Source organism: Carcharodon carcharias, chromosome 6, assembly GCF_017639515.1.
Source record: "Carcharodon carcharias isolate sCarCar2 chromosome 6, sCarCar2.pri, whole genome shotgun sequence".
In the NCBI taxonomy this organism is placed as follows: domain Eukaryota; kingdom Metazoa; phylum Chordata; class Chondrichthyes; order Lamniformes; family Lamnidae; genus Carcharodon; species Carcharodon carcharias.
In genome coordinates this window covers 137,403,728-137,547,906 of record NC_054472.1, presented here as the reverse complement: position 1 = coordinate 137,547,906, position 144,179 = coordinate 137,403,728, and the positions used below count along the sequence as shown (strand labels likewise).

At 43.6% G+C, this 144,179-nt stretch overlaps 1 long non-coding RNA gene and 1 pseudogene across 1 annotated transcript; both read left to right on the top strand.

Moving 5' to 3' along the window:
* The first annotated feature begins 44,123 nt into the window (after positions 1-44,123).
* On the top strand, positions 44,124-96,752 carry LOC121278915. The gene is made up of 3 exons (XR_005943294.1): positions 44,124-44,182; positions 80,615-80,670; positions 96,698-96,752. It is a non-coding gene; the product is annotated as an uncharacterized LOC121278915 (long non-coding RNA).
* A 9,664-nt stretch (positions 96,753-106,416) lies between these two features.
* LOC121279489 lies at positions 106,417-106,558 on the top strand (annotated as a pseudogene).
* Positions 106,559-144,179: the final 37,621 nt, after the last annotated feature.

Sequence of the window (144,179 nt, the reverse complement as noted above, 5' to 3'; positions counted from 1 at the left end):
CTTATCATAATACATTTGAATACACCCATTTGGTAACTGACACACTGGTCCCATGCTAACTCTATCCTATTGAACACATACACATGTGATTTTGCTAACCGATTATTCTAAAGGATGTATACATAGTTATATTATCCAATCAAAATTAAAACATATACACAAAGACCTTGGTTCTCACAACTCAAGACTGTTTGTTTTTCATTAAAGCTCCCCTCTGTCCATTTTTCATCTTCCCATATCTAAGCTAAAAACCATCTGCCCCTTCCTTGTCTGAGAGGGGACTACACTTAATCTAATCTATATCATACTTTTGTTCCCTGTCTGATTCTCAAGGCTGTGCAATGTTCATCTGGTAATCTTCAACTCTTAATATGTTTAGCAGCCATATCTGCCTGGAGATTTCAGGGATTTTTCAGTAAATTCTTACTGTATTCTCTTTTAGCATTTTTAATTTCCCCCATCACCTGCTACTGCACTTAGTGCAAATCTGGGATGATTCCACCCTTAATGTTCAACCGTACAAGACTCAGGACCTCTTGTGAGACCTACTGAACAGACATACAATATACAAAAAGTAGTCCTTGAAGTATTAAGTGCACATAGCAGATACAACATATTTGCAGAGCTAAACAAAGAAGGGATCATTTTACAAATATATGTGTAGGGGTATGACCATGAGAGATATATTATTTGTGTTGCTGCCTGACATTTCCCTGTTGCAGATCATCCCTTGTGGGTGACCAGGGATTTAAATGGGAACAGGATTTTTACCATCACTTAGCAGAATGAAACCCATCATTAAAGATTCTGTCAATCACTTCTAATCTAGATCTGAAAGACTCTTGGAAACTGGAGCTCCATCTCTCAATAGATGCAGTCACAGTGCCTGTGAGGGAAATATGAAAAGTGCACTTTGTACCTTTAGATTTGGATGTTCTTCTGAACAAGTCTTTGGTGGAATACAGGTTCCCCAGCGGGCTGTTGCATTATTGCACAGAAGTTGGACCAGTACTTCTGAATACCATGCAGGGTGTTCTGAGTATTTTCAAAGGAGTACAAGTTCCTCTGTTCAATAATGAACTTTTTGTATAGACAGACTCTATAGGGATGATCTGCAACTGGGAAATGTCAAGCAGCAACGCAAATAATATATCTCTCATGGTCATACCCCTATGCACATGTTTGTAAAATGATCCCTTCTTTGTTTAGCCCTGCAAATGTGTTGTATCTGCTGTGTGCACTTAGCATTTCAAGGGCTACTTGTTGTATGTTGTATGTCTGTTCAGTAGGTCTCACAAGAAGTTCTGAGTCTTGCATGGTTGAACATTAAGGGCGGAATCATCCCAGATTTGCATTAAGTGTGGTAGCAGGCATCAAAAAAGTTGTTTTACCTGCCGGCCACAATGGCAGGTTTTTGCGTCATATCATCCCATTCTTGGCATGTTCTGCCACATTAGTAATGCATTCATGGGAGACAGGCAGGGTCGCCTGACCCTGCCCTCTGCACAAACTTTTTCTGTTCCTTTTCTATAGAACTGGAATACAAGGGTGTAGAATTCATGCTTCAGCTATCCAACCCTTTGTTTGGGCCACCCCTGGAGAACTGTGAACAGTTCTGGGCACCACACCATAGGAAGAATGAAGCTGTGTATATGGAGTTAGGTCACAGATCAGCAATGATTTCATCAAATGATAGAACAGACTCAGTCCTCTGCAACCATGTTTGTTTAGTTCTCCTGACTTGTGCCATGTACTTCACCATACAGTTCCTCCTAACCAATTCTATCAAATTTCCCTAAGGTGGATGTACCTGGTGATCAGATTGTTCGATAAACAACTTCCTGTTCATTTTTCATGGCTACATCTAATAAGACGAGTGCGTTAAGTAAACTTTGTTGGTCAAGATTATTGATGGATTGAAACAATGAAACAAATTTTGATGGTTATTTTTTTACAGAGCTCTTGAAATCTTCCTGCAGACCACAGATCCCAAGTTGAGAATTCATGGGGTAAGACACTAGGAGAACACCTCCCCACACCCCCAACCCCTGCTCTTCTTTGATAATACGTGGGACCTTTTACGAGTTTGACATCACATCAGAAACAAGAACCTATCAATTCTGGACTAGATTATCAATGTAAATTACATGCTCAAGTCTCTGGAGTGGGACTTCAACTCAAAACCTTATGACTCAGAGATGAGAGAGCTATCACTGAGCCACAACCGGCACTCCATTACAACTTTTTCCTATGGATACACTTCTATTTTTTGGTAAGGGTCAAGAATTTGGAAGGAATGTGTGTAATTTCAAATTTGCTGACCACACACCTGGGGCAGAATGTTGCGCCTACTGGGTGGGTGCGCGTCTGACCCGAACAAGCGTAAAATGATGCAAGATGACATAGGGTGAGCTTCCTGATGTTATCATGCACCCACGTGATATTTCGGTTGGCGGGCGCTCATGGGAGTTAGCACGCCTGCTACAATTAATGAGGCCTATTGGGGCCATTAAAGATCTAATTAGATGAAATTTTTCGCTGCCAGTCCAACCTTACAGTTGGTGGGCAGGCGAAAGGGCTAAGCAGCCTTTGGATTTTTGCAAAACCTCACCCACTGGTGGGATGAGGTTTGGATCAGTCGTTAAAAAAAATTTTTTATAAATTTTCAAACCAATTTCTAACATGTCCCTGCACATGCGACAGAGTCACATGAGGGGACATGTTATTAACATTATAAAAATCTTTCTTTTTTATTTTAAAAAAATCTTCATCTCCCTGAGGAGCTGTGTGACTCAGGGAGCTTTTCCTGTGCATACCCACACGCATGTGCGAACTTCCACGCTCACCCTCCTCCCCCACACCACACAGGCAGCTCTGGGTGCTGCAGTGCATATTTCATGCTGGGCGGGTCTTAATTGGCCACCAGCGTGAAATTGTGGTCAGGCCCTGATCGTGAATGGCAGTCGCTTTCACGGCCACTCCTGGACCCTGCCCGCTGAGCCCGCCTAATGACCGGAAAATTCTGGCCCTGACTATGATCAAAAAAGTTGAGTTTGATTTGCTGATTTAAGGAACTTTAAAAAATCTTCTTCACACAAAAATCTTTTTCCTACTGGGAAAAGTAAATGTTAAAGTGTAAAGAAAAATAGTGTTCTTTTCAATAAAAATTACTTCCATTTTTAGATAGTAAATGCTAAATCATGAATATTCTTCATAATGCTAGAAAATATACAAAATGAAACTTATCTCTCTTCAACCTTTTCAAGCACTTCTGTTTTTAACTTATGTGTCAGCCAGAGTTTAGTTGGTAGCATACCTGCTTCTTAATCACAAAGTTCTATGTTCAGGTCCCACTCCAGGACTTGACCTCCATTTCAAAATACATTTTGATAGCTGTAAAGCACTTTGACACATCTGGTGTTGGTGGAAAGAACTATATAAATGCAAGTCTTTCTTTATTTTACTTTGTTTCAATATGAGTGAAATACTGAATAAAGCTATATCTGAAAGTAAAGCCTGTGTCCCAATGAAATTTCAATGTAATAACCTTTTTTCATGTCATAGGGTTATGTTGAGTGTTAAGGTAATTGTGGTTGTGTCAGTTTTCTATGTGGCTATATCAAACTTTTTGAAGTTGTTGGTCAGATTTTGTTGGTTTTCTAGGTTAGCACGTATGACTAAGCAGTAGTTTTGGGTAGCATTTTGATTTAATGGAATAAAATGCAACAGCAATCTTTGAAACATAAGTGCAAAACAAAAAAATTCAAACTGTAGCATTGAGGACATGGAAGTGCCAATGTGAGCGATTTGCCCTGTTCTTCTGGTGCTCCTATCCTGATGCTGAACCATTTTGTGAGACAGAACTCGTGATATGTATTTTACAGCATAGACTTACTTTGGGCTGTTCAACTTTGAGAAAACTTTCCTCATGCTTTCCTATTGCCTATAGGAGACGGTCTGCCTTTTATATGTCCCCATCTTCCTCTGAACATCCAAACCGTGATCATAGAAGGGAGCAAATTTGGCCAACTTATTCTTGCTAACCTTCCACAGGCCCTCTTCATTGAAAAAAATTACTTTCATGATTCGCTTCTCCTTGCATTTAATGTGTTTCCGATGCTCATACAAAACGTGCTTTCTAGATTATTATAATGAACTGACCTCATTGGATTTGGCAATTAGCATTTCTACTGCGCATTCAAAAATAAGGCTTTTTTGTTTGCTCCAAGAACAATATTGATTAATGAATATTCAGTGATTTTCTACATTCCTTTACTTCTGTTGAATGATGCTCAGGATTAAAATATTATGTGATAGACAAAATGTTGTGTATTTTGCATGTTAAAAATGTTTTTAAGTATTTAAAAGAGCTTTAGCAAACTGACCCAGAGGAGTAGGAGAGTGTTTAAAATTTAACACAAAGTTGCCTGTTTTGCCGGTGGTGTCAGGACGATTAATGGAGTAGTAGAAAGGGTGTAATCAGTTATGATGATGCTTGACCTGGAGGATAATCATGGTCATATGATAGATACTGCAGTATAATCATTTTATTTTTTGTAACAGATTACAAGCCCATAGTCTGGAAATTACTTGGAGCAATGAGCACTTAATACATTTATATTAAATTCCACCGCCCCTTCTCTCTCTCTGCTGTTTTAATAGAGGCATTACCCTCTTTAAAATAGACCACAAAGAAGAGACAAATTTGTATGAGTTTACTCCATGTTTGTAGGCTTATATCTGAATGCATGCTGGTAATATAAGTATTGTTTAACAGCAAACATAATACTAATTTTTGTTTTGCTCCTCTAAATTGCTTCATTTGTAAATTGTCCAAATTGTACCTTCATTTTCCTACCTTGCCTCTCCTTTCTGGAAGATAGTGAAAGTTTCATAGTTACCAGATGCCCTCCTGTATTTTGCTTTTTTGCTATTCTTAGTGTGTGGATGTAAACAATATGTGCAAGAAGGCTACTCCATCATGCAGGACTTCATAATCAAGCCCTCACTAGACACTCAGATCAGAAGTAGGTACCATTTCTGGTGTTCCCTTTCCTACCACTGGTAACCTGGGGTGATATTGTGATCCCTACTTCTGCCTTGGCTGAGATCAATGACCTCAGTAATCAATTCTAAGGTATTCCTGATCTCTGTGCTTGAGTACTATCATATGTGGCACAACTACCTATTGAACCATCAAAGGATCCTTCCAAATATAAATGTGAGTTGTTTGATCTGTGAATATCAAATGTTACATGTTTTCATTTGCATTATGGCCAAATTTGGTTTATTCTCCCCTCTGTTTTATTTCAAAATGTTTCAAAATCTTATTTTATGCTGGACAAACTCAATTATTTATTTGTACTCAGTTAGGAAATCTGTTATTTTTGCCATATGTACACTGCATCATTAACTATTTTTACTATAACTCCAGTGGGCAGTCCATCTTTAATTTCACGAGGAGTAATTTGATTACTGAAAATAGAGAAAGGGAAGGTTTCTGAGCAGAAGCAATAAGTATTCATATTTGGTGGACTGTTCTTATCTGTCCATGTTGTCATCAGTATGTTTGTAATAGTGTCAAGCAAATTGTATACTAAAGAAACGGACTGGTAAAATTACTATAGGTAATGTGAATTAAAAAGCTGCTCATCTATTTTGCTGTCTCAGATGTTTCCAAATGAATTAGAAAAATAAGTAGTTTTCCTCGTGTGCAAAAAGAAGTTACATTGCGACAACTATTGTATATCACTGCTCCGGTTGCTATTGGAGTTAAACCTGCTGGAGAACGGTGAAAATTGACTAAGCAGCAGCAGCAAGTACAACTGCACAAAGGAATCACTAGCTCCAACTTAAAACAAGTTATTTTTTTTTTTGCTGCAGCAGACTCGGTAAGCCCAATTAATTTCTATTTGTTGAAGAACTGCTCACTGACATTATGCTCTGCTTAACTATACTAAAATATTCCAGTTGCTCCCAGCCCTTAGTTTCAACTACATAGAAATTACAGCACAGAAACAAGCCATTTGGCCTAACTCGTCTCTGCCAGTGTTAATGCTCCACGCACGCCTCCTCTAGTCTTACTTTAGCTAACCCTATCAGCAGATCATTTTATTCCTTTCTTTCTCATATACTTATCCAATAGACCTAAACAATTCAGCTCAACTACCCCCAACTGGTAGCAAGTTCTACATTCTAACCATTCTCTGGGTGAAGAAGGTTGCTGACCGGATTTATTTGGAATTGAAACGATGGCGGTGCAAAAACATTAATCTGGTTCAAGCAAATGCAGTATAGAAGATCCTTGCATAGATTCATTGTATATGGTCTGATTAGTTGAAGAGTCTCTCTGTTTGTTGCCCTACTCACAAACGCTACATGTAGATCCCCTGCAGAGGGCCCTGTGCTAAACAGGCTCCGGGGCAGAATATTGGGCTCAGCGGGCGGGTGTGCGCCCGAGCCGGCCGAGCGTAAAATGATGTGCGATGATGTCGGGCGAGTGTCCCGATGTCATCGTGTAGTCCCATGATATTTCATTTGGCGGGCGTGCACTGGAGTTGGCAGCGCACCCACCAACAATTAAAAGTCCATTAAAAACTCATTAAATTCAAACTTAAGCTGCCTGTCCAACCTTACAGTTGGCAGGCAGGCAAAAACGCCAAGCGGCCTTTGCACTTTTAAGGAGATTTTATCCATGGGCGGCATGAGGTTTCCTAAAGCAAATAAAAATAAAACAAAAATTTTATGCTTGAATTAAAAACATGACCCTGCTCATGTGACAGAGTCAGGCCAATGTAAGGAGGGAAGATGTTTTATGACATTTTTATTTTCTTCATTCGTTTTTTTAAACAGAGCTTCATCTCCCTGAAGCACTCTTTCAAGCGCACGCACGAAGTTCACGGTAGGCCTGCTTGCCCTCCTCCTCCCGCTCGCACAGGCAGCGCTGAGCACTGCTGCTTGCATTCCACGTTGGGCAGGCCTTAATTGGCATAAGTTGCAGTGCGGTGCCGATTGCAGGGGAGTGGTCAGCTTCCCGACCACCCCTGCCGAGTACCCCTGCCAAGGGCAAAATTCTGCCCCAGATCTGAGCACGTCGGTGTTCTAAAGCCCATGAAAACTTTGTGGGCAGCAGTCAACGAGGTGAATGATGAGTGTCATTGATTGCAAAGGCCAGGCCAATGTAAATGACCAGTTAGGAGCAGCTCAGAGAAGATTCACTTGGGCTCATTCCTGGGATGAAGAGTTTATCATGTGAAGAAATGTTGAACAGGCTGGAGGTTAAACTCATTGGAGTTTAGAAGAACGAGAGGTGATCTTGTTAAAATGTATAGGATCCTGAGGGGAATTGTTAGGGTGGGTGCTGGGAGGAAGTTCCTTATGTGGGGAGGACTAGAACTAGGAGACATAGTGTAAGGATAAAAGTCCTCCGACTTAAGATGGAGATGAAGAGAAGTTTTTTATCTCAGAGGGTCATTAGTCCATGGAATTCACTTCTCCTGGAAGCAGTGGAGGCTGGATCATTGAATTTATTCAAGACTGAGTTGGATAGATTTTTGAAAGACAAGGGACTCAAAATTTATGGGGGCAAACAGAAAAGCGGAATTGAGACCACAACCAGATCAGCCATAAAATACTGAATGGTGGAGCAGGGCCAAATAGCCTATTCCTGCTCTTAAGTCCTATGTTCGTAAGTTCCTATGAAGCTTAAGGTTTTGTGATGTTTATTAAGTGATAAATGTTGGAATAAATCCCCTGCACTTCTTCAAAATATATTATAGACTCTTTTATGTCCAACTGAGGAGGCAAATAGGACCTCAGTCTGATCTGAAAGATGGAAGCTACAATAATACAGCGCTTTTTTAGTATTGCACTGAAATGTTAAGTACCAGAGTGAGGCTTAAACACTTGACCTTGTGATTCAGAGTCAACAGTGCTGTCACTAAGCCAAAGTTAAAATTAGACTTTCATCTCCGTGTTGAGTTTGCCAAGTCGGGAGATTTTTTGGCCTGGCAAACCCGACTATTAAAAATGTCCACCTGCAGGTTGAATTTTCAGTTGTAGGGGTAAGGGTGTGGAGGGGAGGGCTGAAATAGGAGTCATAGCAGGCAACCCCAGGTAATGGGGCGGGCTGGGTCAAGGCCTGTCTCTGTGCTCTGGCACTGTGTTTAAATAAGTAAAAAATAAAAAGTAAAAATAAAACCCCTCCAGCCCTCATCCCTCTCCCCCCATCCCCAACACTCACTATGCCCCATCCATGCCAACCTATGCCAACCCATGCCCCAGTCCACCCCTCATACCCCATGCCAACTTAATGCCAATTCATGACAATCCATGCCCACCACCTTTTTCCCTTATCCCCTCCATGCCAACTCACCTAGTATACTTGGGACAATTTCTTGATAGCTTTGACACTTCCTGAACAGCTTTGACAGCTGGTAGTTCTTTCACAGCTGGACCTTTCCTGAACAATTTCTTAATAGCTGGACAGTTGTTTGCCAACTTGACAGTTCCAATGATTTTGTGTGTAAAAAGTGCATAATCATGTTCACTTTTAACAATCCCAAAGGGTGCCTTACCTCTCCCAAAGGTGCCCTGGGACCCTAATCCAAAGAGGTATCTTACTTCTCCAGAGGGGTACTTTGACTATCCAAATGCATCTTACCTGTTATAATCTGCACACTCCATGATCAACATTCCAGTTCTTCAAAAGCCCCACTTCAGTGGAGGCAGCTGGTGACTTAAATGGCCAGCTGCCTCCAGGAATCGCATATGTGCAAACCCTGACCTGACTTCAGTACCCATCCGCCCCACCAAAGAAGGGGAACATTGGGCTTGGAAGCCATTTATGGGATTTTTGCCGTGACAGAGAGCCTCTCCATTGTTGTGAAAATCCGGCCATTAATAATTATTGGAGAACAAGCATAGATTCAAAAGGCCAAATGGCCTTCTTCTACGCTGAAAAAAATATCATGGTATGATCTGTTCCACAGAAGGTCAAGCTGGGTGGGTGGGTATAGGGGATTTCTAGCTATACCCTTTGGGGGGAAGGTTGCCTGAGTCGGGAAGTGCGTTCTTTCGCACACAGAATTGCCTCAGGGAGATTAGTTGAAGTTCTGAAAATTTTAAGAAAGTAAAAAAACCTAAACTATGTCCCCTCTTGTGAAAGTGTCACATGAGCTTGGACATGTCTATGAATGTTATTAAAATTTTTCATAAAACTTTAAATACCTTCACTAGCCCTCATCCCGCCCGTGGATGAAGTTCCATGATAAATGTGAAGGCCGCCTGGGCTCTTTGCCTGTCTGCCAACCTTAAGGTTGGACAGGCAGCTCCGTTAAGTGTTTTCATTGACATTTAAGTGGCCTTAACAGGCCTTTGACAGTTCAGCGGACACTCAGTCGACTCGGGTGCGCGCCTGCCGAACTGAAGATCTGAATATCATGTGGTGACGTCGGGACTGACGTCACCATGCATCATTTTACATGTCAGCGAGTGGGCCCCATCCCCGCTCTCCGACCTGAAAATTCTGGCCTTTGAGTCTATCACATGACAATAGTTAATATGCCAACCAACTGAGCAGGGGACTACAATGAGATTCATGCCAAATCTGGCTTGCTTGTTGAACACTGTTTTGCAGTTTTAATGGGGTATGCTTCAGAGATGTGGTGTTAGATGGTGATAGTGATATAACTATAGCTGAAGATTGCTTGCTGCCAACCTAACAATACCACCTGCTCCAAGATAACACAATCTTGTAACTTATGATTGTTAAGGCACTGAAGAAGTGCTAAACAAGCTGTTTGATGCTTGGTTGATTTGTTGCTGTGAGTGACTGCAAGATGAGGACATCCAATGCTGGCAGTAGGCATGGGTCACAGCAGTCTTGGTAATTGTTGATCATTTCTAGTGCCCAGGATGGTCTAAAGAAGTGAACTAGGACCAAGATGTCTCATCAACAATGTATACGTTCCAGTGCCTATACTGTGATTATATGTAAGAGAAATGGTTTCTTTATGTTAGGATAATGATGTTGTGAACTTACTGAAGTCTTGCAGCAAGGAGCTGAAAGTTGTGTGGAATTATAAGGGACAGATAGGCATGCAACCAATCATCTTCTTAATGTAGCTCCCTGAAATCATTAGTTAGAGGCCTTGAAGACTGATAGGAGCGACATAGAAAAGCACTGTGATTATGGTATACCACTCTACTCAAGGGTTGAGATCTGTAAAGGATATTTCCAGTGAATCATGTTCACAGGCTTATACTTAAATAGTTGAAACCACTTGCTCTCAATCTGAATTAGAAGTGAAGTTAAAAGACTTCTTTTCTTTTCCAACTTCTTCCCTCTGCACCTGAAGGCACCTACCCTTTCACAGGTGCCAGCAGTCCTTGGGCCTATCTCCTAAACAGGCCTCTCTGTGGGTCTGAAAAGGATAGACTGTGAGCTAGAGCTTAATTCACTCCAGATTCCATCATATCTGATATCAATACTGTTCTCAACTGATGTCTATGTACATCCAAGAAGTGGGGGAGTGGTGGTGGGGAGGGGGGTGCTGGTTGATTTTTCTGCCTGCCACTTTAGGAGTGTTGAGCACAATTGTATCATAGCACAGATTTGAAATTAATCCTGGGATTTTCTGGTCTGTGTAGGGGATGGTGGTGTGTGTCAGCTTCACCTCTGACTTCTGAGCTGTCCAAATCGCTCCCACTCCCTGGGTTCTAGACCTTGGACTTATTTGGGCGTTGTGACAAAGTGCAATAGACAACTGGTTTTGGTGCAAGAAAAAAAACTGTGTTTATGGAAGTCACAAATGAATGTATAACATTAGGATTACACCGAGATTATACAGACCTACAAAGTACACTTAGTTAAGAATGGGGAAACATGGCATAACGAGGGAAAATCATGCTACTAATCCCCTTACCCTTGTCCCACCCCCAAAACCTAACTAAATTGAACTAGGAGAGGTCAGGGATCATGCTCACCAACCAGGGTTCCTTGACAGTTCGAAATACAGCCAGATAAGCCGGTTGCAGTTTTGGGGTACGCTCTTTGTGTCCTCTGGGGCCTGCCGTCCCGGCATGGTCCTGGCCTGTGGAATCTGCAAAGGTTCTTCAGTTGGATGGAGGGCGTGGTTGTGGATGGTCGATCTTTGTGGAGGGCTGTGGTTGCGGCCTGGTTGTTCTCGGTTGAGCCTGCCACCCCGTGCCCCTCGCCGTGATGTTGCCTGCGGGTCTGAAAACCTCCAGATCTCCTTCCTCCGCTTGGCTCAGCTCCCTGCTTAAACTTGGCTTCAACCACTCCCAACTGCTCACTGCCCAAAACAACTTTCAAAACTGTTCACTTCAGATCTCCTGGCCCAGTTATACTGTTTTTTTCAAATTTCTTATCTCAATGCAAATCAAGGTTAGTTCTTTGTTTGATTTTGGTGGGCTTCCCCAGGTGATTGTTGTCTCATTGTTTTTAAAGGGCTCGCATGATGTTTATCATTGTCTTCCTGCCCCCGTAACTAGTCTTGAACTGAAAACCATTGTATGTGTGGAGTATTGATGGGTTTGCATAATTGCATTGATTGTTGTCTTCCTGCCTTGGTGGTTAGTAGTGATTATTTATGCAAGAATTTGATGGGCTTTAGTTTCGTGTCTTTCTCTGGGTCGATTGTTTTAAAGGGAAGAATGCGTATTCTGTCTCCTCTCGTTGTCTGGTTTCAAGTAAAAGTCTAAAAGTCATATCCTTGTTGATGATATGAAAAATGTGGGAATTTTGAGAACCCTTCAGTCTGTACGACTCAGCACCACATCAAGCAGTGCTTTTATTGGCTATGCCATTGAGGGAGCTCATCAAACGTTTGCTAAAAATATTGGTTTTCATTCTTTCTATCCCCAGTCTCTTTTTCCTTCCTAGACTGTTACTGCTTTAGAATGTTAAAACGAATAATAGGATTGGGAAATCAAGTACTGTAAATTGGTTTAATCCGCTGAAGTGTTTTGGTTTATGTGACTCTTTTATCTAATGGATGCAGAACCTTTTAATATTGTACTTAAATTATTTTTTAAAAATTGTTTATTGAATTTGTAAGCATTTTTTTCAATCAACTACAATGTATAGAAATCGTGTTGTTAGGTTTAAAATATCACACATTTCTTTGGCTTCCTAAAACACATAATTAATTCTATCATAGTTAAAATAATCTTGCAAGGAAAAGGAGCAAAAAAATTTCTTAATGAACCAGGTGGATACCTAGTAATTGATAAAACCAAACAAACTTGCTTTTTAATTTTTAATCTTCTAATGCTTTTCCTGGATATTAGAATAATTTCTGTCATCAGACACATCTGCTGTTCTCACTAAAGCTTCTTACATCACTCAAAAGCTATCCTGGAGTTCTGGATGCATCTTTCACTTTTCCTGACTTTAGCATTCACTTGTGTAATGAGGCTTAAGACCTCACACTATATTTTTATGATATGTGTATATATGTTGTAATCATCATGGTTCATTCATAAAATTTAAAAACTGGACAATGACCTTTTAAAATTACTGGCTATGACCTTCGAACAATAGGAGCTAGTCTGGCAGTATTGAAGAAATTTGCACCTTGTTATCTCTGAAGAGAAGCTAATGACCCCTGTGGGCTGCAGAGGCCAAATTCAAAGAAAAATATACAAAAGCCATCTGCATTTCAGAACCCACACTGGCCAACCGGAGTCTACTAGCCTGCTACGACAGACAGCCCTGCAACCTTCCTATCAAATTCTTAATGGTTGGAACATTAACAACCTCAGGAACCCAGACAAAGGGATTTGCACCCTTCATCAAAGCCAAAAAAGAGAGATGGGAGCCATGTGACATGACCCACGTCCCCCCTCCCGAGCTGGGAGAACCAGTTATACTGTGTATTGCTGGATTGCAAAGCAGACTGCCATCTTCCAAATACCAAGCAGCAGCACAGAAAATGGGCTTTGTTCAGCTTTGAATGCCTGGCCCCCATCTACACTGTTTCTACTGGAACTTCTGTACCATCGCCTATAAGACTGAATAACTCCACATGCCTATCTCACCGTGGAAGTCAACTCTGCTCAAAAACTCAATTATCCAGCATCCGCTCAGTCTGCAAACAAAATATTCTGAAAAAAATCATTTATTTTGATACTGTTCGGTATTATTGCAAACCAGCATTAAGGCTGGAGGAGTGAGTTGGGAATCAGATTACTGTTAAATATAAAACAAACATGTAGCTTTTATTTTGTTCTTTGTAACAAAACATTTAAAGTGGTAAAGCCAAATAATTCCATCCTTGAAATACATTATTATTGTATCTGGATTGTCCCACTCTCCCACTCACTCCCCTTCCTTTACAAGTACATTTGCTTACACAAATACTATCCAAATTCACAAGTTTAAAAAAAATATAGCAAGAGGATGCTGGACTTATGGGAAACAATCTGTTCACCTTGTTAAAAATTTGGCTAGATTAATAATTTAACAAATATGCAGGCGCATGGGTCTTCACACTGCTGTACACCAGTATGCTCCTGACTCCCAAAGGCACTTGTATATAGATCAAAAGGAGTTATTCCCATGAAAAGTCTAATCACATAACAGTTGGATTAGCTGTATCTTTATAACCTCTCTGCCCCATAAAAGCCATCAGTCACAAAGAGCCCTTGGGACACTGTAAGGGTCAGCCATGCAGAAATTGCAAAATCCATGTATTAAGTGCAATTCAAACTTCTTCAAATATCATATAGAATTTGGAAACTATGATAGCCTAATGTGAAATTTTATTCAGTTATACAACTAAGAAAACTATGGTATAGAAACATGTATAAGATATTTCACAGATTTTCTAATACATTAAGATGAATACCTTAACTTTTAAAACAATGAATATACTTGTGTAGCCTTGTGATTCATAAATAAATGTACAAGGTAATCCCCATTCTACTCCCCCATCACCTACCAAGAGGCTGGATTTGTGTGTGAGCTCTTCCATTTCAGTTGGAGGCTGTTGGAGCAAGGAGGGGGTGAGGGACAAAAATGCGATGGCCCAAAATTTCAATCCCGTTCTTCTGGCACTAAATGGATGCTTAAATCTCAAAAATGGTGAGCAGAAAACACAAGCACATCTGTCACCGAAGTGCACATCTGCCATGGTTACAGGTGTACATCAAAACATTAGAAAACACTGAATGCATTATTTAAATTAGGATCTTACGCTTCTTCCAGGACCCTTTTCCATTTAGCATGCTCAGCACCTGACTCACCACAAGCTGGACTCATCCAGCAACTTCTGCACTAACTGGCAGAAAGGGCCCCTGCCCACACTATTTAAAGAGACATAGAAACTAGGAGCAGGAGTAGGTCATTTGGTGCTTTGAGCCTGGTCCACCATTCAATATGATCATGGCTGATTCTCCATCTCAATGCCTTACTCTTGCATAGAGGGAGTGCACCCAAGATTCAAGTATGTCCTTTCTTAGGTAAGGAGACCAAAACTGCACACAATACACCAGGTGTGGTCTCACCAAGGCCCTGTACAGCTGCGGTAAGACATCTTTGCTCCTGCCCTGAAGTCCTTTCGGAATGAGGGCCAACATACTATTTGCCTTCTTAACTGCTTGCTGCACCTGCATGTTTGCTTTCAGTGATTGGTGTACAAGGACAGCCAGGTCCCTTTGTACATCAACATTTCCCAATCTATCACCAGTTAAATAGTACTCCACCATTCTGTTTTTCCTTCCAAAGTGGATAAGGTCACAATTATCCACATTATACTTGTTACGACCCACTCCCAGGTTAGTTCCCCAAAGTTGTTGATCCAGGTGAGACCACTCAATTTGTCACCATCTGGCTGGGACACCCCCAAATTGCTATGCCCCAGTTGAGGAGGGATGAACAGGCTCCCTGTCTTTATTCAGCACCTCCCACCTCTCTTTGTTGCTCGCAACAAGATTTAACCTAAAAAGGATCTCTTTGTACCTTTCTCCCCAGACCTAATCATTCTGGTTTTGAAGGAGCCAATTTGATCGGACTTTGAGTTAAAGGTAAGAGAGAGTTTATTAATTACTAAAGGCAAGAAAGGATAAAACACATACATATATGGTTATACAGGTCAAAAGTAAGAATTTAGCTTGAAGTAAGTGATAAAGTCTTACATAAGAAGCAAAAAACTCAGGTCATTATTGTGACATACTGCAACTGCCATGTATTTACCCACTCAGTTGACATGTCAGAATTGCCATGAAGCCTCTGAACACCCTCCTCATTGCTCATATTCCCACCAAGTTTTATGTCATTAGCAAACTTAGAAATATTACATTTGGTTCTCTCATCCAAATCATTGATACATATTGTGGATAGCTGGAGCCCAAGCACTGATCCCTGCAGTACCCCCTAGTCACCATCTGCCACTCCGAAACAGACCCATTTATTCCTACTCTGTTCGCTGTCTGCTAGTCAATTCTCAATCCATGCTAATATATTACCTCCAATCCCATGTGCTTTAATTTTACATACTAACCTCTTATGTAAGACTTCATCAAAAGCTTTCTGAAAATCCAAATACACCACATCCACAGGTTCTCCCTTATCTATTCTGCTAGTTACATCCTCAAAGAACTCCAGTAGGCTTCTCAAATATGATTTCCCTTTCTTAAATCCATGTTGACTTTGTCTAATCCCGTTGATCTTTTCTAAGTGTACTGTTATCACATCCTTTATCATAGGCTCTAGCATTTTCCCTACTACTGATGTTATGCTAACCATTCTATAATTTGCAGTTTTCTCTCTCCATCCTTTTTTAAATAGTAGGCTTACATTTTTCACCTTCCAACCTGCTGGGGCTGTTCCAGGATCTACAGAATTTTGGAAGATGACAACTAATATATCCACTATTTCCATGCCCACCTCCTTTAGTACCCTGAGATGTAGATTATTGGGCCCTGGTGATTTTTTTGGCTTTCAATCCCATTAATTTCTCCAGTACTATTGTTTTAGTAATACTAATTTCTTTCAATTCCTCCTTCTTGCTAGACCCTTGGCTCCCTAGTATTGCTGGGAAGTTATTTGTGTCTTCCTTTGTGAAGAGAGAAGTAAAGTAGTTGCTTAATTGCTCTGCCATTTCCTTATTCTCTATTATAAATTCTCCAGTTTCAGAATGTAAGGGACCTACATTTATCTTCACTAATCTTTTTCTTTTTACAGTCTGCTTTTATACTCTTTGCAAGTACTCTCATAATCTATTTTTTTCCTCTTAATTGATCTCTTGGTCCTCCTTTGCTGAAATCTAAACTGATTCCAATCCTCAGGTTTATTACTTTTTCTAGCAACTTTATATGACTCCTCTTTAGATTCAATACTATCCTTAATTCCTTTTGTTAGCCATAGTTGGGCTGCCTCACCTGTGGTGTTTTTGTGCCAGAAAGGAATGTATAACTTTTGCATTGCATACATTCGTTCCTTAAATATTAGCCATTGTCTATCCACCTTCATGCCTTTTAATGAAGTTCCCTGATCCATCTTAGTCAACTCATACCTTATACCTTTGTAGTTTCCTTTGGTAAGATTTAGGGCCCCAGTTTCAGATCGGACTACTTTCCATCCTAATGAAGAATTCTAACATATTATCTTCACTGTTCCCTAAAGGACCCCGCACAGCAAGATTATTAATTAAACCCTTCTCATTGCACATCATGCAGTGCTGACAGGTTGGTTGCTGGTCTGTCATTTCAGGCAGCTGGTTAACTTCTGAGCATTTTTGATACATTTTATGACTGAAAACTTCAGCTTGCCTGCCAGGAAAATTCTGCTGGTGTTGCACTGTGCTTTGTTCTCTTTGGCTGCAGTCATGGGTGGTCAAATAGTGCTACCTTCAGGGCTGACTGACAGTGACAGAGGCAAAGAAGACAGCAGATACAAGCAGCTACTGCCATAAAAGGCAGGAGGAGGAGGAGACTGGGCAGGAAGTTATATCAACAGCAAGTATACAAGGACTTAATCTGCCTGGGCTTTTACTGAGAAGCAGTGCATGGATTGTTATACTTCACGACTATCACCAAGCTACGTTACTTGCTGCAGCCAAAACTCACACCTTCCTTCAAGGCATGGGGAACACTTCTTGTGGTTGTCAAGATCACCATGACCTTTATCTTTTAGGCCGTTGGCTCCTTTTAGGCTCCAGCCAGTGACATATTGCCGTCAGCATGTGGGGGTGGGCCCAACACACCAATGCGTAAAATGATGTGAGATGATGTCGGGCTTGCGTCCCAATGTCATCGTGCATCATTTCGATGTTGCATTTGGTGGACGCATGCCAGCCGAACTGTCAACAGCCTATTAAGGCCACTAAGAAAGTAATTTACCTCATTAACAACGCTGCCCATCCAACCTTAAGGTTGGCGGGCAGGTGAAGAGCCCAAGCAGCCTTTGCGATTTCCAGGAAACCTCATCTACAGGTGGGATGAGGTTTCCTGAAGGTTTTATAAATTTAATAATAAGTTTGGTAAACTTGACAAACATGTCCCAACTCATGTGACACTGTGACATGAGGGGACATGCTTAAATAATTTTTTACTTGAATTTTTAAAAAGTTTAACATCTATTCAAGCTCCCTGAGGCAGCTCCGGGCTTCAGGGAGATTGCTGCGCTCATTTTATGGGGCCCCAACTCTCCTTCCTCCCATACAGGTAGCGCTGAGTGCTATGGACCATGTAAAATGGCGGCATGCAGCCAATCATGGGCGGCGATTGGCTATGTGTCCACCCCCGCCTGGTCCTGCCCAGTCTGCCCGGCATAGGTAAGATTCAGCCCATAAGCAACATATCCAAGTTTACAATACTACCGTATCAGGTAAGTCACTGAGGTTCTCTAGACCCGGAACAGCTACTACTTCCCAATGAACAGTCCAAAACAAAATGAGAGAGCTCTGCACATCACCTGCATGGCAAGCTCTCCAAGAGTACAAGGTCCAATAGACTGGACCCACTTTTTCATGTGTGCTCTGTATCATAAGCTTCAATATTCAGCTGGTTTGTGACCACAGGTAGCACATCTTTCATGTCAGTGTCCAGTTTCCCGGCAGAATCAAGACTGTTTCATCCTGTGCCAGCCCTCTTTATTTCAAAAAGTCACCAAGTTACAGATTGAGTACTGAGCGACAAAGAGTATTTCCTCCAAACATGGCTCACAACCTTTGGCAGGAACTGGGACACAACTGCAGATGTGGCTTACCATGACAGCCATGCATCTGTCTTTGCAAAGGAAGAAGATGCTACACAGGCTGAGGTGAGAGAGGAGGTAAATGGTACACAAGAAGAATTTACAATCAAGAGGAAGGTGTTGGAAAGGCTATCTTTACTAAAAATTGATAAGGTACCAGAACCGGATGAGATGCATCCAAGGGTACTGAGGGAAGTGAGAGTGGAAATTTGCAGAGGCACTAGTGATAATCTTCCAGTCTTCCTTTTACACACGGCAGGTGCCAGGGAACTGGAGAATTGTGAATGTTACACCCTTGTTCAAAAAGGATAAAGCTGGCAACTACTATTCAGTTTGACCTCAAAGGTAGGCAAACTTCTGAAGGCTGTAGTATGGGATAAAATCAATAGTCACTTAGACAAGTGCGGGATAATAAAGGAAAGTCAGCATGGGTTCATTAAGGGAAAATCATGTTTAACTAATTTGCTGGAAATTTTTGAGGAGGTAACAGAGAAGTTTAATAAGTGAAATGCTGTTGATGTGGTGTATATGGATTTTCAAAAGGCATTTGATACAGCGCCACAGAACAGACTTGTGAGCAAAATTCTAGTTCATGGAATAAAAGGGAACTGAGGGACCTCGGTTTATATGTACATAGGTCATTAAAGGGTGGCAAGGCATGTTGAGAGAGCAGTTAATAAAGCATATAGTATCTTAGGCTTTATTACAAAAGTAAGAAGGTCATGTTGAACTTACACAAGACGTTAGTTAGGCCTCACCTGGAGTAGGCACTTAGATAAGAAATTGGCTGAGTGATAGGAAATAGAATGTGATAAATGGTTATTTTTCAGTTTGGAGGAAGGTTAGTAGTAGAATTCAAAACAAAAACAATTACCTGGAAAAACTCAGCAGGTCTGGCAGCATCGGTGGAGAAGAAAAGAGTTGACTTTTCGAGTCCTCATGACCCTTCGACAGAACTTGAGTTCGAGTCCAAGAAAAAGTTGAAATAAATTATTATTATTATAGTAGTAGAATTCCCCAGGTGTCAGAGTTGGGACCCTTGTTCTTCTTGATATATATTAATGGCCTAAACTGTGGTGTGCAGGGCATGATTTCAAAATCTGCAGATGATACGAAGATTGGAAATGTTGTCAACTGTGATGCGGATAGTCTTGAACTCCAAAAGGACATAGACGTGTTGGTGGATTGGGCAGACAAGTGGTAGATGAAGTTCAGTGCAGAGAAGTGTGAGTTGATTCATTCTGGCAGGAAAAATATGGTGGGACAGTATGAAATAAATAGAGAGTCTCTGAAGGAAATGCAGGAACTGAGGGACCTCGGTTTATATGTACATAGGTCATTAAAGGGTGGCAGGGCATGTTGAGAGAGCAGTTAATAAAGCATATAGTATCTTAGGCTTTATTACAAAAGTAAGAAGGTCATGTTGAACTTATACAAGACGTTAGTTAGGCCTCAACTGAAGTATTGCGCCCAGTTCTGGGCACCATACTTGAGAAAGGATGTGAAAGCATTGGAGAGAGAACAGAGGAGATTCACAAGAATGATTCCAAGGATAAAGAACTATAGCTATGAGGATAGTTTGAAGAGGTTGGGACTTTTTTCATGGAGAAAAGGCAGCTGAAACAAGATTTGATAGAGGTATTCAAGTTCCTGAGGGGTATGGACATGGTAAATAATGAGAAACTGTTCCCACTCAAGAGGGCATCAAGAACTAAAGGGCAAAGAATCAAAATAATTGGCAAAAGGAGTAAATGTGATGTGATGAAAAAGTTTTTCACCCAGAGGATGGTTAGAGTCTGGAACAAACTTCCTGAGAGGTTGGTGGATGCAGGTTTGATCGAGGTATTCAAACAGGAATTGGATTGCTACCTGGAAATAGAGAATGTGCAAGGTTATGGGGATAAGGCAGGGGAGTGGGACTAGGTGAAATGCTCTTTCAGAGAGCCAGTGCAGGCTCGATAGGCTGAATGGCCTCCTTCTGCGCTGTAAAGACTCTGTGATACTGCGACTTGTCCCAACTGTAAAGTTGGTAAATCTGCACCTACATTTTTATTGTGCATGTTGATCATCTTCTCTGCAGTTTTAAAAGTTGCTCTCTAGCTTCTAAGAGAGTAGAATAGGTAAGAGTAGGCAAAATTGGCACGCTCTAGTTTGCCAAACATGAGCTGTGTCAGCTGTAGAATGGTTGCACTTAAAGGAGTGTCACTCTCAGATGTAACATTGCAATGTGTAGATCATGCTTGGTCTGTCTACATGTGAGAATTAGGGATTTCACTATGTGAATCATTCTAGATCATTAGATCTAGAGTAATGAGGACAAGAAATAGTGTGATCAATAGTCCACTTCTCAAACATATTCTGAAATGGCTTACCAATAAATTGTGGGCTGTTATCCATAATGACCTCTTTAGGCACACCAAATAAACTGAAAATAGCGCTTACAGTGTGCACAGCAATTGTGAAATTGTTGAATAGTGGGGTACTTTATAAAGTGTTCAATGGTGAGGATGAAGTCAGTGCCATTGACATGAAAGAGGTTGGATGTGATTTTGGACCAAGGATGGATAGGAATTTTTGAACGTGGAATCAATGATGCTTTGTGTTGACTTTATATATTCTCTTGATATAACTCGCACTTCTTGACACACCTCCAATGCCATTGTTTATAATTGGCCATAGACTGTATCTCTTGCAAGCCTTCTCAACCGATCTATGCCCATGTGTGAGTGATGAAGTTGTTAAAGAATATCAGGTCACAAGGATTTGGCATGAAGATCTACATGCCTTTAAACATGACTCCCCGCGAGATGCCTAGCTCATCCAGGTAAGGGCAAAATGATCCCACGTGTCGTGGACATGCTGAATTGAATCAGGTCGTTAATGATAGTTTTCCACAGTTTCAGTAGTGAGGAATCTTTCATGGTTTCTTCTTGTAACTGCTGGCATTTGCATTGCACAAACTGTACCAGATCAATTTGGAGAACATCTTCAAGTTCAATGTTAATGAATTCAAATTGTAGATCCAAAGTTATATCTATTGTTTTCGCTGGGTTAGGCAATCTGCTAAGTGTATCCAATGTGACCATCAGGTTACCTGGCTTGCACCTAAACTCTCAGTTGTTACCTTGAATCTTGATCAAGAGATGTTGCAATCTTGGTGGTGCACTGATCAATGCTTTTAACTAAATCATCTCCAGTGGTTTGTGGTCAGTCTTTACCATAATTCTTTTGCCAAATAGATATATGATTCCAAACATTAAAGTTAATGTTTCCTGCTCGATATTGGTGTAGTTGGGTTGCATTGTGGACAGAGATTTTGAATCAAATGCAATTGGCTTGCTTTTTTGATGTATATATACTCCCAGACCTTTCTGGTGAGGCATTTATCTCCAGGGTTGTTGTCTTCCTAGGTTGTAAAATTGCAATGCCAATGCTTCTGATAATGATTGTTTCAGTTTTCAAAGACATTTCAGTGGTCCTTGAGCCACAGGTAGACACATCCTTTCTCAACAATTCCCTTAGCGCTGAAGATTTTTGAATGAAATTGGGAGATTTTTTGAAGATTGTCCTTACCTTGAGGAATCAGCATGGTCTTAATCCTCTATTTTCCTGGGACTGGGACAAATGCCAGCACTGGAATAAATAGAAATGAAGAAATTGATCCTATACACGCTGATGTCGCATTTCAGAGTGTTGAACACCAATCTTTCATTACATGCATCAATAAGTGCAGATTATGGTTATGTTGTTGCTTTTTCTTTCCACAACAGCTATGTCATCTGTGATGCAGATGCATCCTGATGCAGTGCATGTAATGCAGTCCATTTGATTGGAATGAGATTCTGGCTAACAGATAGCCCAAAAGGAAGTCAATGTAAACAGTATCATCTGAATGGGGTACAAAATGCAGTAAGATCTTGGGACTTCTCCATGAGATGTACTGACCAGTAACAATGCTTGGCATCAAGCTTCGAGAAGAATTTTGCACTAGCAAATTTTGGATTTAACTCTTATAATGTTGTTATTTGGTAAGGGCAATATTTCAAAGCTGCATTTAAATGTCATGGATCGAGACATACTGTCAATGATCTGTCATTCTTTATGATGCATGATCGAGCTGGACCAATTTGTGCACTCCTGTAGTCTTCTAATTATTCTGTCTATCTCCATCTTGTGCAGTTTGACCTTCAATTTTCCTTGTAAGTGGATGCTGTATTTACATGTTGGATCAATTAACAGACTTGTATTCTCCTGCAAGTGTAATGTTGCAGCTCCTTTGAAACTGCCAATTTTGTCAAAACATTCTGGATATTTTGATGTTAGGTCATGAACTGAGGTGACAGGAATAGTTTTTGATGTTGATCTGCCTTGTGATGTCTGACTGAGTCCATGAATTGTTACTAGTGTGGGGTCCTGACAGGCTGGTAGAACTGTAATCGCTGGGCCTTTAGTTTCCATAACGTAGAGTGGCTGTGACAACCAGGAAAATTGATGGTACTTGCACTATGGTTGCTGCACATGGAATTAGTGCAGATTAGTTGTACGCTGCGATCCCAGATCCATACCATTGTCCTTACTGCCCGATTGCTACCCTTCAGTCTAGCTCTATGGGTCTTGACCTCACTTCAGTTCAAATAGAAATGCCAACACTAAATCTAGAACGAAATAACTAAATTTATGAAATAACTCAATTCCATCCCCATCTCCACCTCATTAAAACATTTAAATTGCCAACCTGCCTCCTGGAGCATGTTGGCTGTCTGCTATTTGTCCTGCCTTCATAAAACCTGGAAGTGGGTGGGTTGGAGGCAAATTGGGGTCAGGTTTCAGATTAGTTGTATGCTGAGAGTTTCATAGCGTTAGATTTCACCATGGCCTTCCACATCTGTGGATACATGTCTGTGAGAATTCACAGAGGTAGTATGTTGGCATTTGCCCCATGCAAATCTTGGCCAATAACAAATAGTTACTAACTTTCTTAGGGCAGATAATTCAAATCTTGGCAAACACTTCGGATGGTGTGATGGTATCTGTGTTTTCCTCAAGGTTGGCAGTTTGAAACATGTATATACTGCTCTTCATCTTGTCGTGCACAACATCATCATTTTTTGGCTTGTCAATTACTTCAAGAATTTATTTCTGACAGGATACTGGATGGTCAGTCTTATGACTTGTAGGTACCCATTGTGTACAGTCTCCCCTAACCCTTGTATCAGTGCATGGCTCTTTGTAGCTGCATCAGCCTTTGCTCTAGTGCACTGCTACTGCCTGGCCCTTTCTGCCACATGCCTTGCAGAATTGATATAAATCTGGGCATTTCCTTGGGGCATGCAGAAGACCACACCTTCCACAAGTCATGCTAGGTTTGGGAGTGCATTGACAATTGTGGTTGTATTTAGGATTTGTAAGCTTTGTTGACTTGTGAGGATCACTTTGTTCTTATGTCCACCCTTGAGTAACTGTTCAAACTGTTCAATTCTAAACATTCTGGCCTTACCTACTAGATATTTCTGGAATTCTTCCATGGTGTGGGCGCGATCACCAACTCAACAATTCTGTCTGTTATCTCTGTGTTATAAAAATCACAGTACATACTCTTTTCTCTGCATCTGCTAAAGTGGTCTATGGATTCTGCAGGCCTTGTCAAAATGACATGAACTTTAATCATTGAATATGAAAATTTAACCCGATTCTGAACTGTTCTTCCAATGTAGTCCATACCTTTTGGGGATCCTTTAGCTTTCCTTCTGTTAATCTTGACATGTTCAGCCTCTGTAGGACTTCATTCCCAATTGTTAGGAGAATTTTTATGGCTTGCTTGTCTGGTTCAGACACACCTGAATCAAGAAACCATATCTCCATTTGCTGTTTAAACATTTTGATTTCAGATAGTAAATTAGTTGCATTCCAATTCAAACTGGGGAATTTTGTGGACATTCAAACAATATTCCTTTGACCTTCCTTATTCAGTAGTGCCTGGGATGAATGTCACTGGGGTCACTTTCATGTGCTTTTCCAAAGCTCCACCCATGAAGACCAGTTGTGGTGGGAATGCACCATGGAGTAATGGCGTCTTTGCTTTTTAATTAAACTTATTATTCAGCAACTTCCAAAGCCACCCGTTATAATCACAACCTTCTCTAGCCCGATTTTTATGACTTTTTTGTTCTTTTCTTTTGTTTGACTCTCCCTTGCTCACTATCAATCCAGCCCACACTGTGGTCACTCACATTTCTTGACTGAGCTAACTTGATGTTTGTCCTCTTGATGCACTGTCCCACTCACAGAACTGACAGGCTATGCACTGTAATCTCACAATGAGGGATCTGACCACTCACCAGCTCTTTACTTGAGTACTAGCTCAGCTCTGTGTCTCCAGAGCTTTTCTTTGTAGTTACTGCACTGTTTTCAACACTCTCCAATGCTGCAAATTTGTTGAGGTCAGACCAAAATGATGAGGATTGTTTCATGCCATGTAGTATGATCTAAGGCTGTTCACAATGTTGTACCTGTACTTAATGGTGCTGCCACCCATCTCACCACTGCTGATCACCATGTTATGCTATTATAATGATATAGTACTTTAGGCTTATTTACTTTACTAGACACAAGGCACCCATCGCTCACAAGGGATTTGCTAAACACGTTGTAGTTTCATTTTTTAAGACTAGGCACATGAGAACAGCTATACATAAGTATAAACCTTGAAGGCATCAGAGCTGTGTGTGTGCTCTGCTCAAAACAAAAGTGCAACTAAGACTGGATTACATGATACATTTCCCTTCAAGCAAAGTCATGCTGATATCCCTGAAAAGCATATTACAACACTATTCATCTATTCATCCAAACCATCCCACCCATCCTCAACATATCAACAATCCCAGATCCATAACATTGTCCTTACTACTACCACCCGACTGCTATACTTCAGCCTAGTTCCATGGGTCTTGGTCTCACTTCAGTTCAAATAGAAATGCCAACACTAAATCTAGAACAAAATAACCAAATTTATGAAATACTCAATTTCACCTCCATCTCCACCTCATTAAAACATTTAAATTGTCAACCTGCCTCTTGGAGCATGTTGGCTGTCTGCTCTTTGACCCATCTTCATAAAACCCAGTATCTCTGAATGCTTGTCCATCAGCGCCCTCCTCTATGCCAACTCATCGAGATGATCATCTGAGCCCTCTGTGGCAGAATTCACCTGCAACCGCGCTTTCTGGTGAGCTGGCAAATGAATCAACCTTTACCCCTGATGTGGCTCTAACCCAGTTGTGCCCAGTGACTCAGCACATGCTGATGGCAGCTCTAGCCTCCAAGGTACAGTGTAATGCCAGTTCCTGTCTCTGAGCAGCAGCCTGTGATTGTCAGATCAAGTGCTGTGGTGCTGCTCTCTCTTTCTCCTCAGACTATTTTGGGGGAAGCCATTGTTCTTGGGTCTGAAAGCAGAAAATCAGAAAGTCGCGGGGTTCTGATGTAAGGTCACAGACCTCAAAGGGACCAGGGTTAGGTGCTGGCTGAGTGATAGGGGTGTGGTGTATTGTGTAGCATGAAATGCTGGTGGATTTATGGGTAGGTGCCATGTGAAGAATGCATTTCAGAAACCTTAACTACCCATATGAGGTAATTAGGCTTCTTGTGGCACCGCTGCCAGGCCTTCAGGGTCAGATACTGAGAATTGACCTCCATAGCTTCCAGCTCTTATACCCTTCTAAGCAATTTCCTGGTCCTCCATTGATCCATGGCATCCCTTTGCTGCTCACCTTTCCTAATGCCTCCAGCATTGAATTCATTACTCTGGAGCATTCTCTCTGCCCTGATAATCCATTTTTTTCATTTTTAAATTGCAGCAATAGTATTTAGAGCAACTGCCTTTTAAGAGGGACAGACTGTCTTTAAGAGCAGAGGGCAACATTCACCATGAGCTATTTGCACAATGCTACTTTCCTCCAGTAACACAGAAAGGTGCTTGAACCAATTCTACGAACATTGTAATAAATTGGCAGCACCAGGTTTACATGTTGCCCACCTCTAAAAGAACTGGCTTGGAAAAGCCATGAATTGCGAGCTAATGCCAAAAAATGGGGTAAGCCAATTTTCAGATGGTAATGTCAAATATTGCAAAGATATTTTTAGTACTTGAAGGGTTAATGTCCCTGAGACTCGATACACATCTCTCACATACATGAACAAATGTAAAAAAAATGCAGGAATACACCCGCATAAAATAAATATATAATTTAAACCTCATGAGCTAAGTCTATTCAGCACATTCTCAAATGTCTTCTCTTTGACATCAACATGAATGCCACTAAAATATTCATACACAAATACAAATTATTACAATAAATCAAATCAGGATCATGCTTTGATGTCCGAATAAAGTTGCCAAATAAATTCAGCAGCTTTATTGTCTGAATAATTTGTATCACAACAACAACAAAAATCCAGTCCTTATGAAAGGAAAATTTGGGCAGTGAAATACATATAAAAGATTTATTCTTTCCCTCACAAATAAAATTTATTCATTGCATCCACCAGCCATCACACAGATGGTCAGAAAATTGGCTTTGTGCATGGAGATGTGGATTCAGGCATGAATATTAATATGAAACAGATGTAAACGCATATTAATATGCATTTGTCTTACATGCCCTGACTGTAGAATTTACTTATTAAAAAAGTCCACAGGAAAATTAGAAAGTATAAAACAATGGCCATTAAAAAATAATAAATAAAGATAGTGGATTTTAGGATTCTTAAGACTCACCGCATGCTGTCAAAATGCAGTATATCTTTGTTCTGAAATTCACCCTTTGAAAATGTAAAACATAAAGTCACAACATGAGCCTGAGAAATACACAGCCAAACCGAAAATTAAAAGCAGTTAGCAAAAAAAGTATTAAATCAAGAGCCATAAAATCAAAAGGTTTATGGCAGCCTTAACACAGTAGGACTGAATTATCATGTTAATTTAATTTCCATTCCCAAATGAACCAGAAGGCACAATAAAGGTCAATTAACTAAGTACCTTCATGCTTTCATTTCTGTTTATTACTTCACTTAAATCATAGGCAGACACCAGAAAGACAACTTCCTCTGTTATCTAGTGAGCTTCTTGAAGAAGGGGAACCAAGGCCAAGCCTTCACAGTGAATAGAAGTGATGAAAATTCAGGAGGTGGCAGCCTGGCATCATTTTTTTCCTTCCAGAAGAAAAAAATATTGCTTAATGCCTTGAGTTCTGAAGGTCCTTTGTAGCTTGGAGCAAAAACAACACATTTTGATCACAGAAATAAACATTTTCAAGATTATTACTATTGTTATTGTCAGGTTAATAGGAACCGGATATGCAATAATGTTAATTAGAAGTATTTTTTTTCCAACGGGTAAAGATTTAAGCTTAACATTTTTATTTCATAGCTATTGTGATTGGATTGCAAACAATAAATTAAAGAGATATATGCTAAATTATTGAAAAAATAATTTTCTGCAACATTATGTATTGTGCTCATTCCTCTGCTGCTTTATTTTGGGATTAAATATGGCAAGGTTGATTCATATAATGAATTGTGAAACCCAAATTCTTTCAAAGCGGATTGGTAAATAGAAGGGAAGAATCAGCTGTTCATGGATGTATCCATTCATAGAGACATAATATACAAAATGCAAAATTTGTTAAATTACTCTATTGTTTAAAAAATTCAGATTGACTTATAGCACACGAATGTAAGATTCCTATCTAAAAGGTTCCCAATTATACAGCTATTAGAACTTGCATTGCCAGCAAGTCTTAAACCAATTATTTCAGTTCACACACTGCAAGGCTGAAAAAAAAAATACTAATACTGCAGTAATAAAGCTCAAATATCAAAATGACTATTATTACATTACTGAAAGTACTGAAGTACTAAAATATGTACCTAAAATTAAATTCTAGGTTAAAATATTAAAATTAACTCATCGTATTCTCTTTTTCTTTCCCTAATCTATCTTCTCTATTCTTTTCATTTTTATTTTACCTTTTTCTACCAAAAATATTATTCTAAAAATAAAGTTTTAAACTTACTTTAATTGTATTTACTTACATTGCTTTAGAAAGAGAAGGGAAATCATTCTGAAATTCAGAGGTCATTAGAGAGATTCTGACCAACTAGAAGGAGGCAAAGGTACTACTGATATTCATAAAGGGTGACTGAACAATAACTAGCTACAGCAAACCTATTAGTCAGATCTCAATAATTCAAAAATCAAACAAACCAATAAGCAGGATCACAGAATTATTACGGGGCAGAAGGAGACCGTTCGGCCCATCGTATCTGCACCGGCTTTCTGAACATTTTAATTCAGTGCCAATCTCCTGCCTTTTCCCCGTAACCCCGCACACAATGAAAGAATAATCTTTTTAATGATGGCCAGCAATATGAGGGTGGATATTGCTTGACTGGTTTCTCAGGCCTTTTTAAAGAGGTCATGTCTCAACTTGTTGGGTAAAGCCATGTGATAGGATATTTCTAGACTTCAAAAAAGCCATTGATTAAGTGCTATATAAATGATTCATTGACAAATTAAAGGGTAAGACAAGATGTGGATTAATAACAGCTTAAGAGAAGGAATCAGAGGTTGCGGTTAATGAGGCAAGGTTGAAATTCCACGAATTGCCCCAGTGATACATCCTGGGACCCCTTCTGTTCTTCTTATGCATAAATGACCTGAAATTATAGCCTCCATGCAAGATAATTAAACTTGCAGATAACCAAGTTGGGTGAATTCAACCAAATTCTTACAAAGAGAAGCAGGCAAGGGATGTTAAATGGCAAGTGAAGTTCAGTACAGACAAATGAAAGTGTTGTACATTGGGAGTAAGTGAGGAGACACATGATTTTCTTGTATGAGATTCATCTTTCTGAGAGCAAAGTTAAAAGAGATATTGTCATTAATTGATACTTATAGGTCTAAATACTTTACAGCAGCTGTGAACTATGTAAAGAAAGAAAGACTTGCATTTATATAGCACCCTCTACAACCACAGGATGTTGCAAAGCACTTTACAACCAATTTCTTGCTTTTTGAGGTGTAGTTACTATTGTAAACTAGGAGACATGGCAACCAATTTGCTAAAGGCAGGCTCCCACAAACAACAATGTGATTCTCACCAACTAATCTGTTTTTGTGATAATGATTGTGGAGTTAATATTGGGCAGGGCTCAAGATAACTCTCCCGCTCTTTGAAGTAATGCCATAGGATATTTCAGATTCACTTGAGATGGCAGACAGGGCTTCAGTTTAACCGTTCAATTGAAAGATGACACCTCTGAAAATGCTGCACTGGAATATCAACCTTGATTCTTGTTTTGCTTAAGTGCTGGAGTTGGACTTGAACCTACAATTATTCTAATTTAGAGGTGAGAGTGCTACCAACTGAGCCATGGCTAACACCAATGTTTGGTTACATTGTCAAAGCAGTTAATCTCAAATATTTCGAGGTTGTGCTGACATTTTGCAGTGACTATAAAGCTGCACTTGGATTCTGCAAGCAACTCACGTCATTGAGATTTAAGGGACCATGCAGCCCCCTAAATTCATGTTCAGAAAAACATGTGAGGAAGACCTTTGGTGTCAGGGTAAAGCAATAAAGAATCACTCAAAAAGGGACGTATAAAAAGTCATCCAATATATTGGATGGAAAAAAAATAAAATAAAGGAATCCTTTCAGATACACATGGGCAGCAGGATAAAAGGATACAGATTCAAAGTTCTGAAGAGCAAATTTAGGGCAAATATTAGGAAGTATTTCTTTTCACATAGGTTCATCAGCAGCTGGAATAGATTTCAAGGTTTTTTTTGAAACCAGGACATTGAAAACACTTTGATAATTATTTGTTAAATTAGAAAGACATTGTGATTAGGATAGTAAAATGATTAGAATCAAATGGGCTGAAAGGCCTTCTTCATGGAACCAATACTGTGGCCTGTTTTCTTCTACCATGACTCCCATTTTAAAATGGGAGCAATAACTTACAAAAAGGCAGGTGATCTTTTACTTCTCCACCAATCCCCATACAAACCACTGAACTCATCTTACCCCACCTCAGCTTCAGATAGCTCAAAGGCATAGCGTGAGCCATCACATCTTCCTATTGTCTTAGGCATCTGCATAGACCTTGTACCACCTAAAAAACAAAAATTTTACCCTCTATCTGGCACAGGTTTTGCAGAAAGGTTGTCCTCTGACCCTGTAGAAAAAGATTGCTGTTCAAATCTAACAAGCTACTTAAGACCATTATGCTGCTATTGGATAAATTCAAAAACTAATGACACACTAAGCTTTTCAATGAACATGAGGTTCACCTGAACAAAGGAATTATTCTCCTTATGAGCAGCATCCCCAACTGACCCTTCCCACACAGCCTTGGGGAGTAATCTTGTCAACCTGGTTTCCATCTCATTTAGCTGAACCCAAAATTCTGCCAGGATCTGCATGTCCTTTTAAATGACTGCCAGCATTTGTTGCCCATCCCTATTTGCCCTTGAGAAAGTGGAGATGAGCCACCTTCTTGAACTGCTGCAGCCAATCTGATGTAGGTGCACCCACAGTGCTGTTTGGAAGAGACAGCGAAAGAACAGTGAAATAGTTCCAAGTCAGGAAGGCTTGTAACTTGGAGGGGAACTTGCAGGTGGTGGTGTTCCCATGAGTCTGCTGTTCTTGTTCTTCTGAGTGTTAGAGATTGGAGATTTGGAAGATATTTTTTAAAAAGGCTTGGCTGGCTGCTCTCTAAGGCAGGACTTCCTCCTGAGTGAGGGACAGAAGCCCCACTTGCAGCCACTTAACACTGTAGGATTGGAATCCCCTCCAACCGAACTTTTATTAAATATAAAACCCCCAAAACTTTGTTTCATGGACATAAACACTGCAAAACAAACAGGCCCAACCTCAACACACTGAGGCAGGCTGTACTGAGTCGACACTATGTAAAGACACTGGGATATTATCATCTCAAAGACACAAAGCAAGTGCAATCAGACAATCCAATTAAAGAAACTGGGAGACCAATGTAGCAGATGGCCCCAGACAACAGCCATCACACAAACAATAATCAACAACAGCTAAGGGGATAAAAGCAAAATACTGCGGATGCTGGAAATCTAGAACAAAAACAAAAATACCAGGAAAAACTCAGCAGGTCTGACAGCATCTGTGAAGGGGGATACAGTTGACATTTCGAGTTGAGTAGGGGAAATGGACTTTATCACATGCACGTCAGCTTGGGAACCAGAGACATCACATCTGGATGGGGTCCATTGTTTCAGTCATGAAAACAACATTGCGATGAATGGGTTTGTCTGGACAAAGGCAGGAACCAGGCAAAAGAGATTAAAAAGGTGCTAAGCACCATCCATCCAAACAGAATGTCTCCAGAAAATATGCTTTGACATTTTTGGCAAAGTTTGTAATAAAAGGCCAAGCCCAAGACCATCGGGTCTGGCACTGCAGTCACCAAGGAGGATCAGGAACGGTCAGCCTGATTCACAGACCTACAGTTCATATGGAATGACCAGACTTGTGGGGAGTTGTAAGTATTAACCAGATATGAGGGATATTGGGACTGAGGTTTAAGGATAGTCTTAAGGTTGTATCTAAATCCTGAGAGAGTTTGAGTTGGACCAAGTAAACCTTGGGGCAGAAAAATGGGGTTTTGTCTGTGGGTCTTTCTTTTCAGTGGAGGCTTTTATTAGTAAGTCATGGTTTTGAGTGTTGCGCGGTGTTGTTACATTCGTTTAGATTTCTTTTATCAGGACATTGGAGGTGTTTTGGTAATAAACAAGTTTGTGGTTGAGCATAAAACTCTGTGTCCATGTAAGCTTTTATAAAATCCTAAAGTCAAGAACTAACAGTAAGGATGAACCGACTTGCGAAGGACCCCTCACACATCTGGCGACCATGACAGGACTGTAAGGTTAAAGACAAGCTATGGACAGGGCCAAGGGCAAGAAACCCTCAATGGAGGATAGGGTATCCGAGTGTATAGAGGGTAAATTGAACTTTTCTGCATCGTGGGTGCATCAGCTGATGAGTGCTAACTGCCCGGAGGAGAAGGCAGCGGAGCGGGCTGGTAGTAGCTCACACAAGAAATCAAAAGAAAAAGCAGTTTGCCTGCTCTCTATGCAGAGGCAAATCCAAATTCTAACAAAGAAACTTAAGCAAGTATAGGAGGAAAAGGAGGAGTGGGAGAAACGATAGGGAGGCAGCGGTTGATCAGTTGGCAGCAGAATTAAGTGGCGAAAGGCAGGAGAGGGGAACGCAGGAGGAGGCCTCCAGGAGCGCGATAGAGTATTTACAATGCCAGGTTATGGAGAGTAAGAGGGAGTGCCAGGCACAACGAGAACAAAGTGCCAGGAATTTGTAGAGAGCTGGCAAGGTTGAGGGACAGCTGAAATATGTTAAGGCAGCTTACAAGGTAGTGCAGAGTCAGGCACATGAAAGGGCTGACCACTGACCCTGTGGGGAAAAGGTCCGGAAGCTGACCCGAGAATTATCAGGGGTCAGGGGTATGGCCAACCTCATGGCACCAGGAGAAGGTAGTGCAGACTGGGATGAAGTGGGGAAAGAGTCTGATGACAGGACTCAGTATAGCGGGAGTCAGTTGGCTCCCGAAGCACCTGGTCCTCCAAGACCGATGTGCTCTCAGTGACAGCAGATGTTTGGCCTACCTCCAGTAGGTGGTGGTCCAGCACTGTTGCAAAGTGACGATGTAGTCCCATATACATCCCTCCAATTACAGGAGATGCTAACCAATGTGCCAAAATTAAAACCTGGAGGGGACACCTTTGTCCACCTCGGGAGCCTAGAACAGATAGGGGGAATTAACAATTGTGATGAGGGCAAGATGAAAAAGCTGATCTTGTTCTCTTGGGAACGGGAAGTTATATCAAGGTTGATCGGCAGCTACTACGAAAGGGAGTGGAAATGTGAGCGGGTTGAAGGATGAGATTTTGATTGCATTGGGGCATGGTCAGGGCAGCCTGTTCTTGCAGGCCGAACAGACCAGGCACACAGTGGAGGATGCACTGGACGCATTTGCAGACAGGTTATAGCCCGTGTACGTGAAGGCCACAGGAGGTAACCAGGGTCGGTTACAACTAGCAGGGGCTGCTAGAAACCACTGGTTGAAGACCCTGGTATCCTACTATCTACCCTGGATTAGAATGATGGCAGAATTATGATTTGACCCCGAGGTCCTGACAAATACAGAGGCAAGGGTATTGAGGAAACTGACCCTAGCATTTAAAGCTGACTGGGGAGAAGAGCTCAAGCTGAAGGGTAAAGTGCATGGGATGAAGGGAAGCCAAGGGGGCAGAAGGGAATGGAAGCAAGAAGGGGGTAACATGGGCAAAGCATGCTTTAATTGTGGGAGAACGGGACACCAGATCAAGGAGTGGAGATTTCTGAAAGGGGAAAAACCAGCAAAAGGGTGTTCCCCAGGGTCAAAGCCATGGGAAGCAGAGGCGGAGAGGAAGAGGATGAAAGGGGGTTCCTCAGGAGCGGAGCCTCAGGAGGTAGAGACAAAGAGGGAGAAGGCAGACGACCCAGTAAAAGGTGTGTGAGATAAAGATTTTGTGTGGATGAGTATGTTTCAAAATTGGACAACCTCTCCTAGAACAGTGCTAGCTTTCTTTTGTTTAAAATTGTATATAACCAAAGGCTGACCTGTGGAGGGAAGACCCTCACAGAGCAGTGCTATTTCTCTTATCTTCTCTTTTCTGTAGAAGCAAATCGGATCCAAGGGTGCAAAATGGGACGCACCCTGTGGCTGAGCGTGGTAACAATCCTGGTTGGATCCGGACAGATGGATCGAGGAGACAGGTCCTTCACCCACAGGTGTATGGGGGGAACTGGACCCATCATAATGCAGGGGGGAGAAACACGGGGCACAGACGGGATAAACATATATTCCCACGAGGGAAGGCGGCCAGGTTGGTTAGAATCAAATTCGATCAAATACTCGGCAACCCTGCCACTATCAGTTTGGTGCGACATCACTGCCCTGCCCAAGGTTAAATATTACAGCCAGCAAGGCACGGGTGAAAGAGGGAAGATGAGTGTGCCTGGAGTGCCGGGAAACGTCTGTGGGATGGTGGTAGTGGCTACAAAAGACAAGTAGGAGTAAGGCTGATGTACTCAGGGGCTGGGAGAGACCGGGAAATGATTAATTTAGGCAGGTTATCGGGACAAAGGGGGCAAAAATTGTGAAATAAAGACAGAAAATTCAGGAGAAGCTCAGTGAGTCTGGCAGCACCTGTGGAGAGAGGCAGGATTGACGTTTCGAGTCCCTATGACTCTTCTTCAGAGTCATGTGGACTTGAGGCATTGGCTCTGTTTCTCTCTCCACAGATGCTGTCGGACTTATGGAATCTCTGCAGCACTTTCTGTTTTTATTTCAGATTTCCAGCATCTGCAGTATTTTGCTTTTATCTTAGGGTACAAAATTGCATTGGGACAAATGATGGGAGTAGGAGCAAGGAATTTATATGTGCGTGGGGGGATCTGAACACAAATATCAGAAGGGGGCGGCTATTGCCTTCAAATGCCAATGGAAAGACACTGGATCCAGACTGGACTGAACTCAGAGTTTATACTTTTGTGTGGTCCTGGATCCCCCAAATGCCATTGAACTGGTAACATTGGAAAGGCAGCCTCCACTGAAGGCCCCAAAGGCCCAAGTTACAGAAGTCAGATTTCCCATAACAACACTTGGATCCAGGAATGGGTTAGTGTTAATTCTGACAGTGAAGGTAGTGTACTTTAACTTGCATTGTGAGTTAGCCCCGATCATCCTCAATTTTACGGAGGTACAACTTCCCTGGTGTTGCCCGGTAGAGACAGAAAGTTTATACGAGAATCTATTGAAGGAAATGTTGCAACAGTTCCATGAACTTGTTTATAGGCTACATGTGCAGCATCAAAAGGCCCCTCTGCATGTGGTCAAATGGGGGAGATCTATGTCTGGCACGGATTTAAAGAGGTGTCAGGAAAGGGGGCGCCAGTGGTGCTGTGTCCATACCATCTGGACAAATTTGCACAGGAAAGGATAATCCCTATGTGGGATCACACCTCAGTGAACATCACAGTAGGTAGTACTCTGCCAAACCTCCAAGATTCTATAGCCCACTTTGGATATGATATGCCAACACTTTCGAAGCACCTCACAAAATTAGTGAAGGAGGTGGAATTGTCTCAAAAACACTATTACACTCACGAACAGGGAAACAGAGACACTGGGAATGAAAACAGAAAAATAGGATTGCCACCGTGGTGGGATCTTGGTCTCAACATTGAAATACCCTCGAAGCAGAATTGCTTCACAGTTAGTTATGTTGTATGTGATAGTTTTGTCTTGTAAGCTGAAGCGAAGAACCAAAAGGCAAAATCTGGGGAAATGGTTAAGAAGGGGTTTTCTAGGGGACTGTAAGGCATTGGCAGTGATCTGGCTAAAGCTTGCAAATCCCAGGATGCGGGAGAAGATTTGACATCGAAAGGCACAACTCTAGTATTCGAGATATTGAAGGGGGATGATGTAGGATTGGAAACCCCTCTAACTGGGCTTTTATTAAATATAAAAACACCAACACTTGAGGATCAGCATTAGAACAGATGATATCTTGCATTTAGTGTTAAGCTGCAGTTGATATGTGACCCAGAGTGGGGAGAGCACATTGCTCATTTGGATCAGTTCACTATGAGATTTAAATTAGAGGAGTGTAGCACCTGGAGCCACATTTACAAAGGGTTTAGGCCAGGATTTTCTGTCCCCGCAATAGCAGGTGCTGGAATATATTCATGTTCACACCCCTGATGAGGCGGGCCAGCCAAAAGTCCAGTGACTTTCGGTAGGACTGGAAGATCCCAGTGGCAGGCAGGGCCAGAAAATCTCAGCCTTAGTTTACGAAAATTAAAAAAGGCTTGAGTTTGTTAAATGGGAGAGTGAGCTGTGTGAGGATTATTGCAATATACAATGGAAGTGGAACATTTCGTGAAAATTTGAAAGGTTGTGAAGCCTTTTATATAGGAGGAGAAGAGGGCGTGGGAAGAGGAAGCTCCAATATCTTCATAGGGTGTTAAAAAACATTCTCCAAGAGGGGGCACAAAGTTCTGCAGGATTCTTCTGACCTCCAATCGTAATTTCAGTGGGACATCAGATGACTGATTTTAGACATTATGCCATTTCTCAACAGGTTGTTGCAATTTCCCAGAGAACCCCCACGTTAATTGCAGACAAGTGTATTTCACGGTCCATAAAATGAATAACAGTTCTTTAGACACTGAAAGATCTAAAAATTTGTTAAAAACAAAATATTAAGCAAGTTAATATGTATTAAGAAGGAGAATTGACTGTAGCCAAACAATGGAATGATATTTTTTTGTTGATGTTAGGGGTCAGAAATCAATTGGCTGCTCCAACTTGTCTCAAGCATGGTAGAAGGTTTAAAATCAGGCGTTGCAACCTGTTTTTAACTGAGATGATTGGACCTGACCCTTACATCAATGATAAAAGGAAAATTTAAATAAGTTTCAGGTACATTTAAAAGGAAATGTTAAAGGCTAAATTAAAGGAGTTAAAGATGGAAAAAGCATCAGGGCCAGCTTTAACTTTTCTTGGGATGGTGTTTTTGGTGGTTGCTCTGCTAAATATATAAGTTTGAATTCTTTAATGAGAACCAGGGCACATTTGGAGCAGGCAGGAAATTTCTAATACAGAGTGCGACCCCCTGTCACTGCCTAGCAACCTCTGTCTTCACTTTATTTGCCGGCAGCCCTGCCAATTGGCCACTGTTTAGTTGGCTGGCACTTAATCATGGCGTTGCCACAGGACTGGGAAAATCTGCCACTGTGGCCCCTCTGACAAGTGTGAAATCCTGACCTCAGTCTCCCGAAATTACTCCCTTTACCCTCCCCCCTGCACCCTCCCCCAGTGCTAATCTCAATCTCCAAAACACCCCATCCCAATTTGTGTAGGAGGCAGGAGGATTGAATCTAGAAACTTCCTAACTTGGCAGAGCTATCTCCTTTAAAAGGGCCCCTGGAGGTAATTTGGAAGCAGAAACAGAGGCAGAAAAGTGCCAAGATAGACTGGTTCAAAGGCTCACCACGGTTCTCTGAGACTTTGGCCCAGTTCTGTTAAAGGCTGTTAGGCCGACAAGCCCTCACCGCTCAAACCCCCACCTACACAAACCCATACCTGCTGCATGCCTCCCATGCTGCATCATTCCCCCATGCCCCCACAATGACCCCTCATACCTCCCATGCCCCCTCAAATCGCCTATACCCTTCCATGCCTCCTCATATCATCCATGTCCCATCATGTCTCATGTGCCCCCTCATATCCCCAGGAAGCCCCAAACCACCTCCCATGCCCCTTCATATTCTCAATGCCCTCTATGACCTCAAACCCCATGCCCCCTCCATTCCCCCATGTCCTACACATCCCCAACACCCCATCCATGCCCCCATGTATCCTCCATAGCCACTCATCCAGTATGCACTAAAGGTATACCTCAGGTGCCACGTAGAGATTGAAAAAAAAATCCTACAATCTAATGGAGCTCTCACTCAAACATACTTGATACCGAAAAAACTCTCATTCAAGATGCCCACTCAAAATATACAAATCCACAAAAGTGGTCAATCTGTTACACAAGCAAGTGAAGAATGCAGCGTGGCATGGCAGGTGTGGATACCAAAAAAATGAAGTGTCAGCCTGGTGAAGCTACAACACAAGACTACTTATATGCCAAACAGTGTAAGCGGCTTGTGATAGACCGAGCTAAGCGATTCCACAACAAAGGATTAGATCTAACCTCTGCAGTTCAGCTGCATCCACTCGTAAATGGTGGTGGACAATTAAACAACTCACTAGAGGAGGAGACTCCACGAATATCCCCATCCTCAATGATGGAGGAGCCCAGCACATCAGTGCAAAAGACAAGGCTGAAGCATTCACAACAACCTTCAGCCAGAAGTGCCGAGTGCTGAGTATCACAGTCTTCTACGGAAGTCCCCAGCATCACTGATGCCAGTCTTCAGCTAATTCAATTCACTCCATGTGATATCAAGAAACAGCTGAAGGCACCGGATACTGCAAAGGCTAATGCCCTGACAATATATTCCGGCAATAATACTGTAGACTTGTGCCCCAGAACTTGCTGCGCCCCTAGCTAAGCTGTTCCCATACAGCTAGAACACTTGCACCTACCCAGCAATATGGAAAATTGCCCAGAAATCTATGCACAAAAAGCAGGACAAATTAACCTGCCAATTATTGCTCCATCTCTTGATCATCAGTAAAATGATGGAAGAGCCAATGCTATCAAGCGGCACTTCTTTAGCAATAACCTGCTCATTGGCACTCGGTTTGGGTGCTGCCAGGGCTACTCAATTCCTGACCTCATTACAGCCTTAGTTCAAAAATGCCCAAAACAACTGAACTCCAGAGGTGAGTTGAGTGACTGCCCTTGACATCAAGGCAGCAATTAACTGAATGTGGAAACAAGATCCCTAGAAAACTCAAGTCAATGGGAATTGGGGAAAAGCTCTCCACTGGTTGGAGTCATACCTAGCACAAAGGAAGGCGGTTGTGGTTGTTGGAGGTCAGTCATCTCAGTTCCAGGACATCACTGCAGGAGTTCCTCAGGGTGGTGTCCTAGGCCCAACCATCTTCAGCTGCTTCATCAATGGCCTCCCTTCCATCATAAGGTCAGAAGTTGGGGTTTCCGCTGATGATTGCACAATGTTCAGGACTATTTGCGACTACACATGTACTGAAGAAGTCCTTGCCCAAATATAGCAAGAATTGGACAATATCCAAGCTTGGGCTGACAAGTGGCAAGTAACATTTTTTTAAAATTCATTCGCGAGATGAGCTTTGCTGGCTGGACCAGCATTTATCACCCATCCCTTGAGAAGGTGAACTGCTGCAGATCATGTGGTGTAGGTACATCCAAAGTGCTGGTAGGAAGGGAGTTTCAGGACTTTGACCCAGCGACAGTGAAAGAACAGCCATATATTTCTAAGGCTCCTTAGGCAACACCTCCCAAACCCATGACCGCTACCATCTAGGAGGACAGGGGAGGTAGACCCATGGGAACACCACCACCTGGAAGTTCCCCTCCAAGCCACTCACCATCCTGACTTGGAAATATATCCCTGTCGCTAGGTCAAAATCCTGGAACTCCGTCCCTAACAGCACCGTGGGTATACTTACAACACAGTGATTCAAGAAGGCAGCTCACCACTACCTTCTCAAGGGCAATTAGGGATGGGTAATAAATGCTGGCCTGGCCAGCGCCGTTCACATCTTATAAATGAAAGAAACAAACAATTATTTTGCTAACCATATCAAAGACAACCAATCCTTTAACAACGTCTTAAAACTGTCAATAGAAATGTCTGTTTGGTCCCCTGCTGAGATAAGTGTTTCTACACCTTTTGAAACTCAGCCAAGTATTCATAATGGCCACAGCTATAATAACCGCTTTTGGAAATCTGAACAATGGAGTTGATTTAAACTGCAACACAGGTGGCCAATGATTTTTTTCTAAGCTACATCACATGTCCTGTCAATCAATGTGCTCCAGCAGCAGATGACTTTTTTTATTCTAAGTGAATGCTCCAGACATTTTTTTTTTAATTTTAAAAAAACTAGGAATTTAAATTACTTCAGATTTTGACTTCACAAACTTTTATACCTCTTCCATAAAATCATGGTTCTCATACTACAGGTTAAGGACATAGGAGCAAAGGAAAATTGGTGTGTTTGTATTCAGTGGTGAAATCAAACAGCCCTGCTGAATTTGCTCCCTTTCCTTTGTCAGCAAAAATGTGATCTCCTGGAAATGGAGATGGAACTTCCAGATCCTGGTCCTCCCTGCCATTTGTAAATGACTCCGAGTTGTCCTAACTCAGCAAAAATCCAGTCCTCAGTCTCCCCTACCCCTCCTTCTCTAATTTCTTGCCCATAAGCAGCCAGCCTAGACCAACATCTGTCCACGATCCTTCTCTCACTCCTTTACTTTCTGACCAATCCTAAATCAGTGCCTGTGCTGTGCCTGTGGTGGAGATGGGTTGAGGCCATGTTATAGAGTTGATTTTCCAGGCAACCTTTCTTGGTGGAAATATTGAACTTTATTTACAAGGCAGCAGCAGCTATATGTGTGCATCCAACTCTATAACTAAAGAAGAACCCTTTTCTAGAGGTTCCCTGCGCTGCTAACTAATTGGTTTACGCAGGTCATATGATCTTACAGCACAGGATTACTCTTAAAGCTACAGTCCTACTTTTATCAAAACTATAATTACTACATTCCTCCCCCTTTAACTTTTCTGTACAATTTGTATTTACAAGGATATTTATCGCATGACATTAAAATATTCACACAGGTCATGAAATTATAAAGCTAGTCTTTCAGGTGGTTTCCTGATCCGTGTGGAATATTGTAGCTCCACGGCTTCAGATTCTTTGAGAGGAACCACATTCTCTGGAACCGCATTAACATTGGGTACCTCATTAGACACAGGCAGTTTAGTGCTTTCCACACCAACAGAGTCATCGGGCTTGTCTTTCCTTGGTTAAGCAACTTCAACAGGAACCACAGGTTCAGCAATGGTTACACGTAGAACGTCATTTTGTTAGGGTAATTCCCTTCTTCTTAAATGACCCAAGTGCTTGCAGGTGATTCGGCCCTCCACTTCCATGTGGTACGGCAATGATCCGGTCACAGAGCTTACTTTACCAGATAACCACTTCAGTCCTCCACCGAAATTCCTTACATGTATTGCTTCTCCAACAGTAAATTGTCGCTCATGACTATGCAAATCATGAATCACATTTTGGTTCCCTTGACTGTTCTCCACCTTCCCCTCCAAATTGGGAAGCATCAGGCTTAGTCTTGCTTGAAGATGGTGCCTCATCAGTAATTCTGCAGGTGTTGCACCTGTCATGGTGTGGGGGGTTGTTCTGTAGAGAAGTTGGAAATGAGCAAGTTTAGTTTCCAATGATTCACTTGTTAAATTTTTCATTCCAACCCTCTGTTGTCTTTTCAGAACCTTCTTCCCTTTTGTCTTCTTTCTTCCACAGAGTTTAGCCTCGGCCTTCTTTTTGACTTCCCTCAGGTGAAATCTCAACTTGTCTTAGTTCAGTAGCACCCATGGTTTTATTATCTACTCACACCTTGTAGAGTTCTACAGCTTTTGCTTTCAAAGCCTCTTTGGCTTCATTCAATTGATTCTTCAGCTCTTCTGTCTCCTTCTCATACATGTTGAACTTCCTCCTGGAACCTTGACCATTGCTGCGTCTTCTCTGCCAACTGGTTCTTCAATTTGTTCAGTGTGATATTAAATTCTTCCTGTTTCTCTTCATAATTTTCCAGAGGTACAAACTTTGACCTGAGGGATCCTTGTAGTGTGTCTTTCAACAAGTTTTCATTTCCTTTGAGAAGCTCACTCACTTCATCTTGAATTCTGTGATTTAGCAGAGTCTCCTCGAGTTTCTTCTGCTGTTCTTCCATGTCGTTGTTTAAGATGGTTTTCATTTCTTCAGGATGCTGAATGGCTACACATTCCTTTTTCATACAGTTGTGGTCCTTGGACTCTCCAGGGTCTTTCCTTTCCAGCTCAGGAACTCTTCCAGCTTCCTTTTGAAATCTCACTGGCCAATCAGTGTTAATTTCCCTCAACCAATTTTGACCTAGAAGACTTGGTCCTCTGCCTTCTAATACCATTGCTGGTCGTTGTGCTGTTTGGTGTTTATAATAACAGGTACTCTGGTGATATCTTTTACCTGGATTTCTTTGCCTGTGTACATTTTCAACTTGCAGAGGTTTGTTCCAAATTTAATTGTTGAGCACCCTTATTTAAATATCTGAAAATGTGTTTTCCTACTACAGTGGAAGAAGCACCAGTGTCAACTTCCATTTATAAGGGTTTACCATTCACTTGCAATGTGACAGTAATTGGCCCTGTCTTCCCAACTTTCATGTTGAGTAAGGGATAAATGTTAGAATTGGTTCTTTCTGGCTCTACCACTCTAAATACTTCATTGGACTTCGTTTGAAGCCAGTTGAAATTTTGCTTTTCAATATTTCAATGTGTGTCCACTTTTGTGACAAAAATAACACTCCACCTTTTTAAATTGCCAATCGTTAGGAGTATGATTGTTTCTGCATCAATAAAAATTAGCTTACAAATGTGCTGTTAAGCTGTTGCCTCTAAATTTTCAGTTATCCAGGGTTGTTTCCTGCTTCGTAGTGGGGTCCTGGCTTTTCTTGCCATTTTTGGCTGACCGTTCCTGCCCAACTAGGAAAACGGTGCCATTTTGCGCACCTTGAATTGCTTGTGAATCTCTTGCAGTGCAAATGTTATTTTTAACGCTTTCTTAAAATCAAGATCCACTTCAGTCAGCAATCTTCTCTGAATAGTATCCTCTTGCAAACCACAGACCAAACAATCCCTGAGTATATCATTCAGGGTTTCACCGAAATCATAATATTCCATTAGTTGTTTTAATTTCACCATGTAGGTAGCAATGGTTTCCCCTGGGGCTCTGTTCTGTGAATTGAAGCTGAATCTCTGTATTGTGACTGAGGGCTTGGGTTTAAAATGTCGCTTAACAAGGTCTACTAATTCACTGAAGGGCACCGATCGCCGTCAAGCTTCAAATTAAACTGTAGGTGTTGTTCCCACAAATACTTAGGAGAATCCCTCTCCTCTTTTCCTCCCCTGTGATTTCATTGGCTTGTAAGTAATATGCAAGACATTCTATTATTGAGACCAGTTGTCTGTGGCTGCTTCAAAGGGATTGATTCTGCCAAACTGTGGCACCTTGGGTGAGTATATCTTCCTTTCTTTTTAATTATCTCAGATACTCACAATCACTGGGCGAGGGACAGTACCGGATCTGATTTATCTTTGTTGCCAGTTTTTCATAGAGTTGATTTGCCGGGCAGCTTTTCTTGGTGGAAACATTGAACTTTATTTACAAGACAGCAGCAGCAGCTACATGTGCGCATCCAACTCTATAACTAAAGAAGAACCCTTCCCTAGAGCCCTGCATGGCCAACTATTGGTTTACACAGATCATATGATCTTACAACACTGGTTTACTCTTAAAGCTAGAATTCTACATTTATCAAAACTATAATTACTACAGGCAGGAACACTGCTGTGTGACAAATCTAAAAGTTGCTTTTCACTGGGGAAACTGGACTCCATTTTGGGATACATGGTGACATTAAATGCTAGACATCATGGACCAAATTAAACTGTACTGTCACTTGTATGTTTGCCACCCCCATTTTAGAATGCAATCCTGCCCAATTTACCATTCACTTCATAAACTGAGACCAATTGCACCATCTCTGCTATCACTATGTGTGAGACTAGCTAACTTAGCTTGGAACAGGATACAGTCTGGGGCTTTGCTATCTTTATAATTCAACCTCCTGCTCCGTAAAGCTGAGCCACCCTTCCCCCCACAATCCTCATCCTCAGGATTCTCTTGCACGGCTGGCTAGCGGTACAGCTTCCATTTCCATTGTAGTAGAGAAGCACAAAGGGCCTGCAGAAAGTAGATTTACTCCAGCACTTGCAGCTAAAACAATTTTGTCTAACCTTTCTCAATACAATGGAGATAGTATTCTGAGTATGAAAGTGAGATGTGTATTGTAAGAGTATGGCAGGACAGTGAATTATCAGCTTCCACCATGTGCAGGAGAAATAATGAGTGGCAGAGATAAGACCTGTGAACAGCTGAGATAACATTTTCTTCTATGCATGGGAATGCGCGTGGGCGCTCCTACAATTTGCATGTCTGCATTCACAGGATATATTTTCCAGTTGGTAGAACAAGCATGCGAAGGCCAGGAAATTGCACAGAAAATCATATTGTCACATCCCTGTCTGGATTACAGTGAGTGCAAGAGCTTTATTATCATATTTAAATTGATGGTAATGGCATTACAAAGCAGCATAACATGATTCCCAGATTTTCTTATGACGATTGTGCTCTGTATTCAGCTCACTCGTATAAAAATGCATAATGAAAGCCAGATATGTTCTGAAGTTTCAGAAGTTTTGTCAAAGAGTGAACTACATTAATTTTTAAGGGTAGACTGGCAGATTTTTGTTAGTGTCCTTTGATTACTACACTGAAAAATGTAATATAATTTTCTACAGGTACTTCTCCATTTTTCTTTTAGCACCTTTACTCCAGATATTTTTAACTTTTGTTTTTCAGACTGCTCTTGTAGGTGCATCTTTGTATTTGAGAGTATTTTTTTCACTTGCCCTCATACCTAAATAGGTTTTCTCCCAGGATAATGGATAAAGAATTGTTTCTTTTAAATTGCATCAGCTACAGGTTTTATTCTGAGCCCCCACAGGATCCTTCCAGTCTTCAGACTGCACTAGATCCATGTGAAGCATTAACAGCCAAATAAATACATTAAACAGCAAAAGGACACTCAAACCACAGTAGTGACCTATTTATTCACAGTAGTTCATAGAATCATATAAGAACATAGAAACGTAAGAAGTAGGAAAAGGAGGAGGAGGCCCTTCGAGCATGCCTCACCATCCATCAAGATCATGGCTGAATAACTGGGAGGGTGTGCAAGCTGTGAGATATGGATGTGAGTCTTCCAGCAGTACTAAATGTGTGAGAGTGAGGTGAAGCTATGAATTTTAGGTGTGAATCCTGATTGATAGGGACTGTTGGTAGGTGAGTAATGTCGACATGGTGCATTGAGTGATCTGCGTAGCTAGTGGTGCAGTTGGTGAGATATGACAGTTAAAGATACATTCACTGATCTTGACCATTCATGTGAGTTCACTGATCATTTTGTGGCAGTGTACCCAGGTCCTCGCTTCTGGCACTGACTGTCATTGATATCTGGTACAGTTGCCTTTGCATAGTTTGTCTGGAGGGACTCCTGGCCACCCCACCGACCCCCCATGGACAAAACACATCTCTCCTCCTTTCCACCTCCTCCACCAAGGTCACCAGTGCAGCTTCAGAAATTCTTGGTACCAGCTTTCTGCCATTATGCCATTATGAATGCTCCCCCCGCCATCAAACCCACTTTTAGAATGACTCTGAGCATCTGTTCCTGTAGAGTAGAGTAGAGGGTTAACTCTATTGAAAGTTGCTGAGCATGTGTGTAAGGAGTTATGACACAGTGATGGTCACCCACTGAAGGAAAAGGACTGAGATGAATCTTAGAAAGTAGCTCAGACTATGTCTTGGTCTTACTTAATCTTTGTAACAAGTGTGTAAAGAAATGTGTTTTCAACAAAAGCCCGTTGCCTCCAGCAAGATCTCTTCTAGAGTAAGATGCTAACAAATCCTGACATGAAACCAAAATAACCGAGTTCCAAACACAATGTGGGAGCACGGAGTGTGATGAGGTCGGAGTGCGACGAGAAACAAGTGCTAACTTGCGAATGGGCACAGAAGGGGAAGGAGGTGCTGCTTTTTATATCCTTTTTTCAGCCTTCAGAAGCTGGTGATTGTTCAAGGCTTAATTAGGTGAGCAGGTAGGTGATGGTTCAATGAGTTTTTAAGACTTTATCCCTCAAAATGTGGGCAGTAGGTTAACATGGAGTGGGAAGTGAAGGATCCAGTTGTCATAGTCTTGATCAGATCAGCCATGATCCAATTAAATGGCAGAGTATACTTGATGGGTTGAATGGCCTGCATCTGCCGTAATTTTTTTTTTGATCTAATGATTTTATGATCACAGTGCACCTCCCTGTTAAGAGATGCAGGCTAGTCAAGGTAGTGCAGTCTAGCTTTAACTCATGGTAGTGCAAGCTATCTTTAACTCATGCCAGCCTCTCAAGGTTTTGCATTCCCTACTCAGCATGCAGCCACTCAATAATGTGTTTTGCACTGGCTGAACACTGCAATCATTTCAATTAGCAGGCAGCACAAAGTTTGCATTGGAAGTAACAGGCCTGGAGTAATCCTGCGTTAAGATCAGTAAGTTCGCGGATGACATGAAAATTGGTGGGGAGGTAAATAGTTAGGCCCTGCCTAACATTGCCCCTAGTCTTTTTAAATCCATGTTTCCATCACCATATTTCGATTTAGTTCATCTAGTCTCCTGCTCCCGGCATGCCCTCCTGCACTCTTCTTTGAATTAGTCATAGTCATAGTGGTCTACAGCACAGAAAAAGGCCCTTTGGCCCATCGAGTCAAACAGGTACCTAACTATTCTAATCCCATTTTCTAGCACTAGGCTCATAGCCTTGTATGGCATGGCATCACAAGTACACATCCAAATACTTCTTAAATGTTATGAGGGTATCTACCTCTCCCATCCTTTCAGGCAGTGAGCTCCAGATTCCCATCACCCTCTGGGTGAAATAAATCTTCCTCATATCCCCTCTAAACCTCCTGCTCCTTACCTTAAACCGATGCCCCCTAGTTATTGATCCCTCCACCAAGGGGAAATGTTCCTTCCTGTCCATCCTATCTATGCCCCTCATAATTTTATACACCTCAATCATGTGCCCCCTCAATCTCCTCTGCTCCAAGGAATATAACCCCTGTCTATCCAATCTCTCCTCATAACTAAACCTCTCCAGCCCAGGCAACATCCTGGTAAATCTCCTCTGCACTCTCTCCATTGCAATCACATCCTTCCTATCAAATGGATTCCAGCACTGCATGCAATACTCTAGCTGTGGCCTAACCAGCGTTTTATACAGTTCCAGCATAACCTCCCTGCTCTTATATTCTATGCCTCGGATAATAAAGGCAAGTATCCCATATGCCTTCTTAACCACTTTATCTACCTGTCCCACTACTTTAAGGGACCCGTGGACATGCACACTGAGGTTCATCTGATCCTCGGTACTTCCCAGAGTCCTACCATTCATCATGTATTCCAGTGCCTTGTTTGTCCTGCTCAAATGCATCACCTCAAACTTATCTAGATTAAATTCCATTTGCTACTGATTAGCCCAACTGACCAGCCTGTCTATATCCTCATGTAATCTAAGGCCATCCTCCTCACTATTTACAACCCACCAATTTTCATGTCATCCGAGAACTTACTGATCAGCCCTCCTACATTCAAGTCTAAATCGTTTGTATATACCACAAACAGCAAGGGACCCAACACCGATCCCTGTGGAACCCCGCTGGACACAGGCATCCAGTCACAAAAACACTCCTCAACCATCACCCTCTGCTTCCTGCCACTCAGCTAATTCTGAATCCAATTTGCAAAATTGCCTTCGATCCCATGGGCTCTTACCTTCATTATCATTCTCCCATGCGGGACCTCATCCCAGTCTACCATGCGGGACCTAAGCCTTGCTGAAGTCCAAGTAGACTACGTCAAATGCAAAGCCCTCATCTACACACCTGGTCACCTCTTCGAAAAATTCAATCAAATTGGTCAGACATGACTTCCCGTTAACAAAACCATGCTGACTGCCCTTGATTAATCCCTGCCTCTCCAATTCAGAAGTCAGAAGTGGTGCTACCGAGCCACTCTTGGTGATGGACATTGAATTGCATTCTGTGACCTTGCCACCCTCAGTGCTTCTCCCAGTTGGTGTTCAACATGGAGGAGTACTGATTCATCCATTGAAGGGCAGCAGTAGTGTGGTAATTAGCAGGAGGTTTCCTTGCCCATGTTTGACCTGATGCCATGAGAATTCATGGGGTCTGGAGTCAATGTTGAGGACTCCCAGGGCAAATCCCTACCGACTGTCTACCACGGTGCCACCACCTCTGATGGGTCTGTCAGGCGGTGGGAACAGGTCATACCCAGGGATGGTGATAGTGGTGTCTGGGATAATGTCTGTAAGGTATGATTTGGTGCGTATGGCTATGTCAAGCTATTGCTTGACTTTTCTGTAGGACAGCTCTCCCAATTTCGGCACAGGCCTTCAGAGCTGACAGGGCTGGGTTGTTGTTGTTTTCGGTGCCCAGGTCGATGCCAGTTTGGTCTGTCTGGTTTCATTCCTTATTTTAGGCTTCATAGAGGTTTGATACAATTGAGTGGCTAGGCCATTTTAAAGAGAATAAAAGTCAACCGTATTATAATCGGCCTTGGAGGTCACATGTAGGCGAAACGCAGTAAGGATGGCAGATTTCCTTCCGTAAAGGGCATTAGTGAACCAGATGGGTTTTTAATGGCAATTGCCTCACCCCCTTATTACTGAAATTAACTTTTAATTCCAAATTTATGAATTGAATTTAAATTCCGCCAGTGTTGCGATTTGGACGGATATCCCCAGAGGATTAGCCTGGGCCTCTGGATTACTAGTCCAGTGATATTACCCCACTGCCTTCCCTCAGTCCTCTCTTATACTTGCTGCTAGCAACAAATTTTTATGATATACAAGTAAAAAGCTTGATTTGCAGATGATCCAGAATTAATCCCTGCAGAACACCACTCGTTACTAAGCAGACCCCCTCCGCTTCACAAAACTTTCAGCCTTCCACTCCATAAACAGCATTCAATCCAATTAGTCTGTTTGCTATTCATTGCAAAGTCTTATTTTACTTTATCGACCGCAATGTGGAATAAAATTATTTCTACAAAATGTAAATTGATAATATTGATAGGATTGCCTTGTTCATTGAATTTAATTTTCTTCTCAATGAATTCCAGTCCATTAGTGAAGCATATCAATCCCTGATGACTATTCTTAATGAACTCTGTGGTCTTGTGGTAAAATTAGACAGTACCATGTAAAATATTCTCAATCATATTGATTGATTGAGCTCTGGGAGGTGAAGAATTACCTACAGGCAGTACTCCATTGGGAACATTGAGTGGCTGTACAAAGTGGCCACCAGATTGGTAGCTATGAGGTGCAATCAGTTGGATGGGGCCAATGCAAGCTGTCTCCAGGGCAGGCATTGAAAAGGCTGAAGAAAGCTATTGCAGCCATTACATCTATTCGTGGTGCTGTTTGTGCCAAAGCATCTCTTCTTGGGTGGGACCTGAAAAATCGCGCAAAGTTGGGGGGCAACAGCACCAAAGATCTGCAGTGCCACAGAGGCCAGAAGCAGGACATGGCAAGTAAAAGTACTGCAAACAACCAGACATGCAATACACTGAAATCTTGTTGTACAGGAAATCAGGAAAGCTTCGTCCTACCCAGGGATTCATGGAAAGTCCTGAGGACGTCAGGAACGTCAAGTGGTATTGTCACTCGACAAGTATTCCAGATGACCCAGAGTAATGCACCTTTGGAAGGCAATGGTACAACCCACTATAGTTTGGTTAACTGCATATAATAGATCAGCAATTCATTGCATAATGCAGCAAAAATCAATGGCATGGTCATTACAGGTCTTTTATGTATTGATACACAAGGTCCAGCTATAATAGGCCTAAAAGCATGCGGAGACCTTAAGCTCATCACTATTCATGGGATCAGCAGGGTATCAGCAGACATACCAGATATCAAGAACAACCCTATTCCGTCAGACCTTGACTTGAAATCTGAATACTTAGGCCTACCTTGTTAGCTCTGTTATGTCTGGAATGGCGCTGGCTATGGATTCTCTCTCAAATCTGGTTTCAAATTCCTGGACTTCACTGGACATTCAGACCCTGGAATCCACCATAACAAGCACCTGCGAAGAAGTATTTGGTCTTTCTATCAGGAAACATCGTGATTGGTGTGGTAAAGTGGAGTATCATGTACCTTTAAGAGATTGAAAATGGACTGACCATGTGACAGTACTGACCAAACACTGCACAGTGCGGGGCTACTGGTTATCTGAAAGTCTAGAGCTGGAGGTGGTTGTGGGAGCATGCAAGGATTTAGCGCTTTGCCTTCTGTTGCAATAAGCAATCACAGTTTGTTCTTATGTTGGCCTCTCTCCATTATTCATAGCGAGCATCAACTAACAAGTGTATATGAAGGCGTGCAATTCGAGTTTACTCGACCAATGAACTCATAGAGTCAAGATATAAAAACTGGTTTGACAAAAACAACCAAAAGATACAGGACCTAGTGAGGCATAAACACAGAGCTTTCATTGACTGGAAACTTCATCACGATTTAAGAGAAAAGAAGCAATCCTGCAGTTGGTTGAAGGCAGTGGTCAGCATAAAACCCATGATAAAAAGAACAACTGGTGGGCAAGAAAGAGTGTGGGAGATCCAACAACTTGTGGACACCAACAACATGCGCAGTTTCTTCAGCACTGTTAAGACGGTCTATGGTTGGAGCACTCAAGGGCCCATCCTTGCTGAGAGCCAGGCATGGAGGGGAACTCATCGAGGTCAGGGAGGCAGTCAGTTCTCGCTGAAGAGAAGATTTTGAAGAATGCCCCAATTGAGTCTGCCTTCACCTGGAATGTCTTCAATTCCATTCCTCAGTACCCTGTCTGTCCCGATCTTGGAGCCACACCGGTATAGAGCGAAGTTAAAAAAGCCATCCGACAGCTGAATAACAACAAAGCCCTTGAAGCAGATAAAATCCCTGCTGAATTTCTGAAACATGGTGGGGATACACTACTGGCATGGCTGCACAACCTCAGATCCCTCATCTGGAAAGAAGAGCGCATGCTGGGGGATCTTGGGGACGCTGTGATCATGAACACATTCAAGAAGGGAGACAAGTCCAATTGCGGTAACTGCAGAGGAATCTCCCTGCTGTCTGCCACAGGGAAGATCATTGCAAGGATTCCTCCTCAATCGCCTCCTGCCAGAGGCCAAGGAACTCCTTCCAGAGTTACAGCGTGGTTTTTGCCCATCCAGAGGCACCACCGACATGACCTTCAGTGCACAGAAAACTCAAGAAAAATGCACGGAAAAGCACCAATCACAGTACATGGCTTTTTTGATCTCAAAAAATTCTTTGAGCCTGTCAGCCTTGAAGGCTTATAGAGTATCCTCCTCAAATTTGGCTGCCCTCAGAAATTTGTCACCATCCTCCACCTACTCCTCAGTGACATGCAAGTCTGACCCTCACCAATAGAACCACCACAGACTCTGTCTCACTGAAAACTGAAGTCAGACAAGGCTGTGTGATCGCACCAACACTCTTCTCTATTTTCCTCATGGCAATGCTGCACCTCAGCTCCAAAAAATCATTAACAAGCATGGAGATAATCTACAGGACATACAGGAAGCTGCTTCATCTACAGTGCCTTCAATCCAAACCCAAAACCCTCCAACCTCAGTCATGGAGCTTCAGTTTCACACAGTATCACAGAATCATAGTGCAGCAGAGGCCCTTCAGCCCATCGAGTCTGCACCGATACATGAGAAACACCTGACCTACCGACCTAATCCCATTTACCAGCACTTGGCCAATAGCCTTGAATGTTATGACGTGCCAAGTGCTCGTCCAGGTACTTTTTAAAGGATGTGAGGCAACCTGCCTCCACCACCCGCCCAGGCAGTGCATTCCAGACCTTCACCACCCTCTGGGTAACAAAGGTTTTCCTCACATCCCTCCTAAACCTCCTGCCCCTCACCTTGAACTCATGCCCCCTTGTGAGTGACCCTTCAACTAAGGGGAACAGCTGCTCCCTATCCACCCTGTCCATGCCCCTCATAATCTTGTACACCTCGATCAGGTCGCCCCTCAGTCTTCTCTGCTCCAACGAAAACAACCCAAGTCTATCCAACCTCTCTTCATAACTTAAATGTCTCATCCCATGCAACATCCTGGTGAATCTCCTCTGCATCCCCTCCAGTGCAATCACATGCTTCCTATAATGTGGCGACCAGAACTGCACACAGTACTCCAGCTGTGGCCTCGCTATGGTTCTTTACAACTCCAACATGACCTCCCTACATTTGTAACCTATGTCTCGATTGATAAAGGCAAGTGTCCCAAATGCCTTTTTCACCACCCCATTAACATGCTTCTCTGCCTTCAGAGATCTATGGACACACATGCCAAGGTCCCTTTGTTCCTCAGAACTTCCTAGTGCCATGCTGTTCATTGAATACTTACTTGTCAAATTACTACTTCCAAAGTGTATCACCTCACACTTTTCAGGGTTAAATTCCATCTGCCACCTATCTGCCCATTTGACCATCCCGTCTATATCTTCCTGTAGCCCAAGACACTCAACCTCACTGTTAACCACCCGGCCAATCTTTGTGTCATCCGCAAACTTACTATTCTAATCCTAACCCCCACATAGTCATCTATGTCGTTTATATAAATAACAAATAATAGGGGACCGAGCACAGATCCCTGTGGTACGCCACTGGACATTGGCTTCCAGTCACTAAAGCATCCTTCTGTCATCACCCTCTCTCTCCTACAACTAAGCCAATATTGAATCCACCCTATCAAATTACCCTGTATCCCTTGTGCATTTGCCTTCTGTACAAGTCTCCCATATGGGACCTTGTCAAAGGCTTTGCTGAAATCCAAATAAATTACATCAACTGCACTAGCCTCATCTACACTCCTGGTCACCTCCTCAAAAAATTCAATCAAATTTGTTGGGCATGATCTCCCTCTGACAAAACCATGCTGACTATCCCTGATCAAACCATGCCTCTCCAAGTGGAGATAGATACTCTCCTTCAGAACTTACTCCAATAGTTTCCCTGACATGAGACTCACTGGCCTGTAGTTCCCTGGCTTATCTCTACAACCCTTCTTAAATAGAGGAACCACATTAGGTGTCCTCCAGTCCTCTGGCACCTCCCCCATGGCCAGGGAGGAATTAAAAATTTGGGTCAGAGCCCCTGCAATCTCCTTCCTTGCTTCCCTCAGCAGTCTGGGACACAAGACATCCGGACCTGGAGATTTGTCCACTTTTAAGCCTGCCAACAACTCCAAAACCTTGTCACTCCCTGTATCAATTTGCTTAAGAACCTCGCAGTCTCTCTCCCTGAGTTCGATATCTTCATTCTCATTCTCTTGGGTGAAGACAGACGTGAAGTATTCATTCAACACTCTAGTGATGTCCTCTGGCTCCACCCATAGATTGCCCCCTTGGTCCCTTATGGGCCCTACTCTTTCCCTGGTTATCCTCTTCCCATTGATATACTTACAGAATATCTTGAGATTTTCCCTACTTTTACCAGCCAGAGCTTTCTCATATCCCCTCTTTGCTCTCCTAATTGCTTTCTTAAGCTCCACCCTGCACTGTCTGTACCCCACTAATGCCTCTGCTGATTTGCTTCCCTTGTACCTGCTAAAAGCCTCTCTTTTCCTTCTCCTCGTAACCTGAATATCTCTGGTCATCCATGGTTCTCTGGGCTGGTTATTCCTTCCTATCACCCTAGAGGGAACATGTTGAGCCTGTACCCTCCCCATTTCCTTATTGAACATTCCCCACTGTTCCTCTGTAGATTTCCCCACAAATAACTGTTCCCAGTCTACCTTGGCCAGATCCTGCCTTATTTTACTAAAATCCACTCTCCCCCAATCCAAAACATTTTTTTGCAACTTGTCGATTTTCTTAAACTGTACCATGCTATGGTCACTATTGCTAAAATGATCACCCACCTCCACCTCAGCTACCTGTCTGGCTTCATTCCCCAGAATCAAGTCCAGCACTGTGTCGTCCCTTGCTGGACCCTCTACATATTGACCTAAAAAGGTTTCCTGTACACACTTCAAGAAATCCACTCCATCCAAGCCTTTAACACTATGACTATCCCAATTAATGTTAGGAAAGTTGAAATCACCTAATATAATCACCCTTTTGTTATTGTTTTTACACACCTCCGCAAATTGTGCACATATATGATCCTCAATTTCCTGTTGACTCTCTGGGGGTCTATAATAAACACCTAATAATGTTGTTGCCCCTTTTTTATTCCTAAGCTCTAACCACAAAGCTTCATTTGATGCCCCCTGTAAGATATCATCTCTCCTTCCTGCAGTAACTGACTCATTAACTAATAATGCAACGCCTCCTCCTCTTTTACCCCCTCCTCTTTCTTGCCTGAAGATTCTATATCCTGGAATGTTGAGCTGCCAATCCTTTCCTTCCCTCAACCACACTTCAGTGATGGCTACTACATCACAATTCCACATATCAATCCTCACCCTTAACTCATTCATTTTACCTCTAATATTCCTGGCATTAAAGTAGAGGCCATCCAGCCTGGCTTTACTCCCTTGAAGCTTATTGCAGCAGTACTCCGTCTGACTTGATTGTTTTACTGTATAATGATGTGTCGCTATTCTGCTAACATTTTGTGCCCCTCCTCCTGCTGAATTAGTTTAAACTCCTCCCAACAGCACTAGCAAACCTGCTCGCAAGGATGTTAGTCCTGCTCTGGTTCAGATGTAGACCGTCCCGCTTGTACAGGTCCCACCTTCCTCAGAAACGGTCCCAGGATCCAGGAATCTAAAACCCTCCCTCCTGCACCAACTCTTAAGCCACATATTCACCTGTGCTATTCTCCTATTTCTGAGCTTGATAGCATGTGGCAATGGGAGGAATCCAGAGATTACAACCCGAGAGGTCTTGCTTTTTATTTTACTTCCTAACTCCCTGAATTCTTGATGCAAGACCCTATCCCTCTTTCCACCTATGTCATTGGTACCAACATGTACCATGACCTCTGCCGTATCACCCTCCCACTTCAGGATGCCCTGCAGTCGCTCAGTGACATTCCAGACCTTGGCACCAGGAAGGCAACATACTATCCTGGAGCCACATTGACAGCCACAGTAGCGCCTATCTGTTCCCCTGACTTTCGAATCCCCTACCACTATTGATCTTCCTCCCTTCCTCTGCTCCTGTACAGGCAGGCTGCTTGTGGTGCCAGAAGCTTGGCTCTGTCCACACTCCCTGGAGGAACCAGCGCCCTCATCAGCCTCCAAAATGGAATACCAATTTGTGAGCGGGACCCCAGGGGACTCCTGAACTACTGTTCTGTTTCTCCTGGACTGCCTGGTGGTCACCCATTCCCTTCCTTCCTCAAGTCCCTTCATCTGCAGTGTGACCACCTCTCTAAACGTGTTATTCATGATGCTCTCAGACTCATGGATTCTCCACAGTGTCCCCAGCCGCCTTCCAGCTCTGATACCCAAGCTTCCAAGAGCTGCAGCTGGACACACTTCCTGTACACTTGCTGGTCCCGGGCACTGGAAATGTCCCCGTCTTCCCACATGGAGCACGAGGAGCACACCACGGCTTTGAGCGCTCCTGCCATGACTTACCCTTTAAATTAAACCTTTTAAGTCAATTACTCTAGGGCTTTTCTTTCCTGATCCTCGTTACTGTAGAATATACAAACTGTAAACCACAAAAAGACTTTAAACTATAAGCGATTAAAGTAGTAAACACCTTACCCACTACTTACCAGTGATTCCTTTCCCTTTTAGCCTCTCCTGCTGCAGCATGCTCTGAAGATTTAAGAAGTTGGATAGCAAGGAAACAATGCAAAGAGCACCTCATCGCATATGCACCGAATTCCCGCTTTGCACCAAATTCTGAATACCTACTCTGGCTGTGCCCCACTCAGGATGTGCTCTCTCTCTTGTTTGTATGCAAGCACACTGTAGTATGCTTCTAGATAATCCCTTTCTTAAATAGAGCTGCGTGGACTCACCACTATTTACGCTTTCAATAGTAATTAACACCTATTCAGGCCCTAATCAGGCTTCAGGTGATTGACAGTTAACTGTCACACAGTCAGCTGAGTCAGCTACCTTACCAACCTTTCAACTAGACTACTGAACTTACAAAATTTAAAGAGTAATTAAACAGAAAGACTTACCAGTTCAATTCCTGCTTTGCACCAAGTTCCAAATACCCACTCTGGCTCTGTCCCACTCAGGATGTGCTCACTCTCCTGTTCGTGTGCAAGTATGCCGATGACACTTCTGTGTGCGCTTACTCAGGAACTGAGCTCCAGGTCATTGTCAAAACCTTCCCCAAACCATATGAGAAATGGGCCTTTCACAAAACACCCGAAAAACTATGATTATCTTCCAACCAGCTCCAACAGCAAAGCATCCCCTCCACCCTGCTGTCGATTAAGATCAACTGTGAGATCCTGGAAGATGTGAACCATTTTCCACATCTTGGGAGCCCCCTCTCGATGAAGGCAGACATAGGTGACAAAATTCATTATTGCTTCCAACGTGTCAGCTCAGCATTCAGTTGACGGAGGGAAAGAATATTTGAGGACCAGGATCTCAAACCCAAGACTAAGCTACTGGTCATCGGGCAGCAGTGATACCTGAGCTCCAAATGCTTTGGAGACTTGGACAATCTACATCAGGCACCTCAAAGCACTGAACAAGTAGCAATGCCTTCACAAGATCTTCCAAATCTGGTGGCAAGAAAGGTGGTACAACAGACCTCTCCCATGGCAAATTACTCAACATTGAGGCGCTAATCATTCAAAACCAGCTCCACCGTGTGGGACATGTTATTTGCATGCCTAACAGCAGACTCGCAAAGCCCTTCTTTGGAGCTCGGTAACAGCAGGAGACTCCCAAGATGACAGCACAAATGCTTCTGGGATTTCCTCAAAACGTCCCTGATGAGGTCAACCATATCCACTGACTTCTGGGAGACCCTGGCTTGTGACCGGCCAAAATGGAAAAGGCTGGTTCAGGAGGGCACTGAGCACATAGAATGATTTCATTGGGAATGTGCAGAGGCAAAGCCGAGGCATCAGAGGGATCGTACAAACCTCCAAAACAGCTCAACTACACAACCCTTCCAGCGCCAGCTTCTCCACATTTGGCAGAGTCTGCAGCTGGGGCAGAACGGTATTATCTCTAAAGTACAACAATACACCGCCTGGTGCAATTTGATTACTTACGTGGTAAAGAAGGACGGAACGATTAGGTTATGTCTGGGCCTGAGATCAACATTGAAAAGATGCCCATGCAAGTTGCCAACATTAGAGGAGTTAAATCCAAAGTTTGCAGGTGTAAAATTCTTCTCTAAGTTAGATGCTGAAAGCGGTTACTGGTCTATCCATCCAGCAGAATGTTTGCAGGAGTTGACAACATTTCGGGCATTTCTGTTTTCAAAGATTGCCTTTTAGATTATCAGTCAGCCAGTACTAATTCCAACAGCACATGGACTGAAGCACTGGAGAAGTGCTGGGGTTGCTGATGTTGTCAAGATGGAGGAAGAACACAATGTCAATTTAAATCTCTTAATGGAAGCAGCACATTGTGAAGGCCTTGTCTTCAACAGTCGAAAATGCGAGGTGAATGTGTGTCACATTAAGTTTTTCGATTCTATACATTTAAGCAATGGATCCAAGCAAGTTGGAGGGCAAACACTCCATGACTACTCCACAAGACAGGGAGGATCTACAGTGTGGCCTAAGATTTTTTAACTTCTTCGCAGGATACATTCCCAACTTTGCTTAGAAGGCATCATTGCTCAGGGAGATATTGAGAAAGGAAGTACTGTTCTTATGGAAAGAGGATCATCAGCACATATTTGAGGCATTAAAAAAGTCACTGCCAGGGGCAGAATCCTCACTCAAGCTTTATGACCCAAGGAAAGAAACCACCATGGAGATAAATGCTTTACAAAAGGGGCTTGGAGCTTGCATTCTGCAGGATGGAAAATCCATTGCGTTCGGACCAAAGAGTTTATTTCTAGGACAAGCAAATTATTTAAATATAGAGCAGGAAATGTAGCTCTAGTGTTTGGTGTAACATGATTTCATACATATCTGCTTGGAAAGAGATTCATTGCAGTAACAGACCATAAACCTCTTACAATGATATGGCAAAAACCATTGACAAATGCATCGCCTATGTTACGGCTATAATCAAAATTCAAGCATATAACTGTGCAGTTCATTACAAGCCAGGTAACTTGATGGTTAATTCAGACACTTTGGCCAGAATTTTATGTTCCGCAGCTGGGTGCACGCCCAACCTGAACGGGCGTGAAATTGCGCGAGATGACTTCAGGTGAGTGTGCCAATGTTATTGCGCACTCGTGATATTTTGCTTGGCGAGCTCATTCAAAAGCCGGAAGAGTGCCTGCTGACAAGTAAGTGGGCAATTAAGCCCATTAACTTCCCAATTGTCAGCGATTTTTCGTGGCTCTTCCAACCTTCTTGTTGGTGGAATGGCCAATCGACTTTACATTTTTGATGAAGCCTCATCCAAGGGCGGGATGAAATCCCAGTTAGGATTTAAAATAAAAAGAAATATCTGGGGACTGTTTTTTTATGAGGTCTGTTTTCAGGTGCTTGATTGCGTTGCATGGATATTTACTTATTTGCAGGTCTGCAGCTCCCTGAGGCAGCTGCCTGCCTTCAGGGAGCTCTCTCAAAGCACTCACCCATGCCCACAGTGACGTCAGCGCCCGCCCTCTTCCTGCCCTCAATGGCAGCGATCAGCCTTACTTCAGGCACGTTCCATGTTGACTGGCCCTTAATTGGCTAGCCAGCATAAGATCGTGGTCAGGGGCCGATCGCAGGCGGAAGCGCATTTTGCATCCGCTTCCAGGCCCGCTGATCACGCACACCGGGTAAGCGTGAAATTCAGGCCTTTGTGTAGGATGCCGAATCCAACAAATAATGTAGATGTTTCAATGGATCGGCAAGTCGATTCATGAGATACAGATGTCAAGATGTGTTACAAGTCGATTCCCTGAGTCTTGAGCAACACAAATGTCAACATTTGTGAGGAGAGACATCCAAAGATCCAGCAAGAGCATAAGAAATAGGAGCAGTAGTAGATGACATGGCCCATTGAGTCTGCTCTGCAATTCAATACGATCATGGCTGATCTTGGGCTTCAACTCCATTTGCACACCCGCTCCCCATACCATATTCCTTGAGAGACCAAAAATCTGTTTATCTTCGCCATAAATATATTCAACGAAGAAGGATCAGGAACCCTCTGGCATAGAGAATTCCGAAGATTCATAACCATTTCAGTGAAGAAATTTCTCCTCATTTCAGTCCTAAACAATTGGCCCCTTATCCTGAGACTGTGTCCCCTGTTTTAGATTCCCCGACCAGTGGAAACAATCTCTCAGTATCCTCCCTATCAAGCCCCTTCAGGGTTTTTTGGGTTTCAATGAGATCACCTCTCATTCTTCTGAACTCCAAAGAATATAAGCCAAGTTTACTCAGCCTTTCATCAGAGGGTGACCCCCTCATCCCAGGGACCAATTTAGTGAACTTTTGTTGTACCACCTCCAATGCAAGTATATCCTTTCTTAAATGTGGAGACCAATTACTCCACAAGCAGAACTCCAGATGTGGTCTCACCAAAACCCTGCACAACTGTGGTAAGACTTCTTTATTCTAGCACTCCAAACCCCTTGCAATATAGGCCAACATGTCATTTGCCTTCCTAATTGCTTGCTGCACCTGCATGCTAACTTTCTGACTTCCTTGTACAAGCACATACAAGGCTCTTTGAACATCAACAGTTACAAGTTTCTCACCTTTTAAAAAATATTCTATTTTTTTATTCTTACGATCAAAGCAAATAATTTCACACTTCCTTATATTGTACTCCATCTACCAACTTGTTGCCACTCACCTAACCTGTCTAAAGCTCTTTACAGCCTCTCTGTGTCTTCCCCACAGCTTACCTTTCTGCCTAGCTTGGTAACATCAGCAAACTCAGATACCACTCTCAGTCGCTTCATCTAAGACATTAATATAAATTGTAAATAGCTGAGGCCCCAGCACTGGTCCTTGTGGCACCACATAATTCACTGCCTGCCAACTTGAAAAAGCTCAGTTTATGCCCAGATTCCATTTTCTATCCATTAATCAATCCTCTATCCATTTCAATGCATTACCCCCAACTCCATGAGCCCTTATCTTGCCTATTAACCTTTTTTGTGGCACCTTATCAAATTTGTTTTGGAAATCAAGTTATACTGCATCTACTGGTTCCCCTTTATTTAACCTACTAATTACATCCTCAAAAACTCTAATAAATTTGTCAAACTGGATTTCCCTTTAATAAAATCATGTTCACTTGTTCTAATCATACTATACTTTTCTAAGTGCATTGTTAAGGCTTCCTGAATAATAGATTCCAGCATTTTCCCAACAACTAATGTTAGGCTAACTGGTCTGTAGTTCATGGTTTTCTCTCTCCTTTCTTGAAAAGCGGTGTAACATTTGCCAATTTCCTTAATCTAGGGAATTTTGAAAATCATAGCTAGCACATCCAGGCACAATGAGAAACCTCAATTGAGGATTAGCCTGATACACCACAAGAAATATAGGAAACCTTGATGCCATTTTGGGCCTATCAAGATGAATTAGGAATATCCAGAGGCATCATATTCAAGGATAGACAGGTTCCAGTGCCTGAGTCACTCCAACCAGACATTTTGACACACTTGCCTCAGGTTCACATGGGCTTTGAGTGCACTAGACGTCTGGTGAGAGAAATCCAGGAATCAGCAGTAATATAGAGAAGACTGTGAGGATATGTGAGGCATGTCAGGCATGAGAGCCAAGCCAGAAAATGGAGCCATTGATACGTCATGAGATTCTATCATACCGGAATGTCTACAGACCAATTTAATGTTCATTCTGATGACTTTCTACTAGTGATGGACTATTCTTCCAAATCTCCAATCATTCAACAACTACATGATATGTTGATATTCTGAGTGCCATTTTCGGTTTGTTTGGGGCACCAGAAGAAATTGGAAATTGTCTCAGGCAACGGCACATGGGCAAGCATGTGTGAAGTGGAGCATTGATCACATTACATCATCGCCACATTATCTTCGATCAAATGGTTTGTACTGTTGAGTGGCTGATTATTAAGTGCTGGGAAATAAAGCAGGATTTCCAGGTTGCAACACTACTGCTGAGGGCAACACCATTAAGTGCAAGTTTACCCTCATCAGTCAAGCTTACATTTGGGAGACAAGTCTGCCAACTCTTCCAAGCCATCACCTATCCACATATCCACCTGTAAGAAATGAGCTAATGGAAAACAGAGGAGGTGGAATGGTATGCATGATTAACATGCAGGTAAATATTTGACCATAGGACAAAATGTTTGGGGTTTTCATCCATAGAACCATTGAAAGGTTACGGTGCAGAAAGAGGCCATTCAGCCCATCAGCCCATTCAGCCAAAAAAAGAAACTAGCCACTCATTTTTAATCCCATTTTCCAGCAGCTGGTCCATAGCCTTGCAGGCTACCGCACCTCAGGTGCAAATCCAGGTACCTTTTAAATGAGTTGTGTGTTTCAGCCTCAACCACCAATTTAGGCAGTGAATTCCAGAGGCCCACCACCCTCTAGGTGAAAAAAGTTTTTCCTCATGTCTCCACGAATCCTTCTACCAATAACCTTAAATCTGTGCTCCCTAGTAATTGACCCCTCAACTAGGTAAACAGGTCTTTCCTCTCTACCCTATCTAGGCCCCTCATAATTTTGTACACCTCAATTAGGTCACTCCTCAGCCTCCTCTGTTCTAAAGAAAACAACCTTAGCCTATCCAATCTTTCCTCATATCTGCAATTATCCAGCCCTAGCAATATTCTTGCGAATCTCCTCAGCGCTCTCTCCAGAGCAATTATGTCTTTACCTTAATGCAGTGACCAGAACAATACACAAAATTCCAGCTGTGGCCTAACCAGCTTTTTATAAAGTTCCATCATTACATCCCTGCTTTTGTATTCAATGCCTCATCCAATAAAGGAAAGCATTCCATATGCTTTCCTGACCACCTTATCCATCTGTCCTGCCGCCTTCAAGGACCTGTGGACATGCACTCCAAGGTCCCTCACTTCCTCAACCCCTCTCAATATCCTCCCGTTTATTGAGTATTTCCTTGTTTTGTTTGCCCTGCCCAAATGCATTACCTCACACTTCCCCAGATTGAATTCCATTTGCCACTTTTCCACCCACTTAACCAAACCATTGATGTATTCCTGAAGACAACAGCTATCCTCCTCTCTATCAATTGCAAGGTCATTTTTTGCGTCATTTTTATACTTCCCAATCATGCCTCCCATATTTACGTTCAAATCATTAATATATACAACAAACAGCAAGGGTCCCAACACTGAGTCCTGTGGAACACCACTGGAAACCATTTTCCATTCGCAAAAACATCCATTAACCATTACCCTTTGTTTTCAGATGCTGAGCCAATTTTGAACCCAACCCACCACCTTCCCCTATATCCCATGAGATCTCATTTTCTTGATCAGCCTGTCATGTGGGACCTTGTCAAATGCCTTACTAAAACTTATGTAGGCAACATCCACTGCACTACCCTCATCAATGCTCCTTGTTACTTGTTCAAAAGATTCTATTAAGTTAGTAAAACGCAATCTTCCCCTAACAAAACCATTCTGACTATCCTTGATCAATCTGTGCCTTTCTAAATAGCAGTTTAAGCAGTCTCTCAGAATTGCCCACCACTGAAGTCAGACTGACCAGCCTATAATTTTCTGGCTTATTCCTGGCATCCTTTTTAAATATTGGTACAACATTTGCAGACCTCCAAACCTCTGGTACCTCACCTATGTCTGGTGAGGCTTGGAAAATGATCCTCAAAGCATCCGCTATTTCCCCCCTGGCTTTCTTTAAAAACCTGTGATAGAATTCCCTGTGTAATTTATCTACCCTGCAGGATGCCAGCCCCCCAGTACATCCTCTCTCATTATGCTTATTGTATCTAATATTTCACACTCCTCCTCCTTAAGTGGAATGTGTGCATCATCCCTCTCCTTAGTGAAGACAGAGACAAAATACTCATTGAGAACCCTGCCCACATCTTCAGCATCAACCCACAAATTACCATGTACATCTCTGATAGGCTCTACCCTTTCTTTAGTTAATTTCGTGCTCTTAATTTACTGGTAAATCATTCTTTGATTTTACTTGTCAATATTTTTTCACATCCTCTCTTTGCTTTCCTTAGTTCCTTTTTTAGTTCACCTCTGTACTTGACAGAGCGAACCTGGTTTCCAGTTTAAATAGCTAAGATTTGTCGCGAACCAAGATCGTATAAAGTGGTGACACCAAATGGAGCAATATTACACAGAAATCAATGCCGACTCAGGGAGATGTCCATGTAAGCAATCTCCAACATCCTATTGCCAGTAGAATGCATTCATAGGTGAGATCTGAACGTAACACTATGGAAGATCATGGTGAAGATAGCCGGTGTGATGTCATTATGCAAGAAAGCAACACACCTACCACTGTGATAACAGTTAGAGATATGAAAGAAGTTAAATGGTGACCAGATCAGGTCATATCAGCAAACCACCTTTATATTTCAGAGACCCGTAAACTCATAGGGCAGGATTTTACGCATCGGTGAGCGGGGGTGTGACCCGCTCGCCGACGCATAAAATGATGTGCGGTGACGTCGGGGGGAACTCCCGACATCACCACGCCCCATTTAAATTTTCAGGAAGGCGGGAGCGCAGCAAAATCAGCTGCACGCCCACTGACCTGTCAATGGCTAATTGAGGCCATTGACAGGGTCAATTAAGTAATTAAAGGACCTGCCCGTCCAACCTTAAGATTGGTGAGCAGGCCAGGAGTCCTGGAGAGAACTAGAAAAAACATGAAACCTCATCCACGGGCCGGATGAGGTTTCATGTAGGCTTTAAAAAATTTTAATAAAGATTTTGTAAAAATTATGGACATGTCCCAACTCATATGATATTGTCACATGAGGGGACATGTTAGGGAAATTTTATTTTTATATTTTTATCTTTTTTACATTTACAGCCGATCTCCCTGATGCTGCACCTAGCCTCAGGGAGATCAATGCTGGGCGGGCCTTAATTGGCCCGCCCATGTAAAATGGCAGTGCGCCTCCGATCGGTGGCGCCAATTGGAAGCGTGCCTGTACGCGCCCGCCCTTCAACTTCACCCCCAATGGGGGGAAAATTCAGCCCATAAGGTTGGAAACTCACAATTAACGCAAAAGTTTTGCTGAAATGGCAAAAGTGTTATGATGTCCTTGTTATTATCTGTATATTTATTATAAGTGTGCAATCTTAACTTTAGCAAAAAAGGGTATGTTGTACTTTGCTTTTAAGAGGCTACGTCCATAACCTGTATACATTGTCAGAAGAATATGATGTCATCTGTCACATGATACTGTAGTTGTAATGTGTTAGTTAGCCAAGCAAGACTTGCTAGTAAGAACTCTCCTGCAACATGTATATACTACAACAATCTTCAATAAAAAACTCACAATATCGTTTGAGTCATACTTGAGTGGTTGGTGAGTTTGTGTTTGAAGGATTGAAGGTAACACAACAATTTTCTTTAATAGATTTAAAAATAGTAATTTTCTATGTATCCCTGAATATCTTAGATTGCCCTTCAATTACATGATTTAAATTTAGATATTGAATAAATGAGAAATCCATCTTTGGCTGGAGAGTTCTTACTAGTTAGTCTTGCTTGACCAAACTTGATAGCCCATGAAAAAGGGCGCAGGGGTCATTGGATGGGACTAACACATGCCCATTGATTCTGATCCAAGTGTTTAGCCAAATTTATGTACTGTTGAATGGCTGCTCAACTCAGCAGGGGCCCCAAAATCATGAGAGGCTAGTTCCAATTAGAGCCAGCCTGCACCTTTTAAAGGGGAAGTCATTGCGGCTAGAGCAGGTGCTGGATGTCATTCTACTACTGATTCTAACCTAGAAAAGACACATAAATGTCATAAATGGTGAGCCCCAAGATTTTCTGGCTCTGCACTGGAGGCCTTGGTCGAGGAGATGGTGGGAAGAGAACCATGTTCTTTCCACAGCTGGCATAGAGGCCTTCCAGACAAACTCACAGAAGGCACTGCAACCAGATAGTCGTGGCAGTCAATGCTAGGAATCAAGCCCTGAGGGTTTGGTTGCATGTCACAAAAAGCTCAGTAACCACACAAGTTGTCAATGTCAGTGAATGCATTTTCAATGCCTTATACCATCAACTGCAACACTGACGTCAGCAACTGCTCAATGGACCACACAACCTTTACTCACTTATCAACAATCTCAATCAATCGTGACACCTTGTAGCTTCACCGCACAATCACACACTTCACACTGCTATTAATCTCCCAAACACATCTTATAGCTTGCACAAACTGCCTGCTATTCCACCATGACAGACACATCACCCAAAAACATTGCACCACACTCATTGACACACTTCCCTCTCTCTTGCAGGACAAGTTGGTGCACCATTGGAGGCAGCAGGTACTAACTGGTGGGGGAACAGGCATTGCTGCATGCTCTTAATCTGTTGCTGAGGCAGGGGGCAGTGGTGAAACTGAAACAATGGAAGATAATAGTTTTCTCATGCCTAATCCTCCTTCCTGTATCCCACTTCCCCTTAGTCCACAACCTCTTCTAATTTAGAAGCTGCAGATGGTGTAAGCATGCACTCCTTGGATTCTCACTCTCCCCTCATCAAGACCTTACCTTGATGCCTTTCCTTCTTTTGGATATCCAAGAACTGTGAGCTGGTCAGGCAGTGGTGAAAGAGGAGAAGCTGGAAAGAGCAGGAAGGCAGTGATGTTGAAGAAACAGCTGCACTCAATACCCTACTCACAGCCACCAGTTCAGATACTGACACTCTGTATACCTTAAGAGACAACTTAGAGGCTGTTCTGCATGTGGTGAAACACTGGGCATGAGCAGCCTGCAACCGGAGGAAGGGCAATGGTAGCACAAGTGCCAGATCCCTGATAGGAATTGTGCTGTAGTGGACTTAGATGAGCACTTTGATGGGTAGGCTACAGAGGAAGACACATGAGTACACACACTGAAATACTTGGTGCAGACATGCCGAGAAGAAGTCTGCATCTAGTGTCAAGGAGTATGTAAGAGTCCAGCACAAACCTTGCACAGGGCTTTGTGCAGAGCTTGGGGCCTGTCTTTTCCAGCGTGGATGTGGTGGCCTCCACTGGCACATTTGTGGACCCAGCCATGAGGAAGTATGTGATGGCCAATGTCTCAGCTTCTATTGCAGCACAAGCAGAAGCTGCCCAATCCTTGATACTGCAGTAAAAGTGTAGATTTCTGGACTTCCACGCAAGCTCAGATTGCTCAACTTGGTGCCAAGATGCCAAGACGCTGCCATCAAGGCTGTGTTCAAAGGGACTTGCAGGGTGTCACAGCAGTCTAGCAATCTGTCCTTCAACGGATGACTAGGGTTGCTGCATCAAAGGAGTAATAGTCATTCCACAGAGCATGAACCTACTGTCCTCTCTCAGGAGGACAGGTTCCCTCTCATCGCTACCACTCCACCACCAGTTTGCTGTTGCCTGTTAGACAGCCAGCTCAGACTACTTTTTGCATACCAAAATGATGCAGCCTACAGGTGCTTGAGCTGACTGGCAAGGCCATCTGCGGTCTCCCCCACTGAAAGTCAGCAACCTTCCACCAGTCATGCTATAGCCTCTGGGAAGCACTGCGTAGGAGCACTAGGACAGGCAAAGACAGATGGAATATAAGCACCAAGAGATCTGTATATGTATTTAGTTGATGGTTGCATGTAATATGGAATGATATGATTTGGTTTGGAAAGTTTAACATGTGTTGGCTTTTATCTTTGTATTATGGTCAGACAGTTGACCAGTGATAGAGGAAAGGTAACACGTGGAACTGGCAGTGAATGGGGAATTGGGGTGTAATTTACTGGTATCACAGTTGGAAAAGTTGTTCACTCTCCCAGAAAGGGGCAGCCTTCTTCCCTCTCTCCTCTGGGTCCTTCTACTCCTCAGCTGCTCCCCATGACCTCAGCCAATCACCGTAAAGTTTGACATTTGCTTTGCTGCAGAGTGTTCCATATAGCAAGAGCATTGTTTGAGCATGTTAATGGTCTCCTCTATCGCATTTCATGTGCGAGCATGGCTTTTATCCTATATATGCTGCCCATGTGTCTGAGCATTGTGCACTTGAGTCATGCGCCATGCCACCCAGTAACCATCCTTTAGTTTGTCATCGTGATTCAAATACTGATGGCACAGTGGCTTTCCACAGGAGGAAGTCATCATGTCTGCTGCCAGGATTCCATCCATTGACCTGCATGATTGCACACCAGCTGGTCACTGAGGGAGTGGAATCTCTTTTAGTTGCAGTACACCTCAGAGTTGACATTCAGCATCTGCCAAGCTCACATGCATGCAATCAATGGCACCTTACATGATGGGGAAGACTGCAGCCCTAGCAAAGCCAGATATTCTCTCCACCTGTTGTTGTCTGGCATGAGAGAATAAGCTACATTTAACTCTCTTTGAATAGAGAGCATCAGTGACCTCCCACATGCCGCAGTGGAAGGATAAACATTCGTGGTCATGGTCACCTTCATAGCCACTGGCAATGTAGTCCTTGCATTGAGGTTGTAGTTGTGGCTGCAGCTAGTGGCAAATTTCAGTGAAAGCATCCTTACTGAAACATTGATATCTAATGCAATGTTCATTGCTGAGGTTCAGGTAGGAGAATTACTCCTTGAACATCCAGGTGGATATGGCCGCTGACTGAAAGCCCTTCTCCTCCTTCCTCTTCTAGCAGATTGTTTTGCTCTGTTTTGCAAATGCTCATTCTCCAAGTCCTGCTCTATTCTAAGGGGAATGCCTACTAATGCATCAATCCCTGAGAGCACTGGTTTGTGCAGAAGTTGGGACCAAGTCCTTCAGCACCTGCCAAGCCACTCAAGTGTATCTTAGCAACTTAGCACCAAACAGTTGTGTAATTGCAGCTATAGCCAGTAGAAATCAATCAGCAACTGACCTGCCCTACAAACTACTTACTGTTTCATTGTGTGAAAGATGAAACAGACTGGAGGGAATCTGTTGGGTTTATTGTAGATAATTAGAGGAAATGCTCATGATGGCTTGGCATTAAGGGCTGCAGTAATATTAATGGGACCGGTCAAATGGAAGCCCCTTGAGAAGACCCAGAAAACCTTCCAAATTTCAAGCTACTAAGGCAGAATTTTTGTGATGGGAGCATCCGATGAATTGAACTAAGCATTTAACTTAATTTATACATGCTGAGATTTGCATATCAATGATCTTCATAAGTTAAAGGTTTTGTCTCCTGTGAACAAATTTGTGGGACCTCTGCAATCTTCCTTGAATGAAACTGGTAAGTGGGTGGCACTGTGGCGTCAAGCAGCAGGTGGATGAATAATGTGCAGGTATTAAGAATATTGGTGCAGGAATAGGAGATAAGGACTGACTTGAATGCGAGGCTTATCTTTTTATTCCAGGTGGCATTAAGTAGGGATAGGGCTAGGGTGGGGGTGGGGGAATTCCCAGTTTCTAACTAAAAAACTGTTATTAGTAGCTCAGGAGAGGATCAGGTGAATATATTCAAGGAATATTAAAGGGCTTGTACAGTTTGTTATTCACTCATGTCTGCACCTAAAAAGGACATATCCAAGATTGGTGGTTGACACAGTGCCTGGCCACTGCCTTCATCACTATATGTAAAAAAAAACATATTCTGCAACAAATATTGTTCATTCAAAAAAACCCCTCCTGACCATATCAGTTTATCCATTACAATCAATAACACTGAAATGACAGCTCAGATTAAAAAGGTAGATAGGTAGAGATAGTGGATGCACTGGTTGCCATCTTCCAAAATTCTATAGATTTTGGAATGGATCCTGCAGAGTGGAAGGTAGCAAATGAAACCCTACTATTTAAGAAAGGAGGGAGAGAGAAAACAAGAACTACAGACCTGTTAGCCTGACATCGGTAGTAGGGAAAATGCTAGAATCTATCCCAAAGGATGTGGCAACTGGACACTTAGAAAATACTGGTGGGATTAGGCAGTGGCAACATGGATTTATGAAAGGGAAATCATGTTTGACAAACCTGTTAGAGTTTTTTGAGGATGTAACTGGCAGAATAAATAAGGGGAAACCAGGGAATGTGGTGTTTTGGATTTTCAGAAGGCCTTTGATAAAGCCCCACACTGGAGGTTCGTAAACAAAGGACTACCTTCAAAAAAGAATTGGTTCGGGCATATTCAAGGTATATTCCATCAAAAAGGAAAGGTAGGGAAAACAAATCCAGAGCTCCCTGGATGAAAAAGGAGATAGAAATTAAGATAAAGAAGAGAAAGTGTGCTTACGACAGGTGTCAGATAGAAAATACAATTGCGAACCAAGAGGAATACTGAAGGTTCAGATGGGAGGTGAAAAAGCACATTTGAGAAGCAAAAAGGGATCATGAGAAAAGACTGGCAGCCAACATAAAGGGGAATCCAAAAGTGCTCTATAGACATATAAATTGTAAAAGGGTAGTAAAAGGAGGAATAGGGCTGATTAGGGACCTAAACGGGAATTTACACATGGACGAAGGGGCTATGGCTGAGATATTAAATGAATTCTTTGCATCCATCTTTACCAAGGAGGTAAATGCTACCTAGGCCATGGTGACAGATGAGGAAACTGTCACTAGAAGAGTTCAAAATTGATAAGGAACAAGCGTTGAATAGACTGTCAGTACTTAAAGTTGACAAGGCACCGGGACCTGATGAGTTGCTCCCAAGGATATTGAAGGATGTGACAGTAGAAATTGTAGGGGCACTGGCCATAATCCCCAGGGATCTGTATTGGAACCTTTGTTTATCCTGATATATATTAATTATCTAGATCTTGGTGTGCAGGGGACAGTTTCAAAGTTTGTGGATGATACGAAGCTTGGGAGTGTTGTGAACAGTGAGGAGGACGGTGTCAAACTTCAAGAGGACATTGACAAGTTGGTGGAGTGGCCAGATCGGTGGCAGATGAAGTTCAATGCAGAGAAGTGTGAGGTGATGCACTTTGATAGGAAGAACATGAACAGGCAATATAAAATAAGCTGTGAAATTTTGAAGGGGTTGGCAGGAGCAGAAAGACTTGGGTGTATATGTGCATAGATCATTGAAGGGCAGGATAGGTGGAGAGAGCAGTTAAAAAGCACATAGTATCCTGGGCTTTATTAATAGGGGCATATGGTACAAGAGCAAGGAGGTTATGCTGAATTTATATAAGACACCAGTTAGACCTCAGCTGGAGTATTGTGTACAGTCCTGGGTACCACACTATAGGAAGGATGTGAACACTTTGGAGAGAGTGCAGAAGAGGTTTACAAGAATGGTTCCAGGGATGAGAAACTTCAGCTATGAGGATAGATTGGGACTGAAATGCTTGGAGAGAAGATGGTTAAGAGGAGATTTGATAGAGTTGTTCAAATTCATGAGAGGGCTGGACAGAGAAGATAGGGAGAAGCTGTTTCCAATCATAAAAGGATCAAGAACGAGAAGGCACAGATTTAAAGTGATTTGCAAAAGAAGCATTGTGGCGTGAGAAAAACCTTTATCGCAAACTAGTGGTTCGGATCTGGAATGCACTGCCTGGAAGTGTGGTGGAGGCAGGTTCAATTGAGGCATTTAAGAGGGCATTAGATGATTATTTGAATAGAAAAAATGTGCAGGGGTTTGGGGAAAAGGCAGGGCAATGGCACTAGGTCATAATACTCATTTGGAGAGCTGGTGCAGATACGATGGGCCAATTGGGAATCTGTGATTCCAACGCTGCATCCCTTGGCGAGGTTTCTCAGTGGCTATGCAAGAGGATGACAGGAAACCTTGACCTCCATCCAGATGCCCCTTCTCCTGAAGGAGCCAGCAGAGGCCCTTAGGCACCCAAAGGGAAGAGGAATGACAGGCAGACACCCCTAGGACCTCCACTCAGGTCTCTCAGAGGGTGTACAGCTGCACCAGAGCTGGAGACCCAAAGTACGCCAGGGCCCTCCAGGCCTCGAGGACACATAGGATGCCCGCCAAAGTCATCAAGGACAATAGGGCATAGTGGTCAGCAGGCTGCCTCCACCCCTACTGCAGAGTTGGGGGAGCACCTGGGCACAGTGAGGCAAAATTAAGATGTTCTGATATCACATGTGGTTGCATGGTGCACATAATTGTTCGATGTTCACACAGCTTTGTAAATAGACTCCACTTTCACTTTAATCAGGTCCATTGTGATTCTTACTCATTAAGCTTGGCCACCTGCCACCACCATCTTCAGGGGGACATCCCAGGCTGGGTCAATGTCCCCAGAATCATGTATGTGCAGGGAGGAGAGGGTCTTTGTCACGGCCCTTGTGAGCCATCTGCAAGCAGCCATCCGCAGAGGCTGATCCTTTGCCCTTCACACGCTCATCTGTCCCAACGCCCTAGTGTTGTAAGTACTACATGCTTGGGTTCCCCCTCAGTTGTCCAGTTGAGATGACCTGTAGCTCAGCCCACCCCCAGTGACCCAACTTCCATCCAGCAACTCGAGATCTCCACCATGAGGCTTTGGATAGTTGTGAGTGGCCATGGTTCGTGTTGCGTTTGAAGTGCAGTCCAATACCTTTATCCCTCTCCCAGTAACCTACATCCTCCCATAACAATTGACCCCCCCCCACCATCATCCAGGTGTAACATTTGATTTTCCCACAGTCACCCTTGAATGCGAACCTCCCACCTCCATTACCAACCATCCTGTGCAGGTGAATGTCCACATTCTCTCCCACCCTGAGAAGCCCACCCCTGTGACAGTAGATATGCACCACCCCGCCCCCTCCATCCTGTCTACCCCCAGAATCTGGTTTTACTTCCATGTTCCCTTCAACAACCCTCAGCGCCCTTCACCCGTCATCGCTGAACCCTCACTCTTCCACCCTGCTGGCTCCCACTGTCACCTTTAATCCTCACCAACCATTCCTAACAACAATTTCCTCAGTATGCCACCCAGGACTCATCTGTTGACAGCACAGATCCCTCCGTCTGAATCCCTTTCTCCTCTTCCTCCCCTCTACCACGAGTTCATACCTGCGCACCCCACTACTGTCTGTTCTCACCTGCACACTCCAAAACAGCCCTTCCCACCCTCCCACTCCTGAAACCACCTCACTCATTTCATAACCCCTGCAGCATCCCACTCTTTCCCCTACCACCCGCAACCTCCTGCGCCCCATTTCTTCATTGCTCTCCTCTCCATCTATTGCCCCCTCCCCAACAAAGACCATCGCTGCCCAACAGTACCTCATTCAGCCAAACACCAGCAACTCGAGGATCCACACCCTGGAAGCACCAGCAGCTCGAGGATCCACGTAATGGATGCTCCACCCGCCCACTGCTGCACGTGATCTTCCAGGGTCCATGGTCGCTGGAGGCCTCCACTCTCCGCAAGCTGCCCCATGTCTTCATCCAGGTAAGCCCCGGCATATGCACATTATGTTGGTCTGGACGTGTCCCAGGCCAGCGTGAAATCGTGCCAGCGGGGAGTGGGGGGGCGGTGGGGGCAGTATTCAAGTCGGGGGGGTCATTCTCCTCCCAAGAACGGGATGCAAATGAGTTTCCCAACGACTTCTGGTGGGAATGGCAACCTGCCATTATCCCCTCAGGAGCATCGGAACCGCCAAGTTCCCTTCGTCGATTCCCGCTGTAGGGAACCCGAATTTACAGTTCCCACATGATTCTCCATCCCTGCCTACCACGACTCCAGCCAGTGGAGGAGGTGTGGCGGGGTGAGTAAATGATTCTGTTCTCAATCAATGATTTGGATGTGGGGACCAAATGTAATATTTCCAGGTTTGCTGCTGACATAAAACAAAATGGGAATGTGTGTTGTGAGAAGGATGCAAAGAGGCTTCAAGGAAATTTAGACAGGATAAGTGAGTAGGCAAGAATATGATAGATGGATTATAATGTGGAAAAATGTGAAGTTATCTGCTTTGGTAGAATAAACAGAGATGCAGGATATTTAATAAATGGTGAGAGATTGGCAAGTGCTGATGTCCAAAGGGACGTGGGTATCCTTGTTCATGAATCACTGAAAGCTAACATGAAGGTAGAGCAAGCAATTAGGAAGGTAAATGGCATTTTGGTCTTTATTGTAAGAGGATTTGAGTGCAGGAGTAAAGATGTCTTACTGAAATTATACAGCCTTGGTGAGATCATACCTGGAGTATTGTGTGCACTTTTGCTCTCCTTACCTAGGGAAGAATATACTTGTCATAGAGGGAGTGCAACAAAAGTTCACCAGACTGATTCCTGGACTGGCGGGATTGTCTTATTAGGAGAGCTTGAGGAGACTTGGCCTGCATTCTTTAGCATTTAAAAGAATGAGAGGTGATCTTATTGAAGCATACAAAAGTCTTACCGGGCTCAACAGGGTAGATGCAGGAAAGATGTTTCAGGGCTGGAGGGGAGCTTGCAGTTGGACAGGCAGGATCCAGTCATCGTGGTCCACAGAGGTACCAACATCATAGGCAGTAAAAGAAAAGAGGTTCTGCTCACTATGTGGAGCTGAGTACCAAAATAAGAAGCAGAACCTCAAAGATAATAATCTCTGTATTATTACCTGAGCCACATGCAAGTTGGCATAGGACAAATAAGATTAGAATGCGTAGCTCAAAGACTGGCATGGGAGAAGTGGGTTCCAGTTCATGGGGCACTGGCATCAGTACTGGGGAATGTGGGGGTTGTACCTTTGGGATGGTCCACACCTGAACCCTGCTGGGACCAGTGATCTAGTGAGCCGCATAACTGGAGATGTAGAGAGGGCTTTAAACTAAACAAGGGAGGTGAGGGATCAAATCATGATCTTATTGAATGGAGGAGCAGGCCCAAGGGGCCGAATAGCCTACTTCTGCTCCTATTTCATGTGGTCATATGATACCAAGGCATACGGGGATAGTGCGGGAAAATGGCGTTGAAGTACAAAATCAGCCATGAGTTAGTTGAATGGCAGAGCAGGCTCAAGGGGCTGAATGGCCTACTCCTGCTCCTATTTCCTATGTTCCTATGTAAGAGTAACACCTGGTTTCCAAGGCACCTCCCCTGCAGCCAGATTAAATCTGTGTGCCAAGCCTATAATTTACACAATTATAACCTCTTTGATTTCAGACAAAAAATATATATTTTTGGGTGGTTTTTGGGAGCAGGGCAGAGGAAAACTGGTCCAATTGTTTTTTTTTAATGTTTAGATGATTATTTCTCTTCACATGTGTGAACAACTTACAGGCCAGTGCCTTCAACCAAGTAATTAACCCTCACCCTTTAAACAATCCATCTACACAAACAGACAAAATCTCAATATCGAGCCATAAGGTTAATATTTTTATATCACACTTTGACTTATTAGCCAGGGATATGATTTTATTTATTTATTCTTTGCTGGGATGTGGATAGTTAAGAGTCAACTGTATTGTTGTGGGTTTGGAGTCACCCTGTGGGCCAGACCAGGTAAGAATGCAGATTTCTTTCCCCAAAGGATGTTAATGAGCCAGATGCATTTTCACAGCAAGCATTAATAGATCCATAATCACCATTACTGAGACTAGCTTTCAATTCCAAATTTATTATCAGGATATAATTCCAGCTGCCATGGCAAGATTTGATCCAGAGCATTAGCCTGGACTTCTGGATTACTAACCCAGTGACATTACTGCTATACCACCATTGTCCCATCGTTAGTTTTGATAGATGCTACAAGCATTTCAAACCATCGAAATCTAATGGTTAAGTAGTCAATATGAATATCAAGTTCATTTCTAAGTATGTGGATTTAATGAAACCAAAATTAACATCTGTTTTCACATAATGTTATATTTTACACAAAAATCATACACTGGTAAATATAGAAAGAGGCCACCACACTAGGAATGTATCTTTTAATAATTAAAAATAAGCTTTGTCATGAAAAACTGTTGTTCATTTTCAGTACAATAAAATAATATCTAAAATGTAAATGATATGTTTGAAATGAAAAATCATGTTATACATCAGCTCATCTGATTAACACTTTTAAAAGGATATTAAATCCTTTTAATTAATTTTTCATGCTAGACTGGCAAAAGTCTTAAGCTCCTCAGCAGGATTTTCAAACTGTCACTGATGCTTTGGAATATTTTGTAGCAAGTCATGGGTATTCATCATGCTCCTTTGAATTATCAATACTTATACTGGTTTCTGATTACATTCTTCTTAGTTGAATCAATCAGCACATCTTGAAGGACTTTAAAAAATTCCATTGTTATCGCTCTATCGCAATTGATTTATCCTTTTTCATCTCCTGTGATCTAATATACAAACAAATGTAGAGAATGTAATTTCCCACTGTGTATGTTCTGCCAATCAATCTCAATATCTCCAGTTGATTGTTAAAGGACAATTGACCAAATTCGTCATGTCAACAAAAGAACCTAGAAGTATCCATTTTTTATAGGATTCATCACAGGCAGCTGAGCATTACCTTGATGAATTATGAGATCAGAAGGGTTATGACCCATATTTAATAACAGAAATTTATTAGAGCCATAATATGATAATAATGTTGGAGCTTTTAATATGTTGGTGAGCAGAATTTGCTGGTAGAACTCTCTAAAAGTTTCTTATGGCTGAAATAGCCGAGCTATTTTATGAAGAAATCTAAATGCTATTCTATTTTTTTCTGACTTCATAAGATTACATTTGCTTAAGGGATAATGTGAAATGTTGCAGGACCCACAAAATGTATATTGACAGAAACAAATTATGAAACTAAAAATTTGTGAATAGAGAGTCAGCTTGATAAGCACTGGTCAAATATTTCACTATTTTGAAAGGAAGAAGTTCAGGTGAATTTTCAGTTGGCAGTTCAAGAAAAATATAATTACTTTTCAGTGGAACATTGTGGGAGAGGCCCAGTGGGAATTTAAACAGTGCAGGGAACCCAAGCAGTGGCGGAACATTGCAGGAGAGACTGAGTCAATTTAAACAATATAAGGTACCTGAGCAGTGCCCGAACTTTGCAGAAGCCTGGAGAAATTTGAAAAGTGTGGGAATCCAAGCAGTCAAGGGCCATCATGGGGAGGCCCGGAATAAACTTTAATAAAAGAATGTGTTGTTGACAGTTAATGTGTAGGAGGATCCCAGTAGAGACAAGGAACGGGGCACCACACCAGAATTTGGTAGGAGGTACTTGTTACCTGTGGGAATAAGAAAAAAGATTTTCAGAAGAACAGCCAGAAAGCTGACCTAGTCTTTGTGGAGAAAAATGCAGATTGGGGGGAAGATTGTGGGGGAGTGGAAAAGAACAGAATAATAAGAACATACTTATTGGGGATTTGATAATTATGTGAACAGAAAGTCTTCTCCACAGTCCAGGAAAATGTATCGTCCACCTAATTCCATTGTAAGAGATACTCCAAAGCAGCTGGAAAAGGACTCGGAGAGGGAGGCAAATTTGTACTTTTACATATTTTTATTCATACTTTCAGTTGTATTCAGTAAGATCTTGAAAATCTTTATATAGCTTTCTTTTGAATAAAACATAAACAAGTTGATATAAAGAAACAGATCACTGCTGAATCCTTCTGAAGTGTATAATAAAACTGTTAAAATCAAAGAAGCACATGATGATCATTTTTCCTTTATAGCATACATTTTACATCATAAAATGTCATATACTGCAGTTGCTCCCCAATGCAGTTCACTTTAAATACTGAAATCTAATTTTTATGGATCTATTAAACTATAGCCAGGGCATGTAAAAGACACTGATGTGAATTTTATAGACAATAAATTACACAGCCAGAGCAAAAATATTTCTTTCATAAGAAATGGTACTTTGATATTCAGACATATTCACAAGGGCTTAATACCTTAGCTCCTGCAAACTAGCATGCTGCAAAAACTGACTTAATTTTTATGTATATCACTGCTACTTGTTGTTTTAAACCATCAATTTTTTAAATCATCTTTTTATTGATGTGTAATAATATATTGTAACCCTGTACCTTATTACAGCGTATTTTACATATATTTGGATATAATTGAAACAGAGGTTAATAATAGTCACACTAGTTTCTCTAGTAAAATAAATTAAGAGAATCATAAACTTGGCTTCATATTGAATCTAAGGCCAGTCTAACATCATGATCATAATAAACTAATTTTTCCTTTTATACTTAAAATACATTAGCTGTTCTAAAAAGTCCCCTAAGTCGACATTTGTACACATGGCCTATTAATCCATAGCTCACGTTCTTAGTCCATTCAGTGGGAGAAGTTTTGACTTTGGATGATAGTTTAAAACAGGCAATTTCAATTCAGTCACCCCTTGTACATCTCACCCGATTGAAGTCAATGGAAATAAAAGTCGAGAGATCTTCAATGAACGGCCGAGTCAATATCATCAGTTTTGTGCTACCACACAAAGTCAAAATTAGAAGCCTCATTATGGTCTGCTAGCTCAAGGCCTTTCACCTCCAAGCAACCTCCTTGATCTGAGAGGACAGGAAGGGAAATAAGCTTCTTCAAACCTTTTATTGCTGTTCCATTTTGTAAAGTCTGTAGCAGCTGTGCTTGCAATGGTGTGAGGCAGTCATGTCAGTTTTTCTCCAACTATTTAGAAGGTTTAAGCTCTATAAAACATGGCCTGATTGCAGTCACCTCTCTGCAACTCTCCAATAACTCACAGAGCCAATTAGTTTGGCTAAGTCTTCTTCTTCAGCTGTGGCTGTGTGTCTGAGCAAGAATCCATTCTGTGTTCTGACACACCACCTGAGTCCTGTGACCAGCTAATAGCACTCCTTCAAGGGCAAACACATCACAACACCCTACAATTCACTTCACATTCCCTCTTCCTAGAAAAAAACTGGATCTGTAGGCATGAAAATCATTTAGCCAAAAATAAAGAGCAAAAGGCTCTTTGCTATATAATGTTTTGAGCTCTTTGCCATAATGCGCTGCATGCACCCATTTTGTCATCGCTTTGGGTCATCCTTGTTCACAATTGGTTATTTATTCAAGGCCTTTTGAAATTATCGAGTTGACACATCTGTCAGACTGCAAGAAGAGAAATGGTAAAAGGTCACTCAGAGAGATACCAGCTGCTACAGACAAACCTTTTTGCCTTCAAATAGCACAATCATTACAGTCTGACAGATGGGGCTTCTACTTTCCTTTCTATTGCTTCCCTTGACTCAGGTGATTAAATACAATACCTCATTCCCAGGTCAAGCTCTTCGCCAATTACCTGCACAATAAGGCACTCTACTACTTGAGAATATAAATCATCTGCTCGGCAAAGGAGGCTCTTTTGTCCTCACGAACAGAAATTCTGGTTCTTCTTACATGCTTGTAATAAATGTTTCCATTACTTGGGTGATTTTTTTAGCAGCTGCACTTGCAAAAGGATGTGTTAGATTTTACAAAGTAAAGATATTGTATTAATGAGGAAGACTTCTGGCACACAGCCAGCTACACTGTAGGATTTATGTTTCATATAGAGTAACCTACAAAGGTTTAAATGAAGACCCTCCTCTGAAGAAGTCCAAGATCACATTAGCCTATCTATTTGTTCCCATAGCCTTTCATTACAAAATTGAAGATTGGCTTGGTGCTAATGAAGCCTTTTTAAAAATCTGGGTTGCAGCCCCATAAAACTATTTATTCCATGCACTTTTTTCAGTGTTTCTACCAGAGAAGATATCACTGAATTTTCATAGTTAAGGTCATACTGGAGAATTATGGATGTAGATGTTGGCTGTGTGGGTTCAGCTCCATAGGCTTTACCATCATATAGCATCACACTGATCATCACTACTAGCCACCATAAAATGATTTCCTTTCTATAAGAACATGTTCAAGCTCATTTTCAGGCCAAACCTTTATATCACCACCAAGTAAACCGGCTTGAAATTACTTTGAATCAACAACCACTGCATTATATGATAATTAGTGTTATGATATAGCAGGTGGTAATTGCCAGGCTGACCAAATCCCAAAGGGAAACTTGCTCAAGCTATCACAACGATTTGCACTTTGTATTTATTACGAGAATGTATGTGTACTGAAATCAGATGCAAAGATTCAACTACAACTTTTGGAGATTTTAAATATTAAATTAAAACATTTATTAACAAAAGAAAAGTTAAACACACACAAGATTACAGTTACACAGTTAAATTTAGTCTTTCAACATTTCCCAAAAGATTTCTACTTAGCTAGACTCACACATAAACAATCTTTACCAGGCAACAATCCATATAGATTCTTAAACTATAAAAAAATCCTGCAGTATTACTGCAAGGCACCCACTGTTGCTATAGTGGAGATATTTCACAACTTTCTCTCTCCCTCTCATTGACAATAGAAATCCAAAGCTTGTAACAAAACCTTGCTTTTTGGAACAAACAAACACTTCTGTATGGTGACTGGAGGCTACTTACTTTACAGGCCTGTCTATGCACAGCACACACTTTAAGATCTCACATGGCCACAGCTTTCAATCTTTCCTTAAATATGTTTTTCCTCTTTTACCTTTAAACCCATTGTTCTTAACTTTCTTTGGAAGTTACCTTTCCCAGAATATAAAAATCTTTCATGTTATCTTTATAGCCACTACTTTTGGGAAAATAAACTTAACTTTGCTTTACTCATTTATGATCTTTGCCAGTTTTATTTCTCTTTGAAATTCAAAAGTTAAAAATTCAAATCCTCATTTATCCCCTAATGAAAATTCCTATTCATGTTGTATTTGTTGTATTCCATCTTAGCTTGTTCATCTCCATGTCAAAATGCCTGCTTTTACACCCAATCCTTTGATGATTTAAACCTTGCAGCCTGACTGTCTTCAGTTTAATTAAATTAGTCACACACACACAGCCCCCATAAGCTGGCTTCACAGTATCTCACAGTAACATTGGAGAAAAATATTTTCTTTACATTAGTCCTTTCCAGATTTTTTTTAACATACAGAACAAAAAACTCCTGTACTTTCAACATAACAACTTAATGCTCAGCTGAAGAGCTAATCACAACACATCTAATAATATTGTTGAGACAGTTAGTAAGTTTCTCCCATGAAATTCAGGAGCTCAAGTTAGTAAAAATGTTAATTAATGTTACTGTGTTTTGTGCATGTCCTTGGAACTTTTTTCTGATTATCCCAGATTAAAGGGCACAAACCAATATACCCAGAGGCTTTGCTTTAGCTCAGATTCATAATTTTAATTATTTTGCTTTTTACATTAAAAATGGCAACCAATGATAAAATAATTACTTTCAGGTGCTTCTTTTTATCTTTTTCATCTGGCTTAGTGACAGCTACAAAGTAAATACGTATCAGGAAATGGAAATATGTATCAACTGCAGAGCCATTTTTCAAAACTGATGGTTTGCATTAAAAATGTGAAACTTTCTACTATTATGCTCAGAAATGTAATTCAGTAGTGTCTGACATACAGTGGATGTTTTGTAAGATCAAGTGCATTATCATGATGCTTGCAAACTTATTATTTTACATTATTATTAATGAAAAAGCTACAAAGATTGGAGGTATTCATTAATTGACATCCAGAGATAATGAACTTCTGTGCTCAATACGCTTGATTTGCTTTGCCAAATCATAACTTGTAAATATGCCTGAAACTCAAACCTCTTTTTTATTTAGGTTTCTCAATTTGAATGCTTGTATTGTGTGCAAAAGTAATTCTTCCTGTGCTGAAGGTAGGTTGATTTCAACAGATGCAGTAGATTTTATCGAACTCATTTATGACATGCTGATTCCATGTTCATGATCATTACATACAATGAAAATTTTTCATTTTAATATAATTGTATAGACTATTCATGAGCTTTCTCTTCTGCAGCTATGTTGTATCACAGAAATATAACTCATAGCCTTGTCACCAATGGTAACATATACCGCAGGCATCTTCATGGGTTGCTTGTGCCACATAGAGTACTCTCCCATCAACACAGCCTGTTATTTCCTATAGTCTCCCTGTCACTTTATGATTTTTTTTTCAGCTTTCCCACTGATTCATGTGCCTGTTTCTATTCTTTTCAGGCCATTTTTTGGCACTTTCACATTTCATGCACTGCCTCCAACTCAAAACAGGTTCTTATATCTGACATTCTAAGGTATCTTTTCAACCAGAGTGGAGTAAATTCAAAGCTGACAAATTTTGTTGAAGAATCTTTACATAAGTAATAGCCTGTTAATTAGCATATGCATAGGGATTTATGCCAGTTGGAGGTGGCTACTTGAGATGCCTGAAAATTGCCCAAGCCAATTTGGCATTAGACATGCATCAGCCCACGTTGGGCTGTATTGTTCCCATTAACTGCCCAGAAAACAGGCAAGGTGAATTTCACAAGAGCAGTTAGGTTTCACAGTTCGATTGGTTAAGTTTATGTGTGTTCCTGGTTTGTAGTCGGTAGCTATTCCTTTAGCAATGCAGGAGGCAACAATTTTTTTATTCTTACAAGGAACGTGGATGTCGCCGGCAAGGCCAGCATTTGTTGCCTTTCCCTAACTGCCCTCGAGAAGATGAATAATGGTCAGAATTAATGCCCCCTCTGGAGCAGACTAGGAAGTGGCGATGATGGGGGGGGGCATTTAATTGGGTGGGAAGGTGCAGGCTGGAGGGCCTGCTGCCTTCCTGACACCCCTCCCTCTGCTCGATTAATTGTGGGAGAGGAAGACTAATTACGGCCCTTAAATGGCCAGTTGAGGAACACTTAAGGGCCTTGTATACCAGCAACGGGAGGAGGCATCCACGCCACATGGGAGACTGTCGGTATGCCCTGGTGGGCCTGCTTGCATGCTGAGGGGTGAGCCCTCCTGTTTGGACACCCTGGCTGACTGGCCCTGATGAGACCACCCCACTTATTTGGGTTCTTGGACCTCCATAGTTACTCCTCATTCTGGGCCTCCTGCAATCATAGCATGGCCACCACTCCTGATGGCACTGCTGCGTCTGAAAAGCTGCCAGTCATCTGGCTGGTCAACAATTGTAGGAGACTGAATTCTTGTCCTGAAGGCCCCAGGAACCCTGACATGAAGCAGGTAAGTGGCTGATTGGGATTTAATCCCACCATGGCTTCAGGAAATGCTGTGGCAGGGTTGTCACCGGTTCTTCGGCTGGTGGATGAGGCTATCGCCATGGCCAATAAATTCAGGCCATTGAGTCAAAGTTAATTTCCTGGCAATCCAATATTTCACGCATACTTAAAATAATCAGTAATTTCTAAGCAGTTCTATAATACTTATCCATAATGAAAACAATGCAACACCATATATTTGAAAATGTTTATGATGCAAAGCAAAAAGTCACTTCAACCTCAGCGAATCCTCACTAAATGAGCTCTGCTCTTTCTCAATAGGAAGGCCTTCATCACTAAGTTGTGCTAATCTGTTCAGATGCATCATCCTTTTGTGTACTTCATTTATAATCCCTGTGATGGGCCTTGTTGCACATTAAGTTTTCACATTAAGTTTTTTGCAGATTTCCTGCAAAATGGTGCTCCGATCTCCTTGAGGCAATTCGGTTTGGCAGGTCATTGTCTAAATTAAAATCCCTGCTTTTTGATTTGAAAATTTCTGATCTATTCGCAATGCCAACAGCAATCTTGAAGATTTACGCATTTTATTTATTTATTTATCATACAGTTTTACAGCAGACTTCAATGAAATTGCAAATACAAACTACATAACATAAAATATAGCACATTATAACATTGTACATGTACAGTAAATTAACATTCAATAGGTATCCAAAAAGACAATGCAATTTGTAAGATAGTTCCAACCTATAAATCACAGGAGCAAGCTGTACGCATATTTACCAAATACAATTTTCTATTCAACAATTTACATTTCTGCATTACTTACAGTCAGACGATGCCTTACAGTAAGTTATAGGGTGGAGGAAATGATGGAAAGAACAACAATAACTTGGATTTATACAGCACCTTTAACATGGCAAAATATGCCAAGGCATTTCATAGGAGTGTGATAAAACAAAATTTGACATCGCATCACACAAGGAGATATTAAGATGACAAGAAGCTTAGTCAAAGAGGTTGATTTTAAGGTGCATCTTAAAGGAGGAAACAGAGGTAGAGAGGTGGAAAGTTTAGGAAGGAAATTCCAGAGCTTCAGATCTTGGCAACTGAAGGTGTGGCCGGAAATTGTGGAATGATTAAAATCGGGGGTATCAAGAGACTATTAGAGGACTGCAGATATTTTGGAGGGTTGTAGGGCTGGAGGTTACAGAGATAGGGTGGGACAAGGACATAGAGGGATTTGAAAACAAGGATAAGAATTTTAAATAAAAACAGAAAATGCTGGAAATGCTCAGCTGGTCAGGTGGCATCTGTGGAGAGTCAATGAACTGAATAGAGATGGGGTTGGATGTGCAGGTGCAGAGGTTGGGGGAGTGGGGTAGTTGCGTTGGGACATCCCAGAGCTGTCCAGGACCAGGGTCAGTTTCCTACTCCACAGAGCTGGGTTTTCAATTAGGGCAAATATGGCCCCACATAGGGACCATTTTGCGACAGCGTCAATATTTCCCCCTGCTGAGAACGGATGCTGTCAGCTCATGGCCTGATGACAGGCCCTTGGGGATCAAAAGCTACAACCTTGTTTGTTACTACACCTGTGGAGGGGTTTCTCCTCTACCACAATGTCCCAGCTGGCTTTGGGCCTCTTTATTTGTTGACTCCAATTCAGTCAAAAGGGGGGCACTTCAGTGTTGAGGCACCCTCACATCCATCTTCCTGCCTCAGCAGTGGCCAACTCTCCATTGGGGCTGGTCCACTGATTGGGCTTCGTATTTCCCTAATCCGCTCATGACCCTTTATTGGATGGGGCTCCCACATGTAGCTTCTTAATTGGTGCCTCCAGGTAGATAGTGACCGATACTCTATCATGGTCACTTCTGGGATCCAGACCCGGATTTGAGGATTGCATTAGGGTTGTGACTGAACCAAGAAAATCCAACCCTTATCTCTATTCAGATAGTGCTAAATGTTTCCATCATTTTCTGTTTTTATTTCAGATTTCCAGAATCTACAGTATTTTGCTTTTGTCTGAGGATTTTAAAGCCAAACCTTGATTTTCGATCTGGGCTCGGTAACCCAACATCCATATATTTTCTGGGTCCCAACCACAAGACTCATCTGTGCAGCTCACGCAATGTTATTTTCAATGTAATTGTCCTAAGTGGGCTGGCAGAAAGCTCAATGCTCATTATCTCTAAACTTAATTATTCCTACACACTCCTGACTGGTCTCCTACCTTCTATCCTCCACAAACTTGAGGTCATCCAAAACTCTGATGGCTGTGCCTTAACTCCAAGTCCTGTTCCTCAATCACCCCTGTGCTTACTGACCTATATTCACTTCCAATCAAGCAACAACTGGATTATAAAATATTCATCCTCATTTTCAAATCCCCCCATGGCCTCACCCCTCCGTATCTCTGTAATGTCCTCTAGGACCACAACCCGGAGGAATATCATTTTTAAAATTAATTTATGAGATGTGGGCATCACTGGCTAGGCAAGCAGTTATTGCCCATTCCCTAATTGCCCTTGAGAAGGTGGTGGTGAGCTGCCTTCTTGAACCACTGCAGTCCATGTGGCATAGGTACATCCACAGTGCTGTTATGAAGGGAGTTCCATAATTTTGACCCAGTGACAGTGAGGGAATGTTGAAATACATCCCAGTCAGGATGGTGCGTAGCTTGGAGGGGAACTTCCAGGTGGCGGTGTTCCCATGTGTCTGCTGTCCTTGTCCTTCCAAGTGGTAATGGTCATGGATTTGGAAGGTGCTGTCTAAGGAGGCTTTGGCAGTTCCTGTAGATGGTACACACTGCTGCCAATGTACATCGGTGGTGAAGGGAATGAATGTTTGCGGATGGGGTGCCAATCAAGTGGACGGTTTTGTCCTGACCGGTGCCAAGCTTCTTGAGTGTTGTTGGAACTTCACTCATCCAGGCAAGTGGGGAGTATTCCATCACGCTCTTGACTTGTGCCTTATAGATGGTGGACAGGCCTTGGGGAGTCAGGAGGTGGGTTACTTGTCGCACGATTCCCAGCCTCTGACCTGCTCTTGTAACCACAGTATTTATATGGCTTGTCTGGTTCAGTTTCTGGTCAATGATAACCCCCAGGATGTTGATAGTGGGGGATTCAGCGATGGTAATGCTATTGTTTGTAAGGGGTGATGGTCAGATGATCTCTTGTTGGAGATGGTCATTGCCTGGCACTTCAGTGGTGCAAATGTTACTTGCCACTTGTCAGCCCAAGCCTGGATATTTTCCTGGTCTTGCTGCATTTGGACATGGACTGCTTCAGTATCTGTGCAGTTGTTAATGGTGCTGAACATTGTGCAATCATCAGCGAACATCCCCATTTCTGAGCTTATGATGGAAGGAAAGTCATTGATGAAGCAGCTGAAGATAGTGTAGGCTGAGGACACTACCCTAAGGAACTCCTGCAATGATGTCCTGGAACTGAGATGATTGACCTCTAACAACCATAACCATCTTCCTTTGTGCTAGGTATGGCTCTAAACAATGGAAAGTTTCCCCCCTGACTTCTATTTTGAGGCACAGAGTTACCTCAGGGAGATGAGCAGTTTAAAGCATTAAAAATAAAGATTTCCGAAATGTTATAAAACATTGTCTCATGAGCAGGGACATGTTATTAATTAAATTAAAAAGTTTTATTTGCTGTTGGGAACCTCATCCCACCCAGGGATCAGGCTTCCTAAAAAATGCTAAGGGCTGCTTGGCTTTTACGCCTACCCACCCACCACATGGTTGGATGGGCAGCAAAAAATTTAATTCAATTACCTTTTTAATGGCCTTTTAATTGTTGGTGGGCTCACTCCTGACTCTGGCGCGCGCTCGCCGACCAAATTATCGCGCGAGTGCACGATTACATCAGGACACTCGCCTGACATCATTGCACGTCATTTTATGCTCAGTTGGGTCGGGCGCTTCCACCTTACTCTTTATGTGAGAAGTATAGTGGCTTCACACTGTTCAATGTATTTGAATGGTAAGTCAGATATGGAGATACCATTTTCACTCAGCATTGGAAGGAGTATGGCATCTCAAATAGCAAATTCTGCATTTCCATGTACATGTGCAGTGGCTGCCTGATTTACATATAAAGAGCGCCCCATCAATCTACTCTCGATCATCAGCAAAATGATGGTGTCATCAACAGCACTATCAAGTGGCACTTACTCAGCAATAACCTGCTCACTGATGCTCAGTTTGGGTTCCACCAGGGCCACTCAGCTTCTGACTTCATTATATGGACATAACAGCTGACCTCAAGAGGTGAGGTAAGAGTGATTGCCCTTGGTATTATTTGACCAAGTGTGGCATCAAGGAGCCTCAGCAAAACTAGGGTCAATGAGAATCTGAGGGAAAACTCTCAACAAGTTGGAGTCCTTCCCAAAGCACAAAGGAACATGGTTGTGGTTATTGGAGGACAAAGATCTCAGTCCCGGACACCACTGCAGGAGTTCCTCAGCGTAATGTCCTAGGCCCAACTACCTACAGCTGCTTCATCAATGACCTTCCTTCCATCATAATGTCAGAAGTGGGGATGTTCTCTGATGATTGCACAATGTTCAGTACCATTTATGACTCCTCAGACACTGAAGCAGTCCATGTCCATGTGCAGCAAAACCTGGACAACATTCAGGCTGAGGCTGATAAGTGGCAAGTAACATTTATGCCACACAAGTGTCAGGCAATGACCGTCTCCAACAAGAGAAAATCTAACCATCTCCCCTTGCATTCCCCTTGAATACCCCATCAACATACTGGGGGTTATCATTGACTAGAAACTAAATTGGATCAGCCATATAAATACTATGGCTCCAAGAGCAGGTCAGAAGCTGGGAATTCTGTGGAAGTAACTCACCTCCTGATTCCCAAAAGTCTTTCCACCATAGACTAGGCACAAATCAGAAATGGAATACTCTCCAATTGTCTGGATGAGTGCAGCTCCAACAACACTCAAAAAACTTGGCACCATCCAAGTCAAAGCAGCCCGCTTGATTGGCAACCCATCCACCACCTTAATTATTTGCTCCCTTCATGACTGATGCAAAGTGGCAGCAGTGTGTACCATCCACAAGATGAACTGCAGCAACCCACCAAGGCTCCTTTGGCAGCATCTTCCAAATTTGTGAATGCTTCCACCTAGAAGGACAAGGGCAGTAGGTACATAGGACACCATCACCTGCAAGTTCCCCTCCAAGCCATACCTTCCTGGCTTGGAAATATATCACCATCCTTTCACTGCTGCTATGTCAAAATCCTGGAACTCCCTCCCAACAGCACTGTGGGTGTACCTACAGCACATGGACTGCAGCAGTTCAAGAAGGCAGCTCACCACCACCTTCTCTCAAGGGCAATTGGGGAATGGGAATAAATGCTGGCCTAACAAGCGACATTCACATCCCATGAAAGAATAAATTAAAACAAAATGGTGAGCGCTTTTAGCCTCACTATTATTTGTACAGTAAATCTGGCCTATTGCCTTCAATTTTTCATGGGATGCAGGAGTTAGTTACCAGGCAGTCTTACTCATGTGCCAAAGTCAATTAATTAGGAATCCCAATACCCATTCTAAAGGTCTTTGTGAATTGTTTGACAATAGTAATACAAGAAATAGGAGCAGGAGTAGACCGTATAGTCCATCGAGCCTGCTCTGCCATTCAGTATCATCATGGCTGATCTTGGGCTTCAACTCCATTTTCCTGCTCGCTCCTCATATCCCTTAATTCCCTGAGAGACCAAAAATCTGTCAATCACAGCCTTAAATGTGTTCAATGATGGAGAATCCACAGCCCCTCTGAGTTAGAGAATTTTAAAGATTCACAGAACTTTGAGTGAAGTAATTTCTCCTCACCTCAGTCCTAAATGATTGGCCCCTTATCCTGAGACTGTGCCCCTCTGTTTCAGTCTCCCCAACAAGTGGAAACAATCTTTCAGCGTCTACTCTATCCAAGCCCTTATGGAATTTTGTAGGTTTCAGTGAGATAGCATCACATTCTTCTAATCTCCGAAGAATATAAGCCAATTTATTTAGCCTCTCATTATAGAACAAGCCCCACACCCCAGGGACCAATTTACACCTTCAGTGTACCCCCTACCATGCCTCCCCTTTCTTAAATGTTGAGGCCAAAACTGTACACAGTATTCCAGATGAGGTCTCACCAAAACCCTATACAATCTTAGCAACACTTCTTTAGTCTTGTACGTCAATCCCCTCGCAATAACAGCCTACACATGCCTTCCCAATCGTTTGCTGCACCTGCATGCTAACTTCCTGTGTTCCTTGTACAAGCACGCTTAAGTCTCTTTGGACATCAACATTTACAAGTTTCACACCTTTTAAAATATATTCTGCTTCTCTATTCTTATGACCAAAGTGAATAACTTCACACTTTTCTACATTATACTCCATCTGCCATTTTCTTGCCCACTCTCTTAACTTGTCTATATCTCTTAGCAGCCTTTCTGTGTCCTCCCCACAGCTTACTTTCCCACCAAGCTTTGTATCATCAGCAAACTTAGATACATTACTCTCGGTCTCTTCACCTAAGTCGTTAATGTAGATTGTAAATAGCTGAGGCCCCAGCACTAATCCATGCAGCATTCCACTATTCACTGCCTGCCAACTTGAAAAGGCCCCATTTATGCCGACTCTCTGCTTTCTATCGGATAACCAATCCTCTGCATTCCAAAATATTACCCCCAACTCCATGAATGCTATCTTACCTATTAGCTTTTTGTGTGGCACCTTATCGAATGCCTTTTGGAGATCTAGGGCCAGAATCTTCCCATGGGCATGTGCAGGCGGGCCCCACACGATAACGCGTAAAATGACATGCAGTGATGTCGGGCAAGCGTCTCGACGCCATCGCGCACCAGCACAATATTTAGGTGGGCGGGCATGCAATGTTCTCAGATGCGCGCCCGCCATTAATTAATCACCCAGTTAAGGCCCTTGAGGCCGCAATTGACAATCTTCAGGACGTCGCACGCGTGCAACGGGCAGACAGGTAGGAGACATTTGTTTAAACCCCATCCACGGGCAGGATAAGATGGGTAAGTGGGGTCGTAACTGTTATCTTTCAGGTATCCAAACATGAAAGTTACTGATACTTGCCTGGTGAGCAGAACTACTTCAAAACTTATACCAGCTGCTTGGACAGGATTAAAAGCCTTCAGGTCAGGACTTTACAGTAAAGATCATTTTTGGGGCCTCCAGGTTTCAGGAAGCCTTCGCTTAGCCTGGGAATGGGGGTTTTGCTCTGCACTCGAGGCACCTCCTCTGAGGAGGAAGGCAGGGCCAGAATGGGGAGGAGGCCAGGAGTCCACATTCAGCCTCCAGGGGAGTCACCTTTGGGAGAACAGGTGCAGGCACAAGGGGCCCAGGGCCAACAGGAAGTCCAAGGCGGTAGGGGCCGTGGAAGACACCACTATCCTGCTACCAGGGTATATAGGTGGCAAAGCAGCTACCTCAATATTTCTGAGGTGCAGTGCTGAAGGAGGCTCTGTCTCTCAAGGGAGACAGTCACCTCCATTTGTCAGATGATAGGCCCTGAGATCTCTGCAAACTGTATGGGTGGACAGCGCTAAAGTTCACAGTTGCCCTCAACTTCTATGCCTCCGGCTCTTTCCAGAGGTCAGTGGGTGATCTTTGCGGAATCTCCCAATCAGCTGTCCACACTTGTGTCAAGCAGGTTACAGATGCTCTGTTCAGGCGTGCATTGAATTTCATCCACTACCGCTGGGACCAGGCCAGCCAGACAGAACGAGCCAGAGGCTTCACAGCCATTGCTGGCTTCCCCCATGTCCAGGGTACAATCGACTGCACACATGTGGCCATCAAGGCTCCAGCAGCTGAGCCCGGTGCCTTCATCAACAGGAAGGGCTTCCACTTCATGAACGTACAGATTGTGTGTGATCACAGGATGCTGATTCTACAAGTCTGTGCAAGGTACCCAGGCAGCTCCCACGATGCCTACATCTTCAGACACTCCCAGATGCCAGGGCTCTTCAGTGCTCCAGCCTGGCTGAATGAATGGCTGCTGGGTGACAAGGGCTATCCCTTCAGAAGGTGGCTTCTGACGCCTCTCTGCCATTCAATATCAGAAGCTGAGTACAATAGGAGCCACGCCTCCACAGGGGCTGTGGTGGAGAGAACCATCGGTCTTCTCAAGATGCCCCTCCAATGTTTGGACCACTCAGGGGGCGCACTCCAGTACCCCCCAAATCGTGTGTCGCTGATAAAGTGGTTGCATGCTGTGCTCTCCACAATTTGGTGCTGGAAAGAGGAGACGCAGTGGACGAGGAAGATGTGGATGTAGTTGCTCCGGATGCACACGATGAGTCCAGGAGTGAGTCCGAGGATGAGCACGCACAGGAGAACGCTGAGGGGGTAGACGCTGACCCGGCGATACTACAGGAAGGCAGGGACACCTGGGAGGCTTTAATCCAAAGAACTTCAGCTGGCCCATCACAGATGGACCTTCAACACACGCCACGGCCTCAGACTCCATACTTGATACCTGAGTGCTAAATCTGCCTGGACAGTAACATTAGCTAAGGCCCTTGTAAATAAAGCTCAATGCCAAACAACTCACTCATAACATCATGGCTTCTCATCCACTTGCAGAGGTAAAGAGTCACCCTGAGGCATGGCAATATGGCAAAATTTATATAAAAGCAAAATACTGCGGATGCTGGAAATCTGAAACAAAAACATAAATTGCTGGAAAAGCTCAGTAGGTCTGACAACATGTATGGAGAGGAAGTCAGAGTTAACATTTCGAGTCCATATGACTCTTGAAATCCATGGTGTGCCTAAGGTGCTTTAAATTTACGCTTATGGGTGCTACATTTAGGTGCTGTCCCTTCACTGGCACTGGCATCTGAGACAGCCTGCTCACTGTGCTGTACTGTTGGCCTCGATGACCTTGGCGGACGTCCTCTGGCCCATGGAGCCTTTGATGGCCCCGCCTGGGAGGGAGCTTCCAGTTCCACAAATGGCTTCTCCCAGTCACCGCAGCCTCAACAGATGCCATGGTCACTAGCAGAGGGATAGAGGAGCTGCTGCCCTCACCCAGAGCACCCTGAGAGGAGCCCACAGAGATGACAGGAAGCTGCTGCGCTGACATGACGTCACTTCGGACCTCCCTGCTCACCATAGGTGGATGGGCACTGAGCTGGGATACTTGGTGCCCAAACCATCTCCCACACGGGCAATGACCAACAGAGGTCAATGCCACTGTGAGGGATTGCAGGTCCAAGCGCAACCCCAGGAGGCCCTGATTGTTCTCCTGGAGGAGCATCTCCGTGAGAGTCGCCACTCTCTCCATGGAGAAAGCATGGCACTTGGTCATGAGGCTCAATGCATCAGTGATGCTCCACGTGGGCTCCTCAAGCATGGGCACCATGCCATGCATAACCTCATTTATCTCCACCAGATCCTCCCACATACCCTGCTGCATTTCCAGCGTTTGCTGCCTCACAGACAACTCCAGAGGCACATCATCAGCTACCATCCGAGCATGTGTCTGGTTCCCAACATTCCTCTGACTGCCGGCGCCCTGGGCACTCTCTGTCTCTGCCCACACCTCAAGCGAGTGTGAAGTACCCTCACCTCCATGCCCCAGGACACTAGCCGAAGATCTTATTCCCACCGAGGTGCTAGTATCTGCGCTGGTGCCAGTCTGACAGAGATGGTTTGACTCTGGTGAGTGGATTTCCTCTGGACCCTCAGGGGTGAGAGGTGGCCCCTCTGCCTGCTCCTCCAGGCCCTGTTCCGGTGATGCTGAAAGGAAGAATAAGGGCATTTGATTAGTTACAGTGCAGCCAATGTGAATTTGCATGCCAGTCCCCCGGATCATTATGCGCTCATCCTTCCATAATCAATGGTCAACCCATGTTGCTAGTTTCTATTTACTATTTACAATCTATATTAGTGACTTGGATTCAGGGATAGAAGGTACTATAGCTAAATTTGCAGATGACACCAAAAGAGGTGGGAAAGTAAGTTGCAATGAAGAAATAAGAAATTTACAAATATATGGACGGGTTGGGTGAATGGGCCAAAATTTGGCAGATGGAGTTTAACGTGGATAAATGTGAGGTTATCCATTTTGGGCAGAAGAATAAAAAGGCAACTTATTATTTAAATGGAGAGAAACTTCAGAATGCTTCAGTGCAGAGGGATCTGGGTGTCCTCGTGTATGAATCACTGAAAGCTAATATTCAGGTACAGCAGGTATTAAGGAAGACAAATGGAATTTTGGCATTTATTGCTAAAGGAATAGAGTATAAAATTAGGGAAGTGTTGTTGCAACTGTACAAGGCATTGGTGAGACCGCACCTGTAGTACTGTGAACAGCTTTGGTCTCCTTACCTGAGGAAGGATGTAGTTGCACTGGAAGCAGTTCAGAGGAGGTTCACTAGATTGACTCCAGAGATATGGGGCTTGTCTTATGAGGAGAGATTGAGCAGTTTAGGCCTATACTCGCTAGAGTTTAGAAGGAGGAGAGGAGATCTAATTGAGGTATATAAGATGCTAAAGGGGAGTAGACGTGGAGCGGATGTTTCCCCTTGTGGGGCATTCTAGAACAAGATGCCATAGTTTTAGGCTAAGGGGTGGTAGATTTAAATCAGAGATGAGGAGGAATTACTTTTCTCAAAGGGTCGTGAATCTGTGGAATTCACTACCTCAGAGTGCAGTGGGTGCTGAGACGCTGAATAACTTTAAGGAGGAAATAGACAGATTTTTAATTAGTAATGGGTTGAAAGGTTATAGGGGGAGGGCGGGAAATTGGAGTTGAGGCTGAAATGGGATCAGCCATGATTGTATTGAATGGTGGGGCAGGCTTGAGGGGCTGAATTGCCTACTCCTGCTCCATTCCTTATGTTCTTATGTTCAGTCATGGAGCATTCAGCAGTGCCATGGTTTTTGGGACACAAATGGTGACCTGAGTGCTCGCCAAACATACCCCCCTATGGCATTCCAGCCTCATTGCCACCGGTGGACCTGGCGGCATGATGCCTCTCCAGATCCATGGCCTGCTGCTCAAAAGATGTCAGGATGGCAACTGGGCCTGGCCTCTGCTAGTCTGCATCCGCTCTGCAGAATTGTGTGCAGTCTTCTCCTGAAAAGGAGAGAAGAGCATTGATTAATCCAGCCTGTACCTGGATTCCCATCGAATCCCTGCCAACCCAGCCAGAGTGGGACATTGCAGGGCTCCAGTTCTTCATTACCCTGCAGCTGTCGCACACTCACCCAAAGAAGCCAGGGCTGACCACCACCCCACCTCCCCGACACCCCCCCCACATTGCCCAAATGCTGCCTCCTTCACACATGGCATCACAAGGTATAACTTTACTAAGCAAGGAGGCACAAGCACGTGGTGTGCAAAGACCAGCAGATGGATTGGTGCCCTGCCACCAGGAAGCTCCCCTCCCAGCATGTTAGCACCCTGACTTTGACGTGCTTCCCAGTTCCAGCACTATGCCTGGGTGCAAATCCTTGACTTTTGCCCCCATTCTACACTCTGGGTATCAGTGTCACACATGCTGTGGGTGCAGAACTCATCCTAACTCAACTCTCTCAGGTGTACTAGGCATGGGCAAAATCTGCTGGCCCACCCAGCGAGGGATACATGCCGTGAAGGATTCAATGCCATTACTGTACTCAGAGTTGCTGGGGGTGGAGGTGATCTGGGGGAAAGGGTAATGGCTGCATTAAGTGACCTCAGCCTACATGGTACTCACCCTTCCCGAGCACAGGAGTTCGTTGAATCTTTTACGGCACTGTATCCAGATGCGCCGCATCACATCATGGGAGCTCACATTCTCGGCCACCTCCTCCCATGCATGTTTGGTCAGGCGGGGAGGCCTCTGCCTCCTGTCCCTCGGAATCAGGATCTCTGCCATGCTGCCACCTCCTCCAGGAGGGCAGCTAGGCACTCATCGGAGAAACGAGGGGCACACTGCCCTGCTGGCTATCTTCCATCCTGGCCAGCCCTGCTGACCTACCTTCTGGCCTGGCCTGCCCCGCTGGCCTACCCTCCGGCCTGGTCTGCCCCGATGGCCTACCCTCTGGCCTGGTCTGCCCCGCTGGCCTACCCTCTGGACTTGCGTGATGCACAGTAGCCCTCTGCTGTGCTCTTCTCCCAGCCATTGTGAGCAGCCTTGTTAAGGCTGCCAGGCCTTCATTTAAACAGGCTGCTGGGTTGCCATTGGACCCGGCGGTCTGTGCACTCCCGCTGCCGCCCGCCTGCTCCCGTTATCCTCAGGAGTCAAGAAGTACACCGGGTGGACCTTAATTGGCCTGCCTGTGTAAAATGAACCATCAGGTTCGTGACAATCAGGTCTGCGCCGGCTCCCCATGGCCCACCCGACATGGGGAAAATTCTCCCCCATGGTATGCTTTATTTAATTTGCTAGCTACATCTCCAAAAACTCTAATAAATTTGCCAAACAGGATTTCCCTTTAGTAAAACAATGTTGACTTGTTTTAATCATTCTATGCTTTTCTAAGTGCATTGGTAAGGCTTCCTTGGTAATAGATTCCAGCATTTTTCCAACAGCTGATGCTAGGCTAACTGGCCTGTAGTTCACTGTTTTATCTCTCCCTTCTTTCTTGAAAAGTGATGTAATATTTTCCAACTTCCAATCTAATGGGACTATTCCTGAACCTAAGGAATTTTGGAAAATCATAGTCAGTGCATCCGCCATCTCTGCTTCTATCTCTTTTAGAACACTAGGGTGTAGACGATCAGGTCCCGGGGATTTGTCGGATTTTAGTCCCTTAGGTTTAGCCAATACTTTTTCTCAGCTGATATTAATTTCCTTGATATCCTCAGTCTTTTTAGCCGCGAGGTTACTTGTCTAATTCTGTATGAAACTTATGTCTTCTACTGTGAAGACAGACACAAAGTATTTGTTCAATGCCTCTGCTATTTCCTCATTCCTTATGATAATTCCTCCTGCCTCTGCTTCTAAGGGGTCAACATTTACTTTAGCTACTCTCTTTCTCTTTATACACTTATAAAAACTCATAGGGCAGAATTTTACAGCCCCATTTCGGCGGGGACGGGGCCATAAAATGTGGCAAGACATTGGCTTTGGCGGGAACATAAAATCCCGCTGCAGTAAAATTTCGTCCTTACAATCTGTTTTTATGTTTCTACTCTCATGTTCTATTTTTTCCCTTCTCATCAAATTTTTAAGTGGCCCTCTGCTAGTTTCTGAAACACCCCCAATCTTCAGACTTGCTACCGGTTTTGCAACATTATAAGCCACTTCTTTTTAATCTAATGCTTTCGTTAACTTCCAGGGTGAGCCACGGATGGGTCTTCCTTACTGAGGTTTTGTTTTTCAATGGAATGTATTTTTATTGAAGATTTTGAACTATTTCTTTAAATGTTTCCTACAGTTTATTTACCTCAATACCTTTTAGTCTATTTGCCCAATTAACCTTAGCCAGTTCTCCCCTCAACCCTATGTAGTTGGCTTTGTTTATGTTTAAAATTCTTGCTTGAGATTGGAATATGTCAGTGGAGTAAGTGAACTTCTTGATATTTGCGATTAGATATTATTAAACCTTGCATGACTTGACTTTGAAAATAATTTTTATTTCTGATTGCTTGTCACACTTATTTGCCCCTGTAGAAGTGGGTTAGTCCTAGATTGTTGCAGCTTTTATTTGAAAAGAAGAAAATCTATCTGAAGACTCTTAAAAAAAGCTCTAAGCATTTATCACTCCGATTTGTGCATCTGTATATGTATGGGCTGCCCAAGACATACAAAAGCGATGTCCCTTTACACTCTATCTTATCTATGACCGGTTCTGCACAACAGGAATTGGCCAAATGGTTGGGCAAATTGTTACAATTTTGACCAAATTTTCCATATACACGATGCAGGACTCCTTTATATTTGCGAAGGCCATACAGGACCTGCTCATCGATAGCAATGCTGTGTCCTTGTGCTCATTTGACATTGCTAGCCTATTCACCAATGTTCCACTTAAGGAAGCCATAGATATTTGCACTGCAGCACGATATCATGGTAATCTAGACACCCCTCACCACTGTGAGGATCAGTACTCATTGAGCTTATGAACTCGGCAACTTGCGCAGTTGTGTTCAGTTTTAATTACACCACGTATACCCAAATAAATGGTATTGATATTGGGTTCCCTCTAAGTCCAGCTCTCGCAAACATCTTTGTTGGGTTCCATGAGCAACGTGTCTTCAATGGAATAACACCTAACTTCCTACCCCTTGCATATTTCCAATATGTAGATGATACATTTGCTATACTTAAATCCGCAGCTGTGTAATAATATCCTTATATGTCTTAATGGGCTCCATTCTGCTCTCAAATTCACCTTTGAAATGGAGCAGTCAAATGAACTCCATTTCCTGATGCACTAATTGAGAAATCTGCCTGGTGTCTCTCTACCACAGTCTACTGCAAGCCTACCTTCACTGGTCAACAAATGCATTGGGATTCTAACGGTTCCACATGCAATAAGATTGGTCTTATTGGCAACCTTGTAAATAGGGCTTGAGCCATTTGCTCACCATAAAAGCTTGGTGCTGAAATAGGGCACATCAAAGACATCTTGTGGAATAATGGCTACCCTGATCAGATCATTTTCCTCTGTCTATCATGCAGACTCATGAATGGACCTAAGGTTGCCACTTCCGGCCCTGAAAAGTGCCCAGTCTACCTCAGATTACCCTGGAACGGCAAGGTATCTCAAAAATTTGAGCAACATATTTCACACTGCTACTATGCAACACCAGTGATACTCACAACTAACAGGATGCTGCCATCAAGCCAGAAAAACGTTCTGCCTCTCACACAAATGAGTAATATGGTATATGAATTTCAGTGCCAGTGTGATGTTAGATATGTAGGCCAGATGTCCCCAAGGTTTATGGATCATATCAAACAGCATGTCCCAGTTCACAACGGGCAAGGTACAGACAGTACCCAACCAGCCCGTGCTTGCAAAACTCAAAACACAGTGTTTTCCTCAATTAGACTATATTTTCGAAATAATCCTCAGTGTGCTAAGAATTACACTGACAATCAGGTTAAGGTTCTCAGTCAGGCTCGTAATGTGGCACATTTGCATGTATTGGAAGCTACATATCTTAATACACAGGACTCTGTTCTTTGCAGACCAAAAGAACATGTATACACATTGCACCTGTTTCAGCTAAACAAAATAATTGACAGCCATTTGCTGACTCATTCCTCAGGGCAATGCCTTGACCAATCAGGGTCAAGCTGCCTGATTTAAATTTCAAACAATGCTTGGCAGTTAACTGTCAGTTGCCATCACTGGTGCACTCTCCATGGCAACACCTCTACCAAGAGTCTGCTTGCCAACTAATCAGCACTCCCTTCACATACAGCATAAATTGTTGTTTTCCGCTTATATTAGTATTCTTGCAAAGTGTCCTGATGAGTGCAAGACAAAAAGCTTCAACATGCCTCTTTTTTCCGCAATAATTAATAAGATATTTAATCTTATGTGTACACCTGTCAGATCAAATTGCCAACCTTTTTTTAAGCCATATAAAATGACTCATGTAGAAAATGCTCTCTTAATCCCTTTAATAACTTATAATATAACCCAAGTACAAGTAAATATTGGCCCACAGCAAGAGGCCCTAGAAACAGTATGGTGAAATGTGGATACCTGATTCCACTCCTACCTCTTAGTTTAAGGTCCTTCATTGAAAGAAGTAGCACTTCCTGAAACACCTAATTAAGATGTAACAAAATACTGCTCGAAATAAACAAGCAATAAGCAATAAGGAGGTCACTAGTGATGTGAAGTAGTTTAGGATGCCAGCCAACATCCCTGGGTCAGAATGGCCTGAGTGGCCCTAGTAACTGCACAGTGTCTGGTCCTGATAGTCCTAATTGCAATGTCCTGTTGTCTGAAGTGCTTGAAGTGTGACTGAAACATTGAACAATAAACTAGAATAAGCACAGTTAACAGAAGATTGAAAGTGAGAGGTTGAATGAAATTTCTAAAACTCAAGGTGGGGAGACTGTTAGAAATTAGCAATATGCCTAGTTTGTGTGGAAATACAAAATCAAACTGAAATAGGTAAAGGAATGGGTTAGTGCTGTAAGTTTCAGCTTACTGGCAACAGCTCAAGGTTTTGTTTTTCAAAACCAGTGGAATGATTATTCTTAGTTGATGACAACTGTACCGAGTCTGATAAGGGCCTATGGACAGCGAAAGCCTCTTGAAATAGTGGAAGAGCAAGTAGTAGAGACTAAAAACAAACAATACTATAAAACTGTGTTGGGCTTTTCATTCAACCTTGCTTAATGAATATATGTGCAGAAATATGTAAATTAATTATTGTGTGGAAGTAGAATAGAGGTTGTTAAGTGAAAGACTCCATGGTTCAGTTTGATTAGAAATAAGAACAGCTGAAGTGAATGGCTGTCATAAACAGCATGTTAACAGGTCTTATGAACAGCTTTAACCATGCATAAATGATGATAGGACAGATATGAATCACTGAAACTTCTGTAAGTTAGCTTTGAAGGCCAGGGCTGGAATGTTTCTTTGGAGAATGCAACTGGTCAGGGAGTACAGCCTAGTATGAGTTAAGAAAACGATGATATAAGGCCAATGTCCAATTGATCCAGGACAGAAGGTACATGCTAATGGCATGGTCAATAAAGGTGGGCTTTTCAAAGACTGAATATTTTATACAGTATTTCATAATAAAGTAAATCTTTATGGGATGAAAAGAACACAAGAATTAGGAGCAGGAGAATGCCATTTGGCTCCTCGAGCCTGCTCCACCATTCAATAAGATCATAGCGGATCTGTTTGTGACCTCAACTTCAGTTTCCTGTCTGTCCCCCATAATCCTTGACTTCCTTGAAGATCAAAAGTTAAGGTCTTGTCAATAATCCAACCAGGTCCATCCCTGAAAAAAGGATACAAAGTAAGAGACCTTGGCAAAGCTCATTGCAGTAGGTGGTGGAAAGAACTCTCAAGGAAAATTCTGGTCAAACACTCCTGAGTGGTCCAAGAGATTGAGAAGACTTGGGGCACTAAGAAGAGAAATAGGAGAAGAAGAAAGAAAGAAAGAGTTTTTGGTGCATGCCAGTTGCTCTGACACATCTGGATTGGTACTTATATTATTAATGTCATAGCTGTTTGCTGTATAACTACTGTGTTATTTTCTGTCTTAAAATGTGATTAAACTCAACATTTCACCATAGGTGTCAATCAGTGTGGGGAGAGAGTGGGAGTATGGCATTAAGATAGAGGATCAGCCATGATCACATTGAATGGCAGAGCAGGCTCAAAGAGCTGAATGACCTATTCTTGCTCATATTTTCTATGTTTCTATTGATTGCAGTTGATACTGATTGATTGATGTGTTAGTGATAACATCAACTATTTTTTCAAAGATTAAAATCAGCACCCTGATTCACTTTCTGTGAGCAGGGAATGCAATGAAAGGAGCGGGAAGTCATAAGAGAAGTAACCCTTTCCATGAAATAAAGCTGGGTGTTTGCATTTAAGAGCAGCTATGGAATGTTGACTATGGATAATGGATAGAACAAGTATTTGTTTGGATGCTTTGTTGGAACAGGTACAGCAGAGGAAGGTTATCCAATTTGGATAATACCTCCTGCCAAAGTTGTCCATGAAGAACCAATTTGAATGTGACACAAATGGCCACAATGGGGGAGGCGTTGGTGTAGTGATATTGTCGCTGGCCTAGTAATCCGGAAACCCAGGGTAGTGCTCTGGGACTCAGGTTCGAATCCCACCATAGCAAATGATGGAATTTGAATTCAATAAAAATCCAGAATTTAAAGCCTAATGATGACCATGAATTGATTGTTGTTAAAAACCTATCTGGTTCACTATTGTGCTTTAGGGTCTGGCCTACATGTGACTCCAGACCCACAGCAATGTGGTTGACTCTTAAATGCCCCCTGAAATGGCCTAGCTAGCCACTCAGTTGTGTCAAATCACTGCAAAGTCACAAATAAGGAATGAAACCAGACGGACCACCTGTCATCAACCTAGTCACTGGAAACGACAAAATCAATATTCAGCCCTGTGGACCCTACAAAGGCCTCCTTACTAACATCTGGGGGCTAGTGCCAAAATGGGGAGAACTGACTCACGGATAAGTCAGGAAACAGCCTGACATAGTCATCCTCACAGAATCATACCTTACAGATAATGTCCCAGGCACCACCATTAGCATCCTGGTGAGCTGAGGTGGCAGTACAGTGATATGCAGTCAGGGAGGGAGTTGCCCTGGGAGTGCTCAACATCGACTCTGGACCCCATGAAGTCTCTTGGCATCAGGTCAAACATGGGCAAGGAAACCTCCTGCTGATTACCACGTACCACCCTTCCTCAGCTGATGAATGAGTACTCCTCCATGTTGAACACTCCTTGGAGGAAGCACTGAGGGATGTACTCTGGGTGGGGGATTTCAATGCCCATCACCAAGAGTGGCTCTGAAGCACCACTACTGACCTACTTGGCCGGGCACTAAAGGACATAGCTGTTAGACTGGGGTCTGCGCCAGATAGTAAGGGAACCAACAAGAGGGAAAAATATACCTGACCTCATCCTCACCAACCTGCCTGCTGCAGATGCACCTGTCCATGACAGTATGAGTGGGAGTGACCACCGCACAGTACTTGTGGAGACAAAGTCCCACCTTCGCATTAAGGATACTCGCTATAGTGTTGTGTGGCACTACCATCATGCTAAATGGGATAGATTTCGAACAGATCTAGCAACTCAAGACTAGGCATCCAAGGGATGCTGTGGGCCATCAGCAGCAGCAGAATTGTGCTAAATTACAATCTGTAACCTCATAGCCCGGTATATCCCCCACTCTACCATTATCATCAAGCCAAGGATCAACCCTGATTCAATGAAGAGTGCAGGAGGGCATGCCAGGAGCAGCACCAGGCATTCCTAAAAATGAAGTGCCAACATGATGAAGCTATAACACAGGACTCCTTGCTTGCCAAACTGCATAAGAAGCAAGTAATAGACAGGGCTAAGCGATCCCACAACCAACAGATAAGATCTAAGCTCTGCAGTCCTGCCACATCCAGTCATGAATGGTGGTGGACAATTAAGCAACTCACTGGAGGAGGAGGCTCCACAAATATCCCCTTCCTCAATGATGGGGGAGCCCAGCACATCACTGCAAAAGATAAGGCTGAAGCATTTGCTACATCTTCAGCCAGAAATGCTGAGTGGATGATCCATCATGGCCTCCTCCGGAGGTACCCAGCATCACAGATGCAAGTCCACTGCTAATTTGATTCACTCCTCCTGATAGCAAGAAACAGCTGAAGGCCTGACAATATTCCAGCAATAGTACTGAAGACTTGTGCTCCAGAACTTGCTATGCCCCAAGCAAAGCTGTTCCAGTACAGCTACAGCACTGGCATCTACCGGCCATGTGCAAAATTGCCCAAGTATGTCCTGCACGCATAAAGCAGGATAACTCCAACCCGTCCAATTACCACCCCATCACTCTACTCTCGATTATCAGTAAAGTAATGGAAGGGGTCATCAACAGTGCTATCAAGCAGCATTTGCTTAGCAATAACCTACTCACCAATGCCCAGTCTGGGTTCCGCTAGGGCCGCTCTGCTTCTGATTTCATTACAGCCTTGGTTCAAACATGGAAAAAAGAACTGAACCCCTGAGATGAGGTGACAGTGACTGCCCTTGATTTCAAGGCAGCATTGGACCGAGTGTGTTATCAAGGAACCTAGAAAAACTGGAGTCAGGGGGAAATCTCCCCGCTGGTTGGAGTCATACCTAGCACAAAGGAAGATGGCTGTGGTTGTTGGAGGTCAATCATCTCAGTTCCAGGACATCACTGCAGAAGCTCCTCAGGGTAGTGTCCTGGGCCGAACCATCTTCAGCTGCTTCATCAATGACCTTCCTTCCATCATAAGGTCAGAAGTGGGGATGTTTGCTGATGATTGCACAATGTTCAGTACCATTCACGACTCCTCAGATAATGAAGCAGTCCATGTCCAAATACAGCAAGACCTGGACAATATCCAGGTTGACAGGTGGCAAGTAACATTCATGCCACACAAGTGTCAGACAATAACCATTTCCAACAAGAGAGAATCTAACTATTGCCCCTTGACATTCAATGGCATTACCATCATTGAATCCCCCAATCTATCAACATCCTGGGGGGGTTACCATTGACCAGAAACTGAACTAGACTAGCCATATAAATACTGTGGTTACAAGAGTAGGTCAGAGGCTAGGAATCCTGTGATGAATAACTCACCTCCTGACTCCCCATAGCCTGTCCACCAGCTACAAGGCACAAGTCAGGAGTGTGATGGAATACTCCCCAGTTGCCTGGATGAGTGCAGCTCCCACAACACTCAAGAAGCTTGACACCATCCAGGACAAAGCAGCCCACTTGATTGACACCCCATCCACAAACATTCACTCTCTCCACCACCGACGCACAGTAGCAGCAGTGTGTACCATCTACAAGACGCACTGCAGATATTCACCAATGGTCCTTAGACAGCACCTTCCAAACCCATGACCACTACCATCTAGAAGCACAAGGGCAGCAGATAAAAGGGACACCACTACTTGGAATTTCCCCTCTAAGTCACTCACTACCCTGATTTGGAAATATATCGCCATTCCTTTACTGCCATTGGGTCAAAATCCTGGAACTCCCTTCCTAACAGTACTGAGGGTGTACCTACACCACATGGACTGCAGTGGTTCAAGAAGGCAGCTCACCAACACCTTCTCAAGGGCAACCAGGGATGGGCAATGAATGCTGGCCCAGCCAGCGAAGCCCACATCCTGTGAATGAATTAAAAAAAACGGAATTCTCCATTCACTAACAGTCCTACACCTCTCCTTCCCCCTTTTACTGACCATCATAGCATTCACTTGGCCATAATACAAACATAAAAGTCACCACTAAATAAATATTCCAACTAAATTTATAAATGAAATCAAGCCATATTGCATATAAAAGTCAACTAATCACCCTTGTGCATTCCCTTAGAGCCTGCCTTCCATGTGCCTTTACCGTCCCTGTGCTCTTACACAGTGGTACTCCTGTGCTGCAAAATGCCAGTGGAAAGTTGCTGACTTCCTGTGAGAGTGATAGCAGGATGACCTCGAGCAGCTCTGGTACTAGAAGGCCTAGTTATGGACTGCATATTCTTGGCATGGGTTGCAGCCACTTGGGTTGACTGGTTGAGTGGCAACTGTAACAGCACTGGCGGAGTGACAGGGTGGGAGAGCTGTCATCCTTAGAAATGAAAGTAGGTTTCTGCTTTATTGAGCCTCTGCCACTCACTGGGCTGGCAACTCAGCGCTGGTCTGCTGTAACACCGTGCAAGCCCCTTTGCACATTACCATTCACAGCCATGATGGCAGCAGTCTGAGTTTGAATGTCAGTACTCACATGTTGAGTGCTTGCTGCTTATGCAGTAATGGAAACTGTGACAGCAACCATCAGACAGTGCATCATGATTGTGGTCAGAAGTGTGCGAATGGAGCAGACCACCACTTCCATGCTGAAAAGGTTGAGCTCCGCACTCTGCACAATACCTTGTGCAAAGTTGGTGCTGAACTCCTCCATGTTCCTTGACATTGACTGCAGGCTTTCTTGCAGGCTTCCCAATGCATCAAGCATTTAGTTGTGCAAGCCCATTAGCGTTCTTCCACAGGTTGCCTCATTGGAGTCCCAATCTGAGACCACTGCAATAGAACCAGTATGCAAGCTCACCCAGTGGTGAGCTGACACCGACGTTGTCCTTGCTCCCTAGCCTGGCTGCAGTGCATTTTCACCTGTTGGCTCACAGCTTCTATGTCATTATTAAATTATGCACAATGTCAGTATCTGGGCTGAGTGGCTGTGAGGGTGAAATCAAAAAACAGTGATGTATCTTCACCATCACCTTCTTCTTGGTGTTCCCCTATTGCTTGGACAGGTCGTACCTCTTAGTTATCTGAATGGAGAAAGGCACAGGGTAAAGTTGTGGTTTGAGGAGGGTGCAGAAAGTAAGCGGTGCATGCGTACATCATCTGCAGCCTTTTAGTTATGAAAGAGTATAGGCTGAGGGTAATGTACGATGTAAGAAGGGGGATTAGGTATAAGAATATCATTATCTTCAATGGTTTCAGCCCTGTTGTTGACTATGGCCTGCACAATAATGCCCAGCAGTAGTCCTTTGTGGGTGTTAGTCCTCTGTGATTGGTTAGGGCATGCAGCCGTGGCTGTGCCCCTCAGATTAGCTCTTGCTGCCTCCAATTGTGCACCACCTTATCCTGAAAGAGATACGGAAATTTGTCATCATGTGTCATCCAATCTGCTTGGATCATGTGGTTATCATGGTTGAATGAGTTTGTGCAAGTTACGAAATGCAGGTGTGAAACTTCTAGCAGTGCTAAGCGTGTGAGGGTGAGGTGCAGCATATGAATAGCAGGTATTAGTTGGCAGAAGAGTGTGAGGATCTAACGATTGAGCAGTGGCTCAAGCTACTGGGGAAGTTGGTGGGATTTGGCATTTGAAAATGCATTCACTGACCTTGACCACTCATATGAGGCCATTGGACTTTGTGTGGCACTGCATCCTGGTCCTCGAGGAAACTTTCAGACTCCCAGATGCACTTCAGTGAGCCCAGCTGCTATTCAAGTTCCAAAGCCTAGAACCCGAGCTTGAATGGTGGTACTTCCTGCGCTTATGATTATCCAAGATGTGTGAAGTGTCCTGGTGCTCCAATGTAGAACAAGAACTGGGTCCCACCTGGCCTGTCCTGATAGTCAATGCACAATCTTCTAAATCACTGAAACTCTGACCACTAAAACAATTGACACTAAACTGACTTCAAAGATGCTGATATTTAAAACTCTACGAAGATGACCTCTGAAAGATAGAGATACTAAAATAGTGAAAGGTTAACTAAAAACTTTGGAAATTATATCTACAAATTAAAAACAAACAATGGAAAATACCATCAAATGAATTTTAACAGTAGAAAAATGCACTATTTAATAACACAAACTAACACTCACCTGATGCCCGTCAATCTGCTCCCTCCACAGCAGTGTTATCACTGAAATTTTGACTTTCTTTCTCAGTTCACTGTGTTCAGCTAGTGCTGAAATTTTGCCTTGTGCACTGTTTCCCCTTAGGCTTGCACTCTCAGCTCTCGCTGAGAGTAGGTTCTCTAGGCTCAATGAAATTACATCTTTTTCTACACATCAGGCTAGCAGAACATTTACTTGTGCGAGTTTGTCACTTTATCAAAACAAAGCACTGTTGATGCTGGAAATTTAAAGCAAAAATTAATTAGGTGTTGTCTGAACTTCTGACCTGGGTTTTCCTGTAGTTTGATTTGGAAACTGTTGAGCATTGTGACAGGCTTCAGACATTTAGTAATCCAAAAGAAAAATCCAAGGAGCAACTTAATGAATGAATGCTACATTTTAACACACAATTAACACATGCACCAGTTCTATTGCTCAAAGCAAATTAAATCTTATTACTGATTGCCTATGGGTAATTTTCACCTTCACTACTTGGACAGTAAACTGGCAGAGCAAATTGTCAGCCCTTGTGGAATCACCAGATTTTCATCTTCAATCTGTGTTTAACATCTATTCAGTGACAGCTGTAGACATGCAATGGTAATGAAGATAGACTGGGGTGGGGGGGTTAACCTAACATGTCTGGCTGGAAAAAGACAGGATCGGGGCAGCTACACGATTTTGCCTTCTATTAGCTTAAATGCAACTGTGTAAAATGTCAGTTTCCCATTGGGTGGATTAGTTTAAAATTACCCTCTGGGTTTTAGAATGCAGGATTAACTGCAAAATGTAACATGCTTTGATTAAATGAAATCAGTGGAAATTAAAATTGTGCAAGTTCTATTCTCATGAATGAACCACTCCTCCAGTTTTTACAATCATGTGAAGAGGGGTAGAGCGAATTATCTTTTCTACTACTTCAGGTCTAACTGTAACAGGGTTTTTGTTGAATTTAGAGAGGATCTGCTTTGCCAATACTGCTGGAGTCCCACTACTTATGCTTGGCCCAAATAGCCATGTGGTTATGGTCCTGGGCTTGAAACCCCAAGATCAAGAGTTCAAATCTCACCATGGCAAACTATGAAACAATGTAACTTCATCTGAATAGGAACAGATGAAAATGTGTTTGTACTCAAAAGAGTTACAGGCAGCAGAGTTTGGGGCTTGGCCTAAATAGCCAAGTGGTTATGGTACTGGGTTTGTAACCCCAAGATCAAGAGTTCAAATCTCACAATGGCAAACTATGAAACAATGTAACTTCATCGCTTCTCGGCCTTTTGGCTAAGATCAAGTGTAGTATCTGTTCTTATCAGTTTAATATCTGATATTTCCCTTATCTGGGGACCATATATTATCCGTGCCCGGTGGGCACCGCGGGGATTGGGGTGTTTTGTTGACCCCTTTAATCACATTTTGATTTAAAGTTTGTAAGTTTCCTTTAAACTTTGTTCTTGGTTTTACAGCTGACCTGAATTAGGGGCTGTGCCTGATTTATCCCAATTTTGTTAATTTGGTTTTATTGGTTTTAACTCAAAAGAGTTACTTATGCTTTCAGATTGTAAAGCATTAGTCAGACAGGTTTTCTTAGGTTAAACAAAGAACAAGATAAATTTATTTAAATTATTTTCCTGAATTAAAAAATTAGGTAAATCACAATGACTATTCATTTGGCACACACATTCCCTGGGACCACACATACACACACACTAATGCAAATGGTAGAATACGAGGATGGTTTTAAGTATTGGTGAAAAAAGAGACTTTTTTGTCAAAGCTTTTCATCTTGCACTCATCAGAACAATTTGCAAGAAAATACCAATGTCAGGGGACACAGCATTTATACTCTATGAGAAGAGAATGCTGATTGATTGGCAAGCGGACTCTGATTGGTATAGGTGCTGCCATGTGGATTGTACCAGATGATGGTGACTGACAGTTAACTGACAAGCATTGTTTGAAATTTAAACCAGGCAGCTTGACTTTGATTGGCGAAGGTGTTGCCCTGGGGAATGAACCAGCGAAAGGCTGTCATTTATTTTGTTTAGCTGAAACAGGCACAATGTGTGTACACGTTCTTTCTAAGTATGTGAGTATATATTGTAGCTTCCAGTACATACAAATGCGCCACACTGCAAGCCCGACTGACAATCTTAAATTGTTGTCATCATAATTCTTAGCACACTGAGGATTATTTAGCAAATATTCTCCACTCGCAGAATCACACCTAATGTTGGTTCACTATGTTTTGAGTTTTGCAAGTACGGGCTGATTGGGCACAGTTTATACCTTGACTGTTGCGAACAGTGGAAGGGCATGCTGTTTGATATAATCTGCCAGTCTTTGGGATTTACATCCTACATACCTAGTGTGATGACAAGACACACCGAACAGGTTTCAACTTGAACCAGATAACTTCATTTCAAAGAGCTTTTCAGATGCTCCATGCTTGAACCAGGTCATCAACAAGAAAGCCCCACCCCGTGGCTTACCCACACTTACGCCTCATTGATCAGAGCTTCCAAGAATAATCATGTGACCATGATAGGCAATAGGAAAGGCTATATCTTCAGTCATTACATTTCTTCCCCCTTTAGTATTTTTTTACAGTTTCTATTTACAGAAAAGATTTGAATACCCCATGACATACATATATACAACTCAGGTGATTAAAGATTAAGTCTCTGAGGTGGTTTCCTTATTTGGTTAGAGTGGCATAGCTCTACTTCTTGAGGTTCTTCCACTGGATTGACATAATCAGGAACTACAACACCAGATACATCATTAGAAAGTGGCAGTTCAGGGTTAGGCAACTCTACAGAGACATCAGGCATGTCTATTCTAGGTTGATGTGTCACCTCAGGGATTGATGGTTCGACGTTAATTGCAGGCTGAATAGCTGGTTGTTGGAATGTCTCTCTATTCCTCAGATGATCCACATGTTTTCAAACAATTTGTTCTTCCATTTCCACCTGGAAGGACAAGGGACCAGTTTCTGAGACAATTGTACTAGGAACCCCACAAGGTCCACTTCCAAAATTCTGCACAAAAACTGTCTCTTTAAGTAAATCTTCAAGCTTTGTTATGAATATCGTGATTCAAATTTTGATTAGTCTATTTCTTCTCTACCTTCCCCTCTAAATTTGGAAACACCAGACTTAACCTTGTATGTAAGTGGCATTTCATCAACAATTTAGACAGCTTTGAACCCGTAGTTGAATGAGGCAATATATGATAATTGAGAAGAAAGTGGGAAAGTTGAGATTCTAGAATACCTTCTGATAACCTCTTCATTCCAGATTTGAAAGGTTGCGCAGCTCTTTCAGCTAAATGATTTGATGAGGGATGGTATAGGGCTGTTTTAATATTACTGATTCCAATTAAACTCAGGAATCTCTGAAACTCTGTATTGGTAAAGACTACCATTTTCTGAATCAATGACTTATGATGGGCCATGTACACTAAAACATTGGTGTAGCATTTCAATAGTTGCGCTTGATGTCAGTGACCTAACTTCATATATGTCCGTCCATTTAGAATGCGCACCTATGATCAATAAAAACATGGTACCTAAGAATGGTCCGACATAATTAATACATAGCCTAACCCAGGATCAACCAGGCCACTCCCACAGATGCAGTGGAACTGAAACAAGCAACTTCTGTTGTTGCTGACAATGGAGACAAGGTTTGACCATGCTTTCAATGTCACTGTCAATGCCAGGTCAGCAGATATAGCTTCACTCAAGCATTTTCGTCTTCGATATGCCTGGATGCACTGTGAAAATCTGTCAAGAGTGGTTCTCTTCCTTGCGAAGGAACGACAACTCTTGATCCACACAGTAGGATTCCATCATAACAATTTAACTCTGTTTTTTGGACATGGAATGGTCTCATCTCTTCAGATATTGGTGAATTTGACCACACAAGATCTCTGACTTTCGACAAAATTGGACCTCTGTTTGTCCAATTTCTAATTTGCTTTGCACACACAGGTGACAAATTCAAGAAATTCAGTACCAGCACAACTTCTTGTGGCATTGGAACATATACAATGCTATCTGGTCACGGGAGATGACTAAGTGTGTCCATATTTGCAGTGCGTAAAGGTATACTCATACACAGATAATATCAAAGCTCAACATTGAATCCTTGCTGAATGCTATTGGTGGATGGATTGATGCCATTAATGGTTTATGATCTGGCACAATGGTGAGATGTCGTCAATGCAAGCGCTGGTGGAATTTCTTCACTCTGAATATCACCAATAAACCTTTCTTTTCTGGTTGGGAATAACCCCTCTCGGTTACAGAGAGGGCTCTGAAGACATAGCCAATTTGCCTTTCTGATCCATCTTCCATCCTATGTGATAACACTACTCCCACACCATAAGGAGATGCATTACATGTTAATACCAATTCTTTCGATGGGTTGTAGTATACCATAAACATGATGAACGTAATAGCTTCTTATTTTTCACAAAGGCCTTTTGTGAATTCCACGACAAAAGATTATTCTTTTTTACCAACAAGTGTATTGGTGCAAACACTGTTGACAAGTTTGGCAAGAAACGGCTATAATAGTTGATCATGTCCAGAAAAGACTCGAGTTCGGTTACACTGGATGGAGAGGGTGCATCTTTGATTGCCTTAACTTTCTCTTCTACTAGATGCAAACCCATTACATCCACCCTGTGACCCAGGTAAGTAACTTCTAGCACTTGGAATGTACATTTCTCTTTCTTTAGTCATACACCGGCTTTCACAAAGCTTCTTAGTATCTTTTCCAGGTTGGCCAAGCGTTCGGTTTCAGTTGAGCCTGTCATCAGAACATCATCTAGGTATACTACTATTCGGGGAAGGCCTTACAAAAGACTCTCCATTGTCCTTTGGAAGATTGCACATGCAGATGATACTCCAAAGGATAGGAAAGTATATTGTTACAGACCTTTGTGCATGTTGACAGTTACATATCCTCTAGACGTGCTATCCAGCTCTAACTGTTGGTATATGTGGCTCATGTCCAGTTTGGTGTATGATTTGCATATAAATCATCTATCCTCAGGATAGGGTTTTTATCTAGTTTGGCTGCCTTGTTCATGGTCAATTTATAGTCCCCACAAATGTATATAGTTTGGTCAGGCTTCACCACTGGGACTATGGGCACTGCCCATTCCGAAAATTGGACTGGTTAAATGATGCCTAGCTTTTCTAACTGGCATAGTTCTGCATCCACCACCTCCGTTAAGGCATAAGGCCTTAAAGAAATGGGGTGTCACCTGAGAATCCACATGTATATTTGCTTGCAAGTTTTTTAACTTCCCTAATTCAACATGAAATGCAGTTAGCAGTTTAGGAACTCCTCCTGCTTTCAAGTGAAATACTTCAGACCAATTGATTTTTTATAACCAGTCTCAGCCCAGAAGACTAGGTCCCTCACCATCACTATGATCACTGGAAGCTGGACTGTCTGTTGCCTACAGGACACAGGTACTGTGGCAATGCCCTTTGCTATATAGATTCTCCAGCGTATGTCTTCAACTGAGTTGTTGTTTGCTCCAGATTCAGTGACTGGGTACTGTCATCTAGGCATTTAAACCGCCACTGTGGTTGAGGCTCCCATATCTACCTCCATTATTAATGGCTTCCCATTCACTTGGATTGTGACAGTAATAGGTTCAGTTTTTACAGCTGTGACATTGTACAAGGAATAGGTGTCGGTGTCAGCAGCTTTAGGTTCTGTTGCATTATACAATTCAATCATATTGGTTTGCTGCTTTATGGGCTGTTTCAATTTCATCCTGCATTGCTTTATTACATGACCTTTCTTATGGCAGTAATGGCATTCTGCCTCCTTCAATCTGCAGGTGTCCTGTACATGGTCACTCCCACAAATATAGCAGATTAACCTTGGAGTCACTGCTGAAACATTTCTACTAGGCTGTTTTGTTTTCCTAACAGCAGACATTGCCTCTCGTTTCACTGCTGCCTCTCTGGTTTTTGCACCATGCCCAGCGGTAGGTTCCTGCCCCACATGAAGAACAGAGCCATGTTCTATGTGTTGTAAAGCCTGCGAGCCTCTCGCAGCACTCTCCATGACTAGTGCTATTTCCATGGCGTGTTTCAAATCGATGTTGACTTCTGCGAGTAAATAGCACTGAATGGCGCAGTCATGAACTCCACAAACTAATCGGTCCCACAGCATATCACTGAGTGTGCCTCCAAAGTTGCAGAGCTCTGTCAACTACTTCAACTTCGCTACATAGGTTGCGATGGACTCTCCTGGAGCCATTCCTCTGGAATTAAATTTAAACCTCTGTATTATTATGGATGGCTTTGGCTGGAAATGCATTTTCACGAGGTCCACTAATTCATTAAAGGACTTAGTATTGGGCACATTCGGGGCCGTCAAGCTACGAATGATATTATATGTCTTGCCACCACATACACGCAAAAGAATTGCTTTCTGCTTCTCCTCTGCGGTAATTTCATTCAATACGAAATAAAAACCAAGGCGCTCTTCGTACTGACTCCAGTTTTCCATAGTCGCATCATAAGGATCGATTCTGCCAATGAGTGGCATGACTGGTGAGTATACTTTTTTTTTTCTTAGGATTTGATGTACTCATGTCAACAAAGCGAGGTGCAACATAGAAGTAGTTTTCTCGGATTGCTGTTCCCATCACATTCTGAAAGCCACACTTAGTGCCATGCGCCGCCATATGAACACACTCGACCTCTCCCTCCAGCAGCACCGCCGTACCCTTTTTCAAAGCTGCGCGTGCCCCCAGTTTCATTTTATCCTTCGGCTCATCCAACGCCTCAACAAGAAACTTTTTCTCTTTCTCTCAAGTGCTAAGGAACGCAAGCTCCAACAACTCATCGACACCAACACCCATCTAGGACCCTCCACCCCTGCCTGTCCCTCCGTCCCCACCCTTTCTTCCAATCCCAACCCCAGCCGTGTATTCACTATACCCCCTGACCTTCCCCTCTCCGATGCTGAATGTTCAGTGCTCAGCAAAGGACTTAGTTTCATACCCTTACGCCCTCACCTCAATGAATTTCGGGCTCGGCATGATACTGAACTCTTCTTCCGCCGTCTTCGTCTCCGGGCTCACTTCTTTGGGCAGGAGTCCTCTCCCAGTTCAACGGATCCTTTTACCCATCTCCAATATTCTCCCTCCACCTGGACCCCTCCCTCTGGATTCTTACCTTCTCTCGATCTTTTCATTGAGAACTGTCGGCGCGACATTAGTCGTCTCAATTTCTCTGCTCCTCTCACCCATTCTAACCTGTCTCTCTCTGAACTTACTGCACTCCATTCTCTCAGGTCCAACCCTGACATTGTCATCAAACCCGCTGACAAGGGTGGTGCTGTTGTTGTCTGGCGCACTGACCTCTACCTCGCGGAGGCTGAGCGTCAACTCGCAGACACTTCCTCCTACCTCTCCCTCGACAATGACCCCACCACTGAACATCAAGCCATTGTTTCCAGGACTGTCACTGACCTCATCTCCTCTGGGGATCTCCCTCCCACAGCTTCCAACCTGATAGTCGCCCAACCTCGGACGGCCCGCTTCTATCTCCTACCCAAAATCCACAAACACAACTGCCCCGGTAGACCGATCGTCTCAGCTTGCTCCTGCCCCACAGAACTCATTTCTCGTTATCTTGACTCCCTTCTCTCTCCCCTTGTCCAGTCCCTTCCCACCTACATCCGTGATTCCTCTGATACCTTACGTCACATCAACAATTTCCAGTTCCCTGGCCCCAACCGCTTCCTCTTCACCATGGACGTTCAATCCCTCTACACCTCCATCCCCCACCAGGATGGTCTGAGGGCCCTTAGCTTCTTCCTCGAACAGAGGCCCGAACAATCCCCATCCACCACTACTCTCCTCCATCTGGCTGAACTTGTTCTCACGCTGAACAATTTCTCCTTCAACTCCTCTCACTTCCTCCAAATAAAAGGTGTGGCTATGGGTACCCGCATGGGCCCCAGCTATGCCTGTCTCTTTATGGGGTATGTGGAACATTCCTTGTTGCAGTCCTACTCCGGCCCCCTTCCACAACTCTTTCTCCGGTACATCGATGATTACTTCGGTGCCGCTTACTGCTCTCGTCGGGACTTGGAAAAATTTATTAATTTTGCTTCCAATCTCCAACCCTCCATCATTTTCACGTGGTCCATCTCTGACACTTCCCTTCCCTTCCTTGACCTCTTTGTCTCAATCTCTGGTGATAGACTGTCCACTAATATCCATTACAAACCCACCGACTCCCACAGCTATCTCGACTACAGCTCCTCACACCCCGCTTCCTGTAAGGACTCCATCCCATTCTCTCAGTTCCTTCGCCTCCGTCGCATCTGTTCCGATGGTGCTACATTCAAAAACAGTTCCTCTGACATGTCCTCTTTCTTCCTTAACCGAGGTTTTCCACCCACGCTCGTTGACAGGGCCCTCAACCGTGTCCGGCCCATCTCCCGCGCATCCGCCCTCACGCCTTCTCCTCCCTCCCAGAAACATGATAGGGTCCCCCTTGTCCTCACTTATCACCCCACCAGCCTCCGCATTCAAAGGATCATCCTCCGCCATTTCTGCCAACTCCAGCATGATGCCACCACCAAACACATTTTCCCTTCACCCCCCTTATCGGCATTCCGTAGGGATCGCTCCCTCCGGGACACCCTGGTCCACTCCTCCATCACCCCCTACTCCTCAACCGCCTCCAATGGCACCACCCCATGCCCACGCAAAAGATGCAACACCTGCCCCTTCACTTCCTCTCTCCTCACCGTCCAAGGACCCAAACACTCCTTTCAAGTGAAGCAGCATTTCACTTGCATTTCCCCAAACTTAGTCTATTGCATTCATTGCTCCCAATGTGGTCTCCTCTACATTGGAGAGACCAAACGTAAACTGGGCGACCGCTTTGCAGAACACCTGCGGTCTGTCCGCAAGAATGACCCAAACCTCCCTGTTGCTTGCCATTTTAACACTCCACCCTGCTCTCTTGCCCACGTCTGTCCTTGGCTTGCTGCATTGTTCCAGTGAAGCCCAACGTAAACTGGAGGAACAACACCTCATCTTCCGACTAGGGACTTTACAGCCTTCCGGACTGAATATTGAATTCAGCAACTTTAGGTCGTGAGCTCCCTCCCCCATCCCCACCCCCTTTCTGTTTCCCCCTTCCTTTTTTTTCCAATAAATTATAAAGATTTTCCTTTTCCCACCTATTTCCATTATATATAAAAAAACCCCACTAGAGCTATACCTTGAGTGCCCTACCATCCATTCTTAATTAGCACATTCGTTTAGATAATATCACCAACTTTAACTTTAACACCTATGTGTTCTATTGTACTATTGTCATTGACATCTTTTGATGATCTGCTTCTATCACTGCTTGTTTGTCCCTACAACCACACCACCCCCCCCACCTCTCTCTCTCTCTATCTCTCCGCTCCCCACACACACACCTTAAACCAGCTTATATTTCAACTCTTTCTTGGACTCGAACTCAAGTTCTGTCGAAGGGTCATGAGGACTCGAAACGCCAACTCTTTTCTTCTCCGCCGATGCTGCCAGACCTGCTGAGTTTTTCCAGGTAATTCTGTTTTTGTTATAGAAGTAGTTTACCCTTGTTGCCAAATGTAATGACAATGTACTGGACAGGTTTCAGCTTGAAACAGATAACTTTATTACAGAGAACTTTTCAGATGCTACATGCTTGAACCAGGTCCTCGACAGGAAAGCCCCACCCCACAGATTACCCACTCTAAGGGCTCAATGGTCGGGGCCTCCAAGACCAATACGTGACCCCTAATAGACAGTAGGAGAGGCTACACCTTAAATTACTATTCCTAGAATCACACTGGCACTGAAATTCATACCCCACATTATTCATCTGCAGTAGCAAAATGAGTGGTATTAGCCACTAACAGGATGCTGCGTTTGTACAATTGCTACTGCTTTTGCAGCCTGTGTCAGTAGTGCATTCTGATTTCTAACCTCTCCCTGCTTGGGAACACAGTCTTTTAAAGTACCCTGCTTGCTGTATATTCCAGGGAAATTCTATTTATCCATGTATGTTGTAGTCATTGTTTTTAGAACAGGTAATTGCATTTTGATGCCTCATATCAGAAAGTTTTGAAAAGTTTCAGGATAGTGTAAAGCCAACAGGAGATGGGGTCCTTCATGCTCCCCAGGGGGTTGTGTCTGTTCTGTTTCATCCCACTTGGTGAAATGCAGACTTGCATATTGGAAACATCTGGCAGTCCTTCATTCTCTTAAAAGATTTCAGTTTATTTTAAAAATATAGCCAAAGAAAGAAAAGTTAGAAATTGAATCTTTCTTTTTAAAAGTACAGTTCACCACCCAAGCAATGCAGGGGAAAATGACCTCTCAGAGCCAGCAATATTCATGAATTCTGGCCAACTAATCATCACTGAACAGTAGGCAGTTTTTCCTCTACTTTTGATGAGGAAAGGTAACATGTTCTGGAAGACCTGAGCTACACCAAATGACTTTTAACCTTTTCACTTACTCAGAAATCAATCTTTTACACAGAATCTCGTATTTGATCTTGAAGTTTTTTTTTCCCTAAAGACTTCTCTCTCAGTCACCCTTAAGTGCATCATCTGTTATTCAACACTTAGCGGGCAGACAGCAAAATATTTTGTCACTGATGTTGTTGGCCCATCCATTTTGGCATGAAAAGGTTAGCCTATATTTACATTCACAATCTAATGACAGCTGTGCAAAAATAGTGAAGTTAGACTGTTGCTTCTGAAGTACATGATAAGCTGCCAACATGTAGCACACACTGATAAATTGCTGAGTGTTTCTTTTAACATAGAGAGCTTGAATAATACTTACTTGGGCTCTTTGATTTTGTTTTGCTCTTGGTTCGTGTTTCTTTAATTGGACTTACATACCATTGGAATTTCCAACAGTTGGGTAGGTTGATATTAATGACTCCTGCAGGTTGGTAAAGAGGTGACAAGGGGTCACCTGCTCATTTTATACCCTATGCACTTTTCCTTCCTATTGACGTCAGTAGAAAGAAACATTGGTAGAGATATAAGATGGATGGCCAGACTGCTATTTTTTCACCTTGTGGGAACAATTAAAATAGATCCTGCAATTATGTAATTCATTTCAGTGGAATGAAATTTAGATGGGTTCTACAATGAGTGGGAAATCTGCTGTGCTAGATCACCATTCAGGTCATGTGCAGGAAAATTACCCTGACGTATTCTGGATCAATGGATGTCGCAAACATTGTACCAAAATTGTTTTGGGGGTCATGCAGGACTTCAATGCTTCTGGGAGTTTCCATCCATTCTTAAAGGCAACTGGGGGAACGAGAGCTTGAAATACTCAGCTGGTCGGCCAGCAGCTCTGGAGAGAAAAACAGAATTTACGTTTCAAGTCTGTGATATTTCATCAGAACTGACGAAAGTTAGAAGTGTAATAGATTTTGAGCAAGTGAAAGGTGTGGAGTTGGGGAAGAAGAACAAAAAGGGAGGTCTGTGATAGGGTGGTGGGAAGGAGAGATTAAATGACAAAAATGTTTCACATAAGTCAAAAGGAGTGGTCAAAAAAAACAAAATATGTGTCTAGATTAGATGCGAATGGCTGGTTATTAGCCGTCAGAAGGCAAAGCAAAGTAATAAAGAAAGAACAAAAACAGAATTACCTGGAAAAACTCAGCAGGTCTGGCAGCATCGGCGGAGAAGAAAAGAGTTGACGTTTCGAGTCCTCATGACCCTTCGACAGAACTTGCAAGTTCTGTCGAAGGGTCATGAGGACTCGAAACGTCAACTCTTTTCTTCTCCGCCGATGCTGCCAGACCTGCTGAGTTTTTCCAGGTAATTCTGTTTTTGTTTTGGATTTTCAGCATCCGCAGTTTTTTTGTTTTTATAATAAAGAAAGAAACCTGAAAATAAATTGGCACCCTTTTACAGGGTGCCAAGGAGAACAAGTCTGAGTTGGGGGATCTTTCCACCTTGCTAATGGTTTCTCGCATGATAATATTAGGAACAATAGACATTACATTTACTCCTTCAGTGCAGGCTATAGCTGAGTACTTCCAGCATGCATTTACATAATAAGGGTCAAATTGGTTAAGACCCAAAAATAGGGATCACACTGCACTATTGACCTGCACCTCTTCATTATGTTGCAGACAGGATACAAACATTATGCTGCCTATTGATTTCCATGATTGTTTCATGCAGCCAAGGCTACCTTCACTTTCTATTGGCTGCATGCACGACCAGGAGCCTGCTATCACAAGTGACTAGTACTACTTAAACATACTTAAACCTGTTCAAGGGGAGGAACATTGTGGATGCTGGAAGTGGTGTCAAGAGGTTAATTGCTTTTGAGGATTTATTTCAAGGTGGTTCAACCTAAGAATGATCATGTGCCAAGGTTTTCTCATAATGCACTGGGGGTCTTGGTGTAAGATGTGGAGAGAAGGCGGGGCTTCCTGTATCAATAGACCAGCAGGAGGTCCTCCAATCATATGCTCAAGAGGCAGTGGGAAGAGACAGCTGCAGAGATCAATGCTAGGTATATATCTCCAAACATAAGTGCAGCACAGGAAGAAATGTAATGACCTGTCATGAATTTTCATATTATTATAAGGTTTAGGTTGACTTAAGGACATGGAGCAATCCAGGGTAAAAAAATAATTAATTTGGAAGTGGCCAACTTGAGTGGGTGAGAATAGATCTTGCTCATATAAATTGGAATCAAAGATTGGCAGGCAAAACTGTAACTGAACAATGGAAGATACACGGGTGGTTTCAGAGGACTGGAAAATTGCAAACGTTACACCCTTGTTCAAAAAAGGGTGTAGGATAAGTCCAGCAAGCCAGTCAGTTTAACTTCAGTGATTGTAAGACATTTAGAAACATTAATTCAGGACAAAATTAATAATCACTTGGACAAATGCAGATTGATTAAAGAAAAGCCTCCTTTAAAGGGGGTACATTCAAGGTACATTCCCATAAAGGGGAAAGGTAGGGCAGATAAATCTAGAGCTCACTGTGTAGCTGGAGAGATAGAAAGTTAAAGCTGAAAAATTGCACATATAATGGCTAATGCAAACAGCTATCAGATGGATAATACGAACAGATCTCAGGTGGATAATACAATTGAAAATCAAGCTCAATATAGAAGGTTAAGAGCCCCTCTGCCCGTCCTTCTTCTCTCCCTTCCAACAGTTTGTTTCGCTCTGTGCCTCCTTTGCTCATTCTTCCTCTCATGCTATAATCTAAGTGGGATGCACCCAAGACTGGGAACAAGGAGTTTGTGCAGAAGCCTTGAAGTCAGGATAAAGTCCTACAGCACATGCCATGCCAATACCTATGGACATCCTCAACAATAAGCAATTCTAGAAATCACCAAATATTTCCACAGTCACATGAACATCCAATTGAAATCAATTAATAACTACTTGAAAGTAACTGAAGATCCCATGAAAAAACACAGATTGGAGGTCATTCCTGCTGTTGAATATATACTTAGCTGTGCAAGGTTTAGCAAAGGTATTTGCTAGAATGTTGAGTTCGAAAATGGCAGCACTGGCATCAAATCAGCAGCACTGAGAGGGTAGTCAGACTTCTCAAGGGAGGGGTGGGGTGTGGAGGAAGTGTTGAATGACATGGGGAAGGGATGGTCGGACATCACAGGGGGCCTAACCATGTGTGGAGAGAGTTGGACATCATGGGAAGAGAACGGATTGGACATGGTTGGAGTTTTGGATGTCAGAGGCGTCAGACAGCATGGGAGGTTGAACGTTGGGTGTATTGGACTCTGGGAATGTTGGATATTTGGGGTCTCAGATATTGTGGTATCAAAACTTTGAATGTTGAATATCAGAAGTGTCAGGCATCTGGAAAGTTGGAAATTGGGGTTGCCGAACATTTGGAGTGCATCAGCTATGAAAGTAATTGGGATTATTCAACTTGGAGGTATCAGACAATCGGGGATGCTGCAATCAGGGATGTTGGACATGGGAAACAAAAACAAAAAATGCTGGAAAAACTCAGTAGGTCTGACAGCATCTGTGGAGAGAAAGACAGAGTTAACGTTTTGAGTCCTTATGACTCTTCTTCAGAGCTGAAGGCAAGTAGAAATATGGTGAAATATATACAGCTTAAAGGGGGCGGAACAGGTGAAGCTGGATAGAAGGCCAGCGATAGGTGGAGGCAAAGGAGAGATTGCGAAAGATGTCATAAACAAAAGGTCGAAAGGTTGTTAATCGTGGTGGAAAGCAGGGTGTGATAAAGGTCGGACCAGAGTAAGCACTATGGCAAGTGACAGATGGCACTAATAGGGGCGGGTTGGTGGGAAAAAAGATTGAGAAGGCTAAAAGCTGGGGAGAAAACAATGAATAAAATGGACATAAATTTTTAAAAAATAATAATAATAATGAAAATAAGTGGGGAAAAAAAACATTAAAAAATAAATAAATAAAAATGTAAAAATAAAAATGAATAAGAAAAAGGGAGGGGAATCTGAAAGGGGTGGGGATGGAGGAGAGAGTTCATGGTCTGAAGTTGTTGTCCTCAATGTTATGTCCGGAAGGCTGTAAAGTGCCTATTCGGAAGATGAGGTGCTTTTCCACCAGTTTGCGTTGAGCTTCACTGGAACACTGCAGCAGGCCAACAACAGACATGTGGGCATTAGAGCAGGGTGGTGTGTTGAAATGGCAGGTGACAGGAAAGTCTGGGTTATGCTTGCGGACAGATCGAAGGTGTTCCGCAAAGCGGTCACCCAGTTTGTTTGGTCTTTCCAGTATAGAAGAGACTGCACTGAGAGCAGCGAATGCAGTTGACCAAATTGAAGGAGGTGCAGGTGAAGCACTACTTCACTTGAAAGGAGTGTTTGAGCCTTTGGATGGCGAGAAGTGGGGAAGTAAAAGGGGCAGGTGTTGCACCTTCCGTGATTGCATGGGAATATGCTGTGGGAGGGGGTTGAGGTGTTAGGGGTGGTGGAGGAGTGGACCAGGGTGCTCCGGAGGGAACAGTCCCTGTAGAATGCTGACAGGGGGGTGAAGGGAAGATGTGTTTGGTGGTGGCATCATGCTGGAGTTGGCAGAAATAGCAGAGGATGATCCTTCGAACGCGGAGGCTGGTGGGGTGAAAAGTGAGGACAAGGGGGATCCTATCATGGTTCTGGGGGGGAGAGGAAGATGTGAGGGCAGAGGCGCGGGAGATGGATCGGACATGGTTGAGGGCCCTGTCAACCACAGTGGGTGGGAAACCTAGGTTAAAGAAGAAGGAAGACATGTCAGAAGCACTGTTTTGGAAAGTGGCATCATTAGAACAGATGTGACGGAGGCGAAGGAACTGAGAGAATGGGATGGAGTCCTCACAGGAAGTGGGGTGTGAGGAGCTGTAGGCGAGGTAGCTGTGGGAGTCAGTGTGCTTGTAATAGATATTGGTGGACAGTCTACCACCAGAAATTGAGACAGAGAGGTCAAGGAAGGGAAGGGAAGTGTCAGAGATGGACCATGTGAAAATGATGGAAGGGTTGAAATTGAAAGTAAAATTAATGAATTTTTCCAGGTCCAGACAAGAGCATAAAGTGGCACCTAAACAGTCATCGATGTACCGAGAAAAGAGTTGTGGGAGGGGGCCTGAGTAGGACTGGAACAAGGAATATTCCACAAAGCCCATAAAGAGACAGGCATAACTGGGGCTCATGCGGGTACCCATAGCCACATTTTTTATTTGGAGGAAGTGAGACTAGTTAATGGAGAAATTGCTCAGTGAGAGAACAAGTTCAGCCAGACGGAGGAGAGTGGTGGTGAATGGGGATTGTTCGGGCCTCTGCTCAAGGAAGAAGTGGAGAGCCCTCAGACCATCCTGGTGGGTGGTGGAGGTATAGAGGGATTGGATGTCCATGGAGAAGAGGAGGCGGTTAGGGCCAGGGAACTGGAAGTTGTTGATATGATGTAGGGTATCAGAGCAGTCATGGATGTAGGTGGGAAGAGACTGGACAAGGGGAGAGAGAACGGAATCAGGATAGGAAGAAATGAGTTCCATTGGGCAGGAACAGGCTAATATGATCGGTCTACTGGGACAGTCCTGTTTGTGGATTTTGGGGAGGAGGTAGAAGCTGGCTGTCCAAGATTGGGTAGACTATAAGGTTGGAAGCTGTGGAGGGAAGATCTCCAGAGGAGATGAGGTCAGTGACAGTCCTGGAAACAATGACTTGATGTTCGGTGATGGGGTCATGGTCCAGGGAGAGATAGGAGGTGCTCAGCCTCTGCGAGGTAGAGGACATGTTTTTGTTTCAGGTTTCCAGTATTTTGCTTTTATGTTGGACATTGGGAGTGTTGGACATTGGGATGCTGACATTGGGAGTGTCAGACCTTAGGGTATCAGAATCAGAAGTGTTGGACGTGGAGCTGTGGGAAATTGTGGTGTTGAATATCAGGAGTATCGGACATCAGAATTGTTGGATATTGCAGGTATTGGACATTGGGAATGTCAAACATTCGGGTTGTTGGTTATTGGGAGTGCCGGACATCAGGTGTGTTGGACATCGGAGGTACCGGATATCGAGAGTTTTGGATGTTGTGAATGTCATATGTTAGGGGTGGTAGACATTGGATTGGACACTAGCGGTGTTGGACATTCTAAGAGCGTTATGATGTCACTGAAGGTTTGGACATTGTAGTAAGTCAGACATTGTGAGGAGTAGGACATTGTGGGGAGTAGGACATAACATTGCATTGCTTGGACATCTTGAAGGGGTCACAAATAGAGGGGTCAGATATCGCCTGGGGGGTTGGACATTGAAGCGGGGCTGGACCTTGTGCTGAGTGGGGTCGGGACATTGCTGTTGGTGCAAGTCAGACTTCAAGGGGTGGTTGGGGACAAAAATCAGGCATTTTAGGGGTTAAATGAGGCATCATGAGTGGTAGCAGTTCAGGTATCACTAGGCATGGGAATCAATCAATCACTGAGTTCTGATCATGTGTAGGTAAGCTTGCTACGCAGGTGGTAACACTCTTGCTCCCCTTTACCCACAATTAATCCAGTAAAGACAATTATATCATGAAGCCAGACTTTCTCATCTCCTTTTTCTCACTGGATTCACAATGCTTGGGAATCCTGGTCTCCATGAATTAAAAATAAAAAATGCAGTTAAAATGGAGGCTTACAGCCTCCCACCTCCATTAAAAATGTTAGTGGTTGGGGTTGAGAATTTAAACGTTTCTACCTGACCACCCCCTCACCCATAGGATACAATAACCATGGGATTTGTACAAGATCTTAGTAGGATCCACAACTGGAGGATTTAGGAAGAAACATTAAGAGTCACTGCTTCTAGCAGGAAGTCTTTACTTACCAGAAGGGTATATTGGAAATTTAGGCCTGCTGTCACAATGGTTAGCAGCTCATGAGCAATGTACAACTGAATCTTTGATACGTGGTTCCAGCATAGAAACATAGAAATAGAGCAGGAGTAGGTCATTCAGTCCTTCGAGCCTGCTCCCTCATTCAATATGATCATGGCTGATCCTCTATCTCAACGTCATACTCCCGCTCTCTCCCCATGCCTCTTGATGCCATTAAAGTCCAGAAATATATCGATTTCCTTCCTAAATATATTCAGTGATGGCCTCCATAGCATTCTGTGGTAGGGAATTCCACAGGTTTACCACCTTCTGAGTGAAGAAGTTTCTCCTCATCTCTGTCCTAAATGCTCCACCCCATATCCTGAGTCTGTGACCCCTCATTATAGAACCCCCAGGCAGAGGAAACATTATCCCTGCATTCAATCTGTCCTGCCCTGCCAGAATTTTATATGTTTCAATAAGATCCCCTCCCATTCTTCTAAAGTCAAGTGAATACAGGCCTAGTCGCCCAAATCTCTCCTCATACGACAATCCTGCCATCCCAGGAATCATTCTGGTGAACATTCACCAGCAGGTGAGGTTTCCTGCTGAGTAGGCCAAGTGACCTACTCCTGCTTCTAGTTTGTATGTAAAAATTAAATAAAATTATCCCGATTATGCTCAATTTTGGGTACTCCATTCCAGGAAAAATAAATAAGCAATGGAAAAGTTGAAACATGGGGTTCAATCATCTTTCGGTAGCGAGTGTGAATAAAGGCATTTTACCCGCTGTCCGCAATGGCAGATTTTCACTTCATATCATCCCCAACCCACCTCATAAATTATGCAGCCATGGCAAACATGCCGTCACACTGGCCGGTGGCCTCCGATTTGCCAGCCATGCTGTTGCCTCGCCACTTCCTTACTCTGGGCACTATATTTAAACTGCAGCCGCGCACATAGTTCTCAATGCTTGCAGGCCAGGACTGCTCTGGTGCGGACATGGCCTCAAAAGCCAAGAAGAGTGCAGCCCTCCAATTGAGTGACACATCCCTGGGTGGGGAGGCCCACCACGATGTCCTCTACCCTTGCTCTGGCCACAGGAGGCCCATCAGTCTCACCACTCTGACTTGGGAGGCAGTGGCAGAGGTGGTCAATGTCAAGGCTGCACACAAGAGGTTCACCATCCAGTGCAGAAAGAGGGTGAATGATCTCATCCATACTGCCCTGGCAAGTCAAGCATCTCATCTCAACTCACACACTCACAAGCCCATCTCACATTCACTGACATCTCACGCAATGCCTGCTCAAGGGACATCACCACATTCTCACACACGACCTCACATCTCCATCTGGCTTCATCTCCTCTGGAGAAAGCCTCCTCACCCTGTCCATGGCTCCACTCAGCATACATGCATGCCTGGCATCATTCTAATTTGGCTGGACATGTGCCTTGCTCACAGTCTCTCCATCTGTCTTTGTGCAGTACGTGATCACACACAAACAATGGGAGAGGTCCCAGACCTGGCGTGGAGTGCTAGACATCAAGGCCCTCACTCCATTCGAGAGTTGTGCGTTGGATCTGGCCGGAGAGGAAGTGGACCGTTCCTGTGGTGACGGTGAGGTCAGTGGCAAGCATCCATGTGAGGATCCTGCACCACATCATCCCCCTCTCAATGCTGCTCTGTCACTGTTCTGTATGTAACATGGCTGCCAAACACTAATCATCTTCACTTTCTCTCCTAGGCACATTTGCCACACCTCCATCAGGCAACCTTGGCCCTGACCCCAGTGCCAAGAGCATCTCAGATGTGGACCCTGAGGGCAGCATTGTTGAAGGCCCATCATGGCACTTACTCACACCCTCCGCCAGCACCTCAGTGGGACCTAGATGTAGATCAGCCTTGGGATTAAAATCTGGTGACCACAGGATACAATCTATTCCATGGCAGGCGGAGGCAGGAACTTCCAAGGTTGCTGGCACTCTGAGGACCGTTGGAGGCAAGGAATCTGCTGAGTCCGAGTCAGATGATGAGCCTGTGGACTTGGTCCTCAATCAATTGGTGGAGCTGCGAAGAAATCATGGGAACATCCGGAAGGGATGTCTGGTACACTCCTCAGATTGCAACGCACAATGGGGCATCCATCTCCCTTCAGTCTGAGGTGATAGTGCCCACATGCTGACACACCGAGGTCAACACTGGCAGTTTGGCACCATGGAGACCTTGGTCCAGGACATCAGTCCTGCACTGTTGTGCAGGCTGAACTCCCATTGCTGACACCATTCCTGGCCTCCAACACTGTCAAGATGAGAGGAGTGCAGGGCAGCTCGATCTCACTCCAGCTTCCCCTTCTCCTCAAGGAGCCAGCCAGCGATCATCGAGCACCCATAGGGAGGAGGACCAGCAGCTCAACACTCCGGGGTCATCCACCCAGGTGACTCCTGGAATGTCCAGCCAATCCAAATTCCCTCTTCCTGTGTCCCCATCATCTCCAGCTTTACAAGCCGAGAAGGCTGCACCTGGCTCACAGCAGGATATCCAAAGCAGGCCGGGGCCCCCCGGGTCTTGGACCTCCAGAGGACCCTCACCAAAGTCAACAGGGCGTGGCAGTCAGCAGGCTGCATCCACCTCCACTGTGGATGTCGAGGAAGCACCAAGATATAGTGGTTGAGTTAGGAAGACTAAGAAGATGTATAGCCTGGGCACGGATGTTAATGTACATAATGTTCACTATTTCAAGCAAATCTCAAGAAGGTCTCCTTGTCAATGGCTCCTTGTTATAATGAGCAGCGCTCATGTCACTCAGATGTGAAACCCTGGTTCTTGCACAAGATAAAGGCAGGTATCTCAGTCCAGGGCCTCTTCCCTGTGTAACCTTCAGACCAAAGTGATGGTCCGACATCACACTCCCTGGATACATCTGTGATATCTGCACCTCGATTGTGCTGGTCATTGCCGCCAGAATGTCGTGGGCAGGTGTCACTGAGTTCCGTCATTCTCTCTGTGTGTTCTCAGCAAATTTAAGGTGGGTCTGCCCCCCCCCACCCCCCAATCTCTTCAGCAGCTGTATCTGGTGACGGCGTGCTCCTGAAGGGGACAGGTGCTAAAGGCTGACAAAGGATCAGGTGCATTTAAAGTTTCACGGTTGTGCCTCCCTGATATGACCCTGATCACAGAACACAAGCGAGCTGCCCTCGACAGGAGTCGGACATTCACAGAGGCAATGTGAAGATCTATGGAGCATCCTCACTGCATGTCATCATATTCATTCTCCTCCTGGAATCTAGAGAGTATTAGGGCCTCCGCCGCCTCTCAATATCATGAGCCTGAGCACTGAGGGTATGTGCGCTACCATCAACCACACAAGATTCAATGTTGTAAGATGCAAGGTAAGGATGTCAGGACTGTCCTCACTGCATCTTGTCATCATCATTCTCCAATAATCTTGCAGCTATGAGGGCCTCCCAAGCACGCTTACCTCATCTGGCCAGATGTGCAGCTCTTCCATCTGCTCCTCAGCCAGGTCCTCCCCACCATTGCAGCACCAGGTTGTGTAGTGCGCAGCAAGGTATGCTGAAGCACGACACCCTCTGGGGACTGTATTGCAGTGCTCCACCGAATCTATCGAGGCGCTGGAACCTCATTTTCAAAATGCCTATGGTTTGCCCCACCAAAGTCCAGCATGTGGCGTAAGCCTCAATATACTGGCGCTTTGCTGCAGTCTGAGGCTGCTGCACGGGCATCATCAGGCATGTCCTCTGTGGGTAGTCCTTGACCCTGAGAAGCCATCCCTGCAGACCCTCTGGACCCTGGAAGGTGGCAGGGATCTGAGGCCTGCTAAGGATGTAGGAATCGTGGACTCACCCTGTGAATCGTGCGCAGGCCTGTAGGATTCGTTTGTGGTGCTCGCACACCAGCTAAAAATTGTGAACACCGACACAAAATATTCATTTAGAACCCTATCTACGTCTTCTGGCTCCACACACAAATTACCACTATGGTCCTTAATCGGCCCCACTCTTCCCCTAGTTATCCTCTTACTCTTAATGTACTTGTAAAATAGCTTTGGATTTTATTTTATTTTATCTGCCAATATTTTTTCATGCCCCCCTTTCGCTCTCCTAATTTCCTTTTCAAGATCCCCTTACACATTCTATACTCCTCCAGGGCTTTCGCTGTTTTGAGCCCTCGGTATCTGCTATAAGCTTCCCTTTTTCACTTTACACAATCCTGTAAATCCCTCAATATCCAGGGTCCCCTGGATTAATTGGTCCCACCCTTTGTCTTTACTGGAATATGTTGGTCCTGTACTCTCCCTATTTCTTGCTTGAATGCATCCATCTGCTCCAATGCAGATTTACCTAAAAGTAACTGCTCCCAGTCCATTCTGGCCAAATCATATCTGATCTTATTAAAATCGGCCTTTTCCCAGTTTAGAACTCTGATTTCTGACCCATCCTTGTCATTTTCCATAACAACCTTGAATCTAACGGAGTTATGATCACTATCTGCCAAATGCTCCCCCGCTGATACACCTACCAGGGATGCCAGAGATCAAAGTTCTGACATAATTGGAAAACAGAGCCATCCAGCTGGCTGGCGATGACCAGGATTGGTCCTGTGCTGGTGGTGAGGTTGGCGCTGCTCTACCAAGTGAGGATCCAGCAGTGCAACATCCATCAGACAACTATGCCATGAGTGATGTTTCCTCTTTCACAGGCCACTGCCATGCAACAATAATCTTTCCTTGCTTTCACAGGTGCATCTGCCAAACAGTTGACAGATTCCATGAGCCAGGGCCTCCATTCATGCTGTAAAGAAATCTCTGAAGAGGAATCTGTAAGCACCCTCCCTGAAGACCCATCACAGTGCTCACCCACACCCTCCACCAGTGCAGAGACACACTTCGGTGGGACCTAGCTTTAGAGTAGCCTCAGGATCACAATCTGGTGAGCACATCGCACTTTCTGATCTGCAGCAGGTGGAGGCAGGGACTTCCCAGGACCCAGGCACTCGGAGGATTGCTGGAGGCCAGAAAGTTGTTGAGTCCGAGTCAGATGATGAGCCTCTAGACTCGGTCATGTCACAGTTGCTGGAGTTGCAAAGGCAAGCAACAACAGGAAGGGATGTCTGCTGCACTCCTCAGATTGCAAGGCACGTTGGAGGATTCCATCCATCTTCAGGCTGAGGTGATAGCGCCGGCATTGCAACACACCGAGGCCAACTCTGGCAGGATGGCGGCTGCCATGGAGACCTTGGTCCAGGATGTCATTCTTGCACTGCTGCACGGGCTTAACTCCATTGCTGATGCCATAGTGGGCCTCCCAGCAATGTGTATGTGAGAGGGGTGCTGGGCAGCTCGATCTCACTTCAGCTACCCCTTCCACTCCTGAGTCAGCCAGGGGCCCTTGGGCACCCATAGGGAGGAGGATTAGCAGGTGCACACTCCTGGGCCATCCACCCAGGTGACTCTGGGAGTGACCAGCCCATCCGAATCCCCTTCCTGTGACCTCCACAGCTCCAACTTCACAGGCCGAGGAGGGTGCCATTGCCACATGGCAGGACCCCGAAAACAGTCCGGGCCCACCAATTCTTAGCCCTCCGGGGGATGCCCGCCAAAGTAATCACAGACAAGACATCACAGTTAGCAGGCTGCCTTCACCTCTGCTGTGGATGTCTTGGGAGCAACAAAATGTAGTGGCAAGGTTAGGAAAGTTAAGTAAAACTAGTTGCACAGCCTGGCCACGGGTGTTGATCACTTGTTCATGCTGCTCACGATTGTCAATAAACTCCTAAGAATGTCTCCCTGCCTATGGCTCCTTGTTCTGATGAGCAGTGTTCTTGTCACTCAGATGTGAAACCTTCTTGCATAAGATAAATGGCAGGTGTCTCAGTCCAGGGCCTCTTGCCTGTGCTCTGTGCAGCCTTCAGACCACAGTGATGGTCCAGCCTCACACTCCCTGGAAATATTACTGATGCTTGCACCTCGGTGGTGCTGGTCATTGCTGCCATAATGTAGTGGGCAGGCGCCACAGAGTTCCATCATTCTCTCTGTGTGCTCTCAGCTATGGGGCTGGTCCACATCACATCAGCATCTGCGACCAGTGATGCTGTGCATCAGCTCCTGAAGGGCTGAGGTGCTGAAGGCGGACACAGCATCAGATGCGTCTAAAGTTTCATAGCTGCATCTCTGAGATGGCCCTGATCATAGAGCACAAAAAAGCTGCCCTCAGCCAGACAGGAATCAGAGATTCTCAGACGCTATGTGAAGATCTATGGAATGTCCTCAATGCATAGCGTCATTATCCTCCTGCAATTGAGCAGCTATTAGGGCCTCCATTGCATCTCCATGACAGGAGCATTCTGACAGATGGTATTGGCACTGGGATAAGCCAGACTGGAGTCAAACGTTCACAACTACGACGTGAGGATCTATAGGGTCACCTCACCGCATGTCGTCATCATCCTCCACAAACATGGCAACCATGAGAGCCTCCCAAGTGTGCCTGCCTCATCTAGCCAGTGCAAGAGCCCCATCCCCATAATCATCACCACCCGGGACCCCCTCACCCTCATCCCCATCAGCGTCCTCCTCATCGGAGGAGATGTGCAGCTCCTCCATCTCCTCCTCAGCCAGCTCCTCTCCCTGATGCAGCAACAGGTTGTAAAGGGCACAGCAGATGACAGCGATGCATGACACCCTCTGTGGACTGTATTGCAGTGCTCCACCAGACCCGTCCAGGCACCGGACCGCATCTTCAGCATCCCGATGGTCTGCTCCACCAAGTTGCGAGCTGCTGCATGAGCCTCATTATAGCGTCGCTCTGCTGCAGGCTGAGGCCGCTGCATAGGTGTCATCAGCCACAGCCTACCTGTGGGTAGCCCTTGTCCCCAAGGAGCCAACACTGCAGCCTCTGTGGACCCTGGAAGAAAGCAGGGATCTGCGAACGACTCAGCATGTAGGCCCTGGAAACTGTGTGCACATCTGCAGGATGTGCTTCTGGAGGTCGCATACCAGCTGCACCTTCAGTGAGTGGAAGTCATCACGATTGATGAAGTCCACCGAGTGTAGCGATGCAGACCTGAGCACCACATGAGTGCAGTCAAGCACATCCTGCACCTGTGAGAATCCAAGATCAGGGCGAGTCCAATGGCCCTTGCATCCTGGCTCTCCTGGTCCTGGGCGAAATGCACAAAGTTGTGTGCCCTCGAGAAGATGGCATCTGTGACCTCATGGATGCATTTGTGGGTGGCGGATTGTGAAATCACAAATCACACAGAGGTCACCTGTGGAGCCCTGAAAGGAGCCACTGGCATAGAAATTGAGCACCACAGTGTCTTTCACAGCCACTGGTAGTGGATGCCCTCCACAACCTCTTGATACCAAATCCTGCAGTAAGTGGCTGATATGAGCCACCAGGTCCCTAGACATGCGCAGTCGTCAGTGACATTAGTTCTCAGTCATCTGTAGGAATGACAGGCAGTGTCTATAGACCCTGGGTGTCGTAGGTACCGACTAGCCACAGTTCGCTGTCACTCCTGGGCAATGTGTGTGGGAGCCCTTGCTGCCCCTTCTTCATGAGGTTGCTGCTCCTGCCTTTGCATGGTCAGGTGCCTCAGTCGCTCTCTCCTCCATCTTTTACAGTCTCTGTAGGCCATCAGGCATACAGCTAGGTCATCAGGATCCCTGATCCTGATGTGGTCCTCCTGCAGCATGAAATAGAGAGAGAGACGTGGTTATCATGGCTGTACTTAGCACCTTTCCTGGCTGTGTGTGACCGCCCCTTAATGCTACCCGGAGAGTGCTGGTCACCCCTCGGATGGCCAGAGATGAGTGCGCTGCATGGCTGCCCTGTCAACCTGTGACATGGGGGACACTGGTCCAAATCAGGATGCTGAGATTGCAAGGGGCTGTGAGCACCTCCAACAGTGACTGCTACATGGCCAGTGTTGGTGAGGGGATTGTACAACGTGCGCAGTCCAACTGCTCCACAGTCCAATAAATTTTGGGCTGAGTGGATGATCGCGACCTGCCTTCACGCTGTATTGAAGCAGGTTCCGCCATATTTTCTGTGCCACCTGTCACGCCTGCCATCAGTGGGCTTGGAAAATTCTGCCCATTAATGGGTACAGGGAGCAAGTAGAAGATTGGAACTGGCCTATTCCCATGATGTAATAGTCTATAATTCCATGCTGTAATAAAATAATTATCCAGGATTTTTAATCAACATTATTTTAAGAAAGACAATGTTTACCATTGTCACTAAACTAACAAAATCCAAAAATCCAAGTTCATGCTTTGCTGTTAACCACTGCTGTTCAGATTAATTGTCTGACTGTTGAAGTTTAGGCTACGATTCATGTCTTTCTGATCTAGAAACAAGTAAATATTCCTAGTTTGACATATGGTTCAGCTGAGTATAATAAAAACAAGGTTGGAACTTTTCATATTCTGAAACTAGAGGAATTTTCATTTAGTAAATTGTAGATCATATATAGTTTATTTTTTATATTTGCTAATCATACATGCTATTGTGCACAGGGAGTTGAATGTCAGGAATTAGGTCAAACAGGTTTAGAGTGTGGGAGAGAACTGGACATATGTGGGCTTGGAGAATGGAGAAGTAGAGGTGAGTAACAGATGGGGAGGCTATGGAGACTCAGCAGAGAAATGGTGGAGGCAGAGTGGAGATAGAACTAGGGGTAGGGGGAGGTGTTATGGAGAGACGGAAGGGGAGAGAGAGAAGAGGGGAAATGAAGGGATCAAGGGGAAGAGGACTAATGGGAGGGGATGGCAACAGGGAGAACCAAAGCAGGGGAGGTGGGGTGGGAGGGGGTTGATGGGGGAAGGAAGAACTTCCTCTCCATCAGCCCTGGATATCTCAGCAGGTGTGAGGAACGACTGTGTATTCTTCCTTCCACAGAATTAGATTTTTCTCTCAGTGTGGTGTGAGAGGCGTGGATTTCATGTCTGAAGAGCTGCTTCCAGCGACACAATGAAGGCCTGGCATTGCTTTCCTGAGGCGTGCTCCATCGCCAGCCGCTTTTAGTGTTGTCTGCATGCATGGCCTCTTGAGAAGGGTATCCATGGTGTGCGCTGGAAGTATGTAAAGGAACATGACTCTGACATCACAAGAACAACCGGCTGATACAACACCGGGATAACTAATTTAGACCACGTAAGTTCAGGTCACAAGTTTGTGAATCATTCTGAAAACAATATGTGTTAAGCTCCATGATGAACCCTGCACTAATGTTAAGGGACAGACACTAAAATTGCAGGTAAGGTAACTTTTAAAACATTCTGCCACTGCAAAGAGTATGAAAGTAGTCTGGAGTGTTTTTGGGTGTGTTTTGGTAGGTTCCTGGATTTGCCAGTGTTGCTGCACCCTTAGAAAGAGGGCAGGAGATTAAGTCATCTTCCCACACAAAGGCTGCAATACGTACAGAGACAACAGTGCCAGTGCCTTTGGGTCTGCAGCATAACAGGGAGATGCAGCAGAGGCAGTGGAGAGAACAAACTCTGATGCTGCCCTCTGCTAAGGCGCAACTGGACTCCTCCATGTCCTTGACAATGACAGGAGACTGCCTGGCAGATCAACTATTGCAACCAACATTTCAATGTGTATAACCATCAACTGTCTCCTGTGTGCTGCCCCATTGCACTCTTCATCTGGATCCTCTGCTACAGACCTCATCTGTGACTTTGCCGTCTAATGATTTGGCAAGAAAACCCAACCTTTTCCCCTGACTTGTTTGCAGCTCACTCATGTCCAAATGACTCACCACATGCTGATCCCACTCAATGCTAGCCTTGACATACGTGCACTGTGACTATGAGTATCAGATCAAGTAACGGAGCCTCTGCATTAGTGCTGTGCTGCTGCTTTTCCTCCTCTTTCTGGTGCTGTGTGGTTGGTCAGGTGGCAGTTTTTGGGTGTCTAAAAACAGGAAATCTGAGCGGAATGTTGGTTTGATGGAAGGGTGTTGGGGTGGGAAGCAAGGGGTCCATGATGACACCAACAGCACTTTACCTATCTTGCCAGATAGCGAATAACACTGATCTTGGCGTTGAGAAAGGTCATAAGGCAGGAACATATGAACATACAAACTAGGAACAGGAGGTCACTTGGCCCCTTGAGCCTGCTCCACCATTTAATAAGATCATGGCTGATCTGATTGTAACCGCACTCCACATTTCCATACCCCAATAACCTTTCATCCCCTTGCTTATCAAGAATCTATCTACCTCTGTCGTAAAAATATTTCAAGAAGCCCCTTCCACTGCCCTTTGAGGAAGAGAGTTCCAAAGACTTACAACCCTCTGAGAGAAAGATTTCTCTTCATTTCTGTTTTAAATGGGCAACCCCTTATTTTTAAACAGTGACCCCTAATTATGGATTCTCCCATGTTGTCATCCTCAATGTTATTAGCAACACTGAAAGACACAGGCTCTGGTCCAGACAGTCATACTATGCACAAAGCCCTCTCCTCTGTAGGGGTCAGAAGATGCAGGCCTCCTTGTTCCCTCCAGTTCTATCTGCCCCCTTAAATTGTATGCCACTTGTTCTGCAAGAAAGAGGGCAGAATGACAGTGATGGTGTTTCAGTGTTTTGGGGTGCTGTGCCTGTCTTGGAGGAATAGCTGGAGGTATGTGGATGCAGTGAAGGGGGGTGGGGGGGTGGTGGTGTGAAGCTGACAGCAATGGTAGGTGTATGAGGAGTGTGTCCTGAATGCCAGGGAGTGCTGCTGAGCGAGTGATACGGGTGTGGTGCATTGAGCAGTACGAGAGGCTGGTGGTGTGGTGGGTAGGAGATGTCACAGAAAGATGCATTCGCTGACCTTCACCATCTGTGTGAGGTCATTAGACTCTCCATGGCACCTCTTTCAGGTCCTCATAGCCTGATGCTGGGAATTTAGCTCCATGGGAACCTGCTTACACTCCCTCTGAGCAAGGTCCTTGAGGGTCCCTGCCAATCCATGGCATCTCTCCACCTGGTCATCTCATCGCTAATTCCTTCAGCACAGCATCTCTCAACATGGAACCCTCCCTCTGCCCGGGTTTTCATTTCCATGTTTTAAGTTCCAACAACATTGGTGCTGCTTCCCTTTAAAAAGAGCAGGCTGACTGAACCATTTTCTCTCAGCACAATGCTGATTGGGCCTGTCCAGTGCAGAGTGGCAGCAGGCAACACAGCAAGGGATTCAGCAGCATGGGGCCCACTCAGCCCATGGCAATGAGGTGGGCACACCAAATTTGCATGCTGCCCAAGTCCACCAGAGCCGGGCTGGGAATTGTGAACCCCATGTCCAAAAAATGGGTCAATGACTTTTAAGCCCAGCAGTTATATTGAGATGGTCTTGCACTCCACAGCGATAGATATTCCTTTCACCCTGGGCAGGGCATTGCAATCGGAGGGTTGGATATAGTCTACAACAACATTGCTGCTCAGGAAGGATATGTGGGATACCCTTGGTAAACAGTGGTGTGGTGGAGACAAGGAAGGGTAGGCACTGGAATCCAGAGTAGATATCGCAGCTCAAAAATCCCTCAGGATCTTTCTTTTTCATTTACTTGCTTTCCTTCTGTGGATTCCGGCATTGACACTGTATCATCTTACGCATGTTTGGCTCTCCTCCACTTATCTTGATTCCACAAAGTTCTCCATGCTGTAGACAGGCTTTGTTGCATAAATCATTGACGAATCATCATTTGTTATAAATGAACATTAGAGAATGTGGAAATTTCACTTTCTGTCCTTGCCAATCTTGGCATCCTTACCAATCACTCCATCCCTCTTCCTGATTTTGTTGCCAGAAATCTGGGGCAGAATTTTTTATGTGGCAAGCGGGCTTGGTGGGAGAGAGTGGGGGCGGGGACGGGTGCGGAGTGGATCACCACCCACGATCAGCTCTGAGCAGCCATTTTACCTGGGTGGGCCAATTAAGGTCCGCCCAGTGTAATATGCGGCCAGAGCTCCCTCAGGGTCATTGAATCGATGTTTACAAAAGTAAATGAAAGATTTAAAAATGTATTTAAACATATCCCCTCACGTGACTGTGTCGCATGATGTGGGACATGTTTTTACATTTATGAAAATTTTTAAATCTATTTAATAAAAGCTTTAGGAAACCTCATCCTGCTCGTGAATGACGTTTCCTAAAAAACTCAAAGGCCGCTTGGGCTTTTCACCTGCTCGCCAACCTTAAGGTTGGGTGGGCAGTATTAACAATCGTAATAATTATTTTGTTAATGGCCTTAATAGGCCGTTTACATTTTGGTGGGCGCGCAGCCGACTCCAGCGTATGCTCGGCGAACGAAATATCGCAATTGCGAGCAGTGATGTGGGCATGAGAGCAGGGTGATGTGTTGAAATCTCATGCCCACATGTCCGTCCTTGACTTGCTCCAATGTTCCAGTGAAGCTCAACGCAAACTGGAGGAACAGCACCTCATTTTCCGACTAGGCACTTTACAGCCTTCCGGACTGAATATTGAGTTCAACAATTTTAGATCATGAACCCTCTCCTCCATCCCCACCCCCTTTCTGATCCCCATTTTTTTCCAATAATTTATGTATATTTTTCTTTTCTCACCTATTTCCATTATTTTTAAATGTATTTCCATCCATTGTTTTATCTCTACCTTTTAGCCTATTTTGATCCCTTTCCCCCACCCCAGCCGCACTAGGGCTATCTGTATCTTGCTCGTCCTGCTTTCTACCCTTAATGTCACCTATTAGCACATTACTTAGATAATATCACCACCATCAACACCTCTTTGCCCTTTTGTCTATGACATATTTTGGCTATCTCCACCTATCACTGGCCCTCTATCCATCTCTACCTGTCCCACCCCCACTTAAACCAGCTTATATTTCACCTCTCTTCTAATTTTCCTTAGTTCTGACGAAGTGTCACATGGACTCGAAACTTTAATTGTATTCCTCTCTGCAGATGCTGTCAGACCTGCTGAGTTTTTCCAGTTATTTTTATTTTTACCATGAAACCATTGTTGATTGTCGTTAAAACCCATCTGGTTCACAAATGTCCTTAGGGAAGGAAATCTGCTGTCCTTACCTGGTCTGGCCTACATATGACTCCAGACCCATAGCAATGTTGTTGACTCCCAAATGCCCTCTGAAATGGCCTAGCAAGCCACTGAGTTCTCAGGAGCAATTAGAGATGGGCAATAAATGCTGGCCTAGCCAGTGATGCCTCCATCCCTTGAACGAATAAAAAAAACATTGACCACTTGGGTAAATGCATTAAACATCTTGTGGCATTGCATCCAGATCCTCAGGGCTAGATGCTGGAATTGACCCCAACTGTTACCAACCCCATTGCTTTCTTGATAGCTGCCCTGAGGGCCTCCTAGCTCCTGGAGGGAAACGGAGTTCTTCCCTTCTGGAAGAATCTGCAAGAAAGCTGTATCTCTTTAACTACTTTTTAATCACTTCCAGCTCTTACTATAGCCAGAAATGCAGGCTAGCTTGAAGTGGTTCCAGCCTCAAATGTACGTGGGCCCCTTGCTGACATTTGACAGTGCTTAGTGCTGTACTGCACACCACGGTCAGTATAATTAGCAGGCAGCACAAAGTTTACATGCTGTCTGCATTACTTAAATGGGCTGAAACTAATCACACATCACAATCTGCAATTTCGATTTTTTGGGGGCTATCCACCATCACCCCCATAGTCTATAACATATCCAGTGGGTTCAGTGGACCGCCTTAGCACTTTCTAAACTCAGCTTCACGGTGAACTGAAGTTATATTAATTGGAAAGTGAATTCAGTGTGAGACAGATGCCTGAAGATGCTCTCACATCTCCTGGCTTTACAGCAATCAGGAGTTGGATTTGAACCTTCCTCAGGGGTCATAATGTCAGCTTTGCATCAACCTGAACCTGAATCCATTTTACATCAATGTGAAACTTGTTTCTCACAGCAACTATGGAATAGCACAGGCTTGTTCAACCTTTATCATGGTGAAGGTGGTGGGGGTGGGGGGAGGGGAGGGGGGGCATATTATACAGTTTTTCTAACTCAAGGGGCCAATGAGCAAATTTCAGAAAGATAAAATTGGCGCAACATTAATCATGAATTTCAAAAAACAGCTGAGGTATGAAAAGAAACAACTTGCTGAGCAAAAAAATAAGGGGTAATAAATGAGGGTGAGTATCTGTGTGTGATAGGGTGAGTGTGTGTGTGTCTGGCTCACTCCCAGTCTCAGGGCGCTCACTCACTCACCTTCACCCACTGTGAAAGTGGATGAGAGTTTATGAGAGGTGTGTGTGGGTGAGGGTGAATGAGAATCCTGATTCTGGGAGTATACTGATACTGGTATCCTGGATACTTATGGACACACTGCCTGCACATACACACTCCCCTCACATGCTCTCCCACTCCCCTCACACACCTCCCTCTTTCTCTCTCTCCCTCTTGCTCTCTCTCCACCCCAAACTCTCTACACTCGTCACACTCTGTCTCCCCCAACACTCTCTTTCCCCCACACACTCGCTCCCCTCACATAAGCTCCATCCTCCCATGCTTTCTCCTGTTCTCTCTTCCCCTCTTTCTCCCCCTCTCTCCCCCGCTCTCTCTCTCCTCCCTCACTCTCCCCCTCTTTCTCTCCCCCACCTCTCTCTCCCTATTTCTCTCTCTCACGCTTCAATCTCTCTCGCTCCCCATTCTTACACTCTCTCACTCCCTCCCACTTCACACACTCTCTCTCCCTCCCCCTCACACTCTCTCTCCTCCTCATCGTCTCTCTCACTCTCCACACTCTCTCTCCCTCCCACACTCTATCTTTCTACCCCCTTACACTCTCTCTCCCCCCTCACACACTGTCTGTCCCTCCCCAAACTCTCTCCTTCCCTGCACCCACCCCCCCACCCCTCCCCACCACCACCCACGCAGTCTCTCACACAGTCTCCAATCACTTATGTTCTCTGATGCTAATGGGCTCTGCTCCAGCTGCCTTGTGCTCCACACCAGATGCCTGAGCCTCGCTCTGGCCCACTGGGCCCCACTCCCCAGCACCTCTGCTCCCTGGGCCCCACACACCAGCACCTCTCCTCACTGGTTCTTCCACTCCCTGGTCCTGCTCCCTGGGCCCTAAATTCACCGCTGCTCATGAGCCATCAGCAGAAAATGCGGGAGAGAAACAGCTTGTGATTGGAGCAGCAGGTCCATGCAGAATCTTCCATTCAAACTTATCTGTTTGACCGGCATTTTGAAAACATAGAGGGGTTTCGCGGGCCATATCCGGCCCACAGGCCATACTTTGGACCAAACAAAAACAGAATTACCTGGAAAAGCTCAGCAGGTCTGGCAGCATCGGCGGAGAAGAAAAGAGTTATACTTTGGACAAGCCTGGAATAGCATAATGATACTAATTATTTTATAAAAATACTGCGCAAGTTCAGATTAAATGGCAATGGTGATTATGGAATTTCACTATATATTGTAAATCTAGAATAACCTAAGCCCTAAAGTAGCAGAACAATGAAGGAAAATCTTAAGAAAAACATGTTGCACATTATTTCTCCTTCAGTCTAACGAAGGGTCCATCTCAAGAAATGAATTGTTTTTTTTTCTTTTTCTGATGTTGACTAACCTGTTCTGTTTTTCCAGCATTTTATGTTTATCTTTTTACATTAGTTTTAAATATCACTGGTTATATTTCATTTATCTATTGTTGGGTCTTTAAACACCAAGATTACCCTGATCTCCCGATGAGAGTGCGAATCGTTTCAGATGATTATTTGTTTCACAAGGAAATTGTGGTCAGTTAACTGAATTACATGGGAACCATGACCTATAGAAGTACTTCATAGGTGAAATGTTACACATGATATATAACACAAATAATTCCCTCTTACAGCAATCCCAACTCTATCCTGATGTAATCATTTGATGGTGAAAGTGTGAAGTATTCTGGGGGGGTGGGGGAGTGCAGTGTAAGTGAATTCAAGCAGATCCAGTGAAGTATTGGCAATAATGAAATAGTCTAAATGTCCTGAAATTAATGAATTATAAAACAGTTTTTTGACAATTACTGCATTACTATAAACTGATAGCGGTTTAGATAATACATCTGCATTCACATTCTATGAATAATAAAATCCATATGGAACCATTTTGTTTTAGAAGGGCGGCATTTATGTTGTTTTAACCTTGCATAAAGGTCACAGTCACATCTCCGTTAGATCCAGAGTTTGACTCCAGCAATTTGCAACCTTTCTGAAACAGCTGTGTGGGCCCGTTGCTAGGCGATGAGACACTTACTTCTGTATCTACTGATTAAACAGAATAGTGTAAATGTTCCCTGTAGAAACCAATAAATGTAGGCACTAATGTTTTTCATGTTCAGCAATAGAAACAAAAAAGTCAATTAACAATCCATTAAGATATAAAGGGGAAGGGGGAAGCAAAGAAGAAAAAGGTGAAATTGTTTGGTTTAGTTTGACTTAACCCTTTTATTGCCAATGTCCGCAACCATTATGGATCATGTAATCCTTTCGTTTAAAGTGATGCTTGTTCATTTTCTCCTTGGATACCTTATTTAATCTAATGTTGTTGAACCAGTAAAAGCAAAGGCACTAGGTGTCTCTGCTAATTAATTTTCTAAATAAATTGAAACGGAAGCTGAAGAAAAACATAAAACACAACATCCAAAATCACAAAGAGACAACATCTGACAGAAACAGTGGGAATGCTTGTGGCATGGAGCTCGTCCACTGGATGGAAAACCGATGGCAACCCCACTGCAGCCATTTTCTGGAGGCCAGATGGGGTTAAGTCCTGATCAGGCACTTCCTATCATCAGGTTCCCCTGCTCATTTGAAGGGAATTTCACTGCCCAGAAGTCCTAGTGTGGGACGGGTATCACGCCACAAGTGCTGTTGGCCAATCAGAAGTTTCGCCTCCAAACCTGCCCCCGGGCATTGAGGTGGTGGAGGTGCATTCAATTCCGTCCATTTTGTCAGGATGTTGAAAGAATCAACCTTCCTCAGGTTCTTATGAAGGGTTGGTACTCTAAAACCTAACCTGTTTGTAGAAAGATAGACCCGCTACACGCTTCCAGCATTTTCTGTTTTTATTTCAGATACGTATAATTTCAGAAAATAAACCTGATGAATAGTATTATTTTTCATTTCTGATCTGCTTATCCTGGAAAATTACTGCACTAAAACTCATTAATGCTCACAGGACAATAATGCCATTCTATGATATTCACAAAAAGGGTTTAAAACAAAACAGCAAAAATTACAAACAACGGTAAATTCTAAGGAATTAAAAATCTGCAGTAAAATCTAAAAATCTTTGTATGGCCATCTAATTCAATCCTAGATAACTGGGTCTATTTTTAAAGTGGTGGGCGCCTAAGATGGGCTCACCTGTTTACAACCTGCACAATTTTACTTTCCATTGACCCGTTGGACTCAACTTTTACCCTTTCCTTCCTCTTATGTAGCCTTGAAGCTGCTGCATTCCTAACCACCATAATATTTGTGGTGGTGGGCAAAGCTAATAGTATTTTTTTTTCAAAATTCTGAACAACATCATGAGGACACATGTTAAAAGAATACCTTAAAATATCCTGCAACTGGTCATTGAGCGGCACCTTCTATTAGAGTGCCTTTGTGCCTTTAATTTTTATGATATTCTGCATAGCAAGTTGTTGGATGCGTGAGATGGAAACAGTGCAACGCCCTCTGGGTTCTGAGTGAATAGGGTAAGCAACCGTATAGCTCCTTAACTATTCAGGTTAAAGGATTGTGAAATGATGAGCGCAAGCTCTGAACAAGGAAGTGTAAATTAGTGTCCGAATTTCATGTACAGAAAAATAAATAGAGGGAAAGAAAGAATTGATGGAAAAATAAAAGAAACAGAAAGAAAATAAAAAAAAGTTCATTATTCGCTTGTTTAAATTTCCAATAATAATTTAAATCTGAAGGAGTTAGACTCCACGCTTGTAATAGTTATTCCGTTCCAGAAAGGTTGACTGGCAGTAATTTCCACATGTCACATAATTAAAAAGATGTTTAGATTTGAAATGGCTTGGCCTTACTATTTGCGGTGAGTTTACTTCACATTTTCCAATGAATGTGAATGGTGAGGCAGACAGCAAGATGCTATTTTTGTGAAGGTAATAGCAGACTGGTACATCTCTGACAGCAGCCTCACTATGTCTGCATTTAATCAAGCATCTTCCCTCGTGTGAAGTTGCTGTGGCATTCACACATAAATAACAGCGAGTGCTATTAGCCTCACCATTATTTTGACAGCAATTTTTAGGCAATTGTTTTCACCAGTTGGTGAATTTGTAGCTAATGGGCAAAGACTCAGAATTATCACTCAAAGAATAAAGGCTGACGTTAGAAGAAATGGCTTCACACAGATTGTTATTAGATTATAAATTACATTACCAGAAGTGGCTATTGAGCAGACTATATCATCATTCAAAAGGGAATTGAATAAATATTTGAAAAGGAAGAATATAAAAGGATTACAGGGAAGGGATAGAGAAATGGGATTAGAGCAGATATCTCCAGTTCAAGAACTTACAGAGGCACAGGATCAAATGGCCTCTACTAGAAAATCTATGGTTCTTTTTCCGACTAAATGGTTTATCATTCCCAGATAAATTTTTCACTTCTTGTCACAATTCAAGATTTTTGATATTATTGTTTCCTTCAAGTACAGGGCTTATTAAGAAGCAATGTCTAGGTATTGTCTTTTAAAACAAGCTGAATTTTCTGGTTAAAAAAAAATCACAGACTGCAGAACTGGAGATGCATATTAAAGCCAGACAATCAGCGTGTGAAGTGCTGCAGATTACAGTCTATTTCAAATTGATGTAAAAAAAGGTATTTGTGTTATACTATGCCAGGATGTCTTTTACTCATTTTGAAAATAGGTGATTTCTTCAAACCCACACTTCAAGGATATGGAGAGAGATAGCTGCATCCTCAACAGGCCATGAACTGTATTTGAAAGTTTTAGTAGGGGAGAAGTAGTGCCTTTTCTATCATTTTCTATCAAATGTGTTGGGTGTTGGATGGTGAATCAGAACAGGGCAATGAGGTAAGTTTTAAAGTTTTACTTTAGATTTCCTTTTGGCTATATTAGCACAGGAAGGACTGCTTCTCTGGGCCTTGCTCGGAAGCCTTAAGCACCTGCTGGGCTACCCTCACTCCCAATCATGACCAGAGTTTTACCCTCCCCCCAGATGACTGTAGTCGATTGTTCCAACAGGTTTTCGGCTACAGCTTCCTGTCATGAGATTCCCACTCCTGCGCACCAGCTAGATACGCAATTTGGCTGGATGTAGGGCAAGATGAAGCCCTGACATTAAGATTGCAAATATCCGACATTGTTGGATTCATCGTTCATTAACAGCCTCCTGCACACCTTTCTTGCCTCCAGTACAAAGCTCGAGGGCCTTAGTCACTTCTACTATGACATTTTACGTTAAGGTCTCTCCACTGTTATGGTATGAACCCTCCAGACCAAAGAGCACGATGATAAAATAACACAGAAATTTGGACCAAATAGATTGGAAAATTCTTTAGCATTTTGCTGATGATAATGCCAAATAGTTCTTTTGAAATCTTTACTGTACAGGTTTCATTGACTCAATAGAAACTTACAGAACTGCCATTTGTTTTTTAAAACAAAAAAACTGCGGATGCTGGAAATCCAAAACAAAAACAGAATTACCTGGAAAAACTCAGCAGGTCTGGCAGCATCGGCGGAGAAGAAAAGAGTTGACGTTTCGAGTCCTCATGACCCTTCGACAGAACTTGAGTTCGAGTCCAAGAAAGAGTTGAAATATAAGCTGGTTTAAGGTGTGTGGGGGAGGCGGAGAGAGAGAGAGAGAGAGAAGTGGAGGGGGGGGCGGTGTGGTTGTAGGGACAAACAAGCAGTGATAGAAGCAGATCACCAAAAGATGTCAACCACAATAGAACAAAAGAACACATAGGTGTTAAAGTTGGTGATATTATCTAAACGAATGTGCTAATTAAGAATGGATGGTAGGGCACTCAAGGTATAGCTCTAGTGGGGATGGGGAGAGCATAAAAGATTTTAAGATATTTAAAAATAATGGAAATAGGTGGGAAAAGAAAAATCTATATAATTTATTGGAAAAAAAAGGAAGGGGGAAACAAAAAGGGGGTGGGGATGGGGGAGGGAGCTCACGACCTAAAGTTGTTGAATTCAATATTCAGTCCAGAAGGCTGTAAAGTGCCTAGTCGGAAGATGAGGTGTTGTTCCTCCAGTTTGCGTTGGGCTTCACTGGAACAATGCAGCAAGCCAAGGACACACATGTGGGCAAGAGAGCAGGGTGGAGTGTTAAAATGGCAAGCGACAGGGAGGTTTGGGTCATTCTTGCGGACAGACCGCAGGTGTTCTGAAAAGCGGTCGCCCAGTTTACGTTTGGTCTCTCCAAAGTAGAGGAGACCACATTGGGAGCAACGAATGCAGTAGACTAAGTTGGGGGAAATGCAAGTGAAATGCTGCTTCACTTGAAAGGAGTGTTTGGGCCCTTGGACGGTGAGGAGAGAGGAAGTGAAGGGGCAGGTGTTGCATCTTTTGCATGGGCATGGGGTGGTGCCATTGGAGGGGGTTGAAGAGTAGGGGGTGATGGAGGAGTGGATCAGGGTGTCCCGGAGGGAGCGATCCCTACGGAATGCCAATAGGGGGGTGAAGGGAAGATGTGTTTGGTGGTGGCATCATGCTGGAGTTGGCGGAAGTGGCGGAGGATGATCCTTTGAATGCGGAGGCTGGTGGGGTGATAAGTGAGGACAAGGGAGATTCTATCATGTTTCTGGGAGGGAGGAGAAGGCGTGAGGGAGGATGCGCTGGAGATGGGCCGGACACGGATGAGGGCCCTGTCAACGACCGTGGGTGGAAAACCTCGGTTAAGGAAGAAGGAGGACATGTCAGAGGAACTGTTTTTGAAGGTGGCATCATCGGAACAGATGCGACGGAGGCGAAGGAACTGAGAGAATGGGATGGAGTCCTTACAGGAAGTGGGGTGTGAGTAGCTGTAGTCGAAGTAGCTGTGGGAGTCAGTGGGTTTGTAATGGATATTGGTGGACAGTCTATCACCAGAAATTGAGACAGAGAGGTCAAAGAAGGGAAGGGAAGTGTCAGAGACGGACCACGTGAAAATGATGGAGGGGTGGAGATTGGAAGCAAAATTAATAAATTTTTCCAAGTCCCGACGAGAGCATGAAGTGGCACCGAAGTAATCAATGATGAAGTAATTTGATGATCTGCTTCTATCACTGCTTGTTTGTCTCTACAACCACACCCCCCCTCCACTTCTCTCTCTCTCTCTCTCTCCGCCCCCCCCCACACACCTTAAACCAGCTTATATTTCAACTCTTTCTTGGACTCGAACTCAAGTTCTGTCGAAGGGTCATGAGGACTCGAAACGTCAACTCTTTTCTTCTCCGCCGATGCTGCCAGACCTGCTGAGTTTTTCCAGGTAATTCTGTTTTTGATTTGCCATTTGTTTTTGATATCCGCAACTCTGACCATCTCACTTTATTTAGCAACAAGCTCAAAAATGAATTCTGCAATTTATGGAAGGAGAGCTTTTTGATGAGTATATTTTTTGCCTATACAATGAAGATGGAAGTT